General features: G+C 34.9%; 2 protein-coding genes across 2 annotated transcripts; both read left to right on the top strand.

The window, feature by feature from the left end:
* Window positions 1–2407: 2407 nt before the first annotated feature.
* On the top strand, window positions 2408–120758 carry LOC138314777 (A-kinase anchor protein 9-like). The gene is given in 61 exon segments (XM_069255309.1): window positions 2408–2531; window positions 5378–5521; window positions 10201–13086; window positions 53569–53691; window positions 55345–55464; window positions 55933–56182; window positions 59590–59666; window positions 60158–60347; window positions 63101–63313; window positions 64160–65887; window positions 66277–66398; window positions 66701–66719; window positions 66722–67071; window positions 67418–67522; window positions 69687–69863; window positions 70072–70527; window positions 70724–70875; window positions 71287–71483; window positions 71630–71761; window positions 74736–74966; window positions 75354–75566; window positions 80655–80696; window positions 83973–84205; window positions 84459–84578; window positions 84703–84888; window positions 85198–85386; window positions 85630–85815; window positions 86040–86213; window positions 93205–93372; window positions 93683–93826; window positions 93989–94153; window positions 94388–94486; window positions 94741–94875; window positions 95121–95237; window positions 96138–96251; window positions 96655–99021; window positions 99446–99655; window positions 100722–101153; window positions 101337–101564; window positions 101898–102180; window positions 102668–102861; window positions 103028–103246; window positions 103717–103743; window positions 105955–106119; window positions 106336–106531; window positions 106751–106973; window positions 108822–108851; window positions 109863–110010; window positions 110232–110443; window positions 110641–110929; window positions 111862–112071; window positions 112932–113081; window positions 113546–113688; window positions 113944–114034; window positions 114246–114428; window positions 114766–114957; window positions 115121–115359; window positions 115746–115828; window positions 116038–116332; window positions 116513–116688; window positions 117257–120758. Coding segments are annotated over 61 exon segments (16995 nt in total). The 5' UTR covers window positions 2408–2483; the 3' UTR covers window positions 117262–120758.
* Window positions 15693–30739, top strand: LOC138314778 (golgin subfamily A member 4-like). The gene is made up of 2 exons (XM_069255310.1): window positions 15693–19616; window positions 19966–30739. Exons 1-2 carry the CDS (start codon window positions 15819–15821, stop codon window positions 24481–24483), a joined length of 8316 nt encoding a protein of 2771 aa, XP_069111411.1. The 5' UTR covers window positions 15693–15818; the 3' UTR covers window positions 24484–30739.
* Window positions 120759–124787: the final 4029 nt, after the last annotated feature.

Here is a 124787-nt window from a genome sequence, read left to right on the forward strand (position 1 = left end):
ATAAGCAATCGTTGAGACTTGTAGTCTTAAAAGGGACAATTCAGTCTAAGAGAACATTAAAATTTGTACATATATCGGGAAAAATCCAGTTCTAATGGAAATTAGATCAGTCGGTTTTACTGTGATATGCCTGAAAAGCCCATGGTTGTGACATGTGTGTAGATGTTCAAACTCGTTCGCTGTCCGCCATTACACATTGTGGTCGAACTTCTTGTATGCCTGTCCCTTGCTCGTAGAGTAATGCATCTTTTGTCTAGAACTGCTCAAATCGCTCTGAGAGTAGTTTGTTTACCTTATTAGGTGAATTGTCTTGCCTAAAATCATTTCAGCACCTTTTCAGTGGTTATGTAGTTTATTTGTTTGACATGCGTGACTTTGGCTCGGGTATGGGTACAGCGTCCATAGTGTACCAACTTCATCGTATTGATCAACGATTTGATATTTCAACGATATTAATTAAAATACTAAACAATGACGTGGAATTTGTCAATATTTTATGTTATATGTTTCATAAGAAATGTAGAACAACACATTTATGCCATATTTTGCTTCTTGCTTATGTAAAAGAATCAGCCTGAGTGAATTGTCCCTACGGATCATACAAAATATAAGGTTAGACAGAAACTGCGACCTGGGTACTGGGTACTACCTGCACGCTACCTAGGAATACTTAGGAATACCGCACCCGGGTCCGGTTTTTGACACAATAGTGTTAAATACGATATCTGTCACTCAGCTCACGGAACATGTATGCGGAGTATACGGTTTTATATAGACTCTAGTAAATCAGCCTGAGAAAGTTTTATGGAGAGATCCGGGTACGATTCCTCAACAGGAATGTTTTCCTTGATATACATATATATACATGTATTAAGGATAAAAAATTGGTTTCCGATTGTGTAACCATTAGAATTTTCCACGTATTAGTTATCTGTTTGACATATAGGGAGCTAAAAATAGTGCCCATGGCGTGTATCTATCAAATAGCTGTAATGACTACTTACCAGCACGTGCAGAGCCATCAATCACGTGGCATGATGATCTTTTCGGTGGTACATTCATTAGGTATCTCGCGGATCCTCCCTCGAGCTGTCAGGATTGAACTCGTCAATAGGCGCGTGTCGCCTTATATCATCTCTAAATTAATATCGTGCACGTGAGACCCCGTGGACTCTTATCAACATCACCACGAGACTGGTGTACGTTACTTCTCACCAACTCATTAGCTCTGTCGGGGTTTGTCGGTATAGATCACACTCGTTATAAATCTTACCATTTTTTTTGTCTTTTTAAATTTCGCAATCTATATACCGTCTAATCATGCATATAAATTGGTTTGTTTTGAAACATAATTAAGTGTATATTGCAGAAAATGATACTTTTATTTACACTCTGTTCTATCGAAGCTCTCCGTCCCCTCACAAGAGACTTAATCGGTACTTCAGAGATGTAAATAACCCCTTTAGTATTTAATAGTATATATAATATGTATATATGTTTCTGGTATTTAATTGTTTCTCTGGAGTTCGGCATTTCATTGCTCATTACTTTGGTTGATTTCGTTGATTTTTGTTTAAATCATATCAGTCGTCTGCATTTGTATGGTCATTGATTTGAAGTACAGGTTTTGATGGTGGTGTAAAGTCAGAGTTCCAGGGGGAAAAGTCAATGAACCACGATCAGTACCCAATTATTGCCTCACGTGAGTTCCGTTAGTCGTCACATAACTTAACCACCTGGCTATCGTGACCACATAAACTGTACATATTATAATGCATTATTGTTTCAAAGTGTTATTTCCTATCTTTATTTCGTAATTCTTTTACTATATTTTGACGAATTCTTCGCACTTTGTCAGTTTCCACTAAAGAAACACATCCAGCATTTTAGTTCAATTTATTTAAAAAATTGTCGGAAAGACAATAAAGAAAGTGTTGTGGTATACCATCATATGTAATTGTCAAGACCTCTTTTTCAGTAGATATTATCTTATCTTTCTATAAATAAGTATTTGTATTATCTAATAAACCGTTTAAAATATATAAAAAAGGCGATATTAATTTTGAACTTCATTATATATTGCGAGCTGATGCGCCAATAAATGATGTACATGTACCAAAAACTTTATCGTAAGAAAGGTGTCTACCAAGGGGAAATCATTCCTCCTTCGCTATTAAACAACTGTCATATAACTAGGAGACGCAATGCTAATCCATTCTAACTGAGAAAAAATTGTCCAGTTTTTCTTTTATCACTAGGTAAATCGGGATATTACATTCAGTACGCGTGTATATGTTCCACGGGAGACAAATCGTATACGTCCTGTGGGACCTTTTGCGAATTCCGGAAAATATGATTCTGAGTGTTTGGTCCGTTGTTTAGTTCTGGCTTAGAGCCACCTGGCGGTATTAAACAGAATAATCATGGCCGCCGATGGTACCCCGCCAACAGTAAATGACACGTAAACATAACTTTTAGGGAATATGGAGGGCGACGACAGAAGCAGACACGTCCAAATGGATCGTGAAAAGGTGATTATTTGTCAAGACTGCTATTCACATACGTATTTCATTGAAGTCTTATCATTCCAAATGCCGGCAACTTGCTGTGGCTGAATGCGCGCTTCACGTTCAACAAAGATGCTTAAAAACCTCACATTCAAAAACGAAACTGGTGTCAATCTGCACTTTGTCTATGATGTTGCGATAAATCAAGATTATGTTTGAATTGTGTTCATTTTACATGTAGTTTTGAATTCATGAAGAATGTCAGTATGTCATCAAAACAAGTATGGTTACTTTTGGTACATAAACAATCTATTTTTAGAACAGACACTGACTGCGAGAGGGGTCTGTGATGATTCACAGCAGGGTGTTTGGTACTGACACTGCCTGTCAGTGTGGTGATTTTAATCAAGACCATATGTCCATATGAAATTCTTTGTTTGACGAATCGGAAGTCCAAGCAAAATGATTTATTGAATAAAATCATTGTGCTATTAAGAAGGCAACAAAATTGAACTTTTTCATGTTGTGTAAAATATCTAACATGTTCTCTGATCTTTGTTACATTATCTATCATCAGGACTTAAAAAGTCACTAGTGAAAATTGAATGACATGATGGTATCCGCTATCCAGACATTTTGCCTCAAAGTCGGTTATAGCCCCCAGACGTTTAAATTAGTACCATACAAAGTTTACCAGCGCTTAGATGGTATGCCCCACAGGCACTGACGCTTTGCACTCAAAATCAATCTAAATATCCAACTATTAAGTTGTATTTTAATCAAATTTGAATTTTTTGTCATTTTTGGTGTACTTATTATTGAGTCTATATAGGTTCCATAGGTCCTAGCTAAGACGTGTTTGTTGACATTTTATATTACAGTACACTTCATAGTCTCATTATAAATAGCCAAGTCATTGTAATCCTTGTGTCGGTGACCAATAATGTGCTGTGGACAGTCCTTCTATAAAGAAAAAAAGTCTTATTTTAAAGTAGAATAAATGGTATCAAATTTTCCCAATTCAAAAGGTGCAGGGCCTCTAAAATTATCAGTCTGAAATATATGCATATATATATATTTCAATCACTATTCTCTTAAATCGTGCATTCAACTGGGATCTACTTTATTCTTTATAGCAGTGCTAGGTCTATTTAGAAACTCTACCAATTTTACAATCGGCAGATGTACCTCTGTATGTGTGCTCAGGGGCTTTTAGATATACTCTTTAAAAATAGTTAGATACAGGAGAATAACTTTGATAGGTTACAAAATTTTTTTTTTCATGGTTTGATTACAATTTTGGAAAGAAAAATTTTAACTTATGTATTTAAAAAACAAAATGCACTTCCGGTTTTGGAATGTCTGATTTTTGAAACACTAGGTAAAATTGGTCATTCTTATGCTTCCAAAAATCATATTAAAATATATTAATTTGGACAGCTGGTCATATCAAACTGTGATGTAATGTTTAAACCCAATATTGATGTAAATTAAAAAATATCATGTTTAAAAACATACTTTAAAGTAGTTAGCCAAGGGAAAATGCCTATAAACCGAGGTTCCTCTGTCTGTCAGCAAAGACAAAGAAGGGGTTTCTAATCTATATGTACAATGTATATGTTTCTGGTCTCTTTCTGGTTTAATTTCTATTTAGACCTTACATAATTTACAATTCCTGATAAAATAATGCAGTTATGCAAAAAATAAGGTTTAAAAATCGAAAAAAAAGTTACACTTTTCTCTCTTCATATGGCTTGAATTAACATACAAATGCTTCATGTGCATGATCACCTTGTTTAATGAATACAGTGGGACATATTTTATGACATAGATCAGACCTTAATGGCAACTGACTTGGTATATTAGACATAAGGCCACTGAACTAAGATTCATTTTGTAGAATATTTTGTTTGTTAGGCAACAGATTTGCTGTATAAGAGAGCTCGAGGTGGACACCTATTTTGGGTGGCTGTTGTAACAAGTTTGACTGTAGTTACTGTACTTACATATCATAGCAAGCTGAAGTCAGAACAGCCTACCATATAATCTTACTATGTTATTATAATTCTATTGTCTATACATGCAGAATTATTTCAAATTAGTTTGCAAGATTTAATTTGATACCATTGGTAATTTACATGGTTTGTGATTTACTCGTAAACTTCACTGTCATGAAAGAAAATCAATTTGATCATGAAGTTAAAGGTCTAGATATATATATTTCACTGACTCATTATGTGATGCCACCAGGATAGGTTATGCTACATTAATTTTCTCCTCAGTATGCATCAGCTGGTATGCTTACCTTAGGAAAAGCCAGAAAGTATACGTACTGTTGGTTGGCTTTAAGCAAAAATGTAAATAGAATTCATTATCAATAAAAGATGAAAAATGAAAATTTGTTGTGATGTCTATGCATTTTGTCCAGAATAATCCAATGAAATTTATTTTAAAAAGATTGTATAGTTATATCACAAAATTATTTGTCAGAAGTCCCTCCCTTTTAAATAAAAACAAATAAAAATATTGGTTTGGTTTGGTTTGATTGCATGGTTTGATAATGTCCAAATAGCAGCCAAGGTCATCTAAGGACACGTTCAGTTAAGATGTTGGAGGTAAGCAGAAGTACCGACCAGTGATCAGTACCTGGCAACTGTATCACATAGGATTCAAAGTCGCAACCCAGAGGTAGAGGACTATAGTGGTAATTATGTCGGGGATATCTTAACCACTCGTTCTCTATTACCCCAAATTATATAATTACCATATATCTATAGGCATGTACCTTTACCTCCACCTAGACTCTGATTTATGACAGGATGACATATTTTAGGAGATATTTATTTAATTCACTAATTGTTTGATTTCAGGAGTTTGAGTTAGCGATACTTAAGAGAGATGAAGTTATACAGCAGCTCTCGGCGCAGTTACAGCATCTTACAGCCCACAATTACAGCCAGGAAGCCACACAACTGGCACAACAAGTTCAGCTTCTACAGACGCAGCTCCAACATGTAAGTAATACAGTTCCTATGTCTAATCAGAAACATATATTATCTATGTATGTGTCTGTTAATACCAGGGACAAGTACATATTATATATGTATGTGTCTGTTAATACCAGGGACAAGTACATATTATATATATGTATGTGTCTGTTAATACCAGGGACAAGTACATATTAGATATGTATGTGTCTGTTAATACCAGGGAGAAGTGCATATTAGATATGTATGTGTCTGTTAATACCAGGGACAAGTACATATTAGATATGTATGTGTCTGTTAATACCAGGGACAAGTGCATATTAGATATGTATGTGTCTGTTAATACCAGGGACAAGTACATATTAGATATGTATGTGTCTGTTAATACCAGGGACAAGTGCATATTAGATATGTATGTGTCTGTTAATACCAGGGACAAGTACATATTATATATGTATGTGTCTCTTATTTATAAGGATACTTATTTTGGGGTTATAAGATTTACAGTAAAACACGGTTATAACGAACACGCTTGCAACAGATTCACAGATATAACATGGTAATTTTCATGTTAATAGTATATAATATGTTTATAACATAATATAACAAACTTTCCTGGACTTGTTGGTCCCCGGTGGTTCGTTATTACCGTGTTTTAATTTACTGTAAGTGAAAAATCAATTTAGAAATAGTAAGATGATTTTGTATGGTTACAAAAATTGTTTATAAACACATACTACAAATGCTATTACTGCGCATCCAATTGATAAATATAAGCATTAATTTTCTGGGTGAAAAAAGTGCTAAAATACTCAAAAAGCAATTACTGTAAATTTAAAGGTAATATTGTATACAATGGTAACATTTAGGTTACAATTAGTGTAAGAAACCAATGAAAACTGCTGACAATGCATGACTGTAAGAATTTTTCTCCCCAAAAAAGCATGTCACTATTATGAATGTACATTGTAAATATGTATACATAGATAGCCCATTACCAAAATTCAAAATGATAGTGTATGTTCACTGTATGTTATCAGCAGACAACATGATGAATTATTAATTATCATCTATATATATATACCAAAGAAAAACCTGGATAGGTACAAAACTTAAGTGATACACCTGGTCTTACCTGTAACACCTGCTAATTGATTTAAATCGTGGACATATGGGCATGTCAATTAGTAGCCCCTGTACTTATATGGTTTACCTGTGTGACCTATCACTGATAAATGTGTGCATTAGTTGTGTCACAGTGTTTGGACTGTGCACTTTACCTGAAAGTGAGATACAACACTTTTAATGCCGACATATTAAGATTTGAAATTTTCTTTCAAAATGTACATGTTAACGAGGCTTGGAACTTAAATGGACATATTTTACACAGATTAAATCAATTATACGGATTTAACTATATGTAAGTAATGATTTATATGCCTTCTGTTATGACGTAATGTACAAATCTTGTCTGCATTAATTGCGTAGATTTAACATGATTGTATTTTAATTATAGCAATGTCTAATTTTGTAAAAACACAGGAAGATCACTTTTGATGATTTAAAGTGTTATCTTCAGTACTAGGATAATACATGTACATTTATTATTTTCTGGTGTCAACACGGCTGAAGCCTAGCTAGGAAAGTGTAGATGTTTGTTGATACCATCAATGTTTGAGTATTGAATTTGTATTAACACTCAATATTTTTTGTGATAAGATAAATGTTAAATTTCCTTACAAGATATAGTGGTTATTGTTTTTGTGCATCTTGTCAAGTATCTTTGCTATGATTTTAATTTAGTCCAATGACTATCCGGGAAATCCCTTTATTAGTAAGAGACAACCACAAATACTTGATTTAACTTTAGCTTTATAATATAGCACAATTAATTTATAAACTTTAAGGCTTTTATCCTTATCTGTCTTTTTTTAAGTAAAAATGCATGGCTCTGAATATTGTAACAGGTATATATATTTACAGTTAATTTTACCTGTGCAAATAAGAATCACTCTATCTTATAGGTTGATGGTGAACTATAGCTTCAATTACATTATACTTTCTTTGTGGACATTTTTACATTGGTTTATAGTTATACATGTACTGGCTAATGTATTAATTTATTAAATACACCACACATTTTTGACATGTTGTCAAGCATGTTTTTATTGCAAGAAATTTTATTGGAAAAATGAAATGGATTTGGCATCAGACAGACTATTTTAGGGAATGTTTTAACTATTATGTATATTGATACTTTTTTTCATCGGGTGATTGAGATTAGAGGATGTTATTTTAGCTTTTAAATGTGATAGAATTCTAGTATTACATGTGTAAGAATTGTGAATGTAAAGTATTATAAATAGATAAATTTTTTAGATTTTTAATAAAAGTAGAATCAATGTATTGCATACTAGGGCTGCCGCGATACGGCAGAAGCGTACCACGATATATTGCGATACACAACAACTGTATTGTGATATGTATTGCAATATTTTGACCTTAACATATGTGTTGTCTATTTTGTATATATTCCATAATAAAAACACCCATTACATTATACAAACATACAGTGCTATGTTATGTAGTTTTACATCGATTTGAACCATGTTGTTGAGTAACAAAAATGTTCAAATGTGTTCTTGTTTTAAAAAAAATACGAGTCTGTTTGTGAAAACGATAGGCTAACTGTTACAGACGATCGTAACCTAATAATGCAATAACTAAACATGATAGTGTCTGCAAATATTTACACTTTTGAACCTAAATGATGAACAAATTTACGTACAATTGTCCTGGCAAAATAAGCTTACGATCGTGATTAAACTTCAAAGGGCTGACCGGCTTGCAGTGTTGTTTTGACACGTGTAGGAAATCGAAAATGGCGGCGGACGATGAAGCCTGAAAAAGCTGGCAAAATCCCTGCAGCCATGTATTCACCGGGCCTTAAATGTGTTTAGAGAATTAGATATTCCGGTATTGTTGATTGATGGAGCGAATCAGCTTGATAATATTTCAGAAACTAGCCTAATGTCATATTGTTTATATTCAACGTCATGCAAATGTTTGAATCATTTGAACATTATACACGTTAGTTACAAACATTTGACCGACATCTGAATCGAATGAAAACGAAAGGGATACCCACATGGCTTCATATTATCGGAAAGGAAAACAAATACAACTTGCTGGTTTTGTTTTAATGACAGGACGTTTTAATTATATCAAATTAATGAAATTATGATACTAAGAAAATATATCGTAAAAAACCGGTACAGGTAAACTGTATCGCGGTACAATATTTTTTGGTGGTGTATTGCAATACCCCAATATACCGGTGAACCGCGGCAGCCCTATTGCATACAACATATATATCTGAATATTCCTGGTCCTACTTAACAGTTGTAACTGTATGATGGTTGTGATCGTAGCTAGGAATAACTATAGATTAATCAGATTCATTAATGAAAGCAGAGCTTCCCCATGATAGGTTGTCAATCGTGATCATTAGATTGTGGTTATATAAAGTAACTCTTCAGTTGTCATTATAGACATGTTTGACTGTATAATGATGTGTGGGTGTGTGCCGAGTTTTAGCTATTTTCACCATATCGTTTCCTTATACAAATTAACATGATCAGTTTTTGTCTTAACATATATATAAATATATGGTAATTATGACAGACAAACCGTAGACAACATGAGATACGCTGAGTTTTGTGTTCAGGATTGGAGCATGAATTACCCCAGCTATGTTTGATTCCGTATTTTACACCCTATATCTACTGTAGCTTTAGATTTAGCTTTAGAAGACAATAGAAGATGATGAGGGGACAGATCCCTAACAAGGTGATAGTTTTGTCCAGCTTTGTTTCCTTCCTCTTTTGTTTGTTTTTGGTTGGATTTTCTCTTTGTTTGGTTATATGTGACCAGAGTCATAGATTTTTATACCATGACATGCAATAATTACCATAAAATAACATTGTTTTTTTATCATTTACTTCACAGTTGTTAAAATACTAATACGTTAAAAATTTTCAAATATTAACAAGTTAAAATTTGTTTTCTCCGCTGTTACCATTATTTTTTTGAGTTGTAGACAATTACATTATAAGTTGGTTTAATAGCAGAGATTCCCTGACTTATTTGATAGAAGAAAGGATATAACACTATGGGTGTTCTATATAGCTTTATAGACCCAAGATATATGAAGGCTGTCTGTGGATATAGCAGCTGTTATATACTCAGTGATTTGGTTGGACTGATGGAGAATCTTAATTCTCTCTTGATTAAAAAAATGTTGTTTAAATGAATTGCCAAATGTGTTGATAAATGCATTAACAAATCTTCAGAGGTTGACTAAAGTAGCCGTTGAAACAAATTCCACATGGAATACTTGCATAATATAACACAACTGTAATGCAATTTCTTAATCGATTCACAAGTTAAAGTTCAGAATAAAACTACTGTCAGCATTTGGATGACATCAGAATACAATAACATCACATTGACAACATTGATAAATCGTTCAGATTCCATAACCAGTATATATATAAAGCATATTCCCACCTGTCAGTTAGATAGTGTAATGCATGAATGCCATAGTTACTTTGTATGGGATATAAACATAATATGTTATCTATGTTAAAACAATTTATGTAATTAAAGCATGTTTGTCATATGCTCTTTGTTTTGTAATGTTTCAGGCTGGCAAGGTACTACAGTCACAGACAGAAAAGCAGTCACAAACATCACATGCGCTACAGGACGCTACGCAAGAAATTGTGTCGCTTCAAGAAGTCATCACAGAGAAGGACAGCATGATGTCACAGTTAGCTGAGAGGCTAGATCTAATCACTCAGGAATATACCAAGCTTAAAGAATCGCACGAGTCCACAAAGCTACGTGAGAAACAGACAAATGAAGTTGTGCAAAAGCTGATGATGGATGCGGAACAAATGCGAAAGCAAAAGTCTGAGGTCTCCAATTCTAATGGTATATCTGGGTCATCTAGTCCAACTAGTCCGACACCGATGGTCAATGAGGCGGAGGTCCAGGCCAAGATGGAAGCACTACGCAGTGAACTGGAGGAAACATATGGTCTACACTTTGCACAAATGAAACAGGCTGTAGTTCAACAGTTTCAGGAAGAGAAGGTTACACTTGATGCTGAAGTGAGTCAGCTCAAGATGGCTCTAGAGACAGCAACAAAAGAGAACGCTGAATATCAACAGCAGCTTCAATACTATGTAACTACTGATAGTGACTTCGGTCAACTGAAGGAAGAATGCAACTTGTATAAATTACAATGTGACCAACTGAAAGAACATGTAGTGCAAATTCAGGCACAAAGTGAGGATTATTGTCAAAGAGTTAAAGACTATGAACTAACTGCAACTGGTATGAAAGAGCTACAAGATGAATGTGCTATGTACAAGTCTCAAAATGACGAATTGAAGAATAAAATTAACAGTCAACAGGATTCTGTAGTTAGTCTACAATCAGAGCTAGACAATCTGGCCTCCGAAAACACTCAGTTAAGAGACCAAATGAACCTATTGTCACAAGACCTTGATTCACAGAACACAGAGATTGAGGAAGCTTTCTTGGAAAAAAGTCAGTACATTGAGAAGGCCAAGAAATTAGAGGAGGAATTAGCCGTTCTTAAATCAGAAAATGATGAAATTAAAAGCAATAGTTCTAAAATGGAGGATATGATTTCATCATTGAAAGAGGCCCTTGATCAGTCCGAGGCTTCTCGTCAGAAACTTGAAGCTGCTGTGCCACCAAAACAATCTGAGGCAAGAATTAGAATCGATGGTGTGACATCGTGTGAATCAACTGATGAAACGGTCTCTGTACAAGTGATAGAGGAACCAATTTCTGGTATAGACCATATGTCTATAGAAGTGCAGCCTACTCTTGCGAGCTCGCCGGCAGAATCTGAAGGACAGTCAGCCATGTGTGTTCAGGAAGAAGTGACATTAGAAAACGCATCTCTTGCCTATAGCGATCAGACGTACAATGATAGTTCTCTGTCAGTGACAAAGTCTCTTGGTGTCTCTGCTATTTCTCTGGAGCAGAACATGTCAACACATTCACCTAACGACAGTGAGGCCACTCTTACAAACGATAGCTGCAATCTAGTTTCAAATGAATTGACACAATCCAATTTAGAACAGATTCACCAGCATGTTGCTCAGATTGAAGCTTTGAAGGGAGATGTGGCAAGACTTTTGGATGAAAAATCATTTGCTCTGTCGGAGATTGAAAAATTATGTGATGAAATTTTGGTGCTTAAAGACATTGGAAATAAAGCAGAAGTTGATTTGAGAGAACTTGATCATATGAAATCTGAAAACCAATTCTTTCAAAAGGAGAGAGAGGAGCAGCTAGAAACTAACTTGACTTTGATGGCAGACGTTCAAAATGCCAATCTTGTGATAGAAAACTTGGAGAAAGAGCGAACTCAATTACTTGCTGACAAGGAAAAGTTGGAGGAGAAAAGCAAAGAAATGACTGCAAAGTATGAGGAAGTTTCTGTGATAAATCAAAGACTGGATTCAGAATTGGCTTCTTTAAGACAAAATCAGTCCAACTCGGTTTTGTCTCAGATGGACTCCGTGAATAGGACCAATGAAAATAATTCCACAGGACTGTCGTCACATTCAGAAATAGACAATGCTTCTCGAATCTCCACTTGTCACTCCTCTTTGGACCAGGGCCAACTTCCTCAATATGACAGTAACAATCTAGCACAATTTGACGGAAGCTTCTACTTTGGTAGACAGGAAGAAGTCCCATTACAAACTCATGAACAGTCAACTGACCACAGTCATTCAAACATGAGCCAAGCCACAAATGTTAACCAAAGTGCCAACAATCAGTCAAATAATAATTCAAATGTGAGACCAAACAAGACAGATAGGCATCAAGATCTAGAACAGGAAATCCTTCAGATGCAAACACATGTTGATGATCTTCATACCATGCGAGCTAATCTGCAGGAACACATTGAACACCTAAGAAAAGAAGCCAAGTCTTTAGAGGAATCACTGCAACAGAAACAACACCAACAACCTCCTTCTGAATCTGTAAGAGGTGAAGATAATGTGACAGACAATCCTATTGTAAACGAACTCCAGGAGAGAAACAAAACTCTCCAAGAGGAGAAAGACTTATTGGATCGAAAAGTGAGTGCATTGGAATGGCAAGTAAATGAACTGAAGTCGGAGAATAAGAACAATAATCAGTCTGATAGGTTACCTGTGGAAGAAGTCATGGTCCAGAATGTTATGGAGGTGGAGGAGGCTGTACAGTCACAATCACCATGGACAAAACCACCTACACAGTCATTGTCTTCCCAGGATTCCATAGAACAGGAAATCATGGTCCAGTGCTCCCAGAATCCCTCGTTCCTTCAGGAAGTAGTAGAGGAAATGGTATTGCAGGGAACCTGTGAAACAACAACCTCATCCCGGATGTCCCCGGACTCCATTGATCAAGAGGACACTGATGACCGTGTAAATGACATTTCATCAGACTCAATAGAACAGGATGTGTCCGGACCAGAGAGAAGACAACTAGAGAGGGTAAGGAATTCCCAGTGCATGCTTTCAGTTAATCCAATGGTTCCTTGTTATTCCGGTGGTGCTGGTAACTCTACATGTTCTGTGGAAAATGCTTTAGATTCTGCTTCCAATGTCAAAAGTGTTGGTTCAGCTGATTCAAATGTTGACTCAGTAGAACAAAGTAAGGCCAAAGTAGTATCAGAAGTAGACTTAACAAACAGTGGGGATTATTCAGAAGGTAAACAGGGCTGTGATTCAGCCAGTCAGATATTGGCTGTGCTTGATGATACATCTCCTGGAAATAATTCCACGCCCGAACATTTGGTGCTTCAACAAAAATATACAAAGAGACTAAGAGATATTGAAGACTTGAAAAGTGAAATTGTGATATTACAAAACAGTCTTCATGAGTTAGGTGAGGACTATGATACTTTGAGAGCAGAAAACAATACTTTGTCTTCAGCTAAGGAAGACAGCCAAAGACGGATATCTTCTTTGCAGAATGAATGTGATGAGTTACATGGGAAAATACAACAAATGAGAACAGAAAATTCTGATCTTACAAGCAAGAATGAAAATCTAGGAAAACTTCAGACAGAACTTGAAAAGGAAAAATTTGTGATGGAAGTTCAGATCTCGGAATTAAAAGAAAATTTGGAGCGCAGTGAAAAAGAGAAAAGCTCTATGAACGAGGTTGAGAGTATGCTGAAATCAGAACTGGAGACATTAAAAAAAGGCATTGCTCAGGAATCTCATGTGCCTTCATATGTGAATGATGATGTTATGATAGATTTAAAAAGTGAGTGTAGCAAGCTAAATTTGGATGTGGAATGTCTACGAGAGGAGAATACCAGTTTAAAAACCGACAATGAAAAACTTCTAACAGAACTTGAATCTAAGGAGAAAGAGAGAACAAAATTAGCGAAGTCGTTAGAGGAAAACAAAGCCAAATTTATCAGAAATAAAGCAAAACTTGTAAAACTTGAGAAAACAAACACAGGGAAATCTTCCGGGGACATTCAGCAACTTGAAACTTTATTGCAAAATAAAGAGCAAGAGAAACAAGAGCTGAAGGAGAAAATGGAGAATGTCATCATCAAAATGGTAAATGATAATACAACTCTGAAGGAGACTCTGGAAATCACCATGGAGAAACTTAGAGAGGAGAAGGCAGAGTCGGAACAAATGAAGGATGTTGTTGAGGGCATCATGAGAACTAACAGTGAGTTGTTGGAACAAGCAAAAAATAACAATACAGACATTGACAATCTTAAAGCTGAAAGGAGTTTAGCAGAGAACTCTATCCAGGTACTGGAGGATCAACGGGCAAAATATGAAAAGGAGTTAGAGGAACTGACCTTTTCTTTGGATAAAGAAAGGTGTAATGTGTCTGATCTTGAGGCTCAGTGTCAAGACTTCCAAATAATGTTTGAGAAAGTGAAAGATGAATCCAGTGTTCGAGAGGAGAAGTTTGCCACCTCAGTCCAGTCTTATCAGGACTTGATTGATGCGAGTAAACGTGAGGTAGAGGAATTAAAGCAAGCTTTAAACATGGAACGAACTACTGCAGGAATGTTAGAGAAGCAATGTGAGGATCTTCGATCTGATCTGGAAAATGAAAGGTCAAATGTCAGAATTTTGCAAAGTCAGTATGAGGATCTAAAAACAGAACTTGAAATGGATGAGTCAAAATTAGCAAAAGAATGTAAGAAATTTAAATCTGAGCTGGATAAGGAAAGATCAAATGTTGAAAAAATGGAAAAGCAATTTCAGGATCTCAATACTAATCTTGAAAAGGAAATATTACAAGTAGGATTATTAGAAACTCAATGCAAGGATCTCCAAATGGAACTTGAAACAGAAAAGTCAAAGGTTGGAACATTAAAAACTCACTGCAAGGATCTCCAAATGGAATTTGAAACAGAAAAGTCAAATGTCGAAACATTAGAAACACAATGCAAGAATCTCCAAATGGAACTTGACACAGAAAAGTCAAATGTTGGAACATTAGAAACACAATGCAAGGATCTCAAATCAGAACTTGAAATGTAGAAACACAATGCAAGAATCTCAAAATGGAACTTGAAACAGAAAAGTCAAATGTTGGAACATTAGAAACACAATGCAAGGATCTCAAATCAGAACTTGAAACAGAAAAGTCAAATGTTGGAACATTAGAAACACAATGCAAGGATCTCAAATCAGAACTTGAAACAGAAAAGTCAAATGTTGGAAGATTAGAAACTCAATGCAAGGATCTCCAAACAGAACTTGAAAGAGAAAAGTCAAATGTTGGAACATTAGAAACACAATGCAAGGAAAATCAGAACTTGTCAAATGTTGGTACATTAGAAACACAATGCAAGGATCACAAATCAGAGCTTGAAACAGAAAAGTCAAATGTTGGAAGATTAGAAACTCAATGCAAGGATCTCCAAACAGAACTTGAAACAGAAAAGTCAAATGTTGGAATATTAGAAACACAATGCAAGGATCTCAAATCAGAACTTGAAACAGAAAAGTCAAATGTTGGAACATTAGAAACACAATGCAAGGATCTCCAAACTGAACTTGAAAGAGAAAAGTCAAATGTTGGAACATTAGAAACTCAATGCAAGGATCTCAAATCAGAACTTGAAACAGAAAAGTCAAATGTTGGAACATTAGAAACTCAATGCAAGGATCTCAAATCAGAGGTTGAAACAGAAAGGTCAAATATTGGAATATTAGAAACACAATGCAAGAATCTCCAAATGAAACTTGAAACAGAAAAGTCAAATGTTGGAACATTAGAAACACATTGCAAGGATCTCAAATCAGAACTTGAAACAGAAAAGTCAAATGTTGGAACATTAGAAACACAATGCAAAGATCTCCAAACTGAACTTGAAACAGAAAAGTCAAATGTTGGAACATTAGAAACTCAATGCAAGGATCTCAAGTCAGAACTTGAAACCGAAAAGTCAAAAGTTGAAACATTAGAAACTCAATGCGAGGATCTCAAATCAGAGGTGGAAATTGGAGGATCAAATTTAAACAAATATTGTGAGGAACTCAAATCTGAATTGGAAAAGGAAAAGTCCAATACAAGAATATTAGAAACACAGATTGAGGATCTCAAAACAGAAACTGAAACAAACAGGTCAAGGTTGGAAAAGCAATGCAAGGATTTAAAAGCTGATCTTGAAACCGAACGGTCAAACACTGTCTTATTAGAAAAGCAATGTAAAGATTTCAGTTCTAAATGCTCTGCTTTGCAATTGCAACTTATTGAGCAGAAAGAATGTTGTAAACTTGTGAACTCAGAGTGTGAAGAGCAAAAGGAACAGTATCAGCAACTCTGGGACACTCTTGAGAAGGAAAGAAATACTCAAGAAAACGAGATCTTGTCTTTGAAATCTTTGATGACTCAAGAAAGCGAGAATTATTATGAAAGGGAAGAAAACTTTGCTCAGAGGTTTGATGCTGTTAATAAGGAGTTGGAAACGCTGAGAATCAAGGACCGGAATTATGAGGAACTCCAAATAAAACACAATCAGGTAACATCCATACTAGAGGCTCTCCACAGTCAGGTCGAGCGCGACACCGAAGGTCACAAAACGGAAAAGTTGGTCATGGTTCATCGAATGGAACAGGAGCGTAAAAGTTTTCAAAGTGAGCGACAGGAACTTGTCAGTAAGTGTGAAAAACTTCAAGACTCTTTGGCAGGAGTTGAACAAAATCTTGACTCACTTAATTTGGAATATCAAACAAAGTTTCAGGATTTCTGCACAGAAAAAGATGAGTTTGAAAATGACCTTGAAAGTTTGAGATCTGAATTGGAGGAAACATTCAACAAGGAGAGAACATGTCTTCAAGAGCAATATGTAAAGTTAGAAAGGGAAAAAGGTATTGCAGAAAAACAATTTTCAATAGAAAAGCAACAGTTAGAGGAATCCATCCAGTGTTTGAAACATGAGAATACTGAGCTGGCGGGTGAAAATTTGACTCTAAAAAGTAACAAACAAACTCTAATAGAGGAGAAAACATATTTGGAGGAAAATTTAAGGAAAATTGAGTCAGAACTGGATCAACAAAGACAACAAGATAGGCTTGCACAGCAAAAGTTCGAATCTACGAAACTCAATTTTGAAACACAGATGGAAAGTACAAGAAGAGCTCTAGAAACTGAAATAGAAACATTGAAAAAGGGCAAAGTGGAGTTAGATCAAAAAATTGTTGAGGAAGTAGAAACCAAAGAGAGGCTTTTGAAAGAGTGTGAAAGTCTGCAGCACTACAACAATGAACTGGTTTTAAAGTTTAAAACTTTTGAAACTGAATCTGAAAAGAAAATGTTAGAAATGAAAGAAGAGAGTTGTTTTCTGTGTGGTCAATTGGAGGAAATACAGTTACACTTAGAGGAAACTGTCAGGAAGCATACAGAGGAAAAACAAAGTCTGGAAAACCAGTGTACGGAATTAAGAGAAGAAGTGAATGTTAAGCAAAACGTTGTTGATGAGCTGAATGTGGCTCTGAATTTGGCAAAAAGCAAGTGTGATGAGTTGGAGAAGATGCATTTGGAAAAGAACAGTCAGTCTCAGGCTTTATTTGAAAAACTTGATTCTACCAACAGAGAAAATGAGGATCTGGTTGAGAATTTTAAACAACATGTGGAAGACCTGGAAGCAGAAGTGAAAATACTGCATCAGCAAGTTAAAGATTCTGACAAGCAAAACATTGAGAAAGAAAAAAGTATTGAAAGTTTTCAGGAAGAGGTCACTGATTTGACAGAGAGCAGAGATTTTTACCAGGCAGAACTGACATCCACAACAGAAAAGTTACGCCTAGCAGGAGATGCTCGAGAGTGTCTGAATACCGAGATAGAAAGCCTGAAACAAGAGGTCAACGACTTAAAAAGGAATAAACACGATCTCCTTAGCCAGGTGGAGTCTCTTAAAAACAACATGACTGAAAATGACAGTATTAGTGAGGACTTCCTGAGTGATCTCAAATCGCTCACAGCCGAACGTGATGGGGAACTTACAAAGAACAAGGAATTAATTCATGAGCTGAAACTTCGCAATGAACGGTGTGAGAAGTTGATCATTGCAAGAGAGCAACTTCTAAAAGAGTTGAATGCGTCCGAGCAACTCCAAGCAATGCTGGAAAAGGAAAATGAGGACATCAAGAAAGGAAATCTTACTTTAATTCAAGAATGTGCTGCATTGAAGGAATTAGAACTGCAGCTAAAACAGGATTTAAAACAAAGGGTTAATAATGAAGAAAAACTCAGAGAAGAACTGAAAGATTTGAGACAAAAACTCAATGATCTAGAGCAGGAGAAGTCTAATATTTCACTTGATCAGGGGATGCTAGTGAACGAAAACCTGGAGGATAAGAACCAAGCTTTAGAACAGGAGATATCACATTTGAAGGAGAATCTGGCTCAGATAGGAGAGGAACGCGACAATCTGCTGAACATTCACGAGGCAATGGCAGAGGATCTCTCAGAAATGCAGCACAAGTACGAAACAGTTCAATCTCTTATGGAAGATACTAAAAAGGAGTGTCGAAAAGAGATTGAAAAACTACAAGCACAGCTTGGGAATGTTAATTCTGACATGACAGCCATGAAGTCTTCACTTGAGCTGCTGGAAGAAGACCTTAACCTGTCACATGATCAAAAAGCAAGTTTGGTACTGAGGCTGACTCGGGAAGAAAGTCGATTGCAGCAAACAAGTCCAGGAAGTCCGGATGACTCAGAGGATTCGTATAAGTCTCAGAAAGACATGAGGAATCAAAGAGTAGCTTCAGGAACTCAGAGGATCCCTGCTGATATCCCAGTCTTCATGGAGGATCAGCAAGAGCAGGTCTCAGTGTCTGGATTCTTTCAAGTTGAACCTCACACTGATGAGGACACTGTGGCACAGTATGAAAAAAATATTGAGGATTTAACAAGAGAACTAGAAAATGTTAAATTGGAGAATATACAGCACCAGAAATCATATCAGGAGGAGAAAGCAAAATTACAAAGAAAAATCAAAGACCTTGAAAAAATAAAAAACGGTGATGACCAAAGTTCCTGTGATGACAGAACTTCTGAACTTGTGCCACAAGAGGCTGATATAGAGACTTCATACTCAGAAGTTGCTGGATTGTCTGCTCAGGAACAGGAAGACAAGATAGAGGCAATAGTGGAAGCAAGAATAACCAGACGTATTGAAGGGATGAAATATGAAATGGAAGAAAAAGTTGCTTTTGAAATCAGAAGCAAAGAGGCAGAAGTTGCAGACAAGTATGACAAGGAATTCAAGAAGTACAAAAAAGAAATGGAAGTCTACATGAAACACAAATTTGAGACAATCCGTGCTGAAAAAGATACTGCTTTCCTCAAGGCCATGCAGAAGGTCAACAAAGATGCTGATAAACGCATCAAAAAAGAGGTGGAGAGACAGAGGATAAAACTTCTGGAGGAGAGAGCTAATGAGGCAGGCGATGGGAGCTCTGATAGCAGCGGCAAAGTGGGAAGTCAGATTGGGGATGTTGTCGAGAAACTTCATCAAGAAAATCAGGTAGGTTTTATTTACCATACTTGAATCACTGGATTCTAATAAACTTTTCAAAAGGTGTTCTACAATTTTAATTGATTATCAATGCTCAAATCTTTCATTGATCGATACAGTTTTCTTTCAAAAGCAAAAATTTATTGTTGAAATTTTTATCCAAGCTAACATAATTTTAAATTGTATGTTAAAAAAGGCAAATCAGTAGATAACAAAAATCTAAATTATCTGACATAATGTTGTGATATTTGAAATATTGATGATAGCAATGAAAGTAGAAATACAATATAAAACAGATTTTGATATTTCTATTAGAGTATTACTTGATTTTAGTAACCTGTGTTTGTTGTTATTACAGGATTTGGCCGAGGCACGGGATGCTCTTCTTCAGCAGGTGGCGCTCTCTCATCACAACCAGGAACGTCTTCAGGAGGAGCTACGTATCATGCGTGGAGACGAGGACAGCATTCATAGTGACTTTCCTGACAACATACCAGGAGAGAGTGTAGTGAGTGAAGGAGGGGACTACATACAGGAATCAGATAATGATATCAGCCATGCAAAGTTCTCTCGGCCGACCTACGATAGTACATCGGTCATGCTAGACTGGGAGCTCTCGCCACTGGTTTCCTTTGATTATGGTCGGGATGAAAATGATTCACTGGAATTTGTGGAACATTTTGAGTGCAGGAGACCACGTTGCCGTCTTATTCGACAGAAATTTCAAGAACTTTTTGACGCTTTGCCTGGCTCTGCAGGGACATCAGTTACAGGTGATACAGAGGAGGAAAATTTTAATTCTGATGACAGTGATTCTGAAACTGATTCAGTGATATTACAAAAGGAAGCAGTTTCCAAGGAAGGCAGCTTCCATCCTGAGGAAGCTCGGGCAGGATATGTAGCAATGGATTCAATGGATCCCAAAAATGTTCCTATCTCCTCTGAAAAATCTGGATTTTTTCTTGGAAATCAAAAAGACAACCTTGATAATAACTTTCTTCATCATGAAACTGAGAAATCACAAACAGACATAGTCCTGACACCTGAAGCAGGTGTAGGCTTTCAACCAGAGGAAGGATTTGTAAATGTCAGTGGAACTGATGTTAATATTGGATGTGGTGCAAGGAGTGAGTTTTTACCAGAGGATGAAAGGATAGTTGGTGGGGAAAATGTGGAGAATTTTATAGTTGATGATGTCTTTGAATCTCAAATAGTACCAGAAACAATGTCAAGGGAAACAGATTCTCAGAGGATGAGCATCATATCAGGAGATGACAAAGAAATAATTCCAGAAAGCCTTGCTGTCTGTGAAAGTAAGTCACTTGTCGATGCAAACAGGTTTCAGCCTGAGGTTGAATTTCATGTGGAATCCTCTCCTCGGACACCTGGAATTGATATCACGGAAGGCTTCACAAGAGAGGCCGATGAATTTGAAAATGAGGACATGTTTAAGGCAGGTGATGGTTTCAAGCCTGAAAAGGATGATTTCAGTCTTGAGCAGGACCTTGTCGGGGACATCATGCCCATTACACCTACCAGTGAACTGGAGAGTGAACTAGTGAGAGAGGCATTACGTAACGCAGCTCAAATGGTAGCACCTCCTTATGTAGCCAAGACCGACATATGTAAGGCCCCCGTTTCAGAAAAGGTGGAATCTAGGTTAGCACAAAAACATCAACTGGTGAAAAGATCGAAATCTGCACCATCTACAGAGGGTTTTATTGAGGAGTCAGATGAGGCGAAGGAAGATAAATTTATTAGGTCAGCTGACTGTATGACTTTGACAGCATTACACAAAGATGGGAACCCTCTAAATGAGTCTGAACTCCTCCAAGGGTCTTCTCAGCAGCCGAAGCAAAATGAAATGCCATCAAATCAGAAACATAGAAGCCCTACAAAAACTGTGGCAACAGACAGTAAAACTGAGTCAGAAATTATACAGAGACTCAGAAAAGACAAGAAAATTTTGGAGGACAAGGTAGCTAGTCTACTGAAGGAAAAACAGAATCTAAACGATAAACAAAGGGAGATAACCCTACAGTTAGAAAATGAAACTTTATCCAGGCAACATCTAGAGCAGGAACTCATGGGCATCAGTGATAACTTTGAAAAATTGCCAGTCAGTGTTGCTGCTAAGATAACCAAACCAGAGGTCTTGGAAACAGATCTATTACAATCTAAACTGGACATTGAATCACAGTGTAAAGCTTTACAAGGTGAGATTTCCAGTCTGGAAACAAGTATTTGTGAAAAAGATGAACTATTGAAATTAGAAAGAGAAAACTTTGATGGAGAGACTAAATCTCTCTTATTGAAAATCAAGGATTTAGAAGAAAGACTTCATTCTGAAGAATACAATTCCATAAAGTCTAAAACAGATTCTGAACAAGAGATAACCGAGCTCCGCCAAAGGATAGCTGCATTAACATCTGTCCTAGAGCAGGATGAGACTAAGATTGACTTAGACAAACAAGTGGATTCTCTGGAATCCCAAGTGAAGGAACTTGTGTCAGACAAAAACCAGCTACAACACAAATGTAAGGAATTAGAGGGAATGTTGAGAGAGACGCAAATGGTGGCTCTCAAGGAGAAAACAGAACTTGACAAAGAGCTTGAATCCATCGAAGGCCGCACTCTAATGCTGTCGTCTGCTAACCAGGATTTAAAATCAAAGTATGTTGAAATGTCTAACATGCAGGTAGATTTAATGGAAGAAAAGAAACAGCTTCTGGAGGAGAAACAAGCACTTAAAAGTCATTTAAATGAAGTCCTGCTTGATAACCAGAGCCTGCAGACAACTTGTAATGACCTTGAGGGCTTGGTTCAAAGGACAAAAGATGCTTCAATTACAATGGAAGATCAACTGAAATTATTGGAAGACAATTTATGTGAAACAACTGCAGCCAAACAGGAACTGCATTTACAATGTATGGAGCAGGAAAGTAGACTCAGGGCCTACGGAAGGAGTTCAGAGTTGAAAGGGTTGTCGTGGGAACAAAAGGGTACCCAAACAGAGAATGCTGTCGGGGAGGAGACTGATACTGCATTACAGGAATCTACCAATAAGATTGAGGGGCTTGAAGCACAGTTGAAAGAAAAAGAGCGATATGTCCATAAACTTCAGAAAGACTTGGAAAAATCCCTCTCCTCCTCTGAAAAGCAGAAGGATTTCATGCAGGTAAAGTCTGGGTTGGAACAGACATTGAGAGAGAAAGACAACTACATAAAGAAATTGGAAGAACATTTCTTAAGACAGGGACCATTATCAATACCAACAAGTGGGCCATCCATGTTACCAGTGGAATCAGAAAGTGAGGAAACGTCGTCTAGTGGGGACAGTGTAGCACCACATGTGGTGATTGAAAATGTGGAAGAGCATGGTCTTCTGCAGGCTCACAGCACTGAAGCAAATATTGGAGAGGATCATTCTGAGAGACAAAGTGATGTAGAACTTAAGATTGAGGATCTTGCTGACCACTCATTGGTCAGTGAAAGTGATCTTTCACACATCAGTGTAGGTAACCTCTCTCGTGTTAGTGTTGGAGACATAAATGAACTGTCCACAGCCAGTGCTGGGATGCAATCACTTCCTGAAGATAAAAACTTCGGCAGCAAATCTATTTCTGACAAAGGACCAAAACTTGTGGCAGCTATATCACATTCCAGTCCTATCGCCTCCCCTAGAATTATCTCCCCTCGTGCCCCATCCACTTGTTCTAACACAGGCAGCTTTAACAGTTCTGAGAGATTACATGCTGGCTTCATCACAGAGGAGGATGGCCATCTCGAGTCTAAACATTCCGAACTTGTAGACGAGATCGCAAGACTCCGGAAAGATCTTAGTGAAACACAAGCAATTTACACAAAAGAAAATGTGTTGTTGAAAGAAGCACTCGATAAGGATGGTTCGTCTCGCGAGGCTACTAAAAGTAAATCCAGTGTTAGCTCCATGAGTTTTGATTCTGACTCAAGTCAAGAGGTTACAAGACTAAGACAAAAAGTCGCCACTTTGGAGGAAACTAACAAAATGCTTCAGATAGAAAATGAGCGATGGTTACGTCGGATTCAGGACCAGGAACAGGTTGTGATTGAACTGCGTGAATTATTAGGCCGAGACGAACCTAATTCTGACCAAACTGATAGCGTGTTCGGTAAACAGATCACCCTCCTACAAAACCAGAGAGATCACCTCCTGGAAAAAATACACGATTTTGAAATGAAAAATCAGCGACTGACTCGCAAATTGGGTGACAATAGTATTCTCGAAGAAAGTTTAAGGCGTGAAAAGGATTTATTGTATGCCAAGTTGTGTGAAAAGGAGGATTTGGAGCGCGAGTTGTCTGAAAAACGATTAGCTCTAGAAAAACAGCGACACTCTCAGGAGCAACTAGAGGAAATATTGTATCACAAGAATATAACTGAGAAGGAGTTGATGAGACAGAAACGTCTTCTGGAGGAGGAACTAACGGAGATTGAATCCAAACTTCAGGAAAAAGAGGAGCTACTTGAACGACAGAAAAATACTCTCCTTCGGGATATCAAACGGCGGGGCTCGTCCCCACCAAAGTTACTATCTGGTAGTTTTAGTGTGGCGTTAAATGATGATGGATCTCCGGCCTCATCTACATTTTATCTGGAGGGGACCCCATCAACTTCAACACCGAAAAAACCAGAAGCAACGGCCTCACCCAGGGAACTCGGTCGTCTGGAACTGCAGGTGCAGGAGGCTGAGCGTCAACACGCAAACGCGATTCAGACCCTGAGGCAGAGTTTAGGTGGTAATCCAGAGAGCCAGCAGGGGGACACAAGACAGCGATATCGTGGACTTCTGACATCGCTCAGGAAGGAACACTTACATAAGGTGCCCGAGTCGTAGACTCCATACCTCACCTAACCTCACCTGGTCCCTCGATATCTCCAGTACAGTCCTCCATCATACAGAGTCATTCTAGTCATTGCGTGTTGTTATTGTCTTTTCTATTGATTTCACCATTATTAAAAATTGAAGAACAGATCTCTAATAGATTTTCTTTTTTAAAAGACAACGAAATATAGACAAAATGACAAAATCATTACCACATTTGAATTTGATAAATGTGTTTACCCTATGTCCATGAAATTGTTTGAAATTGCAAGTAGCCATACCTGAACATGAATTAATAGATTAGGAGTTAATTTAATTGGTCATGATGTAATACATATGGCCCTAATGACTCTATATTAGGTGGATCATTGTACTTGTGTATTTTGGGGTTACCAGTACCACCGGGGCTTCAGTAATTGACTTTGGTGATGGGCATGCATGCTTACCTCTCTATAGTCTGGATATACAACTACGCAGAATATTGAGGAATTTACCACAAACTGCTGTAAATCACATTAGTTTTACAAACATGTATTTTATCATAAATTTAACTGCAAAATTTGTACTTACTTTTCTGTTACACAATATTTAGCTCATTCACCCCCAAACTTTTGTAATGGACTGGTCTGGTCTTTGATTTACAAGGGTCTAATTGTGTCATCAGGGGTGAAGGGTTTATCCTTTTATTTTGCTTAAAGTTGAAATCAGCTTTGTGTATACATATGCAATTTCTTCAAAACGCAATAGAAATCTCTTTTTAAAAAGAAAGGAATTTAAAAGAGAATTCTGCAAAGACAAATTGATATTTCATAAGAAAAAGTGATTAACAGTAATGTGGTTATTAGGTATGTTGTATCATGCAATACAATTATTCTCTATAGATATCTCCCTAAATGTTTTTGCTACGTTGGCACATTTCACATTTAATAATTAACAGAGGTGCCATTGACAAATGTACACATGATAAAAATTAATCTAGAGTTAAAAATCTTCTTTTTATAAACTTGTCCAATGACTTCATGTTCAAGTTTCCAAAGGAGTGATTCATGATAGAGAATTTTTGTTTATTGTACTGGTGGCTCTCGATAACAAAAGATTAATATGGTTCTCAACTTGCATGAATAATTATTTAGAATAATATTTATATGTCCTATAAGATTATTACCATGTATGTATAAGAAAGTTGTGATAAGGGATACTATTTCTATGATGGTAATGGCCTTTGTTTAAAGTGGGTTTTAATTAAGGCTATCAACGCTTAGCTGGTTACTTGGTCAGAAGATTTTTGAGTAACTGGTTAGTGAATTCCTGACTGGTTTGACAGCCTTAGTTATAGTACATACCAAGTGTTTGTAATTAATGTGATAAAACTATCTACAAAGCTTCTTGTGATCTATGTGTATTCTTGTGAAAAATACCCTGGTGCCATGTATATCTTGTGATGCTGTTAATTATGTTTAATTAAGACAGTATTAGCTAATTATGTAATATAATAAGATATGAATTATATTCTATGCATGATTTAACGCTGGTAAAATGCATCTTGATGGGCTTGAATTATCAAAATATTTACAAAGTCTTATTCTGAAGGTTACAAATTCATTCCTTATTTATGAATCCACTGTTAAACTGGCATTACTTTAAGGATGAAACATTTCTTAATTAATGCATTACTGACAGATGACTGTATGAAGTTAGCTGCAGAATCAAAATCAAATTCTGTGTGAATGAATTGTAGAAGGGCAGATTTTTTCATTGAATGCCTAATGGCAGCAAATAAAGCAGCTTGTATGCTGTTCCTCAAAACATGTATATTCATAGAAGATATGAATGATTAATTTTAAATAACATCTGCACATTCTATTGATCACCGAATCATTGATGTAATGTAATTTCTATTTACCTGTGAGGCAGACATATCTTTAAATCACCTGTAATCAGATATACTATCTATTGTATGTATTAACATGGTTACACTCTGCTGATTCATATTAACACTGTTATGATCATGACCTTGGCACTGTGATGTCCTTCACACTCTTATGACCTCTGCACTGTAATGACCTTCACACTATGATGACCTTACATGCTGTGATGACCTTTACATTGTGATGACCTTCACTCAGTTGATTCGTTGTACTTTGATGGTACAACTCACTTTTTATTTTGGATATTCCCTAAAAATTTTACGCCTGGATGATTTTGGCCATTTTCATACTCTGATGATTCTGATCATCGACACACTGATGATTCTGGTCATTGTCACACTCTGATGATTCTGGTCATTGTCACACTCTGATGATTCTGATAATCGACACACTCTGATGATTCTGGTCATTGTCACAATCTGATGGTTCTGATCATTGTCACACTCTGATGATTCTGGTCATCGACACACTCTGATGATTTTGGTCATTGTCACACTCTGATGATTCTGATCATCGACACACTCTGATGATTCTGGTCATTGTCACAATTTAGAAGATGTGGTACCTCACACCTCACACACCCAGTCACCTATCACCTACTACACGCTGAGTGGTAAAGGAATCGGTTGGTGTAGGATTTTCATTGAACTTCATCGTAAAAAATATCACGTGAAATTCTACGTATAGTTGAGTTTTTTTTACTGTTGCAAACATCCATCTATTCAAACATCCAAAGGAGTTTGGTAAGTGATCTGTTTCTTGCTATGAAATTTTATGGAATATGCTCTAAAACTGCTTAGGCTTATATATGATATACAGTCGGAATGGAGTTCTCTAGCTCCAAGTCAATGTGACAATGGTTTTAGTGAAAAAATGCTTTGAAAATTTTATATATTAATTTGGAATCGTATATTAATTTGGAATCATAATAGCAGACCAAGAAATTCACATTTAGCTCATAAACAAAAGTGTTAAAAACTACTTGATGATGTTTATAGTGGCAGCTGCCTTGTAACATCAACAAATAATTAAAAATATATATAATTGTGATAGTTGTGGATTTTTACAGTAACCTCCCTTTATTTGTAGTTGTCTCCCTTATAATGATTTAAAAGGATAGTTTTGAATCATACAGGTTACGTTGAAGAATCCAGTTTGTGTATGTTAATTCATATTGATGTCTCAATCTTATGCAATGTTATAGAAATCCATGTGGCTTTTGTGGAGCAAATTTTGACCGGTGGGGTGCTATACGTATTCAGGTGTTTATACCTCACTTTGACTTTATATATAAACTACACAACCTGAGCACTGTAATTGTAATGATGTTTTAGTCTCTACCACAAGTCTATATCACTGTAGCTAACGTTGTGAGATTCACTCTCTGAACCAGACCCTTAGTTCACCTAACCTTTGTAGAGAGGTACTGGACTGCTTTCATGGATGTGTTGATAGACATGGAATAACATTTAAAACATATATGAATTACACAACACCTTTAAAGGGAAAATCCATTCAGATTAATTCTGTTACATAACCACAAAGTAAAATATGGCATAAATGTATTGTTCTACATTTCTTATGAAACATATAACATATAATACATTTCTTATGAAACATATAACATATAATATTCACAAATTCTGCGTCATTGTTGAGTATTTTAATTGATACCATTGAAATTCCAAATGGTATAGCAATACGATTAAGAAGGTATGATATGTACGCTGTACCAATACCCGAGCCAAGGTCACGTACGTTAAACAAATATAAATGAAATATATAACGACTTAGCAGTTGATGAAATGATTTTTTTGGCAAAAAGACAATTTACCTAATAAGACAGACAAATTATTGTTAGAGCGATTTAAGTATAGTTCTGGACAATAGTTGCATTACTCCATGAGCAAGGGTCAGGGTACGGCATACAACATGTTCGACCACAATGTGTAATGGCGGACAGCGAGCAAGTTTGAACATTTCACACTCATTTCACCACCATGGGCTTTTCTTGCATATCACAGTAAGACCGTCCATTAGAACTGGTTTGTTTCTGATATATGTGCAAATTTCAACTGTCTCTTAGACTGAATTGTCCCTTTAATAGAAGTCATAAGAACTGTTCTGAACCTGATATATTTATTTGTCCACCCTAACTGAAGTTATTAATGTAGTTTAAGATGGATACTACTAATCTTTATTACCTAGTGAAGGATTTAGTAGATTTATTAATTCTATAGCCATGCATCCATGAAATTTTACTCAGAAGATATTCTCTGTCCTGAACTATATACTCTGATTATATATAATTACCAGCACGCTGTACATAGTATAGAGGATATGGAACATCCCTAGGTAGTTAGGTGCACAAGCATAATATCAGTAATCATAATTAAAAACATTCACACTTTGCACACAAGATCTAACTTCAGTCTCAAAGTTTCACTAAATTTTTATAGCAAACTGTTTCCGTCCTAATACATAAACTAGCTACCACCTGTGTGTTACCCACCTAATTTCCTTATGAAGAATGTATACTGTAGGTATTTATCGTTGTGTCCAGTTAACTTACTGTAAAATGTCACTGATAGAATGTGATGACAGGTATACACATTTGTGTCAAAATTTTTGAGTATTTTTTATTAATATTTCATAGATTGTGTAATTATGTTATATTTCCTTTTCAAAGTGGAGGAGTTTCTTTTTTCTATTTTAACGACATTTCAGTCATGACATTTTAGTAATTATTATTTAAGGATATATGCTACCTTTATATTTCAACAAGTTTTTCAAAAAGTGTTTCAAACTGAGACCCTTCGTGCCAACTTATATAGACCAGCCATTATAGTTTGGATGTGCTAGATCAGCTCCATGTCAGAGATGTAAGGGAGATAACAAATGAGATTTGCATGGTGGCATTTACCCATAAATGAAAATATTCAGAGCAACTATTCTCAAATATCTCTGGAATAAACAGATGTTTTTGACATCTGTGTGAATAAATAATGGCAAATCTGTTAGCGGTATTTGTAAATATCATTTGTTGTAATATTGATATTACAGTGTATAAATTAAAAGGTTACGAAAGCTTGTAAATGAGGCACATTAAATTTCTAAAAATGTGTCATATTTAATGCCTTCAATAATTTGTGTGAAAAACTAGTCATTTTATAATTTAAAAAAAAAATGTTTTTTTTCTTTTTCTGTTTTATTTTTTATGTAAAATATGTTTTATAGATTTTGTTACTAATTTTTACAATTACTCAAATTGGCTTCAAATTATACTGCATTTAATGTAAAGTTAGAAAATGTAAATCAATTTAAGTTTGAATTATGTTATCTGATGGAAAAAATGTTATTATATTCTTAATTGTTTCTTAGGTAAAATGTTTTGTATGTCACAAGAACTTCAGAAAAGTAGTAGCTAGTTGATTAGATCTGAGTTAGTTACCCTGTCAGTCGGTCAAGTTTTGAAACCTACGAGATGTTACACAATATGTTATGATATTCATTTATCTATATAATCTGTCACTGTGGCCTTTCATGCTTAGATATATATTAATCATGATTTAGTTTGCTTTTATCATTATCTGTCTCAAAATCTACAAACTTGTTTTTATGTATCATATTACAAATTTGTTATATGTTCATTTGAGTTATCTCCCTTCCATCACAAGGGGAGAAGTTATTCTGTGTTTCCTTAAATTATGTAAAAAGTATCAAATACTTCACCTTTTTCTCATAAACAGAATATTTTGTGATAATATTTACTCACTGAAACCTGCTATATGGTTTGGATTAAAATTTTGTTTTTGATAAAATTGGTGTGTTATTCTTTATTATCATGATCATCTCATCTTAGGTATAATCAGCTGTGTTCATTTTTATCACCATGGCAACTGATGTTGCTGACACAAGAAAGCAAGGGAAAGACGTAACTAACATACATTTAATTACAAATCTTTTTGTAATATTTGATAACAAATTCTTGGAAAATTTCATAGTTTTTGTTGTTGATTTTTTAGAACAATTTTCAAGATAAATATTTGTTTTTGTCTTTCGACTATATTTTCAAATGAACTCAAAATAAGTTGATGAAACTGATTAACTTGGATTTTAGCAGTAAGAATTTTGTTTCCAAACAATATCTTTCATTGTTTATTATTGTATGATTTGATTTTCTTTACACATTTTGAGGGGAACATATTGCATGAATAGTTGGAATTTTAAAGCTACTTATAACAAAATTGTTTATTAACAAATAACTGCTACTATTGATCATTAAGAAAATGGGGGAAAATTATTTCTATGAATTTAATATATGTTAGATCAATTGACTTAAGGAGAATAAACTGTTAGAAGAAAATTTTGATGGTTGGCTCAATCTCCTTATAGGTGCAGTTCACCGTACTTTGATTATGTAAATGATCTTCTATATAAACAGTACATGTCTTCCTGCCAGATAATACGCATTCTTTATTAGTTTGCCTCTCAAAGAGATGTGTGGGGACTTTTGGGATGACTCCTATATTGAGTTGGTTTTATTGATGGTGTTACATTGGTGTTAATAGAAGTGTTGAAAGGCTGTATCCATAGCACTTGACATAGATTTTGCATAAATGAAGAATTATAATTATACCCCCTCCCCCAGTGATTCAGATTCGGGCTAATTTAAGACATTTTGCCAGTACTCTTCCAAAATGTTCTTACATATACATGTATAAGCCTTTGAAAATCCTTAACCATTCCAATAGAGAAGGTGCTAACAAAATTTTCTAAAAACCTGAAAATGGCCTAAAGATTTTGAAATTGGTATGAAACACATACTGCTTCCCCTAATGAAACTTGGTGGCAATAGTTGTTATATTTTTAAGTTAAGATCTATGTCATCTGTATAGTTTTGGTGCAAGTGTTGAAATAGGTGAGTTTTGATGTTCTTAACAAGCTAGTGTTAGGTGACCAGGGAGGAACTCCGCTCTTGTAATGAAATACATATTAAACACTTGTAAGCACAAAAATATTTGAGAAGATATATAACAAAACGCATATAAAATAAGATGGACACTGATGAATATATTTTCAATAGATTTCTCATCTGAATGCAAGGATTCGGGCTATTTTACCACACAGAGAGCTTGATATGGAAATATCTCTGTTTTATAGAAGGCTGTCGTCTCACAAATAGGATTAGTCCCATAAACACTTCAAATGGAAAACAGTTTGGCTTACAAAACGCTATACATCAATGAGGACACATGTACTGATAAATGCTGTTTTGAAAAGTTGTCCATTTGAATACAGGGGTCATTTTATGACCAACAATATTGCTCCAGTTTTATAATAGGTTCTATGGGTGACCAACCCTCAGTATACCATAAAACGTTTGTTCCCAGCCTGAAAGGACCATTGTCCAGTCTAAAAGTGCTTGTATTAAAAGTCTAATGGTAGGTACGTTGTAAAAAGTTTAGCCATATACTAATATCATCTCAGAGTGTTTATGATATAAATGTTGACTCTGGGATAGGCTATGTATGTGTAGCTTCAAAGTAATTGGTATGGCTCTAATTACGGTTCCTGTAATGGTGGATCATTTGTCATATAAAAGTACTGGATAGTTCAGATAGTTATTAAGAGACTTGTCTTTAACATACTTTAAACATTTTAATTAAGAAACCAATTCTAATTTTATGATTTATGGAACAGGATTTCATGTAGAATCTTGTTTAGAGTTAAACCAGAAAACAGTCCATGGTGATTTAGTGGTTACGATGTCCCAACACATTATCACAATTAAGCTCTTCATCTCTGGATGTGGGCAGCTGGTTCAAAGCCCATGTGGGCAAGTTGCCAGGTACTGAATGCAGGTCGATGGTTTTTCTCAATATATTCTGGCTTTCTTCCACCTCTTTGGCACATCCTAAAAAGGCATAAATGACACTGGTTGTTATGCGAAACCAATCAAACTAAATAAAACCGAAAACAAATGGAAAAGGATTGTGGAAAGTACTTCTTTGTTGACTTTTGCTGGTAAAACAGACATGTACATGTAGTTAATTTACCATGTGTTTATGTGTTTTTGTTTAAGGCGAGAGGAAACATTGGAGATGCTTTACAGTGCCCACAATTTGAAATCCCTTTGAAAGATTTCTTATCATGGCATGAGTTTTAGTAAACTATATAATGAGAAAGTACTTGCACAAGAAAACTTTTTAACAATAAATTGTAAAATTCAGGTTGCAACAAAACAGTGTTTGCATTAAAAAAAAAGCTAAACTATGTCATCACAAAAATCAGTTTTACAAAGTATCAGAAATCACTGATTTGGTCAATCTTCAAATTTTGATTGTTATTGGTTCCCTTAAATGACATAAAAGTATAGTAAAATTCCAATTGATGACATAAGAATACAATGTATGTGAAATAGGAATTCACAACATATACAATAGATCAGATTTATAAGTCTGAAATTTGTTATTACACAAGTATTGGCGATCCACCAACGGCTGAATAGGGACGGGAATCGTACCACAAGATATGGGTATCAGGAGGCGCTCCTTTAGATATAGGTATCGGTGTATCACCTTAAGTCTGAGATACAATGATTGGGATCCTTGGGTTAGGGTAGTACAGGTTTAAAGTTACAATGGATTTAATGTTTAAACTGAAACTCTCTATTGATTTACAAGGCTTTAGGACTTTGGCAGACATGTTTACTTTGTATTAGAGAGATAAGATATCTGTAAACAAATTTGTAATTGGGGTATGACTTCTGTGCCCTGTGACAGAGATTTACTGTACACATAACGTTTGGAGTGGTTTTAAAGGTACAAATTAATCTGGTACAATGATTTAGGGAACTAATGTGTTTCAGTGGTAATTTAACTATAATAAAATGGACAAACAACACTGCTGATAATTACCATCTCACTTAATTATCTTTTTAACAGAACCACCTTATACCAAATTTGTGTATTTGAATTCTACTATTTTGATTGTGTTAAATCTAAGTCTTTGATTAAGGATTTCTTATTCAACCCTGAAAAATTATTGAAAAGCCATGCAATCGTGGATAAAAACCACTCTATATAATTTATATATCGGATTAAACAAACTTAGATACAAGATGACGTTATAGTAAATGATGATGTCATATTAGTAGACAATACTTGCAGGGGAGGTAACGGTATTGTCAGTAAATATAGGTACAGGAATACTGTAACAAAAGAATAACCGATTAATAATCGAAAATTGATCAGTTGACACCAACTGATTTTATCTGATCATCGATGATGGAATCTTAACTCATTCCCAACACTTATGAAAATCTACAAAGTTTGATAATGTGAAAATCCCACTTAACTTCAAATTAAAAAATGATCTGGCTTGACTGTTCACATCCATAAGATATGATTTATTGTTAAGTAACAATTGAACATTCCAACCAATTCCAATTAACCATGAAAATGAATATTTCAGTATTTGATGCCATTGTTGGGTATATCGGCTGTCTATAGGTATGACCTTGATGGACTAAGGGTATTTCATGACATGTGTGTTATTTTGCCTGATATTTGTGTGTGTTATATTGATTGTTGGATGCCCTCTTTAGCTGTTGGACGGTGAGGAATAAAGGATTTTAATATTTAATTACCGACAGGTGGTAACAGTGGCTCAGCCCTTTAGGTAGAATATTTAGGAGGAAGATGATAATTAGTAACACACTGCTTCCTGTTAACAGGTGGGCAGGTGTAGAGAAAAGACAATCGGTATTAGTACATACTGTTGTTTGTGTTTATACATTGTATTGGTTTGGTTTGTGAGTGTTTTACACCTTATTTACAACTGTTATGTGGCAGACAGAGTTCATGCAGTGAAGGCAAAAATATGAAGTTTTCAGAGGGAAGTCTCTGACCATTAAGGTTATCAAACTTTAAATTGACTCGGAGCACAGCGGCACGCAAATTATTCATTATGTATAATAGGCAATAGCCTACGTATGTTGTATCCTAATAGGATATGACGTAAAATGCTGCTACTAGATCAACAATATTATATTAACAGCATTTACGTGCCCCTGTGCTTGGAGGGTAGCTATGATGAAAGGGGTATAGTAAATGTGTGGTGTATTATCACTAGGCCTCCATTCTGGGCTGTACATTTGAAACCATTGTAAGATACTTAACATAGGTCTATAGTTTTACTGTGGGTACTCCAAATTTCCTCCACTTTCTTATCCTAGCTTGCCTTAAAATTACTCTGGTTGATAAATTAATATAAAACAAAAATGAACCCAAGTAAACACTTGTACATAGTAATACATTTATCTCTTAGGGATTGACTCCCAGGGATAGTCCCTGTCCTCAAAGAATGAGCTGTCAAGCTAGTAAAGTTAAGGAAAGCTAGCTTTTCAAAGAAGAATGAATTTTCCTGTGATGTTATGACTTTATAAGTAAAACATGGTTATAAAGAACCTTTAGGGACCAACAAAATTATATACATATCTGCAGATATATTATAGCAACCAAGATGGGGAATGACAATTGTTATGGTATAACCATGAATGTATTGTAAGTGTGTTCGTTATATGCATGTTTTACATTACATATGATTTTAATCCGGGGTTAAGATATGATGCATGGGTTCCCGGGTGACATGATAATAACCTAAATGTAACGACTACTGTAGGAGTGTCTCTGTCTGTAGAGTACACTGCTTACTCTCTATCTGACCACTAGGCGAATCGTCCTAACTAGATAATGGTTTTATGTAATACTACCCCGTAATTCTATTGATTCCCCTACAGGCTTGTTACAGGTGTATGGGAATATTTATTAGCTCTTATTGATAGATGATGTGTTGATTAAACAAAAATCGAAAATCAATAAAGAAACTCGAATAAAAGTTAATTACAGTTTGGGTACAGGTTGGTATTCAATAACATCTACATGATATTGCATAGTTACCAAATATTAAGCTATTCTAAGAAGATGAATTGTCACCATCATGATCCATATTACTGTGATCTCTGTAAATGATTGAGTTTAATTAAAGTTTACATTATAAAATCCATCCATTTTTGGTACCCATTTGTCAGCGTACCAGCCATCATGTCCTAGTCTTCTGAGAGGATTTGTCTACTTCTGAATCAGGAGAAGATCTGTGGTCTGTGACCTTCCAATTCAACTATAGTGGTTTTTCTCTGAAACAGGAGAAACAGTCTGGTCTGTACAGTGTGTGCTCTTGTAATTCTACCTTTTGATATTGGTTTGATATTGGCTCATGAGCATGATCATCTTTTAACAACTCACCTAGTGCATATATAGTCATCCCCAGTGCTTTAAATCCATAAACACAAATTATTTAAATCTTTAAGTCAGTTTGATATGAAAGAAATCATCAATTACTTCCTATGAATTTAACAAAAATTCACCAATTTCTGGTTTGACAGGGTACATTTTAATGTTTGTATTTGTTGTATGGTCTATATAGTTGTTTTATGTGTAAACCTGATTGTTACACAGGTAATAAGTAAACAATACTTATTAGTATACAACCGTGTTAAATCTCTGACAATGAGCTTATGTCATCTCAGCCCTAAGTTAGAACGAGTTACTAATCTCTCACTATTATCACTACATGTATTGATCGACAAGGTTAATCCACACACACTTCTCTGAAACAGACTATAGCCTAGCATTATGGAGGGATTTTCACCTGTCCTGCTTCGACATGCTACATGAAAGATCTGCTACCTGTATTTTATATAAGTCAATAAAGACAAAATGTAGTGTGACATTTTTTAATTAGACATAAAGCTCTGACCAAAGTACTTCTTACACATTTTCAGTAGGTTAAAAAAAGAAATCAAAGTGGAAATCTCTTTTAATTTAAAGCTCACCATATAAAGAGTTGTTGTAGGTATTTGATTTGAAGTCTGTTGTCATTCAGCTGAAATTAATGTGTATTAGCCATTTGAGTTAAGGCCTAATAGATGTACAAAAAAGCTATTGTGGTGGCAGATCCATGGAATGGCTAGGAGTCGTAGAGGGACATTGCTTACTAGTGGACTTGTGCCAGAGTATAGATCTGATCGGGTTTATGGTCCCGCTCAGTCGAGTGCAGACTCGTTTGTTTAGAATCTGATCTTAGTCATCTGAGCTCTTGTATGGTGTTGATATGTTGCTAGCTATGGAAGGGGAGAAAGCAGCATGGTGTGTGATATGAAATGTGTTGTTTTCTCCGATTAAGGACTTAAAGACAATATTTTCGTACAGGTTTTGTGCTTAATGTAAAGTTAACCTGGATTACCTGTAAAATTTACACCTGTCCGTGTATGTTTACCTGTGTGTCTGTCTATGTATATATTGTGGATGGAGAGAAGAAATAAGCTCTCTGTAACATAAAGGATAAAGAAGGAAATATGGATATCATGTCACATTTCTGAAGGAGAAATAATTTCCAATATGGACCCAACTTCAGGTGGGGATAAGGATAACTCCTTATTTGCTGACCTAGAAGGGGCAGAAAAGGGGCCAGGCAATGTGTTTCAGGTATGTTATATTATGTGCATATATAGCATATAGTGCTAAATATTTTCATTGCATATAACTATAATACACGGATAATTTGTGTAACTGAATAATTAATTTTCTGCTCCCTGTTAAATGTTTACTTCAAAATGAAAGTGCATCAATCCATGTTTAGATATATCTTGATAATAGCCAACAGGTGGATAATTTGTCTTTTATATGCGTCCGGTAACTGTTTTCAATATACCTATAATAATCAAGATCAATTTAAAAGGCATACCTTAGTGATCAAGTTTTCCCTACAATATAACGAGTTTTACACATCATTAACCAAAGAAAGTTAAAAATTCTTCTATGATCTACTAATTTCCTATATAATAGGATGGGAAAGAAAGGTAATGTTACAATTATAACCACTTCTAGATTTAAAATAAATTACTGTGAGTAAAATGTTACTCCTAATTTTAACTGAACACTGAGGTGTACTATGCAGGTGAGCACTAACGAGGTGTACTATACAGATGGGCTTTAATGATGTGTTATACAGGTGCATGGATCTAGTATCAGTAATAAGACTGTTTTCTTTGTGTAGTTTACAGTGTATAATGAATATTTAAGTGCTGACCAGTAAGTGGATAAGCTATGTAGGTCAATTAACAGTCATGGAACAGTGTGTTAATTATATAATTATGTGGGGGATCATAGGTAGTACATGTGTATACCAGATTGGCCCATACCATTCTATATAACACAGTAGGCTCTCTATAAAAATTACAAAGGCATCAGATTTTTGGTTTGGATCTAACAATATGAAAATTAAGAAAATCCAGATTTGAATAGGTAACCTTCACATGTAGTGCTGACACCTGTAACCCTGACCTCTAGTTAATTTCAATGGTAGCATTTCTAATACACTGTATTAGATACTAAATGGTTCACAAGTAGACTATAAGTTGTGATATAGGATGTATATGTTGGCAGTTTAGGTGGGATATTAATCAATATGAGCTGTAGCAGTTTTAATTTCCTATTGTGAGCTGTAACTACAGATATCGATTCTGGGGCATATCACCTTGTTAGCTAGTACTTGTGAATGTTACACCTGTCATACAGGAATTTATAATTGGTCAATGTTACACCTGTAGGGATACCTGTCAATGTTACACCTGTCCTAAGGATACCTGTCAATGTTACACCTGTCCTACAGATACCTGTCCATGTAACACCTGTACTAAGGATACCTGTCCATGTAACACCTGTACTAAGGATACCTGATCATGTTACACCTGTCCTAAGGATACCTGTCATTGTTACATCTCTCCTATAGATACCTGTCAATGTTACACCTGTCCATGTTACACCTGTCCTTAGGATACCTGTCAATGTTACATCTGTCCTAAGGATACCTGCCAATGTTACACCTGTCCTTAACAATACCTGTCAATGTTAAACCTGTCCTAAGGATACCTGTCAATGTTACACCTGTCCTATGGATACCTGTCAATGTTACACCTGTCCTAAGGATACCTGTCGATGTTACACCTGTCCTATAGATATCTGATAATGTAACATCTGTCCTAAGGATACCCGTCAATGTTACACCTGTCCTAAGGATACCTGTCCATGTTACACCTGTCCTAAGGATACCTGACAATGTTACACATGTCCTATGGGTACCTGTCATTGAAACACATGTCCTATAGATACCTGTCAATGTTACACCTGTCCTATGGATACCTGTCCATGTTACACCTGTCCTAAGGATATCTGTCCATGTAACACCTGTCCTAAGGATACCTGTCTATGTTACACCTGTCCTTAGGATACCTGTCAATGTTACATCAGTCCTAAGGATACCTGTCAATGTTACACCTGTCCTAAGGATACCTGGCCATGTTACACCTGTCTTAAGGATACCTGGCCATGTTACACCTGTCCTATAGATACCTGACAATGTTACACCTGTCCTTAGGATACCTGTTAATGTTACACCTGTCCTATGGATACCTATCAATGTAACACCTGTCCTAAGGATACCTGTCCATGTAACACCTGTCCTAAGGATATCTCTCCATGTTACACCTGTCCTTAGGATACCTGTCAATGTTATATCAGTCCTAAGGATACCTGTCAATGTATCACCTGTCCTTAGGATACCTGTCAATGTTACACCTGTCCTATAGATACCTGTCAATGTTAAACCTGTCCTAAGGATACCTGTCCATGTTACACCTGTCCTATAGATACCTGTCAATGTTAAACCAGTCCTAAGGATACCTGTCCATGTTACACCTGTCCTAAGGTTACCTGTCAATGTTATACCTGTCCTAAGGATACCTGTCCATGTTACACCTGTCCTATGGATACCTGTCAATGTTACACCTGTCCTAACGATACGTGTCAATGTAACACCTGTCCTAACGATACCTGTCAAAGTTACACCTGTGCTATAGATACCTGTCAATGTTACACCTGTCCTAAGGATACCTGTCAATGTTTCACCAGTCTTAACGATATCTGTCAATGTAACACCTGTCCTATGGATACCTGTCAATGATACACCTGTCCTAAGGATACCTGTTCATGTAACACCTGTCCTGTAGATACATGTCAATGTTACACTTGTCCTAAGGATACCTGTTCATGTTACACTTGTTCTATAGATACCTGTCAATGTTACACCTGTCCTTTAGATACCTGACAATGTTACACCTGTCCTAAGGATACCTGTCCATGTTACACCTGTCCTAAGGATACCTGTCCATGTTACATCAGTCCTAAGGATACCTGTCAATGTTACACCTGTATTAAGGATACCTGTCAATGTTACACCTGTCCTAACGATACCTGTCAAGGTTACACCTGTCCTAAGTATACCTGTCAAGGTTACACCTGTCATACAGGAATTTATTATTGGTCAGTGTTATACCTGAAGGGATACCTGTCAATGATACACCTGTCCTAAGGATACCTGTTCATGTAACACCTGTCCTGTAGATACATGTCAATGTTACACTTGTCCTAAGGATACCTGTTCATGTTACACTTGTTCTATAGATACCTGTCAATGTTACACCTGTCCTTTAGATACCTGACAATGTTACACCTGTCCTAAGGATACCTGTCCATGTTACACTTGCTCTATGGATACCAGTCAATGTTACACCTGTCTTAATGATACCTATCAATGTTACACCTGTCCTCAGGATATTTGTCAATGTTACACGTGTCCTAAGGATACCTGTCCATGTTACACCTGTCCTAAGGATATTTGTCAATGTTACACTTGTCCTAAGGATACCTGTCAATGTTACACCCGTCCTAAGGATACCTGTCAATGTTACACCTGTCCTTAACGATACCTGTCAATGTTAAACTTGTCAATGTTACACCTGTCCTAAGGATACCTGTCAATGTTACACCTGTCCTAAGGATACCTGTCAATGTTACACCTGTCCTATAGATACCTGTCAATGTTAAACCTGTCCTAAAGATACATGTCAATGTTACACCTGTCCTAAGGATACCTATCAATGTTACACCTGTCCTAAGGATAGCTGCCCATGTTATGCCTGTCCTAAGGATACCTATCAATGTTACACATCTACTTATATCAAATAATAATCTTGTAGAGGATTGATGTATAATGCAAAAAGATGTGCAAGTTTCATGCAAATAAATAACAGAGAAATCATTTTTGTTTTCAAATCGATTCGTCCCATCAAATATCTAACATTTACCACAGTGTGTGTGTTGGTATAAATCTGGGTTAGGCTTCCAATCATTCTAGTACAATGTAATATAAACTGTATTGTTTTACAAACTCACCTATGTATACTACAAATAAATGATTACAGGGGAAATAAAATCAGAAGGTAAATTTCAAATTTGAATAATTTTAAAGCCAGTCTTGTATTGGGTTTCTTAGTTATGTCATGTTTTGGTTATATATCTTATAATTTATGATGTGATGAGGGGTCAACCTTTTACAGTATTAACCCAGAAGTCAGTGGCTCTAACTTGTTTGAATCTTAGCACATCATGAATCTTAATGTAATGTGTCATCCCCAGAAAGATGCAGGACACATTCTTTCCTAAAGTGTTTTTATATGTAATCCTGAGGTTCAGAGATTACTGTTTGGTGCTATCCCAAACTCCCTTTATCACCCCACCCCCACACACTTTTTCCTCAGTATACTCTTGATCATCTGCTGTGCTCAGCAACAGTCTATAATATACATCAGGGCACCTGAAAAACAGAAACATGAGCATAAATGTCAGCTTTATGATTGTCATGTGAAATAACATTGGTGGCAACATTAAGCTAAAAAAAACAGTTTTAGAACCAGTGAAACATACAGTAATCAAAATTTGGATGATTTTATTGAATTGATAAAATTTTGATCATCTCAATGACTTTAAAATATTTTCAGAAAAAAATGAATACAATTAAATGTAATGGAATAGATCAATTATCATAGAAATTAAACTTATCAAACAGAGATTGTATGGCTTTGTGTTGGATTGACACCAGTATAGCAGAGTTTAAATCGTAGATGATTTTTGTCGTACTATTGGACTGAGCTTTGTTATATATACCTTATCATGTTTCCTTGTTTTTTTGTCATTGATTTGCCCTAAATATCTTAATTGTTGATGTCAGCGATAAAATCAGACATTCCTTAACATATCGGATTCTTAAATAGCAGTTTAACCCTGTCACCCCTTTTAGAGATGTTTGAACTGTTCTGCTACTTAATCTGGACAGTTCATGATACAATTTTAGGGGTGTCTGAGTATTGTTTAGACTTTAGATATAATTGGTATGTACAAAACTTGGTACCAACAGCTACCTAGTGTAGCTCATTTAAACATAGCTGATCAAATTATATATTAAAGGTGACCAGGGTCAAATATATCCACAAATATAATACCAGTAACAGGAAACTCTAGTAATTTTGATTTTAATGGTTTTCATTGTTGAAAAGGAAAAGCAAATACGAGTTCCACCAGATTGAATGCTTCAGGTTCTGTGAGAGAAAAAAAGCTATTACTTTTTTTTTTGAAATAGCTTATAGCAGTATATGTATACCATATTTGACCAAATAAGTGCCCCTGCATCCCAATAAGTGCCCCTCCCCTTTTTTAGGCTTCAATTTCACTTACTTTGAATTAAATGCAGACAGAAAATATCAACACTTATTTGGTTTTCCTAACGATTTTTTTTGTGTTTTTCAAATCAATTTATGTCTTACTTTGTAGATCAATTTTAAGAAGGGCAAGTCCTATTTTCCTAGTTTCTATCAAGCACTCCCTGATTTGTTTCAGTTTTTTAAGTGCCTTGGTCACTTATTGACTTGAATACAGTATATAAGTATTAAGTAATTTATTGATTGCATAAATGTGTAGTTTTTTGAGTCAAACTGGATTGGTTCGTTTGTGTCAGCTATTGATAGCATGTTATGGTAGCTGTTTTTAATTTGAAAAAATACTGGAGTATTCAGAGATAAAACATCAACCTACGGTCAGTGCACGTGCATCTGCCTCACATGGACCCCTGATGTAGATACCCTGACCATTGACACGGACTAAACCACCATTAAGAGGATCTTAGGAACACACATCAACTTTACGAGTCTGAAGATAGTTTACGAATTTTTATCCAATAAAATAAACATTAGCTAGCTGCTTTACATGCAGTGCTTGGTAAATGGAAGATTCAGGTGTAACTGTGTCAATATTAGATAAAAGCAGCCTTTTATAATCAATAATGGAAATTCTGTAGTGGCTGTATCAGTCCACAAAAGACAATGCAGTGGCTTTGATATGGCCATCAGCAGTTGAGGTCAGAATGTAGGACCATACAGAAATGATACCATCATGGTGTGATATATAACACAGGTGATGAGCATCAATTTATTAATTACTCCAGGCCTAGACAACTGGCATTATAAGCTCATTATTGTAAAGCTTTTTAGTTATGTCTATTTTCATCTTGTTACCATTAATGGCATCTCAAACAGCTGATGATGGTCAAGCCTTCATTGGGCTGGACACTGTATAAATGGATTGACCCTTATATTGGTCCAGAGTTTAGAGGTGCGGGATTCAAGTCCCAGTCTTGATGTTGTAGATCTGTCATTGTCAAACTTTGAGAAATGATTTTATTAAAACCAACAGCTTGTTGTTGAATCTAAATTGTAGAATGAAAATTGTGGCCACAGTGGTCTAGTGGTTAAGGTGTTCTGACATAACCATTAGCCATCCACCTGTTTGAGTTGGATCTTACCTGGAGCAGTCATACGGTACTAGCAGTAAGGTCAATGGGGTTTTTTTCTGGGTAGTCTGGCTTTCCTCCTAGCTTGCATATGTCCTTAAATTAACCTGGCAGTTAATAGAACATAAAACAAAATTAAACAAAAAAAAATACAGTTTAGCAAAACCTAGTTAATATATTGATATTCAACTGGAATTATTATGAATTATTGTAAACAGCTGAAAGGTATATTATTTTAAGATTCACATGGATTAATCATTAAACTGATTTGCATACTAGACCAAAAAGGACTGGAATTATGTTGTCGATATATTGGCCAATGAGGTATTCACATTAAATAAAGCTATTAACATTCTGAGACTGTTGGCCAAAGTTATTAATAATAAAATACTTTCTTTACATTGGCATCTTTCTTTTGCATCTTTTATACAAACACAAACTGATATTTCCATAGAATGGCAGTAATTTGTATGGGGTAAATTTATGGTGATAGAAAATTTAAAACACCCAGATCAATCGACTGTTAGGCCGCTGGTCAATGGAAGGTCATTTAAAACAACAGTAATGTCACACCCGTGGAGTCAGGTGGTGACGATGATATTGACCAATAATAATGGCCGCGTCAGATAGCTCTTTGAACACGTTGGTTGTGAAAAAAGCAATCTGTTTAAAGATAATTGGAATTTCCGTCATCAAACCATTTATCGTCCTGGACTCAATTTTCCTGTCAAATCTTGATGTGAAATGATGTTATTTTCTCTCAGGAAACAATTGTCTGAACATGTTATGGAAATCGTTAAAAAAGAGAGAGAATGGACATAACATATAAAGTGTTTGCTTTCCGGATATTGTACACATGAAAACTAACTGGGTGTAGTAAAATATCTGTTTGTATTGGGTGTTATTGATGGTATCTTTCAGTGATATATGGATAAATAGTTTTATGGATAATCAAAATTGTAATGTAAAATGTATCATTGAGCAATCTATTGATATTCAGCATGTGCGTAATGATAAAAATACACTGTCTCTGGTTAGAACAAATTTATGAATACTTTTGTTTTCTTTTATTGAAATTCTTGTTTTTTCATAATTCTTGGGACTAATAAGAAAATAGAAATAAGAAATCTTCTTTGTTGAAGGTAAACAAAGACCACAGGTACAATTTACCTTAATTATCTGAGATGACAGATGTACAATACACCTGACATTCCAGGTAATCGTCCTGGCATATTGTCGGTAGATTAGATAATGTGTAAGTAGAATGTATGTTTGATGTTGATTTACGCCAAAAGTATATTAAGAAATATTATTACAGAAGACCAAGTGTTTTTAAATTAGTTAAATTATTAAGCGTTAACAACGTTAAAGAATTACAAAATACTGGTAAATTTATTCATTTTGCTATTAAGAAAAGGTCAGAAAAGTTAAAAAGTTGAGACATTTGGCTGGAAATTTATTATCTATTATATGAATCACTCTCCATCTCATTTGTTATATCAATTGTATATTTTACATGATGTAATTTGTACTTATGGACCGTAAGGTCCACGGAATAAAAATGAATTGAATTGATGTATAAGTACGTAAGCTAGAGCCTGCCAACTAATTCATTGATCTGGCTAAGTGATTGATCTGTGAATATTGATTTATTTATATTGGATGTTTCCCCAGATAAGGTTAGACTGATATTGATTTGATTGACAGGTACCAGTAGACAACAAACTTTGACCGGATGGTGCATACTATATGCTTCAATTTAAAACAATGTGTGTGATTTGAAAAATTCTATTTAAATATTTCATATTCATCGTATATTCATATTCATTGTTACATTAAAGGGACCAGAGCTATATATTGGTCACACAGTTAACTGTGTTGTTTTATATATAGCTGAGTTATTATAATAGTATATACCTATAAAATGTGTTATGATATAGTAGCCAGTATAAAATGATAGGGATATAACCAGGAACCCTGGATTACCCCATCAATATAGAAAACCTAGATTACCCCATCAATATAGGAACCCTAGATTACCCCATCAATATAGGAGACCTAGATTACCTTATCAATATAGGAACCCTAGATTACCCCATCAATATAGGAACCCTAGATTACCTTATCAATATAGGAACCCTAGATTACCCTATCAATATAGGAACCCTAGATTACCCCATCAATATAGGAACCCTAGATTACCCCATCAATATAGGAACCATAGATTACCCCATCAATATAGGAAACCTAGATTACCCCATCAATATAGGAACCCTAGATTACCCCATCGATATAGGAACCCTAGATTACCCCATCAATATAGGAACCCTAGATTACCCCATCAATATAGAAAACCTAGATTACCCCATCAATATAGGAAACCTAGATTACCCCATCAATATAGGAAACCTAGATTACCCCATCAATATAGGAACCCTAGATTACCCCATCAATATAGGAACCCTAGATTACCCCATCAATATAGGAACCCTAGATTACCCCATCAATATAGGAACCCTAGATTACCCCATCAATATAGGAACCCTGGATTACCCCATCAATATAGGAACCCTAGATTACCCCATCAATATAGGAACCCTAGATTACCCCATCAATAAAGGAACCCTAGATTACCCCATTAATATAGGAACCCTAGATTACCCCATCAATATAGGAACCTTAGATTACCCCATCAAAAAGGAACCCTGGATTACCCCATCAATATAGGAACCCTAGATTACCCCATCAATAAAGGAACCCTAGATTACCCCATCAATATAGGAACCCTAGATTACCCCATCAATATAGGAATCCTAGATTACCCCATCAATATAGGAACCCTAGATTACCCCATCATTATAACCTGTCAATATATGACTATTTGCTAGTATTAAACACAACAAGAATAAAGGAGAAACTGTAATAATAATAAATAGATTCTTTTCAAATGATTTTTTTTCTCAAATTGTCCAGTTCATCAGTTTAGTAAAACAATTATATTGAAATGCCTTTTCACCTCCATGAATACCTGATGATTGGTTTATATGATTTATAATTGCTTTTAAAGGCAAAAGAAAACAAAATTTAACTGGATAGTAAAATGTTGATAAAACCTTGAGGGAATTAATGCATTTGTGATCAACTTTAAGAATGAACAAACAACCACGATTGAGTTTTCTGACATCCAACTTAAGTTACGTACAATTTACTTCTGACTTTAGAAATCAGAAAAATATAACCCATTGATAATGACGATATAATGATAATTGGTTTCTATTCTTTAATAATAATTAGTTTTTTATCTGTTTGAAACTTTTTCTGTTTTATTAATCATAATTGATTTGCCCTAAATGGCATATCTTAGAAATTATTTTTTTTTAAAAGTGTAAATGGTTTACCTTCATTTTTTCTTCGATTTCTTGATTGATCCTTGTTGGCAACTATATGTTTAAGTCTTGGGAAGTCGTGTGTCGATGAAACAGTAATTATCACACCAATTATAGACCCCAATTATACAGTCATTCTGGTGCCAGCGGTCCTGTAGAGATCGGCGTACAGGTGTGTGCTCTTGGTCTGATTAACAGGTAAAAATCATGCATTTCTTGGCCTTATGTTACCTGTGGAAGGTGTCCAGGTTGCATCATCAAATATTCATAACAGAGGTTCCGAAGGTAGAAATCAATGACTAGGGGTCTTGACCGTGAACCAATGTAGTTACTCGGATATCAATGGCCACAACTTCACAGCTTCTGTTGAGATGTTCCTGACTTCCTTGGGTAAAAATTTGGCATGTCTTCAAGACATTAATTAATGCTGTTCTCTGATTGGTTGCTTTGAGTCCCGATGGATCCCAGGTATCCTTCAGAATCTTTCAACAGATGGTGCTAGTTGTCTTCAGGACTGTCAGAAACAGGTTTCCATTCCTGGTCTCAACATTTTTTTTACTTTTATAAGCTACATGATATCTATATTTTATTATGGAACTCTTTGGACTTGGATCGCTTTTATACCCTTTTGGAATTTTTTACAAAACATTTTAATAGCAAGGAGCGCTTTACATTACAAGTGAAAATGTTATGCTATCAAGTTCCATGTATATTGTGTGAATACCTGAATACACAGATACTTGATAATTCTAATGGAAGATCAAAGACAATTAGCTAAACGTGGACGTTTATTTACTATTGTTCAGGAATCTCAGGACTTATTAGTTTGTTACGAGATAAAAATGAGGGTATGTTTGGAGGACCCCATGCAGCTTTTAAACTCAAAATCTCGACATTCATTTCTGGGATAAAGACTTTGGAGTCATTCGGAAATGTCCAATGGATTTGAATGAAGGATTCATGCTTAAAACTACAGTGATTATTGCAAGGATTTATATTTGACTGGACTTTTAAGCTGTGGATTACAAATAGCTGTGATATTTTCTTGAGGATTTAAAAAGATTATTTAAATGTTTAAATCTGTGATTTTCATTAATTTATTTAAAAGTAACTATTTATTTAAGTCTAGTTCAACAACTTACATTGTATTTATGATAGGTATTTATTTTCTATATATTTAATTTATCTGTTTAATATTTATCCCTCCAAAGGCAGCTTAGAATATATATAATCATATTTAAACAACAAATCTGTTTTTAATATATCATTATTATTTTTATTGTATATTATTTTAGTGCCCACAGCATTATTCTAAGTATTTATCTAAATTATATTGTTAAACATATAATTGTAATTAAAAGCAAATTATATTTATTATTATTTATCATCATTAAGAAATGAAATAGAAAATGAAAGTTTGATAAGAAATCGTAATAAAACATCACAAATCAACTTTCAAATAGAACACTTCAGATAATCGACACTAGAACGGGACATTTTTAAGAGTTGTTTGTAAAGAACATTTGATTGTGAGGAAGGTATAAAAAGTGGAACAATGGCTGATAAAAGATCGATTTAAGTCGCCCCAGCAACACCCCATCATGTTCCAGATAGACTCTATGAGGCTGGTAGGCCTCGAACAGCGAGAAGGTCTCGTTCTTAGCTGGTTACCTGATGGTTTAATGATAGAAGTGTCAAAACAAAAGGTCAGTATCACAAAAAGCTGAAAGTTAAAATAGTGTCATTAAATTGTAAAAGGCCTATTTAGAATTTGTTTGAAATTTCCATGTGAAGTTATCTCCCCTGATTCTTGCACAAGGGAGATAACTTCTATTGTAGAAACTATTTAAAAGGTCCTATGTAAACTTGTTGGCTTGATCGATGTTCTGAAATTTGGACTGTCTTTTATTTGTCTATGAATGTTGCATGGTCTTTATCATATTTGCCCAGAATTTTACCGATTTCTGAAAGTTACCAGCTTCAGATAAGATTTATCCCAGAGAATGCATTAGAGTATGCTTGAACATGACCTAGTTGGAATCATATGCTTTCTAGTTTAATGTTTCTAAGTTGTAGTGATATTTTTTTCAGTTGATCAAATGGTTCTTCATTTCCTTGTAAGAACAAAAGCGTCTAGATTTCATCCATCAGACTAAGATGGAAGTTCTAAAATGCCCTGAATGTGCAGGATATCATATCACAGTTAACCATACTAAAATTAAGATGAAAGTAGACACATTGACTGATTTCCTTTGTAAACACAGACAAGAAACCTGGGAAAAGCTGAATAAGTAATCCTAAATTTCAATCACTGAATAAATAAAAACAGAAAATTTGGTGAGTGAACTACAGAGTGGTCATTGTATAATCTCCATATCATGTGAGATAGGAGAAGTTGTAATGGTCAGATTATACATATATTATACAGACCTATCCTGATTTGTCTTTGTGTCACTAACTCAGCCATTAAAATATGTAAATACGAGGAACAAACGTCTCGGGATAAAGACTTTTAATTCTTATCTAAATACTTACCAATATTGACATTAGATCTTGACTTGTGACTCTGTAGGGCTGTATGTCTGACTGTCTGTCATAATTCTTCTACACCTACTCTCTTTATGTACATAACACCTTGAAAACACCATAAAATGAAGGGAATAAGGTCGCCTTACTAGAGGAAACACCTTACTAGACTCATTGTAGGCTATATAGGGATGCCTTATTATCTCAGGCTAGGAACGCCTCACTAGGTTCAGGCTAGGAACGCCACACTAGGCTCAGGCTAGGAACGCCTCACTAGACTCAGGCTAGGAACGCCTCATTAGACTCGGGCTAGGAAAGCCTCACTAGGCTCAGGCTAGGAACACCTCACTAGGCTCAGGCTACGAATGCCTTAGTAGACTAAGGGTACGAAACGCCTTACTAGGCTAAGGCTATGAAACACCTTACTAGTCTAAGGCTATGAATGCCCCAATAGGCTCAGGCTATGAATGCCCCAATAGGCTCAGGCTATGAATGCCCCAATAGGCTCAGGATACAAATGCCTGCAACAGTCCATTAAAAAGGATGCATGTTCTCAATGATATTAGCCCAGGCAGGCCATATTTTCTTTCTGTTTCAATTCTGGATTTATAATATTTTAACTTCTAGAAAGTGAGACTGCATGTTTGTGATTGGGCGAAGCATGTCATCACCACATTTAGCTTTAAAACAATTAGAATATTTCTAATTTGTAAGATAACCTAAAATCACAATATTGAGAGAGTTGTCTACTATTTTAATTTTAAATTTGTTATAAAAGGAAAATTGAAAATTTTGCTACATTAAGAAATACTATCAATGTAATGAAGCCTATATAACAGTTATATTTCAAGGTCAAAAAGATTTTGGATTTGATTTGTGCAAAGAATTTTATTCGTGCATTAAGACCCTTAGAGTACTCCTGCAGGTCAGTCCATTGTACCTAAAGTTTGGTAGGTGTGTGTATTGGAGGACCTTGTTAAGTCAATAAGCCTAAACTAGTGGTAGTTTGTAGTAACTGTGTATGGCATTCCTTGGCGTAAATCCGATTTGGAGAGTATCTAGTGTAAAAATGAACTTGCTCTTGTAGTATAGAGCTGAAACAAGCTAAAACAAAGTCAACATAAGGTAAAATCATGGTTAGAGACCTTTATAAAAATGAGATAGCAGATCTCTTCTTTGCCATTATAAAAGGCAATCTGGGACTATTTTTGGTGTAATGAATGGACTACATTCTTTCTCTTCTCCCTTGGTTAATTGATGAGGTTTAACACCATTGTTTTAAGTATAACCAGAATTAAGAGGACTTTCCCCTAGATCCACTTCCTACCCACCCCTTCTATCAACCACCCCTGTATTCTTTATAAAAAAAATGGTAATATAAGCATGAAGTCATATATGTGTTGCTCTGAGTCTCTGATCCTAAATGACAAGAGCTTTCACCTAGGTGAGATCGGGTAGAGGGAGACATTTTATAGATCTTGTTTTAAAATTTAATGACTAGCCATCTGCTCTGTAATTGCAGTGGAAGTCACATTTATCTGTGAGTTTATCTAGGGTAAGACTTGCTCGTTAGTCTTACCTGTATTTACCTGTAAAACATTGGACTGACACTAATGAGAAAATCAATAATCTATGTGCTTTTAGTGGGTAGGAACTTCATACAGGATCCATTGGTTAAAGAATAGGATATATAGCTGACCATTGCTATTAATTATTAAAGGGAGAAAATTCTGGTGATCTCCCCTTATCTTAGCTATTTAATTATTCAAGGGAGATAATTTTGGTTATCTCCCCTAATATACCTGCAATCTCCTGCTGTTCATCAACGTTAAAATCCATTGGGGTTATAGAACTGCTGATCAGAAATGTTTTTTATTCTGGATCTGAATTAAAAATAATTCACTGACTAAATGTGACTAGCTTAATTTTAATCTAAATACTCTCTGCATTTAACTAATTATCTTTCAATCTTTGATATGTTTCATTAAATATAGAGAGGAAGCCTACAGCTGAAGTATCAGCTATGGTAGATTTCATCACTAAAACTTTGAAGTATTACCAATATTGCCATATATTATTTTCGAAACAAAGGAATAAGTCAAGTGTAAATGTTTCATAACTTAAGTAAATATATAAAAACTCTCAGACACTGTCTGTATCCTCGGGCTACAATTGTACTTACAGTGGTTATGTTTTTTAAACTGGACGATTATCAAATAAAAAACCACGACTAGTCACATTAGTCTTAACAAGAAATTCACACTGAATTATGTATCATATTGTTATAAATTAACAATTTCAATTTATATTAATAATTTATTCAAACGGCTATTTATTAAACGAGCTTTAAACTTTAAATGATCTTTTAAAATTCATAGTACATTACTGGTGGTTAAAAGTTTAAAAACTATATACTGTACAAAATAAGTTGCTTGAGGGGAAAATTGAAAACTTGTGCATGGTTTAATAGTCTTTCAATGAAATTTATAATCACATTAATCAGTATGTATATGTATTTAAAACAGCTGTTTGGTATTGATTTCAACTTAGCTTTGGATGTTTAAATGACTTCATTGTGAAAGGCTGAACATTTAATGATCTGTTAATAGCTATATAATAGAGATTTGTATCTACCTCAGTTCACTGTGTACCGTGGAGGTGAATGTCAGGGACTATGAGGTTCATGTGTGTAACAAATATTTGTTTTGTCAGCATATTTTTCAGAGCCATATTTTAAACATTGGCCTCTTAGAGTAATTGAAAATTAATTGAGATGTACGCTGTATTTAACTTGTTACCCCTTAAAACACATTTGAGTTTTTGGGGGTTAATGAGTCACAACCAAATAGCAGATATTCATAAAAAATACAAGCAATATGTAAACAAGCACTTCAGTTATAAACTGTATTAATTTTTTTGTATTCATAATGGGGAGTGATTCTGAGAAAGAGAGATATTGAATGCTTCAAGTTAATTCATGTTACTTCAAGTTATTTTAAAATAATATGAAATATAATAGCGTAAATACCTGGGATCTTCCAAACAAGTTTTAAAAGTTTGAACCAAATTTCACTACTACTGGTTTTCAGGTCACTCAATTCAAATAAATAGACAACAAAGTTCTAGTATAAACTCGTGTTCTGATAGTCTGTCTATAAACTTTGAAATATTAAAAATAACAAAAAAATAATATCAATAGACCTTAAAATATAAATAAATAACAAAAAAATAAGAAGATAAAAATCCAAGGCTACTGGGTGCAGTCCTACTGATTAGGTATGTTTTACCTCCCACATCAATAATCACATCAATTTCTACCTGTCCTCACCTGTTCAGACTCATCAGTGTCTAACGACTTTTTGACATCCAATTTCTTATACCCTATTAATACACAAAAGTGTGATGTGTAAAGTCTACTTACCAATACAGGTATTTAAATGTTAAACATTTAATATTAACAGGTGTATGCATGTCAAACAGTTCATTTCTGTACATGTACACAGATTTAAATATCAGAATTCAATTAATCCTTTATAGAGACTGATATCTCTTACATGGATCTTTGCATTCCTACAGGTACAAAAAATACATAAAATTAAAGATTAAATTCATAATCCGAACTACTGTAACCCTAAGCTAATTCAATTCATTTTAGATAAACTACCAATAAATATTCAATATCCAATATGCAGTATGGAGGAAGAGTATGTGGTTCGATCGCTCTTATACATATCTAACCAATGGTCTTCTCATTTGAATATCACAAATTTAACAAGGGCGACAATAATTTTGAGGAGACCCAGACAAATATTTCTGCCATTGGATATCTATCTATCAAATACCTTTCCCTCTCCTGCTCCCAAAAGACAATGTAGAGTTACTTTATAAACTTTTCAGCTGATTTGTAGCAGTATTAACAATCACAGTATATCACACTTCTGAATAGTTAACTGTACATTTTACGGTGTCACTTCTGAATAGTTAACTGTACATGTTACAATGTCACTTCTGAATAGTTAACTGTACATGTTATAGTGTGACGTCTTTTCACTGCCGTCCTACCCTGTCTAGGTTGCCATTTCCTTGTCTTAGCTTAATTATCTCCCCTTGATTTGGTTCCTAGTACATTATCATAAGTGGTTAAGGTGTTTAATAATATAACCATAAGCCCTCCAATGTACAGCAATGACCTTGTGCTGACTATAGGTCGGTGATTTTTCTCCAGGTACTCCTGCTTTCTCTATCTCCTGAACATGCACCGTCCGAAACTTGATGGTATCTGTTCGAGGTATATAGCAGGAGGTTGCCAGACTTGCTTTCCATAGAGTGATTCTTTTTCTCCGGGAACTCTGATTTTCTTCCACCTTTTACTGGGATGTAAATTCAATACATACATCACTGTAGATTGAATAAGTACCTTGAATATTAACTTTCAAATTTTATCTTTACAGTTGGAGAGTCTAAAACAGGAATATGAGGCCCAGCTGGAGCACCTCCGGGAACAGCTAGCAACAGAACGACAGAAACAACATGGAAGTACAGGACAACAGGTGCCAACAACATCATACAAAGAGGTGAGATACAATATAGCACTGACAAAAGAGTGATAGTACTCATTACAAGGTTATTTATGGTTTCATAGGGAAACAATTTTTTTTTATCTTCCTTTAAAAAATTAGCAAAAATATTTTTTTAATTTCTTCAGCAAGTTTTCCCCATTATTCAAATTAATAAATTTTTAGAGAAACCCAAAACGTGAAATTAATCTTACGATATCTGTTTAGAAATAGATGGCATGCTATTGCATGCTCACTGTAATAAGAAGCCAGTTATTAATTTAATTGATGTATTGCCCGAAGACTATCAGAATCATTACATTGTCACAGATTTGACCAACTATATGTCACATTATTGTAAAACATATGTGTTGGTTGGTTTATTCAATTAATGTCCTATCAACAGCCAGGGTCGTTCAAGGACAGCCTCCTGTGTACAGTTCTAACATACTGCAGTCTCCCAAAAACACTAGACATGTTTGTAATATGATAAATAACCTGATGTGACTTATCACTGTTTTCACTGGTAGAAAATGGACTACGTGAATCAAATACTGACAAAATTGGGAAACCAATTACATGACAGCTTCACATCTCAGGCTTGTAATATATCAAATCATTGATCTGTTGAGTAAATTCTTACTAATCAGAGCCTCTATCTAGTGATATGTGCTTGGAGGACGACAACATGATCAAAGTTAAGTGAGATGGTTAAAAGCCTGGAGTTAGATGGCAGACACTATTGGTTTTCTTCTTATTAATTAGTTTTTGATGTAACTATACTGTATAATTCATGTAACAGATCAAAACCAAACAAAAACTGTATTCTTATGTATAGCTCATTAACAGTCGTGCTGTATCATAGCAACAAGTCTCTGTAGCTACGGGACAATTCCACTTTGGTCCGGGATTTTTTTATACCGTAATCTTCATAATTAGTACCCAGGATGTCTAAATATTGGTGTTACAAGAGGCTGTTATTAAAGGCAGTATGTACATTGTATTGATATCAGCCTATTCTTGGTCATACTTTAAAACTTAACATTATTCTGACATCCTGGATGCAGAAAGAAAATATCTTAAAATAGATATTAATTTGTTTAGATATCTTAAAATAGATATTGATTTGTTTAAATTGGCAATTAGTGGTTCAGAAGGATAATCATTGAATGCAATTATAAAAATCAAGGTTAATAGTTGAAACCAAACCAGTCCATGAAATAGAGAAATGAAAATAAATATAAAAAGTTATTTGATGGATAATTTATTGATTTATTTGACTATTGTTTTTGGCTGAGATCAATAACTTGTGTGTTAGTTCATTCCTTGATTGTTATCGAGTTGGACAGATACACTTTTTACATAAATATTGGCTTATTTCTCAAGCACTACCATACAGGAGGATAGAAATAGAGGTGATATCCAGTTAGACCTTGGTCAGTAGGTGTGATGGAGACTCGAGTCATATGGTGGTGTCCAGTATACAGAAAACATGTAGTAAAAAGAATAACATTGCAATCACAAGTATACATGTTTATGTAGTGATATCAAGTTTGAGCTTGACCAATCAGAATAGCCTGGATTAATATATGGATGGTGATGTCCAGTTTGACTCCTTAAGCAATAAAAACAGGGCTTCTTTAGTTTTAATGTCCTTATTTTAACTTTCAGACCACTGACCAGATCCGACAAGCCCTGGGGACTGACCAACAGGCCAAACTGGACCATGTCATGCAGTCCATCGAAGACCAGCACAAGAAAGAGATGGACCTGGCTCAGCAGCAACATGTGGTCAGTACCATTCAAATAAAAGTGAATTTTACTGACCTGGGTGATTCTCCGGTAACACCAAGATTCATATTAACATCATTAGTTCATAAATTATTGGGTATTTCTTTGTATCAAAAAGATGAAACATTACATAATTGTTGGAGACAGGTTTTCTTGTGAGAAATTTAATTTTTATCATCATTGAGGGGCATCACACACATGTGTCCTGGCCTCAATTTTACGAAACAAAAGTGCAGACTTAAGTAAAAACTTAAGTTTTTCTCCTTATGTAACTTATGTGACAATTTATGACTTAAGTCAGTTTTTGACTTTAGTTTGTTTCGAGAAATCGGGACCTGCAGTTCCATCTCATTATGTCCAGTTTTGAAGGAGAATGAAATGCTGTAATTTTCTACAAAAATTTCTCATTCTTTAAAGCCATACTCTTGACTTTGTATTGGTGTCCTGACTGTCTGTTATTTTGTGCAGGACGATATAAACCTACAGGTGAAGGCCATGCGCCTCACCCTGGAGCAGATCTACACCAGCCAGCTGGGCCTGGTGAGGGCCGATCTAGAGAACCAGCACACACAGGCACTGGAATCATTACGGGAATCCCTCACCAAGGAACATCAGGCAGAAATTAATCGTCTCGAAGCTGATTGGTCAGCTCAGATGGCAGAACTTGAGGATGAACATTCGGACGAACTCCAAAGGTCACTTCTAGAGGAAGCTGTGGGTAAGTCACCTTGACCTTTGAACTTAATTTAATTTTTTTTCATATGAAGTTCTTTAATCAATGAAAATGCTCTTGGCCAGAATATGTTATTTCTGAATAGTTGTGAGGTGGACACGTTTGATCTAGTTTTACCTTGAATGTGACTTTTGTTGTAGTTATGTTGCATGATTTGTATGAGTAAACTATACAATAACTGTACACAAGGTATTCTGTTGAAATTCATACATTTGGGACTAAACAAAAAGATTATTTGCACAAAATCGTATATCTGAAGTTTGATTTGAGTTATACTTTTTAATGCTTTTGCATGAGTGTTTCATACAAAAAAAATCTTCTTCCAAAGCAATATATCGTCTGAATTACAAATTCAATAGAGAGCACCACACACTATGTACAGTTATTGTTGTTATCAATATTGTAGTGTAGTATGTTCATTCTGATTAATCTTGTTGTAGTGATGTTTTAAATTGCATGTCTATTATATTTCATTTGCTGTTTTTAACACTTTCAGTTTTTGACTTGAATTTTTATAGATTTGAAAAAGAGAGAGTGAGATATCATATAAAAACTGCTAATATGTTTGCAGTTGTTAATTCAAGAAAACTATTCATTATTTTTTTTCATTATTTGTTAACATTATTTTTGTTGTTGTTCAAAGCCACCATGTTTAAGTGTATTACATCAATTTTCTCTGTAGTTCTGTATAATAACATTCCAAGTCTTTGAATTAACTGCTCATTAAGTTATTTATTAGCAATGAAGGCGTTTGAACAACACATCCAGTAGTAGTATTTTTTTAATGGTATATGGGTCTGATTCTGTTCTCTGTACCATACATAGTTGTCCAGACTATTGAGGTTTCTCTCCCTTGTGGTAAGTCTCCTGTCTCCATCTCAAGCTTCAACAGGACCTTGATGCCTCTTTGTTAACAGAATTTTGATTGGTCAATTTGGAAATAAGTTTTGTGTCGAAATAAGTTCTAAAGAAGGCAAAAAACAATAAAAGATCATTTCAATCTTATGAACAATTACCACTAGATTTGACTGTTAAGGTTTATCATATCAGTAAAAAATCACTTTTCTGTTTTCAAATGATCTCAGGCTATAAAGAAGGTCCAGAATTTCAGACTTTTTCTCTCTGTGCACAACATGCATCACTAGTTATTAGTACTCACCCAAAATTTACGTCTTGGACTGACCCATCAAAGGATGGAAAAGTCCATGGTGTAAATCAAGGGGTAATGGGATATATCACACATTTTGTGCAGGTCTAGAATTCCATGCAATAGATAATAATTATCTTTATTTAACTTTGAAACCAATAAAAGTATCTAGCTAGGTTTAGATTATTGTAAGAGTTATTTCCCTTGTTTATTTATCTGTATTTGCTGGTTTATCATTAGTATAAATAGCTTAGTAAATTTAAATCCTATGTTGTAGGTAATTTTCTTATTTACGTGTTGTAGGATAAATATTTTAGTAAGAACAAATGTTGAAATAACTTGCATGTTAGCAAAAGTCTTACACAAGCAACATTTATATGTTGTAGAAGGACAGAAAATTATAACACTTGTTTGATACATTCTGTAAGCTTAAAAATGACAGGTTTGATAGGGCATACTGTAAGCTTAAAAATGACAGGTTTGATAGGGCTGGCGGTATTGGTAGATTTAGATAAACTTGTGGTTGGTGATGCGCTGGTTGCTTCGTTCTTTACAGTAATCATTTCATTTCTATGTGATAAGTATACAAAAAATAAACTTCACAACTTTAAATTGGCACGACTGTGAAGAATTAATCCTATTTCAGCCACGGACGATTGCGATTGTCACAATAACAAATTGTGTACACTTTTAAATAACTTTGACAACTTCAATCATTGAATTAATTTGCAGATATTGAAATCTCAAAACTGCTTACTTTCCCATTAAGATGATGCAAGAAATGCTATTATAAGCAATTTATGCAAAATATTAAAGCTGCTATGTATACATGTATTACTTAATAACAAACTGTTTATATCATAAGAAATGTATAACAACCTATAAATATGCTACATACACTATATCTGCATGCAAGGTTGAGGGAAGCATAAAATATTGTGATGTAATCCTGATGACTGCCTGCTTCCATATTTATACATATTTACAAATATGTGTATAGGTCATACCGTAATCATGTAATCAATATCCGTATATCACGTATATTGGTTATATATATTCTGTGAGATCAATATGAAAATTTAATACTTGAAATGCTACCGGGTATTTATAAAGACAAGGTTAACACATTTGCTTGTTTCAGATGGCTTGTTTAATTTCATAATCTTCCATGATATGGCCAATTTCTCAGTTCTTGTAAGAATCAGTATTTAGTTGTGTTATCATATTTCACATGTTACCTTTACTCAAATCCTACTATAAAAGCAACAAAATAATGTTTTAATTGATCAAGCTATCAAACTTTAAGCATCTTTACCTCATTCTCGTGTCATTTGTTTCATTCTAGAATTTAAAGTATAGTCAGTACTGTTTCATCTATAAGTAATTTATAGCTTTGATAGTAGGTATTTATTCCTCCCTTTTTCAATGAAAGTCTGAGTATAAGTTAAAGAAATAAAAGTTTATAGCCATTTAAACCTGTAGTATTCATACATATCTTTTATATTTCATATATTTATTAAGAAACTGTAGCCAGTACAATATATGATTTTATTTGCTTTATTGTTACTATGATATTAGAAAAAATAAAAGTTAGTCTTGTTTGTGATATGTTAGTGATGGTCCCTGTTGCAAAATTTGCTAAAAACGTTAAGGATTGAGCTAAAAAGAAATCATATATATGCTTTAAAAGTATAAGGCATTTAGCAAAAATAAAAGCCAGATAATATGTTATATTATAAAATTAAATTGTTATAGTTATTTACAACATCCTAGTGGCATCAGGAGAGAAAGGCATTTGTATATATCAGAGAAAAAAACCAACATATATATGTGATTTGTTGCAGAATCTGTCGCCTGATTTACATATGATCTATATATCTATATCACCAGCTGTGATCAGCTTACCTGTATATATCTCGTTATTTTTACCTCAGGTGTTAAAAATTTTCCAATATATGCCAAGTACGTAAATCACATTATCTACGTATATATATGTACATACAGTGGTTGACAACAAAGTCAATTCTATCCTTAGAGTTAAACCTCACCTGACAAACTGATCAAGCCTCCAATATTGCCAAGTCAGCCATGACCGACATTTGATCATACTAGACAGGATCATACCTGATTGGAGAGCAGTTTCGATTTCAGTATCAGGAAGTTTGCTCTAACTTTTGATATGTTTTTGTGGGACACCTTTAAATGGCCAAGTTTGTGACATTTTTCGGTTCTGTTTTTACCAAAGGTTCGGAACAATCCAAGGCCGCTTATATCCAGAACCTTAACCAGAAACTAAGCGATGAGCACCGCAAACTTCTCGAGGTAAGTTCAAGGGAAAAAGGCTTAAAATTTGGACTTTAAAAAAGATTTAAGTCATAAATAGACAGTGGTCAAGCAGATTAACTGTCCAGCTATACTAAATAGACAACGGTCAAACAAATTAACTGTCCAGTAAATCTCTTGTAAAGTACAGGATGACCACCAATACAAAGACGCTACACATTATTATAGGGGTATACTACTAGCCATGTGGTCAGGTGTTATTTACAAATAAATGTCGGTGTTTTGGAGAGGAAAACAAAGAAATATGATCTAGATGGGAAACACAGAAACAAAGGTAATGTTGGAGCCATAGTGTTATTTTATCATGAGCTTATGTTTGATAATTTTCAATTTAAGCGTTGGACCTCTGGATTTAAGTTAAGAAAATGTGTAAATGTATTGAAATTTAAGGGTTTTCAATAGACTGGATACAAAAGATTGTTGAATACTTTCATTTTCCATCAAATTTTTATGGGTAATCTCTTTTGCAGAAAATTTCAGAGGATTTGGAAAAAGGTGCCGAGATTAGAAGGCACACTCCAAAAAAGAAAAGGAAATCTGGTGCTGTAACCACAGAGTCAGATGGGGACACAGAAACAGAAAGTATCCATTCCATGCCAGTAACTGGGGAGGAATATCAACAGGTGGAAGAGCGTGAAAAAGTGCTGGATAGTGTAGAAGGTAAATAGGATTTACTGTAGAATATATAAAATAAATATCTTTTGTTGTTCAGATTTTACTCTCGATTTTAAGGCTGTATGGTTCCCCAGAAACAACAGCTGGGAGTTATCTGCCTTTACGATTTGTATGTATTTGTGTTATTCAGGGTGGTATACTGGCTCTTCAGTTGTATAAATAAGAAAATTTTAATTTTGAAATAAATGAATTCTGTTTTATGAATAGACATATTTAAATATGTTTGAAGTGGGTGTGCTGTGTTTGACATTTAAATACAAGTTAAACTTTGCAGTCAATTTTGTCAAACAAGTTGTTCAACATTTTATTGTTAAAATCTATTTGAATAATTGACTCGTATGGTGATTTTAAATTTGATTTTCTATAAAGATGTCACCTTCGTGCTGAAAGATCTGCTTTTATATTTGCATACTTAAATCGTTTACAAAAAAAAGTTCCACCTTTTTTGGATGAAAACCAATTCTTTTTACGTTCCTTCTTCATATGTAATTAGACCAAGAAACCTATAATTCTGCGGTACTGTATGTTTGTATTGAACCTCGAACTGAACTATTGATGGATACCAATATTGCTGATATAAGCAAAAAAGAAATGAAATACATTCAATAGAGTTTTGTTTTCGTGTTAAATTGTTCATGCATTGACATGAAGCTGAGTTAATTTTATTAAATGTATTTGATAGAAATTGTGCCAAGTAAAGAAGCATAAATCATGCAGCTAAAGTATTTTTGATATTCAGTTAACTTTTAATTGATGAAAAGGAAAAATAAATATATTTCTAGAGCGTCAAAGTATTGATGGTCTGGTGTACCTAATGTGAAGTCTAAATCTGTTTACATACACACATAATATGATCTTTTATACCTTACAACCTTTACAAAATAAGTCATTTGAAAAAGATCTTTAACCTACCAGAGCTGAACATTTTCCTGTTTTTCATGCTTGTTGTAAAAGTGATAATGTTTTCAATTTATTCCGAAGTTGTCTATTTTGACGTAGAATATGTTATTAAAGCTACATCGTTTTGAATGGCATTTCAATAGTCAATGGGAATTCTCTGTTCACTTTGATAGTTATCTATGGAGAATTAAAGGGAATTAGTCTTTCAACTCTTCAACTGGGTTCAGCAATGAATGTATGCAATGATATTCCAACTATCTATATGGACATTAAAGAGATACCTTACAGAATATTTCATCCATTTAAATAATGTCACATTAACTCGGTCAGCTGTGTTGTAATTTTATTTTCTAACCCTTAAACTTTATAGTCAGTAAATACAAATAAAGTAATAAAGTATAATAGTTGTCGACATGCCGTTAAGGAGATATAAAAACAAGATTAAACATGAGTAAATATTATCACATCTGTAGGCAATATTGATACAACTGACTACCTACATAGGCATGTAAATGACGTCCTGGCTAGTATATATATATAAATACATCATAAAAATTCATTTCAATAGAGTAACATTTAGTGCAAAATGTTGTGTGTGACCATAAATGTGTACTCATAAAAGGTACCATTATAAGATTGTTTGTTTCTTGTGGTTAATGTGGTCCTAAAAATTAAATTCTCCTCACAAACATTCCTCAGACTCTTTCAATAATCTATTTTGGAAATGATTCTACTTTAAAATGTCATAATTAGAAAAATCTTTTTTCAATATTACTATTACTACAAAAATAAAATACCGTAATCAATAATAAACATACACGGTATAGCAGTTTATTTTCGGAGAAATGATACTTTCGCGATTTCGCAGCACATTGATCGTGCAAAAAAAGCACATTCAGAAAAATGTTGTGAAAACTGTAAAATTTTAGCAAAATGTTTCCTTTCATTTAGAAGTTATTTTAGTTCATTTAGAACCACAAGGCCATTTGGTAAAATACACCATAGATGTGAATACATACATGTATTTCTTCTTGGTGGTCATGTGGGTGGAGGATAGGTTTCAGTTGCATTGGAAGGGGAAATAACTCAATTAATTTGTAGTTACTTTGATTTACCTTTGAAGGAAATGACATTTAGAAAAAAAAAAAACACGTGAATGTTTGATAGCTTGTTAAGGAACCTGCATTGAACTTCAATCTTTCTGTTGTCAATTGTTGTGTATATTTCTGTTGTCAATTGTTGTGTAACTTCAATCTTTCTGTTGTCAATTGTTGTGTATATGTAAGACATATTTGTCAATTGTTCGTGTATATGTATGACATATTTGTCAATTGTTCGCGTATACGTATGACATATTTGTCAATTGTTCGTTTATATGTATGACATATTTGTCAATTGTTCGTGTATATGTACGACATATTTGTCAATTGTTCGCGTATATGTATGACGTATTTGTCAATTGTTCGCGTATATGTAAGACATATTTGTCAATTGTTCGTGTATACGTATGTCATATTTGTCTTTTTATTTGTCAATTGTTCGTGTATATGTAAGACATATTTGTCAATTGTTCGTGTATACGTATGACATATTTGTCAATTGTTGTGTATATGTATGACATATTTGTCAATTGTTCGTGTATATGTACGACATATTTGTCAATTGTTCGTGTATATGTATGACATATTTGTCAATTGTTCGTGTATATGTACGACATATTTGTCAATTGTTCGCGTATATGTATGACGTATTTGTCAATTGTTCGCGTATATGTATGACATATTTGTCAATTGCTCGAGTATATGTATGACATATTTGTGGCGATTGATCTGTTATAGATGTCCGACTGTCATTTGAGGCTCAGCGAGAGGAGATTGTTACTCTCCGTGCTGCCATGCTTACAGAGTATGAACAACTTCTGGCTCTCCGTGCAGAAACAATGGCATCCCACACACAGGAAGTGGAAAAAATGCAGCATGATATGGAGGATCTGCAGAAAACATACGAGGAGAAAATCAAAGATTTCCAGACCAAGGTGGAATCCCAAACAGGTACATTTTCACATTTCTTTCACCAAAGGCAATAGGAGTATATACGGGTATGTATTAGAACTTTTTTGTTTCTCTCTAAGTGTCAGCCAATGAGCTTCTATGGGGTTATAGTCTATGAGCCCTTTGTTGAAACTCTATTCATTGGCGGTTGTATAAGCTCTGTAGTTTGTCAGTCTGTAAGCTCTATGACAATTCTGTTTAAGATGTCTGGTTTTTCAGATTTCTGGCTATGGCATTCATTTTATTGGCTAAAATTCTAGAAATCAAGGTTTAATTGAACCACAATGACATTTTTAGTTGTTGTTTCATGAAAGTTTAAATTAATACTAATTCTTAGCTGAAACAAGAGGTTTTGAATTCTTGAGATGAGATACCCTGTTAAAGGCAAGGAGATGAGATCAATGTGACCTTGAGACCTAATATATCAATGGGCAGCTTTTTCTTCAGTTGAGTGCCCAGAACCACATCCAATGATCTATATCTGTACACTGGAGCATCACCTACATGCATAATTGATTAGTATAAAATAATCTGATTGTGAACCCCAGACATCACAACCCCTCTTTCCCTATAATCAGATGTGGACTAATCTGTATCATTTAATGGTTCAGACCATTTCTTTTTTATAGGGGTATATGGTATGTTTTTGCAAAGTAGAATATTCTGTCTGCATATTTGGCAAGCTTATTTAGTAGGTAGAAATTGTCTTAGCCAGTCCAATAAAATGCAGATGTTTCTCCAATAAAATGCAGATGTTTCGAAGAATCAGTAGGTACTTTTTTGTAACAAATGAGTTTTTTTCTATGAAATGTCTCTGAAATTTAATTCATTTAATTTTGTTTTTAGGTGAAGCCCTGCGACTAACTGTCACAGAACAACACAACAAGGAGTTAGAAATCTTACAGTCTGTGTATGAACAGAAGTTGGTGGATCTCCAGGAATCCTTCGCCAAGGAAAGGCAGCAGCATCAGCAACAGATCGACCAACTCAAGTCTTTAACACAGGAAGTTTCTTCTGGGCATGTTCAACAGGAAGCTGAATCATCTTCTAGTGATACAAATGTGGTTAGTGATAAGGAAACGTTTGATCCTTCTGCCTTAGATCGTGTCAGTGAACTGGAATCAAAATTAGCGGAGAAAGATTCTGCTATTGAATCGTTACATAGTCAAATTACTGAAATCCAGGCTCAATATGAAAAGAGAGATACTGGTCTGTCAGACATTGAACTGGAATTGACTGAAAAGTGTAAAGAATTAGACGAAATGAAGCAAATTCTGGAGGGCAAAGACAATAAAATTCACATTCTGGAAAAGGAAAAGTGTGAAGTGGAAGAAAAATGTGCTAAAGATATGATGGAGTCAGAAAAAAGATATTCCAAAGAGATTGACGAAATGAGCTCAAGACTTATTGATATTCAGGCAGAATTGGAGGCTTCACGAGAACAGGAGCGTCTACTTGAGGAGCAGTATGAGGAACTACAACATCAACATGTTCAGGCACTGGAAGGGGCACATGAGGACTTTGATCATGAAAAACACGTAGAAGTAGGCTCACTTCAGTCAGAGTTCAAAGTTCAGTTAGAGATTGAGCTCAAAAGACAGGCAGCAGATTTAGCATTCGATCATGAAGAGAAAATCAAGGAAATTAGCAAAAGTTATGAGGATAAAATCCAGCAACTTCAAACAGATTTTGATGAAAAGTTATTAGACATTAAAACACGGGCTTCAGAAGCCACACCTGATGTTGAAGATAAAGATACGGGCACAGAAAAAGGATCTGTTGTGTCGCAGGAAGTCCAGTCAGATGTTGTTGATTCTAATGTTGATATAGAAGAGGGAAGCTCAAAAGCAAGTACTGTCGTGGATGTTTCTAGTGATAGAATTCCTTCCCGTCGACAGGAGTCAGATGATTCAATTGAGAGTGATAGAGAATCCGAAACATGTACGCCAAGAGGCGGCAGGATTTCACCAGAGGCGGGTAGTGCAATGTCGTATGAGACTGAGGAAGATTCTGTTTCACAGGATATAACCCAAGGAAGTGAGGAGGCTGAGTCTATACAGGATACCACTCAGGACACAACACAAGACACAGATTCTGAAACGGTGGCGGGACTATTTAAGGAAATCTCTAGGGCAAAAGAGGATACTCTGTCCTTTTTACGGGCCGAGTATGAACAGAAAATAGGGGCACTAGATGATCGGTTACGACAGGTCATGGCAGAAAACTATGAGTACGAAAAAGACACTGAAGCTCTTAAAGAGCAGTTAGAGGATGTTAGATTAGAAAATTCTAGTTTGGAACAGAAACTCAATGAAATGAAAACAAATTATGAGAATAAATTAAAAGATATCGAATTGCCGTCTCGGACAAGTGGAGATGTTGATAAGATGCGGCATGAGTATCAGAAAGAATATGAAGAAAATGTGTCTGAAATTCGTAGAGAGTTTGAGGAAAAAATGGATTTACTAAGACTTGAGCTACAAGAAAGTTTCGAAACGGAAAAAGATGATCTTGTTAATGAACATCGAAAGAAGATCAATGAAATTGAGGAGAAATACGAAAGCTTAATTGAAAGTAAGTAAAAATAATAATATTTAAATTTTCATTGGAGAAGTTAAGCCTCTATAGAGATCAGTTTTTAACCAAAACAATTCAAACTTAATTACACAGCTTAGCTTCTTTTACACTGTTGATTTATTGAAATCTTAAAGACACATGTGTAAACTACTTTAGTTATTGGTTTTAATGCTTGGAGTGGGGGAGTAAAAAGCATATGAAGAATAATGTTTAGAATTATTTATTGATTAGATAATAGGCTTCCATGTACTCTTCAAGATTGATTAAAAGAAGTTATGATAATATCTTTTTTGGAGGTCTCAAGTTCAAGGTTCAAAAGGCATTTCTCTAGGCAAATTAACAATTTTAATAAAAACCAGTAAAGATAACTGTTTTTACTGTATTAGGTGTACGAAGTGGAGATGCCCCGGAGGTGGCTGATATTGTTAGGGACCGAATCGACACAGAACTGGAAATGGCCAAGACTCTGATGCAGCAAGAATTCGACGAGACTCTGGAATCAGAACAGGTCAGTCAATATTCATTTTGCTTTACTGCTTACTGTTTTTACATAGAATTCAATCTTAATATCTTTTTCACTTTTTGAGAATCATAATTCTGTGACTGAAATTGGAACTTATATTTATGGTCAATCTATCAGTAAAATTATAACATTAAACATTGTAAGTAGACCACAGTCTGTTGAATTGGAAAATGAATAAATAGATAGATAGATAAAAATTAGTAAAATAAATAAATAAAAAATAAATAAAACATAGTGTCTGTTTGTATTATAGACTAGCTATATCAGATATTTTTTACTCCCTGCAGGCTCGAATGATAGAAATGCAACACAAGAACTGGATGATCTTCAATCACAACATGAGAATGACATTGCTGACTGTCGTAAAACACTTCAAGATGAGTTTGAGACTCGTCTGCATGACTTAGAACAGCTACATCTTGAAGAGATGTCAAAAATAGAACAGCTTCATCTTGAAGAGATGTCAAAACTACAACAGGAACTTATTAATTCTTCATCAGAGTCCGTACCTTCAGAGTCCCAACAGCAGCCCTCAGGCCCTGTGTCTATAGATGTTGCCAAAATAACCGAGAGTTTGAACGAGAAACACAGGGAAGAATTAGCTTCTCTAGAATCACATTATGATGCCAAAATCAAGGAACTAGAAGATAAATATTCGGTAGGTCACACATTGAATTTATATTCATCTATTAGTGGTATGAAATTTTAGTACAGGAAAATTGTTTCTAGATTATATTGAAGTGTCAATGCATCATTGTTTTTCTTTTCATTAAAGCTCTTTGGCTTTTCATCACACATCTTTTATCAATTAAAAAATTATTAACATAATATGTGGATAGTTATTAATTTGATTAAGAAAGTTTAAAAAAAAAAAAAAAAAAAAAAAATCCCCCCCCCCCCATCAAAAAACCAAAATTTTCATTGTCTCTTTAATTAATATACAATACAATAGCTGTATATAAGTCTGTATTTGAGATAAAGACCGAATGGTTGTATTATTTCAGGGGGAGATAAACCAGTTGATGACACGTTTAGATGGACACCTTACAGTAGACACTGGGACCATGGAACTGGCTGGAGTTGTCTCCCCTGTCTTTGCAGTGCCAAGGGTAAGTTCTAAGCACAAAGTACACATCAAAGCATTGTAATATGACACTTAAACTTGATGTCTAATTTGTTTACGTAGTTATGAAATTTTTTATGAAGCATTACGTCATGCTATCATCCGACTGATGAGAAATGTCAGCTTGAACTGGAATGAAAGCATTTCTTTTCTTTACATTTTAAATGATAAAATCCAAAATTACAGATGGAGTTTCTGTTTGTGAGTCATCACAGCTGGTTATGTGTTAGTGAAGAAATTATAAAATCATCAAAATACTTTCACAAAGGTATATATTCCCAAATCAATAAAATACAACAGATGTTGGATGTAAAGATATTGATTTTTACTTATATCTGGCTTTAGAAGTTGACATATGTATAAATGTTTTGTTGTTTTTTTTGTTTTTTTTTTATATTTATATATTACCTGTATGTTGATTATTTAACAAAGAAATACAATTAAAAAAAGATACTTAATTAGATATGTCATTGTATTACATAAACCTATTGTTTTTCCTTTGAAAACAATTTTATATCTTTAATACTTCAACACATGGTCACCATATGACATATAGTAATTCCTGTACAGCAACAATAAAATTTCAACTTCACTTTTAAAAATTTTCAAAACATAATGATTCTTTTAATTGAGATATATGATATCTGTATGTAGAAGAATATGTGTAAAATTTACTGTGAGGAAAACTCATTTTCCATGTAAAGTGCAGACTTTCGCAATATTATATCATTCAAAAGAAATCTTTTTATGAGGGAGGATTAAAAAATAGTTTTCATTGAGTTATGAACATACATGTACTTTAAAATGGAAAAAACAGTTTCTATGGACATAAGCCTGTTGCTGAGTGTATACCTGTGATATTTACCAATCAGAATGGTACACCGTGGCTACAGATGTTGTACCTATCACTGTAGGGTATGCTATCGTAGTGCTGTGGAGGATACGAAGTAGAGATCTCAAACATTTTACATTGATAACTAGTACTGGAACTTCTTGTTTAAAAGAGAGTATATTGACATGCTTAGTAGATATAAAGATATCTGATCTCTTACAGCATGAGGCTCGCCGAGTACTGCATAACCACTGATTTTTCATTAATCATTCTGACCTATCAGAGTTACTTCCCCTAGATTCACTCTGTCAGTATGCTACTGTAGATAGCTGTATTATGACGGATTAGAATGGCTTATGTAGTCTGTAAGAAAGACTCTTGACTTGTACTTTTTTAACATACTTGACACCAAAGAATAGAATATTATGAACTATGATTAGATAATACTCACAGATATGCTGATCTATCTATAAGTATTAGATTTGTTGCAATATAGATGTCTCATGAAATAAAAATTATCCTTTTGAAATAGAAAGAGATAAATTTAATCAAGTAAGAGGTAGTTTGTCAAACATTAACAATCATACAATCATGTTTCTGATTTTAAATGATAAAATGAGGGAGGGGGGGACAGTGGATCCAAATCTTGATCGACACTGAGGCTACTCTCAGCTGTGTGTCCCTTTGGGTTGTGAATCATACCTGGAGTGCACAACTGTCACATGTTACACCAGGTATGAAACAGACGCCGGGCATCAATATCGTGACAAGTTTGTGCTGATCAATTATCCTCCAGTGCTTAGTATTTAGATATTGATGTGAACTTCAGAAAGTTACAACACAATTATGTATCGTTATGGAATTACGGCTGGATTTCACTCCAAGCTGAAAATCTGTAGGTACCTTTACAGCATTGTAATTAATTAGATAATTTTAACTGAATCTATCTCATAAGTGGTATTAGATTGAGGTAAGACAATTACAGTACCTTCTTGTTACTCCAATACAGCTGGATGTGGATTGCCTTCCTGCTTTTTAGGTGTAACTTTGTATTATGTGTATGATATTTCAGTTAGTATATCAATACTGCTATATCCTAATTAGCTGGTTGTTAACAGACTCACTTTATCTTTCTTAAACAGATATACAAAAATATGGTACATACCACAAGCAAAAATGAAAATGAATTTTAAAAAGATAGCAATGACTATATACATATAAAATACAATTTTCAACTAAAGCTGTATGCATTTTTGTATCTGATGGTTATTTCTGTTACTATCAATTCTGAATTATTTTATGAGATGTTTTTTTACAGCTACCTTTGGTTAAACTAGAACAGACAGAAAGTATGGAGAGGAAGGGTTCATCTGGGGAAGATTCTGTCCCCACCCGAAGTACTCCCCGCGACCTTGACAGTGAAAGGTCAATTGATAGGTCGGAAGCCATGGAGACACTATTACCTCCGGCCCAGATTAGTCCGACCTCTGAGGCGGTGAGTTCATATGTCACGTTCTTTGTATGTAATATACCAGTAAACACATATCTATGAGTTGGTTGAATTTTCCTATACTACAATACATGTATAAATGAAGACAGAAAAGTTTTTGGTCTTTCTTGTGGAACATTTTACTGGATGATTTACTAATGCAAGTCTCTAGGTTGGGATCCTGTATAAAGTAAATATTGAAATTGTTTTCCAGCTAAGTGACCGTGACCGTGATAGCCTGAAATCAGAAGAATTAATTATGAGGTTTGACAGTGAATCTGAAGACAATGGAATGGAGGAGCGACCTGGAGCCAGAATGGGCCATGTCCCTCTAGACAGCGCTGACTTCAGCTCCGAGGAGGAGACCATTGATTCTCCTGGTCGGACTGACGCTCCGCTGGAAGAACAACTTATCATACCACAACAAAGTTCAGCCCAGAACATGGCTCCCCCAGAGGAGCTCAAGGAACAGCAGATAGAGGAGAAGGAGCAGGATGAAAGTGAGGCTGATCGTAGTGCCAGCCCCGCCGACATTTTGTTACAGACTCAGTCATTGGCTGGATTCACATTACCGACATCTACAACTGGATCTTCTACAGGGTCACAATCGGCAGACTTCCACGAGACACTATTGATGGAAGTGAAGGAAAAGGATGAGAAAATCAAACAGGTCAGAAAGAACTTTTCTTTATATCTGGTAAATTTAAATCTGATACTCAATTCTTTCCTATATCTTAATTTCATATTTAGAAAATCTTTTGATAAGCAAGTTTTTCTTGCATTTAATGCAAATTGCAATCTTCATTTTAGAAATGGAAAGTTTCAAATCATAGTTTTGATGAGCAATTTTGTTTTTGCCTCTTTAGTTGGAGGCAGAGATACAGATCTTGAATGGACATTTGAAGAACCAGACGGAGGAGGCCAATTTACTTCTGTTACGACGAGAACGAGAGGCTCAAGAAGGTCAGAATCTGGAAGAACTGCTGCGACAGGATGTATCTCGTGTTAATAAAGAAAGGTATGTTAAATGGATGTTTGGTGTCCTAACTATTTACACCAGAAGTCTTATTCATGTCCCTTTACAAATCCAATAAATAAGTTAAGGTAGAAGCCTTATATTAGCCTGTGAAGTTAACCTAATTCCTAGATCTTTGGGTGGGTGCTTCTGAAATAACATTTATGAAAAGGTACACATTCCGATTGTGTTAATGTTAAAATCAATACTGTGAAAACTTTGATTAAAATTTACTCTATAGGAACCTGTAATCTGTGTGCAAATGTATTTGTACAGGTTCTTTTCTTGGAACTAAAAATGCCAAAAAAATCCTTCTTTAAGTATATTTTTCCTATCAAAAATTGCAAAAGAACCAAGTCCAGGAAGTCTCGAAATTGATGAGTTCTGATCGTTTCAAATTTCAATTTCTTACAGAGATTCAATACAACAAACCAATGAACACTTGATGCAGCTGCTATCTGATGCCGTCAAGACATTCATGAGTGTTGAGGAATCAGTTGGAAAGAAGTTGTCTAAGATTGTTACTGAGACAGGTGACCAATCTGGCCATTCTGGGTCCAAGTCTCCGCGGTCAGCAGAACAAAGTTTAGGAGGTCCAGAAGGAGCTGAAGGTAAGACTACTTAATATAATGTTACTCCATGTCCATCCCATTGTGTACTTTTATGATTGTCTATGAGGGGTTTATGTAATACAGATATATTTTGTTCTATAGAGGGGATGCAGTTACCTATTAACATATATTATGTTATATTTAAGGTGGAGAGTTCCATGATAGTGGAGATGTTCCTCAGGAAACGTCCATCTTATCAAACGACGAAGGCTTGGATCTATCTCAGCGACTCTGTGAAAGTATCTTCCTCGACTCAGAAGGGGAGGAGCTTCTCACAGGTAGGTAGAGCTATGCTTCTCATACATATTCATAATGAGTAGGGGTCAATTAACTTCTCATACATATTCATAATGAGTAGGGAGTCAATATACTTCTCATACATATTCATAATAAGTCGGGGGTCAATTTAAGCTTAATCTAGACTTCTATTATAAGAGTTTGACTATCATATTAAGGGTTTATGCTAATATAGATATATCCAGACAAAATACCCGATACCTGCTGGTTTGTCTTCATAGATCAAAGTCTGACCCATTGTGAATAATATTATTAACAAGTCTATAACGTTCATGCATATTCAACAGGTCAAAATATTCATTCTCTGAACATTTTTATTTCAAAACTTCATGCTAGTGTATTTGCAAGGAGCTGAATTAACAAAGAATTTTGTACAATTTCACTGTAATTTTGTGTATAAAAGTCAACAATTTTGGATTACCAAATCAAATGGACTAAAACATCATTGTTAGAAAGTCTCCAGCAGAGTTCAGGTTTAATCACTTATGTGTATTCTTCAATTCATTAACATTCAGTAAAATTGGAGTTAAAATTCAAATAATTATGTAATTAATTTTATTTTTCAAATATTCATGTAGATTACGTCTGGGTGAAAAATTTCATCATAGGTTGGTGACCTTTCTGATATTGGCCTCACATTGTGTTATTTATTGATCACTTTTCCTTCTTTATAAAATTAAGGATAAAAATTAAAGTATTACATTCACATGAAGAATTTCATATCTTGGCTTTTGTCACCTTCACAAGGATAAATGTGGTGGTTTGGTTCGATTGTCAGATTCTGTTTACTTTTGTTACAAATGGAATAAGATTATTATCACTTAAAACATCTGCATGTACTTTATTTCTATGTTTGCAGTGATCACATTTCAGTTATTGTCTCACATATATGTGTATAGTGTGTATATACATGTTGGTAAAATGAAGGTAGCATTAAGATGCAATTTAGTTATCTTATGGGAGAAAATGTAGAGCAAAAATAAAAAGGAAAATATTCATTATTTCCAAAAATCAAGGTGTGATAAAGGATTTTAGAATAAAAAATATCTATCTAAAGTAGATTTAAATCTTACAAAAGGCTAGCAAATCTTTAGAGCTGAAAATTACTTTAACTTGAAATAAAAGCAAAACAAAAATAACAGCTTTATATAAAGAAGATTAAATTGATTGGAATTCAATTACTGAAAACAAAAACTTTATATTACTTTTGGAATTATCAAATTGATAGTTTCTTTTCCAAACCTGTCAGAAATTTATGATTACCCCTTTTTGGCCCCAGAAAAAAATGAAAAAAACCAACAACATTATCCCCCCTTATCTGGCCCCTGACTGTCAGTGCAGGATGCTAATTTCAGCAGTTGAAGTTTCCATTTCCTAAATGTCACCCATGTCTATGATTCATCCTGATGGAGACGCCAGTTTCAAATTTGTGTTATGAACAAAAACTGGATTTTATCGGCAGCCTTGGCAAACCAGCTGTGTATTCTAATTACATAAGTAATTATGAGTTCTATTATTTACGTTATTGTCATATTTTGTGACATGTTTTAAATTTAAGGTTTGTCATATGTTTCAACAATTGTTTTGTCAGCATATTAGGACATGTGCTTTTTTAGCCAAATAATCAACATGTTTTCAATAACATTCACTTACAGATAAATAATCTATCATGATTAATTGATTAGTCATATTATGAAAAATAAGGTGATCAAACTTAAAATATTTTGAAATATGTTTTGTGTTTATTTTGAGTTAAAACTAGAAGCAAAACTGAAAGTTTAAATTTTGTATAACTGAAGTTAGACTTTGTTTAAAATTTCTCAGGACCTATCTTATTATATTTAAATGACTGTTTATCAAACCTTGTTTATATATATACTGAATAAACCCATTTCCTGAGATGTGATCATGTATTTCTTTCCTGAATGTAGATTATAGACATGTTTTATAGAAAACAACAGCACAGGTTCAATATTAAAATGCATTTTTTACCTTATCCCTTAACAGTCTTCTCCAGATTTAAAATAAAACTTTGTTGTAAAGTCGTTACATCAGATAAGAAATGAACAAGGGTTTGGCTGTGACAGACTGGTATGTCTGTACATATGTCCAACAGCTGTGTACGTGCACACACACTCACAAGTGGCTGTTCATACACTACACTGATGTGTATTGAATTTCAGTACAGCAGTATTAGTGTTTAAATCCTCAAAAGATGCTGACGTTTTAAACATTTGTTATTTTTATTTTGACTTTCACTGAGTATATTAAGCATTATAAAAAACTGACATTTATATTGACATCTACATCTAGTTGCATTTTCTGATTATACAGAATAAATACATACCAATATGTAGCCTCAAAAATGTTAAAAATGAAAGGTTTTTGTTACTTTGTAGTGATTTTTCCAATCATATACAGCCAAAAGGTCAATTTGTCAGTATCAGATTAACTACTCTTTGTGATATTTGTTAGGCAATAGGCTTATATGAACTTAAAACATGAAAGTAAATAATTAGACTATCTTGAATTTCTTTTTAATTATCAATGAATTAGTCCATCAGGTATCTGAATTGTCTTCTACTCTATCTAATTAGGGTTTTTTTCCAAATCTAAGCATTATGTACTTTGTATTGATTTCCTTCCCTCTTTACATGAGAGAGACCATTTATAATCAAACCTGTCTATAAAGACCACTCAAGTGAGAGGGAGAAATTGTCTTTATAGCCAGGTGTTCTTGATAAACAGGTTGAAATTGGTCATTTGGGATCCTAGTAAAGTGGTCGTACTAAGCAGGTGGACTTTATTCAGAGTTGGGGCTCTAGATAATGACAGTACTTAAAGCTCCCTCTTTATATTAGCCTGATATACCAGCCTAAAAATAAGCTTCATATTTTAAGAAATATTACTTTATTTTCTATAATCAGTACAACATTGAAGTATTTTCTATGACAGATGCTAGTCAGAGACTCCAGGGATCAGTGACACGTCTCCTAGATATGATCGAGGACACGACTCGTCAGCTGACCGATGCACGCCGCACCCAGAATGACCTTGTCTCCACCCTGTCGTCCGGCCAACAGGAGTCCCAGTCCCTTGAGTCTCGATGTCAGGAGATGGAAGACCGACTTCGGGAACAGGTCGAGGCTAAGGAGTTCCTTGCCCTTGAGTTACATAAAGCGGAAGGTAAGTTACATTTGGATTGGTGTCTGTGCTTTAATTAACCTTTTCAATTAACATTTTCAAATGTTACAACGGTCCACTGTTTTTTACCATTATGTACCTTAACATTTTGTGTCAGTACACCAGATATGGGAATCGGGCTTAAAAGTTTTATCTTCTAAGGAATTTTCTTTCATTATGTATACATGTACAGCAATTTGTCTTTTCTTGGAAAGTAAATGGGTTTTAAGAATACCTCAGAAATGTAATAAAAAAGATATGTAGCAACTAGCATAAAAATTTAGGCTTGGGGAAATAATGGTACGACTTCAGGTTCAAAAGCCAAAAGGAAGCTTTTCTTCATCCAAGACATACACTTGTTGTTGACTAAAACCAAATTTGTATTTACAGGGTTGATAGAAGGTTACAGTGCGGAACGCGAAATGTTAGAACAGCGAATACAGGACCTAGAGGAACAGAAAGAGGCTCTTGTCCTTGACCTTGAAACAACACGAAACAAGCTGGGTGACCTTGAAACCGTACATCATGAGGCGACGTCACTTCGAGCTGAAATCCAACGACAGCACAATCTGGTCCAGGAGAACGCCGGAGAGGAAGCACAAGGTTTACGTCGAATACGTTATCTCTTACTACCAATAGGTGTCGCTGTCACCAGCTTCTTGCTGCGTGACTATCTATAATCTATTTATAGCATCTTTTTGTGATAACATGTAATAATCATGCTGTGTTTGATCACTTAGAATCTATTTATATAGTGTCCGATTTGATTTGATATAATTTTGATAGAATTTATTTTGTGATGATTTATAATTAGCTTACCTTGACATATTAATAATTACGCTGAGTCTCTAACCAGGTTGATATGTTGATAGTTGTATTTGTTGCATATTTATCATCATAACATACATAATGAATGCAATAGCCATGCTTGATTGAGTTTGTGTGCTAGAATGCATTCAAAAGCATGGAATGTGCAAGACATTATTATTATATAAAGAACTCGTCTTTAGAATTGAAATTTTCTGGGGGAATAAACACAGCAACAGGGACAAATGTTTGTTTAGTAAAAAGGTATTGAATATTGTTTTTTCTTAGAAAGTGGTTTATGCAATATCTTTAACAAACAATTGCCACTCATTTTTAGAACTTATTTACCATCCTAAAATGTAACATTTATTCACCCCAAGAGCTGTTCTCATATTGCCAAAGGTACTCATTCCCCCTGGAACTTCGACTCTAAAAGATCCAGTTCCTTGTAATGTTTTAACTTGTTATATCTGTTGATGTTGAACTTTGACCCATGTTGATCTTTGACCCACTGCCTTTGAAGAGGCATCCATTTTGATGCTATTCAGATTTGTTATGAATATTTTATCTAAGAAGATGTCTATATATACATATGTTATGATAGAAATAGGGTTGTGACATTTACCGTTGCTATGGATATGAGGTCATTTTATGAGCTTTGGAAGAGCATATGACCTTTGACCTTTATGAAGCACAGGCCTTTTCTTGTCCAGATTTGACTTGTTATATAGATATATATCAATTTTATTTTTTCCATTTATATGTGTTCATATAATTCATTTGTTGGAAGATAATATTTATTCTTTGATTGACTAATGAATCGCAAAGTTTAAAAACAATTGTCGAGTTTAGTCAACATCATCATCAGATGTTATTGTATCAATTTAGTTTATATCAATTCAGAGTAGCATTTTGTTTCTGATAGTTTGATGATTGTATTATATAAAATTGAGTATGGTAAATATCTTTGGGTGCATACATTTGATCTCTTTAAAATATCAATCAGTTATATTAAAAGTATAAATAAATGAAGCAGGGTGAAATATGTAAACAGTGAAGGTGAAACTATAGAGGAATTTATGATTGGTTTTATCTGAAAATAAACAAAATTGGATTGATAATCAAGACTTAAATCTTCTATCTTGACGAAAGTAAAAATTCATAAGTGATGGTAGCTTCACCATCATGTAGATGACAAAAAGAAAAAAAGGAAAAAAAAACAAACAGTTAAGGGTGTATGCTACCTTAATTAAAACATGTTTTATACCTTTTGAGGGTAGGCTCTTCAAAATGAAATAGGTTTTAATGATGAAAACAGTAATAATGTAATAAAACTTATAGATAAAAAATGTGTCTTAAATGATTTAAAGTTTTGAAAAAAGGGAAATAACTCCAATACACAAAAAACATGCTATCATTAAGGTAGCATATAACCTCAAGGATAGAAGCTGATTATGTCAAAAGAAGATAACCCAGACATTTTGAATTGGAGAAACCAATTAAGAAGGTAATTGAATTATCAATTTTATCTGCATGCTTATTAAGTACAATGAAGTAACATAAAGTGAAATTTCATGGTGTTAATTAATTTTAAAGTATTCTAAACCAATGTTTAAATTTACATGAATTTTATATTTTTCGCAACACTTAACTAATGTATAAAAACATATTTTCACATCATTAAAACTAGCAAACAAACCCAAGAACTTTTCAGTAATAGCATAAACAAATTTTGAAGATAATATAGATTTTTTTATTGTAAATGTGGAGTAGGGTAGTAGAATAATTAGAATAGTAAAAGTTTAGTTCAGTTACAGGTATAACGTACTAGGATGTGGTCAAACTGGACAGGGAAAGGCCTCGTGTACTCCTCAGGTAAGGAGTGCTCTCCCCTTATTATCTATATTTAGGCACGGGGTTCTTGGCTCTGGGGACCGCGGGTTGTGGAGGTAACTACATTATAATCAGAATTCAGAGGGCTTCAGCTTCAATTATAAAATATTTATGTTCCTTTCTTTATGGTCACTTCATTGCTTTAATCATAACACATTTGAATATAAGTTAGTAATTGAAAAGAAAAAACAAATGTTTACATATTTATGTAGCTACATTGCATGGAAAAAATAGTACAAATCTATGTAAATTCTTGCCATATGTACTTTTGACAAGTCTATTAGAACAGTCTTGAAGCCTTAGCCCTTTGATACAATCTTCTACCCTGTGGCCCCTCTTGAAACGCAGTAGATTATTCTGGTCCTTTGTGGTGGACCAGTCTATGCTGTTAGGGTGTGTTCAGGGTTAAAGGTGCTTATTGATACAGCGGGTCTCCTTGGTTTTCCTTGCTCCAGCTTTTGTTACAAACGCATTACTGACGAACAAAATTGTTACAATATATTCATGGAAATATGGTGCATGACCTTTTTTTTTTACCTGAGGAAAGCTAAAAACATCCTTTTTTCCCTTTGAAAAAATAATTTTCCCTGGTTTTAACAAATATCAGGAAAGATTATTCATAAAATATAGGGAAGACAGGATCTGTTCAACTTAAGTAACTTTTGTAAATAATGTGAACTTTGAACCCTGTTTGATGAACAGAGGCAATTCATCAATCAAACATTGACCATTTATTTTCAGGATTTCTGAATCCATATCTACAATCTCCTCAAGTTTCAATGAATGGGTTTCATTGTTATTCTTTAATATGTTTTAATTGAATTGAAATGTCTTAACTTTCCCTTTTTCAATTGAAATATCACTTTGGATTTTTAAACATTTTCTTGCCTGTTTTTAAGGACTATGAGAAAATTAATCTCTCAAGAATAGTTTTTAAAATTCTGAACTGTTCAGAACAAATGTTTGGAAAAAAAGTTGGAAGGGAAATATTGACACTTTCAGAACTACATTGACTGTTATCATGTATTGACAAGTCTATCTAATATATATCCACTTTATGTTATCAAAATGAAATCCACCAGAATCACTGAAAGTGATCTTCCATTTTGAATTTAATGTAAAACATAAGAATTGTCCATGCTATTAGCAGTCATTGTAAACTTAACATATATATTTATTTCAGTTAGTCTTCCTAACTTTGATATTGCTTGAATGAATGATATTCTCCTAAATCAGTGTAAACCAAAATTTGACTTCAATTTTAAGTTCAAGGTCACAGAGATAAAATTGATTTTTAGGGAGAGATTTTATCACAGATGTTATGATGAATGAGTTTCAAGATTTCAGCTATAGACAACAATATGTATGATTTAGAGAAGCTGTCCAATACATGTCTAGTAGCATTTGAAAATGATTTATTCAATTTATGAAATATTAATCAAATAGTACTCAACCAAGCATGGTCCTAAAATAATACCCAATATTTTACACACTACTTGCATGTTGAGCATGCAGATACAATGTACTACAAATGTATGTTTACCAATGTCAAATGTTGCTAAGCTAGAAGTTACAAGACAAGTTCATGCATAATTTGCTTATTTGACAGAATCTTGAAGTTTTGCTAGGAATCATTATTTTCCTTTAGGATGTGTGTATTGTTTAACATCATATTTTCCTCCATAAACTGTACATACAATCATATGGGTATTTAGAGAGGACAGTACATGTGCCTCATTGTGATATCTTCATTCATAAATTTATAGCATCTTATTCTCTTTATTATATCATTTCTAGAATTTTATTTCCTAATTCATAATAATACATAGATTTTATCTAAACCTGGTTGAGGCATTTTGTACGTACATAAAATGTATGACAAAAAAATATATTATCTAACTTGGGAATATTAATAGATATTATCTCAATTTACATTTAACTCAAATAACACATGTATATCTACACATTTAACACATTAAACAAACAGAATTGTAGATATATATATAGGCAATTAAAACCTTTACTAAACAGTTTATAAAATCAAGGGGAAAATGATTTAAGACTTTAGAATAACATTTAAATGGTCTTTGATTTTCAAAAAACAAAAAATGTGTTATAACAAGGGAGATTCCATTTTCTCATCTGATAGGGATACATGGATGTTTATAACTAACATCAGTTTGTTAATCCTTCCCTCCCCAACCCCTGCATGTAATCATCCCCTTATGCCATGGTGATGGGTGTCAATTTTCTTGGAAATAGTTTCAATATTTAAATTATCAAAATAAATTAAAATAAGCTTCAAAATTGTAACAGAACAAAGTAAAGTAAAAAGTTTCCAGGAAAATTGATAATTGCTTTAGTGTGCATGCACTTTGTTATATTGCATGAAATGAAAGATTTATGGTGAAATTGTTCATCAAATGTGTTGTTTCTTCATGAAAATGATTTTGTTGAAAGAAATCATGTTTACAAAATTTTTTAAAAGTTCTTTAAATGGAAGGATTTTTCTGTTACTTTAATCCTGTAAAATTTCCACAGAGCATAAAAGACTAAATTATATAAAGTGTTAAAAATGTACTTATAACTATCTCACCATAAACCTGAAAGAGGATCAAGGCATCCTGGGATTTTTTTTCTGCTTGCTTTATTTTGAATGCATCCTTTTTTTACTACAATTGCCCCATTTGAGAATTTTGTGGCATTTTTCACTATGATATAAACAAAAACTTGGAATGGTTATTAAGAAATATCTGACAACTAATTAAGCTAAGTTTAATGCTTTTGGTTCGATTTCTACCCTGCTATTTTAATTTTAAAAATGTTTAACGTTGCTTGGCAGCCATACAAGTGATATTAATTGATAGCATGGGTAATGTTTGAGTTAGTGTAGGTTTATATCTAATGCATTTTGTTTTTTTCTTTCTTCCCTCTGATAAACCTACTTGGTCTGACTATTGCATGGCTATCTGCCATTTTGTCTACAAACAGTCTCCATGACGACAGGAGAAGGTGCGCCCCCTAGTGGACAAGGTTGGTCCCTACCAGTCAGACACTGTTTCATATTTCATCATATGATAATTTAAACCTCATGTCTTAAATTAATTCTATTCTTTCTCATAGTTATTATGCTTACGAATTTTTTTCATATTTTTTTTTAAAAATCCAATCTGAACTCTTGATAACAATGTTATGCATTACGAAGTGTATACATGTATTATTCATCATACATAAATCCTTTAATACATATTTATTTTCTATTGTATCATCTGCTTTCAATATTCTGTATCAAATTCCATCTGTTGTTTTAAGCCATATCGTGTTGCTTGTTGTTGCATGGAATACCAACAGCCTGCCGTTCCTTTGTATATTGTGAAACTGAAGTGTTGTTAGAGGATATTATAAGTTGTCTCCCCTTTCTTCATACAATACCAACATTTCTGTAAATTTGGTTACTATCCCTCGTTACTAAATAGGTTACATTTAAAATTCAAAGCTAGACCTTTAAGAAATTATAGAATTATTTATTATGGCCAACCATAACTGATATGAAAGCTCTACAGTAGTCACAATGTTTATCTATTGAACTGTCTCTCCTCCATTAGTTCCTGAAAATTTTCTCAAATGATTTCAAAAGTTCATATATATATCTTAAGAATTTTTGATACTTTAAGATGTGTGACAGAAGGCATAAAAGTTCTGACTGTTCCGTAAAGCAATTTAGAAAAAAACATTGAAGGGATTCATTTGCTAATGTTAAGACAAATTTTAGAAGAAAAAAACACACTTAATTGCCACTTAGAATCAAACTTAGTGGAACTTTTTGGTTAAATGTTAAGGTTCTAGTTATTTGTAGTTGACACACTTGTAATGGAATAGCTAACTTACTTGTCAATATTTCACATGTACATATTGTATCTATTTGTTTCTAAACAGAGGCCAGTGTATAGTGTGGGTAATTTTGTTAATCCTTGAGCTAGTTATCATTTTATTGTGGACAAAATATACTATATTAGGAGTTAAAATCATCATCACAACAAAATCATTGAACAATATGTTGTGTTACAACAAGGACTTAAATAGGACATTACATGAATCAAAATCATCCTTTCATAATGGGCATCATTTTCTACCAATCAACACACATCACTTCACATAAAAATTGTTCAAACACTTCTATGCAAATGAAAAGAAAAGAAAAAAAAAAAAAAAAAAAAAAAAACCAAATCATAACTGATGAAAATTTATTGATAATTGATCTTTTGATGATTATTTATCTTAAAATGCACAAAAGAAAAAAGATTAATCTTCAATGAAATTTGTTAAATACTTTAACCCTTATTTTCCTGTAAAGGGTATCTAATAGCAAAAGCCTGCAAATAGATAGTTTTCAATACAGCTTGGGAATAAGAAGATTATCGCAACATTAAGATGTGCTTTTGGAGCTGATAGAAATAATACTTTGACTTGTTAAAACTAATCTGAAAAATATTTTGAAATTCAAAATTGTGTGATATATTAAAAAAATACTTACATGATTTGGTGTGCTTTAAACTTGCATGAAAAACCTATTGATATTTCACTGACTTGTGTGAACTGCACCCTTTGTGTGTAAAAGTATATATTTGGTACCTCTGACCAGAGACTGACCATAGACTGACCACTCGTGCTGACCTGTGTGATAGAATGGACAGTTCTTTGTGTGTTTTAAACTTTGAGTTTCATAGATATAACTGGTAAGTGAAGGAGTAAAATCTATATAAGATACAAAAAGGTGTAACTTCTGAAATAAATGCTAAAAATGTCTGGAGATTAGTTAGAATGGTAAGAGTGTAATAGTTTAATGAACTAATGCTAGTTGACCTTTGCCCTCAAATTATTTACCAATGTAATGTGTGTTGTTGGTCAGTTGTAGTGGTCATTAGTTTGTCATTGTTACTAGTCATCAGTGTATCTCCCTACCTTTGTTGTTGTGTACATCTATTGGGATGGACTTCCTTTGTAAAATGTTTTGTGGACATTGACCAGCTATACCTAGGAACATTAGGGAAGGGCTGATGCTTTTGTGTCGATTATCTCCCCTTGTAATACTAAAAGGTGTCGGTTATTAAATGATAGAGAGAGACAGACTGGTTATTCCGTCTATATGCATATTACAGAGTTAGCTCCCTTGCGAGTAGGTATCGATTGTTACGTCATTATTTTGTGAGCGCAGTTCACATCATTTTCTCTGAAAAGTATGACGTCACGCTCGCAAAAACATGACGTCACAATCAATACCTACCCGCAAGTGCAGATAACTCTGTAATATGCAAATCCAGAATAGTGTTAGGTATGTCTTTCACACTGTCTCGTCCATCAAAGGACATGGAGCATTGATATTTTACAGATGTTTAAGTTATTGTGTAATAATTATAGATTATATATTCACTAATTGTAAAATTAATTTTTCACCCTCCAATTGATAATGAACTTTTCGAGCTGTGGAGTTAGAAGAGTTCCAATGCCTGTTTAGGGTTGTAGGAGATTTACCAGGTGTACAATATGTAGACTGCCTCATTCACACAGGTCAGACTATCCAAGTATCATCAGACACAGTCCACAAAAAACACCTTAGATTAGAAATCGCCAGATCACGACACGTCCCCGTCACAGCTGTACTCTCATCATCGCCAGAACCTGTCAAAACTTCTCTAGCTAACTACTGTTATATTAGAATTATATAGAAAATATTCAAACAAGTCTTTTGCACCAACTTTATTTCAAATAGAAGTTCTCCTAATATCGTTACCTTTCAAACAATTTACTCCATTTCTAAAACTCTTTATTTCAAACTTCTAATATATCACATGTTCATTTTTAAATTTTCCTTTTAGAGGTATCTTGATTTTTCTTTTTTCTATAATGCAAATCTTAAATACTATTAATAAACAAAAATGTTTTGTACTTTTTTAACTTAAAATAAATAAATAGTATAGAATCAACAAAACAATAAATATTTCTTGAATTTGTTGTAGAAATGGTATGGTTAAATAACAGATATTAAAAATTTTGTTAGAATTTTTTGGTTTGAGCTTATGGAGTTAAGTTTGTTATTTTTTAAAACAATTTTTAACAATTTAGAGGTTTTAAATTCACTGGTGTGAAACAACATTTTAACTGTAGTTCTTTTTTTCACATTACATTATATTTCATGTATTGTCATGATTAGCTTTCATATACTGCTGTAAAAATCATATTTTGATGAAAATTAATTCAAACCTAATTGATCAACAAAATAATGTTGTTTTATTTTGTGCTTACAAACAGCACTTATTCTGGAGGTACATAGAGTGAATGAAGAGAAACGAGATCTTGCTCAGAAGTTGCGAGAGTTACACGAGAAACACGACAGCCGTGTACGTGAACTGGAGAATGCTGGCGAGGAAACTGAACGCCATTATGTGGCTCTTCTGGAAGATAAAAAGGCGGAATTAAAAGACCTTCAGCTCCAACTTGACGCGGCGGAGAAACAAAACAAGGCTAACCGGCACTTTATGGACGTAAGTCTCATCAGCTCAAAAACTAACAGATTCAAGTAGTGTAACATTGTCTTATCCCATTGACATTTGGCAATTAGATTTTTTTAATTGGGGGGAAAAAAAGTGTACATTTTTTTTATTTGTCAGGAATGTCAGTTCTATTAATTGCAAATTTCTATATTAGTCGGTAACAAAGTTTAAGTGCATAGATTCTGATAGAGAAAAGCAACATTGGTTGGTGTGACAATTTTTCATTTGAATCATTGTTTTATAGGAAGAAGCCATAGAAAGGGAAAAGGAGCGAGATGAGTATCAGAGAGAAATAGCTCTTTGGGAACAGAAGCTTTTAGACAGCCAGAAGGAGAAAAAAGTGGACGCCAGACTTCAGCGACAGGTAAGGAGAATGGTTTAATAAGTGAAGAAATGAAGTCAATGAGTCACAACATTTTTTCTTTTTTATTTTCAAATTCTTTCTGTCTTTCTTTCTTGTCTGAGCATAGTTACAATATATTTTACAGGTGGATGAATTGACAGAACAGTTACAGAGTCGACTGGACCGTGACAGTGAATTTGTGGAGCAGAAAGCCCAGCTCCAGCGTGACTTACACGACAAACAGTTGAGTGCAGAGGATATGAGGGCTCTAGTTTTAGACCAAGAGAAGGAGTTAGAGGAACGAAGTATGATGGAGGACCTACTACGACAGGTAATTCAAGGGCAGATCACTGTTTATCATAATTTTTATGTCATATATCAAACCATTTATCAATTGTGCCTTTTAAGTTTTGTTTTGCTTTTCATCCATTTGCATAACTTATTATAAGTTAAGCAAATTGTAATAAGTTTTGACTAAATCTTTGCTAGTACCCCTGTTTTATACTTAAATTATTCGGTATATCTGAATAGTTTTCATAACCATTCTAACTTTCACAGGATAAGTATGTTTATAACCATACTTAGTATTTCTGTAGAAGGTTAACAGAATAAGTATACACTATACTTTTAATGATTTCAGAAACTAAGAGACATGGAAGAGGAATTGTCAAAACAGCGTCATGTCAACTCTGAGCTGTCAGAAATAATCAAACTTCCCCCTAATGTGGAGGCCGATGATGATGAGATGGTCATGACTGATCCAACCAGAGGACAGCAGACAGGACATCGTCGTCTGTTACCATCACAACTGTCTCTACAACAGGAGGAAGTAAGTACATAGCGCCCTCTACAGGCAAATTTATGGTCTCTACAACAAGGGGAGATAACTGAAACACTGGTGGCTATAAAATGTTTCATTCATTTTCCTCAAATTAAAGGAAACAATGGGTAACATTATGTTCACAGCTGCATATTTCTAACTTAAAACAAAATAATGAATATAAGATTTAATTTTCTCTTATTTCTTGAACAGTTAAAATAATATTAACATTGGTTTTGATATTTCTTACAGGAATTACTCCATGAGAAAGAAGCCTTACAACATCGAGTAGAACAGTTGCTCAAACAGATCTCTTCATTAGAGAATAAACTGGATGCGATGAGACATCGAGGGAGTCTGAACGAGGACAGTCAAACTGCTACGCTTCAGCGACAGCTGGAGAGACAGACAGAGCTGGTGGAGTCACGGGACAGACAGGTGGGTCATGGTGTTGTGATTATAAAAAGTATATTGGCAAGATACATTGATCTGCAAACTTGTGTAATAAGGTGATTATATTTGGTTTTCCTTCTATGGAAAGTAAGATAAATGAAAGAAAATTTGTAAGCTTGACAGAAATGTTAATTATTCATTTAATTTATTTATCAAGTTAAATAAAGTTTGTTTCCACTATTACATCTCATGTGGACTATTTAATCTAGCTTGAAGAACAGAAGGAACAGATTGAGGACTTAGCTGGTCAGCTTGTTAATAAGGATAGAGTTATTCAGCAACTCAGTGACCACATCGAGTCAACTGAGCAGCCAGAGGTCAAAAGTCAACCGGACCGCGACACTGTCATAGAGAAACTACAGGATGAGAACATGGAAATGACGGTAGGGTACTGATCTGTCTGTCAGATTATTGTAAACAATCTTCTGGTAACTACCAGAACATATGTTTCTTTCAAAGACATTTTGCTATCTTTTAGAGTTTGTACAATTGTTGTCTTGTTTCGCACTTAATTGTTTTTTATCTACAATTTTCATATCATTTCAGTTTCTTTTGTTGGATATTCAAAATACTGATTCCATGATATAAGCCACCGTAAAAAATATTGTCTCCAATTACAGTTGTGGTAAAGATCTGTTGTATTTTGATTTCATTTAATATTGGAATATTTTGTGAGTTTTAAATAATTCCCATACCTTGTCCTTTACAGCTAGTAGCTGTTGTACTATTCACAGCTAGTAGCTGTTGTCCTTTACACCTAGTAGCTGTAGTACTATTCCCATACCTTGTCCTTTACACCTAGTAGCTGTTGTACTATTCCCATACCTTGTCCTTTACACCTAGTAGCTGTAGTACTATTCCCATACCTTGTCCTTTACACCTAGTAGCTGTTGTACTATTCCCATACCTTGTCCTTTACACCTAGTAGCTGTTGTACTATTCCCATACCTTGTCCTTTACACCTAGTAGCTGTTGTACTATTCCCATACCTTGTCCTTTACACCTAGTAGCTGTAGTACTATTCCCATACCTTGTCCTTTACACCTAGTAGCTGGTGTACTATTCCCATACCTTGTCCTTTACACCTAGTAGCTGTAGTACTATTCTCATACCTTGTCCTTTACACCTAGTAGCTGTTGTACTATTCTCATACCTTGTCCTTTACACCTAGTAGCTGTAGTACTATTCTCATACCTTGTCCTTTACACCTAGTAGCTGTAGTACTATTCTCATACCTTGTCCTTTACACCTAGTAGCTGTTGTACTATTCTCATACCTTGTCCTGTACACCTAGTAGCTGTAGTACTATTCTCATACCTTGTCCTGTACACCTAGTAGCTGTAGTACTATTCCATACCTTGTCTTTACACTTGCTTGTACTTTCCATACCTTGCTTTACACCTAGTAGCTGTTGTACTATTCCCATACCTTGTCCTTTACACCTAGTAGCTGTTGTACTATTCTCATACCTTGTCCTTTACACCTAGTAGCTGTTGTACTATTCTCATACCTTGTCCTTTACACCTAGTAGCTGTTGTACTATTCTCATACCTTGTCCTTTACACCTAGTAGCTGTTGTACTATTCTCATACCTTGTCCTTTACACCTAGTAGCTGTTGTACTATTCTCATACCTTGTCCTTTACACCTAGTAGCTGTTGTACTATTCTCATACCTTGTCCTTTACACCTAGTAGCTGTTGTACTATTCTCATACCTTGTCCTTTACACCTAGTAGCTGTAGTACTATTCTCATACCTTGTCCTTTACACCTAGTAGCTGTAGTACTATTCTCATACCTTGTCCTTTACACCTAGTAGCTGTAGTACTATTCTCATACCTTGTCCTTTACACCTAGTAGCTGTAGTACTATTCCCATACCTTGTCCTTTACACCTAGTAGCTGTAGTACTATTCTCATACCTTGTCCTTTACACCTAGTAGCTGTAGTACTATTCTCATACCTTGTCCTTTACACCTAGTAGCTGTAGTACTATTCTCATACCTTGTCCTTTACACCTAGTAGCTGTAGTACTATTCTCATACCTTGTCCTTTACACCTAGTAGCTGTTGTACTATTCCCATACCTTGTCCTTTACACCTAGTAGCTGTAGTACTATTCTCATACCTTGTCCTTTACACCTAGTAGCTGTTGTACTATTCTCATACCTTGTCCTTTACACCTAGTAGCTGTACTATTCCCATCCATACCTTGTCCTTTACACCTAGTAGCTGTTGTACTTTTCTCATACCTTGTCCTTTACACCTAGTAGCTGTTTTACTATTCTCATACCTTGTCCTTTACACCTAGTAGCTGTTGTACTATTCCCATACCTTGTCCTTTACACCTAGTAGCTGTTGTACTATTCTCATACCTTGTCCTTTACACCTAGTAGCTGTTTACTATTCTCATACCTTGTCCTTTACACCTAGTAGCTGTTGTACTATTCTCATACCTTGTCCTTTACACCTAGTAGCTGTTGTACTATTCTCATACCTTGTCCTTTACACCTAGTAGCTGTTGTACTATTCCCATACCTTGTCCTTTACACCTAGTAGCTGTAGTACTATTCTCATACCTTGTCCTTTACACCTAGTAGCTGTTGTACTATTCTCATACCTTGTCCTTTACACCTAGTAGCTGTTGTACTATTCTCATACCTTGTCCTTTACACCTAGTAGCTGTGTACTATTCTCATACCTTGTCCTTTACACCTAGTAGCTGTTGTACTATTCTCATACCTTGTCCTTTACACCTAGTAGCTGTTGTACTATTCTCATACCTTGTCCTTTACACCTAGTAGCTGTAGTACTATTCCATACCTTGTTGTCCTTTACATACCTTGTCCTTTACTAGAGCTGTTGTACTATTCTCATACCTTGTCCTTTACACCTAGTAGCTGTTGTACTATTCTCATACCTTGTCCTTTCACCTAGTAGCTGTAGTACTATTCTCATACCTTGTCCTTTACACCTAGTAGCTGTTGTACTATTCTCATACCTTGTCCTTTACACCTAGTAGCTGTTGTACTATTCTCATACCTTGTCCTTTACACCTAGTAGCTGTTGTACTATTCTCATACCTTGTCCTTTACACCTAGTAGCTGTAGTACTATTCTCATACCTTGTCCTTTACACCTAGTAGCTGTAGTACTATTCTCATACCTTGTCCTTTACACCTAGTAGCTGTTGTACTATTCTCATACCTTGTCCTTTACACCTAGTAGCTGTAGTACTATTCTCATACCTTGTCCTTTACACCTAGTAGCTGTTGTACTATTCTCATACCTTGTCCTTTACACCTAGTAGCTGTTTTACTATTCCCATACCTTGTCCTTTACCACCTAGTAGCTGTTGTACTATTCTCATACCTTGTCCTTTACACCTAGTAGCTGTTGTACTATTCTCATACCTTGTCCTTTACACCTAGTAGCTGTTGTACTATTCCATACCTTGTCCTTTACACCTAGTAGCTGTAGTACTATTCTCATACCTTGTCCTTTACACCTAGTAGCTGTACTATTACTACTTGTCCTTACACCTAGTAGCTGTTGTACTATTCCCATACTTGTCCTTTACACCTAGTAGCTGTTGTACTATTCTCATACCTTGTCCTTTACACCTAGTAGCTGTGTACTATTCTCATACCTTGTCCTTTACACCTAGTAGCTGTAGTACTATTCTCATACCTTGTCCTTTACACCTAGTAGCTGTAGTACTATTCTCATACCTTGTCCTTTACACCTAGTAGCTGTAGTACTATTCTCATACCTTGTCCTTTACACCTAGTAGCTGTTGTACTTTCATACCTTGTCCTTTACACCTAGTAGCTGTTGTACTATTCTCATACCTTGTCCTTTACACCTAGTAGCTGTTGTACTATTCTCATACCTTGTCCTTTACACCTAGTAGCTGTAGTACTATTCTCATACCTTGTCCTTTACACCTAGTAGCTGTTGTACTATTCTCATACCTTGTCCTTTACACCTAGTAGCTGTTGTACTATTCTCATACCTTGTCCTTTACACCTAGTAGCTGTAGTACTATTCCCATACCTTGTCCTTTACACCTAGTAGCTGTAGTACTATTCTCATACCTTGTACTTTACACCTAGTAGCTGTTGTACTATTCCATACCTTGTCCTTTACACCTAGTAGCTGTTGTACTATTCTCATACCTTGTCCTTTACACCTAGTAGCTGTTGTACTATTCCATACCTTGTCCTTTACACCTAGTAGCTGTTGTACTATTCTCATACCTTGTCCTTTACACCTAGTAGCTGTTGTACTATTCTCATACCTTGTCCTTTACACCTAGTAGCTGTAGTACTATTCTCATACCTTGTCCTTTACACCTAGTAGCTGTAGTACTATTCTCATACCTTGTCCTTTACACCTAGTAGCTGTTGTACTATTCTCATACCTTGTCCTTTACACCTAGTAGCTGTTTTACTATTCTCATACCTTGACTTTACACCTAGTAGCTGTAGTACTATTCCCATACCTTGTCCTTTACACCTAGTAGCTGTTGTACTATTCTCATACCTTGTCCTTTACACCTAGTAGCTGTTTTACTATTCCCATACCTTGTCCTTTACACCTAGTAGCTGTTGTACTTTTCTCATACCTTGTCCTTTACACCTAGTAGCTGTTGTACTTTTCTCATACCTTGTCCTTTACACCTAATAGCTGTTTTACTATTCCCATACCTTGTCCTTTACACCTAGTAGCTGTTGTACTTTTCTCATACCTTGTACTTTACACCTAGTAGCTGTTTTACTATTCTCATACCTTGTCCTTTACACCTAGTAGCTGTTGTACTATTCTCATACCTTGTCCTTTACACCTAGTAGCTGTTGTACTATTCTCATACCTTGTCCTTTACACCTAGTAGCTGTTGTACTATTCCCATACCTTGTCCTTTACACCTAGTAGCTGTTGTACTTTCTCATACCTTGTCCTTTACACCTAGTAGCTGTTGTACTATTCTCATACCTTGTCCTTTACACCTAGTAGCTGTTGTACTATTCTCATACCTTGTCCTTTACACCTAGTAGCTGTTGTACTATTCTCATACCTTGTCCTTTACACCTAGTAGCTGTTGTACTATTCTCATACCTTGTCCTTTACACCTAGTAGCTGTTGTACTATTCTCATACCTTGTCCTTTACACCTAGTAGCTGTAGTACTATTCTCATACCTTGTCCTTTACACCTAGTAGCTGTTGTACTATTCTCATACCTTGTCCTTTACACCTAGTAGCTGTTGTACTATTCTCATACCTTGTCCTTTACACCTAGTAGCTGTTGTACTATTCTCATACCTTGTCCTTTACACCTAGTAGCTGTTGTACTATTCTCATACCTTGTCCTTTACACCTAGTAGCTGTGTACTATTCTCATACCTTGTCCTTTACACCTAGTAGCTGTAGTACTATTCTCATACCTTGTCCTTTACACCTAGTAGCTGTTGTACTATTCTCATACCTTGTCCTTTACACCTAGTAGCTGTAGTACTATTCTCATACCTTGTCCTTTACACCTAGTAGCTGTAGTACTATTCTCATACCTTGTCCTTTACACCTAGTAGCTGTAGTACTATTCTCATACCTTGTCCTTTACACCTAGTAGCTGTAGTACTATTCTCATACCTTGTCCTTTACACCTAGTAGCTGTTTACTATTCTCATACCTTGTCCTTTACACCTAGTAGCTGTTGTACTATTCTCATACCTTGTCCTTTACACCAAGTAGCTGTTGTACTATTCCCATACCTTGTCCTTTACACCTAGTAGCTGTTGTACTATTCCCATACCTTGTCCTTTACACCTAGTAGCTGTGTACTATTCTCATACCTTGTCCTTTACACCTAGTAGCTGTTGTACTATTCTCATACCTTGTCCTTTACACCTAGTAGCTGTTGTACTATTCTCATACCTTGTCCTTTACACCTAGTAGCTGTTGTACTATTCTCATACCTTGTCCTTTACACCTAGTAGCTGTTGTACTATTCCCATACCTTGTCCTTTACACCTAGTAGCTGTAGTACTATTCCCATACCTTGTCCTTTACACCTAGTAGCTGTAGTACTATTCTCATACCTTGTCCTTTACACCTAGTAGCTGTAGTACTATTCTCATACCTTGTCCTTTACACCTAGTAGCTGTAGTACTATTCTCATACCTTGTCCTTTACACCTAGTAGCTGTTGTACTATTCTCATACCTTGTCCTTTACACCTAGTAGCTGTTGTACTATTCTCATACCTTGTCCTTTACACCTAGTAGCTGTAGTACTATTCCCATACCTTGTCCTTTACACCTAGTAGCTGTTGTACTATTCTCATACCTTGTCCTTTACACCTAGTAGCTGTTGTACTATTCTCATACCTTGTCCTTTACACCTAGTAGCTGTAGTACTATTCTCATACCTTGTCCTTTACACCTAGTAGCTGTTGTACTATTCTCATACCTTGTCCTTTACACCTAGTAGCTGTAGTACTATTCCCATACCTTGTCCTTTACACCTAGTAGCTGTTGTACTATTCTCATACCTTGTCCTTTACACCTAGTAGCTGTTGTACTATTCTCATACCTTGTCCTTTACACCTAGTAGCTGTAGTACTATTCTCATACCTTGTCCTTTACACACCTAGTAGCTGTAGTACTATTCTCATACCTTGTCCTTTACACCTAGTAGCTTGACTATTCTCATACCTTGTCCTTTACACCTAGTAGCTGTTGTACTATTCTCATACCTTGTCCTTTACACCTAGTAGCTGTTGTACTATTCTCATACCTTGTCCTTTACACCTAGTAGCTGTTGTACTATTCTCATACCTTGTCCTTTACACCTAGTAGCTGTTGTACTATTCTCATACCTTGTCCTTTACACCTAGTAGCTGTAGTACTATTCTCATACCTTGTCCTTTACACCTAGTAGCTGTTGTACTATTCTCATACCTTGTCCTTTACACCCTAGTAGCTATTTCATACCTTGTCCTTTACACCTAGTAGCTGTGACTATTCTCATACCTTGTCCTTTACACCTAGTAGCTGTTTGTACTATTCTCATACCTTGTCCTTTACACCTAGTAGCTGTAGTACTATTCTCATACCTTGTCCTTTACACCTAGTAGCTGTAGTACTATTCTCATACCTTGTCCTTTACACCTAGTAGCTGTTGTACTATTCTCATACCTTGTCCTTTACACCTAGTAGCTGTAGTACTATTCTCATACCTTGTCCTTTACACCTAGTAGCTGTAGTACTATTCCCATACCTTGTCCTTTACACCTAGTAGCTGTTTTACTATTCTCATACCTTGTCCTTTACACCTAGTAGCTGTTGTACTATTCTCATAAACCACTTCCTGTTTACAGACGAAGATCAAGTCTCTCCAGAATACCATTGCCTCCACGCCAATGCCCCTCCTGAATCAGAGTCTGATTTCAGAGAAGAACCATGAAATAGATCATTTAAATAATCAGATTGAACAACTCAACTATGAGATTGAGCGTCTTCGGTCTGGACAAGAAATAGCCAGATTGGTAGGTTCAGTTTTCCTATTGGTAATAATATCTAGATTCCTTATCATTATTTTGTTTCATCTGCCTAGTATTTCTGTGAAAAGTTTGGGCTTTTGATACTGCTGTTGATGTAACCTAATATCATATCTCTGATTGCAAAATACTCACAGTCAATGATATTGGTGAGTATGTATCAGGAGAGTACAATATCACTAATTGTTATAAAAGTTACTCTTATATTATAGGGTTTTTCTGATTGTTTAATCATTTGTGTTAAATAAAATAGACCAGCTGTGGTTAGATTCTGACTCTACCCTATTGATGTTTGCAGCAAGCTGAAGTTGATCGTCAACAAGCTGAGTTGGAGCAGTCGAGGTCAGATATACAATTCCTGAGGGCTTCTCATGCCTCTACATTCTCAGGTGACGGGTCGGATATTGAGGCTCCGGGAGTTGGCGATTCGTTCAGTGAAAAGGTACGAAAAATCTGCAGGAAATCTTCCTCCTTGATGTGTACTTTCCTTATATAAATTTTACCAGAAATCCTTTATAGTTTAAAATTTATATATTTTATTATCTAAAATATCTGATATTATCTACCTATTTATGAAATTATCTCCCTCTATGACTTTCTACAGACTAATCTCCAACAAGAGATACAGGACTCGTTTGCCCTGAGGCATCAGGAGGAGACTGAGGAGATTCGAGGGGAGCTACAGAAGTCCAAATCTGAATTAGAGGAACGGCAGGAGGAGGTGGCAAGTCTGAGACGAGATTTAGAAACACAACACAACACTGATCAGGTACAGTCTGGTTTTGTATTGTAAAGGCTGTGTGTTTAGATGCTTTACACATATTAGTGGTAGGGAACATCTATATGACTGAGGTAGTCATCAATATTTAAAGGAAGATCTTATTTCTTTAGGACCCTGACATGATAATGCAATCTTTTATCTATATCCATTTGTTTGAAGTAGTTTTAAGAAATTTCGGTTCTAATTTGTTTATGTAAAACATAATTTTTTTTATAATTCCAGAATAAAATCCATGAGCTGACAGAAATAATTCACCAGAAACAAGCTGAGATTTCAAACCTTAAAGAAAGCCTGAGGATGACACAGACAACTGGAGCTAAGGTAGTGTTACAGAATTAATGTTTAATTAAGTTTTACATATCAGATATCACATGGAGTCTGTGGTGAAGGTTATACATATACATATATTGGATATCAGTTAAAAAAAAAAGTCTCTGGTAGTTCAAAGACACAATTTCTGGTGATATGGCAATGTGAATGAGGCATGCTTTGTATATACCATTCTGTCAGTAGTTTATCAGTTTGATTTTGTAAACATCTTGTGACCCGGTTTATGACCTGTTCTGTTCCACCAGGCTGAACCCAGTAGTCCTTCCCTAGACCACGCCCAGCTTAAGGACCTCGTCCATGAGAAGGAAAGTCAGATTGAGCAGATGACTGTTCAGATAGAGTCACTCCAGACAGAGGTGGAAAGTCTCAATGATTTCCAGGTAAGGGGAGATAACTCATGTGATTATTTGATTATGATTAAATTAGTCTCTATAATGGCCACAGTGACTATACTCAGGTTTGTCTGCATGTTAACAACCAATGAATTATTCTTAACCACAATAATCCATGTGTAAAGGATTTGTTTTATCAGATAGATTATTTGATATATTATCATATGAAAAAGTTATTATTCTTATTGTAAGAATTGTTATATAAAAAAGTTTTATTTTGATATATCTTACAGACCAAATTATCTGAGGACTTCGACCTGGTCCAGTCCATGTTAGAGGAGAAAGAAAGAGACATTGATCTTCTTAACAAAGAACTAATTGAAAAATCTGCAGAAAGTCCTAGTACATTAGTAAGTGTTGAATTGTAAAATCTGCAGAAAGTCCTAATACATCAGTAAGTGTTGAATTGTAAAATCTGCAGAAAGTCCTATTACATTAGTAAGTGTTGAATTGTAAAATCTGCAGAAAGTCCTAGTACATTAGTAAGTGTTGAATTGTGAAATCTGCAGAAAGTCCTAGTACATTAGTAAGTGTTGCATTGTAAAATCTGAAGAAAGTTCTAGCACATCAGTAAGTGTTGAATTGTAAAATCTGCAGAAAGTCCTAGTACATCAGTAAGTGTTGAATTGTAAAATCTGCAGAAAGTCCTAGTACATCAGTAAGTGTTGAATTGTAAAATCTGAAGAAAGTTCTAGCACATCAGTAAGTGTTGAATTGTAAAATCTGCAGAAAGTCCTAGTACATTAGTAAGTGTTGCATTGTAAAATCTGAAGAAAGTTCTAGCACATCAGTAAGTGTTGAATTGTAAAATCTGCAGAAAGTCCTAGTACATCAGTAAGTGTTGAATTGTAAAATCTGAAGAAAGTTCTAGCACATCAGTAAGTGTTGACTTATACAGCAAAACTTAATTATGTTTTGTATAGAAAAATTCAATTGACCAAAGGAAACAACATACTTCTTAAGTTTGATACATCTGTATCAAAATAATTAGGTGTGACTAAAATTTAAAATATATTCTCAATAGTTAAAACTGAATTAAATTAAAAGCTCTGCATTGTTAATAACTATAAAAAGGTCAGAATTAAGTTTCTATGTCAGTGATAGAAGGGCTCAATGAGTTGTAAAGTAGGAGGTCAATTCTTATTCTTGGTAAAAACAAATTGAGAGAATTTTATACCTGCTTTATAAAATGACGCCCTTATTTATACCAATGTTTCCGTCATGCTGTTATTCAATGTAATTTTCCACAGACGGCTCTTGAACTAGAGATTGCAAGGCTACAAAGAGAGGTGAAGGAGAAAGAAAATGTTATCGAGGAGAAAGCAGAAGAGATGTACCTTCTTAACGAGAAAGTAGAACAACAGGTAAGAGATGTACCTTTTTAATGAGAAAGTAAAATAACAGGTAAGAGATGTACCTTCTTAACGAGAAAGTAGAACAACAGGTAAGAGATGTACCTTCTTAACGAGAAAGGTGAACAACATGTAAGACATTAGATCATGCCAATGATCAATGTTGGGGGGCCCACAGCATTACATATCTGATTTTTCTGTAATTAAGGAAAAGGAAATACCTCTTTTAGGAAGGAAATGGATGTTAAATTAGAGCAAGGAATAAGATGCTGCGGGGTTATCTTCAAAATGATGGTTACTTATTTTGTTTTTTCAATTTTCTTTGAAAGCCATTATATTTTTCATGGTTTTGTTGAAAAGGTTTTTGTGTTTTTTGAAATTCATACATGTAGTTCACTCTTATTCTTTTCTTCAGGAGACAGTGGTAGCAGAATTGAAATCCCAAATTGAAGAGAAGGCTCCTGGCAATGAAATACCACAAGAAGTCCAAGATCTTCTCCTTGAGAAGGAAGTTATTATCAAAGAACAGGACCAAGAGATTGTCAAGCTGAATGACCAACTAGATGCTGTCCAAGAACATCTGAAGATAGCTGAGAATCTCCAGAGGAAACTTGAGGAGGCCGGTTTAGTTGGTCCTGATATTCTGGTCAAAGAGAAGGAGGCAGAGATTGAGACTCTTCAGAAACAGGTGGTGGACTTAAAGGAGAAGCTCAAAGCTGTGATTGGAGACGAGGGACTAGAAACTATAGAAGGAAAGGAAGAGCTCATAAAGCATATTGAATATCTGGAAACTGTCAGAAAGCAACATGAGGCAGCAAAAATAACTTTCGAGGCTCAAGTCACGGCACAAATGGAGGATAATGCTGAGCTTAGGAAGGAGCTTGAAGATATGAAAACAAAAAGGGAAGAAGAGGTTGGTCAATACAGGGAAGAGATTGAAGAGCTCAGAAAAGAGCTTAATTCTCTATCAAGTGAGAATGAGGTAACTGAGCTCAGGAAGGAGATTGCTGGGCTCGAAGACAAGCTCCAAGATGTTGATGGGCAGGAGGTTGCAGAATTAAGAAAAGAGATAGCATGCTTAAATGAAGATACCTCAGCCAAAGAGGAAGAGATACAGAGACTTTGGGAGGAATTGACAAGCCTGAAACAGGAAGATTGCGCCGATACAGAATCGGAGCTGGAGAGTCTCCGTGAAGAAGTTAGTCAGCTCAAACAGGATCTGCATCTTGCTAGGTCTACTGAGTGTGGAGAACGTCAATCAGAAGTAGAAAGAGCTGCTGATGTAGAACTTCTATCTCAAGAAAAGCAGCAAAGGCACGAAGCCAGTAGTGAAGATGGTGTATCTCAGGATAATTTGGTTGGAATGGTGCCCCAAACAATTATGTCAGAGATACAAGAGGTGTCTGAGGACCAGATTCTTCCACAGACTTCAGAGAGAATTCGAAGTCTACCATCAAGCATTGCTGCTGAGGAGAAAGCAAGGGCTTTGGAAAAGAAAGTCCGTAGTTTGGAAAAGGAAGTTGAGGCAAGCAAAACCCTTGAAGAAAAAGTACTTAGTATGGAGAAAGAAATTGAGGCAGCCAAAACCATTGAAGAGAAAGTCCAGAGTCTTGAGAAGGAAGTCCAAGCAAAGGAAGCATTAGAAGAAAAAGTCAATACTCTGCAAGAGGAAATAGCTAACTACAAAAATGTAGAAGGGAAAATACCAAGTACATCAAGTGGAGTTTCCTCTGATGAAAGATCTCAGACACTAGAGAGAAGGGTTATAGAACTGGAACAGGAGCTTGAGATGTACAAAGGTCTAGAGGTTAGTCAGATGGTAGAGGATCCCAAGGAGAAGGATGAGGAAATATTGATCCTTCGTGAGGCACTCAACGCAATGAAAAGTCGGGAAGAGGATCTCAGCAGCCTGATACGGGAGAAGGATGACAGTCTTGTAGAAATGGAGGGAAAACTAGAGGTTTTACGAGTTGAAGGAGAGCCATCCGAAGGTGACAAGCTTCTCCAGAACAAGGTAGCTGAGGTGATCCGCCTCCAACAGGAGCTTGTAAGTATCAGAGAGGAAATGGAGAAAAAGGCGAAGGCTGATATATCTGCCATGGAGGAACAACTGGCAAAGAGTCATGAGAAGGGACAACAACTACATGGTGAGGTGGAATGGCTTCAGCAGCAGGTTGACTCTCTGAGGGAGATGAAACTCAAGGAAGGCGACAGAACTTTTGATATTGTGGAGAAAGAGAAGATTATTGAAGACTTACAACGTGAAGTCACAGAGCTGAAAAGTCAAACCAGTGTATGGAGTCCTGAGGCTGCACAAGATGGACAAGTGACAGAATCAACTGAGCAAAAAATGCATGAGGTTACAGCACACTTAGCAGCTAAGGAGAATGAGTATAAGATCCTACAGGAGGAATACCTTCAGGCCACCGCTAAGTTGTCAGACGCTATCACTACTCTACAGCAAAAGGAAGAGAAACTGTCACAGACGACCGCACAACTGTCAGAGCGAGAGGAACAGCTGCATTCTCTTCAAGGGGAGTTACAGCTTCTACAGCTGGAGGGCGACGATAACCAGATCCAGGAACTCAAGTCACAGCTACAGGACGTTAAACACGAAAAGGCTCTACTCCAAAGTGAGAGGGACGCAGAGTTTGAGAAATTAACACAAGCAGTGGAGTTCAGTGGTGCCCAGCTACAACAGGTCGAGGAAAAAGAGGAGGAGAATGTGAAACTCAAGCTGGAGATGCAACAGTTGAACATAACCCACGACAGACTGGTCAGGGTAAGTGTCGGAGGTCACAGGTTGGGGGTTAGGTAAGAGGTTATATTAAGGTCAGAACCAAGTGTAAGGCCAAGGTAAAGTAAAAGGTCACAGGTAGGAGTTAGGTCATAGGTTATATTAAGGTCAGAAGCAAGTGTAAAGTTAGATATCATATTTGGAGGATAAGGTCAAAGGTTAGGATGATGTAAGACCTCAATGTTGTTAGATCAGAAGTAAGTACAGTAAATCAGAAGTGAATATAAGGTTGAGGTTCAAGTTAGAGGTCGGGGGTCAGTTTGTGGTCACTTAGATTGAAGTTTGCATAACAAGGAATGGTTGCAGGGTGAGAGTTTAATATCACTACGCCAAGGGCAGTGGGAATTTATTCAAACTTTACAATGAAACATACATACCCATAAACTATTTGATTTCTGTTTGATGTCAGGATTTACAACAGCAGCTGGAGAAATCTGAGGCCGAGAGAGAAGATGAGGTTACAAGTCTGAAAAACACAGCCAACATGGCACATGCAGAGCAGGCCAAGGTTATTTCTGAACTTCACAACCAGATACAGCAACTGAAAGCAGTCACAGAGTCCACTACTGGAGGAGGAGACGCTGTCGCTACGGTTACCAACCTCCAGACAGAAATCATGGTCAGTCTAAACTATGATAGGCAAAGTACAGAAAATAAAGCCTTGAACTAACTTCAAAATCCTATATATAAGGTAGTGGTGCGCGGTATTATCGGTATACCGATATATCCAGGTTCAATTTGAAAACGATACGTATCGCGGTACGATTTAGTCGTATCGGTTCACTCGGAATCATTCGGGGATTTTCCGTATATTTCCGTGAAAATTTCGTTTTTGACGGGAAATATTTTTAAAATGAGAATTTGTATAAAAATTAAAACTGAAATATATATTTTAACAACATTTCAGACAAATGTATAGGTTAAGATGGATTTTTGGGATGTTATTATACGTAGATTATGATTGATCTTGTGCTTAGTAACGTTTACAAAATGGCGACCTTCATAGGCACGAATGATAACCTCGTAAAAAATCCCAAGCAAAAGCGGTTGTATGGCAGCATTTTGGCCTATATAGTACGTAAAGGGGAAATAAATAGCGAGTAAAGCATCGCTTGATGTCGATTGTGTACGGCAATCGTTAAATGTAGTGGCGGAACAAGGAACCTGACGACTCACTTGCGTCGCCATCACCCAGCTACTGAGTCCCGTCCAGTAGTAAGTGTTTGCAAAACATCGAGCGGAAGTAACACAGACATTATCTCACATTTTTTAGATAAAAACAAGAATAAAAGTGATATATTGACAAAACATTTATTTCATACTCTTTTTAGGTGATTGACAGAAAAAAACATGCAATTCTTATTCTACAAAAATAATACCAAAATATCATGATACGTATCATAATACACTTATGATGTATCGTGATATATCGCGATACAAAATTTTTCGCGATACCCATCCCTAATATAAGGATATAATAGCTGAAGAAGAAAATGTGAAATAAGTTGTAGAACTCGGTACGTTTGTCTGATTAAAAATAAGAGCGACTTAATTCAATAAAGTACAAATGAATAACAAAAAAAAAAGAAAATTAAAACAGTTTTGAAAATTTGATGAACAGTTCAATACAGACTTAGAAGAAACTAATTTTGCACTTTGTATGAAATTTTTCCTTTTCCCTTCAGGAAAAGAATGAAGCCCTTGAAGATTTGGAGAAAGAATTGGAGAAATCTAAACTGGCTGTGGAGGAAAAAGCTGAGGAGCTGGAGAAAATTCTGGAAGAGCTTGAGCGAGCTCGTACATTACAAGTGAGGAATGAAGAAGAGCTTGAAGCAAAGGCTCAGGAACTGAACTTGGTTTATACTGATCTTCATAACAGTAAGCAAAGCCTTAAGGCCACTGTGGAGGAGCTCGAAAGGAAAGCCCAGGAGCTTGAGACAAGAGCTCAGGAGATAGCCAAGCTTCGAGGAGAGCTTGATCAGTCCTCCGGCATAGGGCTCGATCTCGAGGTAGAAGTAATTCCAGAAATAGCACGGAAACGGATAGACAGTCTTCAAATGGAGCTTAATGCATCTAGAGCAGCCCTGTTGGATCTGCAGCAACAAGACACTTCTAAGGTAAGTCTAATTCTAAAATCCTTTAACACACCCTACAAATTATGATTTTCTATTTATTTTTGCGAAGAATGGATGTACTTTAGCTTAAACACAAGTATATTTGAAATGTTTGCACTCCTTATTTCTGTGAGAAATTAATTTGGTGGTACATTACATATCTTAATGCTGTGTTTTATCTCTCAGAGGCAGGATGTCAGCCAAGTTGAGAGTGAAGCTGGAGGCCAGAGGACGCCACCGGTCTTACGTCTCCGTAGTGACAGCCAGGAGAGTGAGGATGAGGACTTCTCTACTCTAGATACATCAACACTGAGGCTGAAAATGATTGAACTTACAAAAGAGTTGAAACAGACATCGTCAGAACTGGAACTCTTCAGATCATCGGCATCTCTCACCGCTAAAGATTATGTCAGGGTGAGTTTAAAGATATATCCAAATATCTTATTTTTAGTGTCAATCTGGTACAATGTAGGTTGTTCCATAACAAACTTACAACTAGGTCAGGCTAGATCATAAAACAGTTATAGTTTGATCATATATGATATTACAAAAACTTCTGATTGGCTAAGCAAAAACTTATGAATAAGATTGTTTCATGAGTTCACGGCCAGATTTCTCTTAAAGAACCTTGAGTTTTATCAAACTAGTCAACTACTCAATGATCTGACTTCATTTGTAATGGAAATAACCAGTGGTCATTCGTTATGTAAGGTTACATGATCATTGATGATTGTCATTGGTTTCCAGAAAGTGATGGAGCTGAGAGAAGAGCTATCTGATCAGCACCAGCGTCACATTCACGACATACAGGAGCGTGCACGTCATGAGGCAGACACAACACTCATGCAGCTTCGTATTCGCTATGACGATGAGATTGAGCATCTGCGTGAACTGCACAAAAAGGAACTAGAGAATAAACTGGGTGAGATGAAACGTGATTTGGACAAAGAACACAAAACAGAAATTAATCGTCTGTTGGCACGTCACAAACAGGAAATGGAGCTGGCCAAGGTCCAGGAACCAGTCCTCGGTGAGTAGGGTCAAAACGTGGTCAAGTAAACAGATCTTTACCATGTTAAGAGAACTACAATTCAGATTTCAGATGAATGTCTTACAGATTCTTCTTGCTTCACATGTTATCTCCCTTTTGAGGAGTTCTCCTGTAAATTGTTCATAAAAAGACAATTATCTCCCTTTAGAGGAGTTATCCTGTAAGTTAAACATATTTGATAGCTCCTCTAAAAAACAAAGACACAAAAAAAAGATTCTCCAAATCATCATGATTTGACTCACTACACTGTAATAATTTCTATTAGAACAATCCTTGCTTTGTAGAATTTATCGAAAGTAGAATTGAATAGAAATTTTGCATTATAATGAAAAATCTACTTATTGTAACTTTGGGATATATCCTGTGGTATGGAGAAGAAGTTTGGTTGTATGTAAACAATCACTAACAATAAACTGATTGTATAATTTGTTTATAGATGTGTGAAAATAAAACAATATCATTACAGCACATGACCAGTCGACAATGGAGAGATTTCAGGCAGAGGTATTTTTGTCAGAGAAGCTGGACAACCGACTCCGTCAGTCCCTCTCTGATACAGCACCAGGTCAAGGTCAGACTGACCATGGAGACACTGGTAGTATTGCAGCTTCAACGGCAACCGAGCTGTCCTACAACGAAAACGTTCCACCACGTCTCCAGGTGAGACAGATACCTGTAAACAGATATCTTATCTTCAGAGTTTTCTGATTGATCCTTTTCAGTAAAGCAAATTGGTGCATTTGTACATTCAGCATTTATAATATCTTTCCTTTTTGTCCAATCCTCAACCCTCTTTTGATAATTTTTATTGAATTTTATCTTACAGAATGTGATGGAGCGCCTCCACAAAGAAAACGTACAGATGTTGTCAATGTCGGAGTTACAGTCCCTGAATCGACACCTTAGTCCTGGAAAGGTAGATAAGGAAGCCGACATCACATCACTTCAGTCCTCATGGGACAACGAGAAACAGAGTCTGATGTCAGCTATAGGTTCCCTGAAGGACCTCCTGGCTCAAACTCACAAACTACGTGGATTAGATAAGGTAAAACAGCACTGTCACTGTCAATGATTTTAGTAGAAATCTTCTCTAAATTTATTCTGTTTCAGTCTTTAAGAATTTCTTACTGCTACTGTACTGCTATTTCATCCTTTGATAAATTTTATTCCAAAAAATCAAACATTATTTTTAAAAATGTATTGCCTACAGAATGAAGATTTCTGTTCCCACTGAAAATATGATACATCTGTTTCTTAAACCATTACAACATTTATTACAAAATCAAAGTCACAAATGTTTATTTATGTTTAATCAAAATCCTATTCATTACAAATTATAAATGTAGCACATTGTGCCCAGCCTGTGACACTTTGCTGTCTTGTGTAGGATAGATACAGTAGTGGCACATGTGTATAATTGTATGATTGTCCTAACAAACAACAGGAACACATGTAGTCTATCATTTTATACATCTGCTTGCTACTGTCATTACTTAATCTGTTTCTTTCTGTCAGGATTCTGAGGCCGAGTTGTCAGACTTTGTAAGTCTTTGTTGTCGTGTTTACATTTAAATGTTGTTGATTGTTTTGTTTACCGATTCACATCAAATGACCATATGACATTGGACCAGTGTCGTATACAATAACTTACTTAATAGATGGTTTTTGTTTCGTTCACCTGTATATGTTATGTTTTCACCTGTGTTGTCAAGGTTACCTGGAGGACGGAATCAGAACTAACTGCAGTAACCAATTAATCAACATGCAGTCAGATCAGAAGCTATTGACACTTCTGTTCAAAGTTTTCATTCGTGCTTGTGTTTGTTTCACATTTTTTTTTACATGGCTATTGTTGCTAACATTATAATTTGGAAATTTTGATACTTGGGGTTGTTTTAATTTAAAATAAGGAGATGGATGGACAGTAAATATTGTTCATGTCACATGATAAATCAAAAACAAAAGAAAACTTTGTGACCTCATTAAAGGTTGTTTTGGTATCTATAGTATAATACTACACACAAATGTTGTTTAGCGGTATCTATAGTATAATACTACACACATATGTTGTTTAGCGGTATCTATAGTATAATACTACACACATATGTTGTTTAGTGGTATCTATAGTATAATACTACACACATATGTTGTTTAGTGGTATCTATAGTATAATACTAAATACTACACACATATGTTGTTTAGTGGTATCTATAGTATAATACTACACACATGTGTTGATTAGTGGTATCTATAGTATAATACTACACACATGTGTTGTTTAGTGGTATCTATAGTATAATACTACACACATATGTTGTTTAGTGGTATGTTGATTAGTGGTATCTATAGTATAATACTACACACATGTGTTGTTTAGTGGTATCTATAGTATAATACTACACACATATGTTGTTTAGTGGTATCTATAGTATAATACTACACACATATGTTGTTTAGTGGTATCTATAGTATAATACTACACACATATGTTGATTAGTGGTATCTATAGTATAATACTACACACATGTGTTGTTTAGTGGTATCTATAGTATAATACTACACACATATGTTGTTTAGGTATCTATAGTATATATAATACTACATCACAATATGTTGTTTAGTGGTATCATATAGTGGTATCTATAGTATAATACTACACACATATTGTGTTGTATTAGTTGATATGGTATCTATAGTATAATACTACACACTTGTGTTATGGTATTACTATAGTATATACTACACCATGTGTTTGTCTATAGAATAAACAGTTTAGTGGTATCTATAGTATAATACTACACACGTATGTTGATTAGTGTATCTATAGTATAATACTACACACATGTGTTGTTTAGTGGTATCTTTAGTATAATACTACACACATATGTTGTTTAGTGGTATCTATAGTATAATACTACACACATATGTTGTTTAGTGGTATCTATAGTATAATACTACACACATATGTTGATTAGTGGTATCTATAGTATAATACTACACACGTATGTTGTTTAGTGGTATCTATAGTATAATACTACACACATGTGTTGTTTAGTGGTATCTACAGTATAATACTACACACACATGTTGAGTGACTAATGCTAACATACTAAATATTTTGGTTTTGGTTACTTATACAAAATACATAATATCTTAACAACAGTAATGAAATAATCAAACCTTTTCCTGGTAAGAAGGATAGTTTTAAAATATCTGAAAGTAAAAGATGTTTAATGTCACAGAGTGAATGTAACAAAATTGAATCTCCAGTGAATAAAAGTATACAGTTGTTGACTGGGATTTAGGGCAACAGATGATTTGTTCGACCCGAAGGCCAAAGGAAAACCCAGTCAACAAAAGTGTTAGGTTTAGGGGTGGGGGAAAGCCAGAGAATCGGGGTGAAAGTCACTCACATACAACTGTGCCCAAATGAGTTTTAAACTTGTGACTCAGTGGTAGAGGCCTATTGGTTATATGTCTGGACACTGTAACCACGCGGCCACTGCAGTTTGATGTCATTATTGATTTGTATCATAAATGAAGATACCTATTTGAGCTTAATAAATGACCCCCCTCAATGATATTTACCGGGGGTATATCATTATAGTTTTCACAACTGTAGATAGCTTGTTTCATTGAAAAATAACTTCCATATGACCTTTGTCTTATATCTTTCATCTTATCCAATGAACACCAGATATTTGTTTATCATGAGGATTGTAAATGACCTCTACATGACCTTGTCTTTTCTAGTCTGCTGAAATCACGGACTGGCGTGGAGAACTCTTACAGTCGGTGGGTTATGCTTTTGCCAAAGAACGAGAAACCTTGCTGGCAGAGCTTCGTACACATGTCATGTCGCATCCAAACGCTGATCTGACCGAGATACATGCACTCGAAAAGAAAATACGAAACTCAGTAAGTAAAATCACAATCAAATTCCTCTTATTTCTCAACTTCAACTAAGAATTAATCATATTATAATACATAATAAAGTTGAAACTATGCAAGAAATTGAACTTTAGACATTTGACATATCAAACATTGATAAACTAATTTAGCTAAAGAGAATTTCTCTCAAAGCAAACCTATTATTGTGGCTAGTAATGACCAAGGTTATTTTTGTACCTACAGGAGAGTCACCAGAGAGCTACCCTTGACCAGATCTTCCACGCTGACCGCCAATCATTACTAGCGGAGGTACGCGACTTACGGGCCCACGTAAACATCAGTCAGATCAGGGGTCAGGAGGAGCGCGAACGACTGTCTGACCAACTCAACGAGATCGAGGACCAGGGTAACAAACGCGAACGTCAACTCAAACGTCAAGGTCAGTTTACATCATTTGTATCATCTTATCCTGTCAAGTCTTGTGTGATCACTCTTTGATATATGAAGGAAATAGTCGATGTATATGGGGGAAAGGTCATTTATTTAAATCTGATGGCTATTTTCTCTCACAAGAATTTCGCAAAACATTCAGTAGAATTCTATGAGAAACAATATCTGCTGCCTGTTAAATCTGACATATGTTGTAACTGTTTTACAGTGAAGCTTCTGGAGTACAAACTACAACAGGAGAAGATCCTACAGGATGATATCCGCACCAGTCTGGACACAGAGCGAGAACGCACAACCGAGCTCTCTAGTTCTCTTAGTCGAGAGAAGATGAGCAATCTTGACCTTCAGACAGATGTAGCCAATCTCAATCTTCAGGTCACCAAACTCAAGGACAGTCTTGAGCGTGAGCAAAGTCGATTTGTCTCTGTAACGTAAGTATTTATTTCTCATTATTTTTCCATTACCTTCAGTTTATACTCATTTTCATACATGTGTTTATAAACATTCTTAATTAAGAAAAAGGAAATCCAAACAGTTATGCATAAATCACTTTAATTTTTGGTTTGTATATATATTTTTACCAAATTTTCATATATTATTTCTTCTTAAATTGTTTGAAAAATTGTCCGTCCCGTGTAATCACCAAGAATGGCATATAGCCATTTATATATTTCATAATCTCAAGAGGAAAAAATTTGGTTTATGCAAACTGTTTGTTACATTGGAAAACTGCATGCATGAATACACGCTTGCAAAATTTTATGGTTATATTGGAGTTCTGGGGTACCAGCAGGAATATTAGATGGAATTAAAGGATAATTTGAATTCTTGTAATTCCAGTCAAAGAGAAGCTTGGTATGTGGTTAATTATAGTAATAATTTACAGAATCTCCTGTTGATATACTGTAAATCATTAAGTTTATGTTGATAATTTTTTTTTCTTTTATATTTCTCCACGTTTTAGATGAACACCAAATTAAAGTGATATTTTCAAAAAATTAACATTGTTGTCTTCAGGCTAGAAACATGCATGATTGATCTTTAAGAAAACTTTTCAATTAAGTTCTTACAGCATAAAAGATATAATGTCTAAAATTATTAACAACAGAAATGAATGATTTACAGTATATTACAGATAGGACTCCATACCTATGTATATCTATCTCCGTGTATTTACTCCACTAGGATCAGATCCTGTTGTATATAGTTTCTATGTTATCTCCATAACAACTGATGCTGTAACCATAGCAACAAACCTACTTGTAACTGTAGCAGCTGTTTTAAGGTCATTCAATATTGATGTTGTTACCATAGTTACGATGTATTTAGACATATGTATATATCTGTGTATCTCTTTACCTACAGCCATATGTGGGACGCTTTAGTGTAAGTTAGTCGGCCTTCCTCATTGGTCGAATTGTCAGCTGTGTTTTGATTGGTCAGAATGCTTGATGTTTATGTAGTATTTTAGCATGTGTGTTGTAAAGTTATGTGAATCGTGTAGCAGTAACACTGGTCCAACAAATCAAAGTTCTTAAAAAAAAAAAAAAAAACATTTTCACCACCCAGCCATTGATATAGATAATTGTACCAGATGTCCCAGGTCTATGTTTGTAATCTGATTGTTTTACTTACTTTTTCAAAATAATTTTACTTGAAAATAAACCGTTCTGGAAAAGGTGCATTTCTCATTATCTCTTCCAAATAGAGTTTTCAATAAAGTTATCAGATGGAAATATCCTGTGGTCTGTTAATGAAAGCCATGTGTTATAATCTTTACAGGCAACAATCACATGAGGGGAGATAAGCCTGTATCATTATTATTACAAAAATATAATATAACTGAATAGATATATTTACCAACTTTGATAAGTGTTTTATACTTTAGGGCTTGACTTCCCATGGACCAGTGTTACTGTATTATCACATGTATTGCGACAGTACATAATCTCATTTTAGACAGCTTAACCAATTTGTAGCATGGATCAAACCATAACTGCAGGCTACCTTCATATTGTTGTCAATAATTGCTTGGCATAACCTGTTTTTATGCTGGAATGTAAAGTAATCTTTGATTTGCTTGATTACCTGATAGCTGACCAGTTGTATGTATGTGTTATCATGTGGCTAACATAGCCGTGCGAGTCGCGGCAAGTTGTATGTGGCAGAGTTGTCTTCAAACATCTAAAAGGAGATTTCAGGCAACTTTAATTTCCTATAGATTACATCAATATTGGATTTGTATTCATATTTCAATCAAAATATGTTTTGATTAACAGTGGCATTTACAACGATATTTTTGCTTTGGGGTAATATACTTAATGATATTTTGTGTGATGATTTTCACGTGTGATGATAATACCAATAAGAAAACCCTGATTTTTAGCTATAATAACAGTGCCTAGATTTATCCCTTACTTTCAAAATAACAAAACTAACATCTTGTTTTTCCCTGCAATTACTGACATTTACATAAATGAAGAGGAAAATAAAGTGAAATAACTCCACACATGTAAAGACAATAATTTAGAACTTTGAAAAGTAAATTCTAACAGATAAAGTGAATTGAAAGATATTTTTCTGTGAATGACCTACACTTTACTGGTAAGATAAAAATAATTGATATAAAGATTCAACAACAATGTTTTTTTATATGCAATGCCTTTGTGATAACCTTTAGCATTTTGAAATTTATGTGGTTGCCATGGAAACCCTCACTTCCTGTATCCCCTTCACGTGTGATTTTGTGTGACCCTAGATGTGTGTCTGTATAATGTACCTGTTCACAGTTGTGTGAGACTTACACCTTTGAATGGTTATCTCCGCTTACAGAGGGGAATATTGTTGTAAAATTTGCTTGATTGCAGATTTTTGAAATTTGAATTTTTGAAAATGTGATTTAGTGAAGCCAGTGATCATTTGTGCTTATTATTTCCTTTTCCAGAAATTTCTAGTCTAGAATGAAAAAAAGCATTACAACCATGAATACTCCTGCATCTATCCGCCTGTACCTTATCTCTAACACTCAAACTTGTTTGAAGAATGGCTTTCTTTAAACTTTGCCAAATCTTGTTCTTTTCCTGTAAATCTGTCAGAATTGCAATTTTTGATGTTAAGAAAACAAAAGTAAAATGGTTATACATACATGTAAGTATTCATATACATGACTGTTCAGATGCAGAAACAAATTTTTAGTGAATACATTAGTACAAATTTTATTTTAAGAAATGTTCTAAAAAAATATTAAAAACATGTTATTTTATACCAAAAAAGCCCCCCCCCCCCTTTATGACGTTCATGGTGACTGTTTTATTGTACAGGGGTGCCTTGGAGGAAGAAAAAGGAAAATGTCATACATTAGGGGAGAGATTAGAAGCAGAAAAGTACAAAGTACGAGACCTTAAAAATGACCTTGAGGAAGCTAAGGTCAGGTCAGAGGTCAGGGATAAAATCAACAGCACTATAGAGGTAAGTATAGATATTATAAATGTTATACAGTGCTAAAAGCTGTAAGTCCAAACCAAATCGGTCAGGTCAAAGTTTAACTTGGAAGTCTATAATAAAGTGACCTATAAAATAATGAAAATCAATTGAAACATAATTGATGGAGTCAAACGATGATTTTGTCATTACCAGATGTATTGGTGAAAAGTAAATAGCGTTTGTTTCTATGTTTCCATCTTTTTCAGAAACTGGAATCTGATTTAATGACAGAGAGAGATATGAGAATAAAGCTGGAAAATTCTCATGAACTTGATCGAGTGAAAATCAACGCTCTCCAACAAGACCTTAACACGGAGCGTAAAAACTTACAGATGTTTGAGGCAGAGTATGAAACTAAAGTGACAGAATTAAAAACAGCTTTAGAACTAGAGAAGATTCGTGCTGCAGATCTAGTCAGGTAATTTCTGATTCTATATGTGCCTTCTCCATTCATGTTATTCTATAGATTGGTAATATGATTATATCAAAATATCAATGTTTGTTCTGTTCCGTCCATTCTATTTATTGCTGTCTCCTTAGCTTTTTACTAAAAAATGATCAATTATGAAAGGATCATGGAGAAAAAATTAAAAACAATGATATTTATGTTAACAGTGCATTGGAAAAAGAACAATCAGCTTGCCATAACCTACGCCAGACTTTGTTTGAACAACAAAATTCAGCTGACACATCTGATAACAAGGCTATCATTGAGGACCTTCAGGTTGCCTTGGAAACAGAGAAAGCCATGGTGACGGACCTGAGGAGCGCACTCAACCACGAAAAACACCGAATGGCTGGGATGGTTGCTGCTGTGGAATCAGAACGAACAGCCATGCAGGACGAAGTCGGACAAGAAAGGCAGACAACTCGTCAGATTAAACATGAACTAGACACTCTTCAGGTAAATATGTATTTGAAACACATGAAAACAGCATAAGTGTTTTGTTATGTCATGCTCTGTGTTGTGTTTTAGCTTAATCTCCAAACATTTCCTGTCATATTACAAATACAAATGTTAAAGATAAAAAAGAAATAGAAAAATAAAAATGAATAATAATCAAAACCTTATCTTAAATTTCATTTCATTCTTATTTCATTCAAATTCTCTACACTTTATTAATATTGTTCATTTCATAATAATAAATCAATTTCCTACACTTTCATTTAGTAATTATCTACATAATTAATTTTTCATTTCCTATATGTTGATTTTCTTTCATCTTTAACATGCTAGTGTTTACATGTGTTAACATCATTGTAACTGTATAGAAATGTGTTTAGAAAACTAAATTTAGATGTAACTGCATGATATTTATAATGTTTGAGTAAAATATTTAGATAGATTTGTATTGCTTGATTAAAAAAGCTTTCTAAAACCTTTGTAGAAGTGATACTTAGTTTCCATTAAACACAAGGATATTCCTTTTAGAAATGATGCATTTTTTAGCTTTAAATTGTGAATTTCCTCAAGATTTCCTTAAAGTGTTATTGATTAGCTTAGATTTAATGCATTGTTAGTTTTTCAAATTTTCCATCATGCACAAATATGTTCATACATCAACTTCTGTTCCTATGGTGTAAAATTTCCTTTGTGTATTTTGCCTCTAATACGAAAAAAATATTGAATCAACTAACATCTAACCATGAATTTATATAGGATGTTACCAACAGCTTATTAAACTGACAAAAATTAAAGTCAACACAATATTACATTTTAGATGGTAGAAATTTCATTTTTTCAATGCAAAAGATTACCAAGTAGAAAATGTAGGTTTTGACAAGCTTTACCTTGACCTTGAATAAAACAAAGACAACATATGCTGGACCTTGTAGCTGCAGAATCTGGAGTTCACTCGAATGTTCGAACGTGAACGGGACCAGGTGTCGCGTCTGAAGGCTGAACGCGAACAACTGCGTTCAGAGATCAAGGCTATAAAGGATGCTGATAACGAACGGGAACGACTGCGTGACACAGAAAAAATGTCTGAACGGCGACGACTTAGACAGGTGGAGCGAGAGAGGGATGATCATAAAATGAAACTGGTAAAAATTATACCTTTATACAGCATATGATTGGATTGGGCAGTATCAGGCTTTAAAGCAGCATGGCTTAGCCAAAGTTAGTCTCATCAGGATTGAATCGACAGAGTTATCTACCCTTGAAATGCAAAAACCAATCATCCGAAACTGAAAAAATGCTTGTATATAAAGCTTTGATTTAAATTGTCAGACTTAGATAACATGAAGCATGGGAATTAAAATTGTATTTGGAAAGTGGTACCATGTATCACAAATATACTAATTTTAAAAAGGTATACTAATATGACTTATTGCCATTTCATCAATTAACTCATACCTGAAATTCATTCATTGTCCTGCTCATACTAAAAGCATGTAATATATGTATATACAATCATACTTTCATTAATGTAACTGCTTTTTGATATCTGTTGATATTTGTTAAGCTTTAAGTGTATATGCCTTTTAGTAGAGGTTTTTTTATGTAGAGCTTTGTAATGATGCTTTGTATATTAACTTGCTAAACAGGTCTTCAAGTTTTTGTGTTGTAAAGGATTGAACTCTATTTATTTTGCTTTGTCGTAACTCAATACAAGAAATGTGAGTTCTGCAATTCCAAACAATTAAGTTATTTGCATGTTATTATAACTCCATCTTTATTGGATAAATTCTGCATTATGACATTGTTCTCTTTATAATATTATTCAATTCACCAAAATGAAAAAAGTTGAAACAAAAGTTTCAGACACACAGACTCCAAATTCTGTGAGAGTCTAACAGTATTACATTTTGAGATTTGATTCCATGTGTCAGATAAATTATATGAAGTTTGTGTATCCTTATAAAAATTGCCCATAATTAACTGATTTTAATGTCATCCCCAGCATGAGCAGACGCTGGAGGCCCAGAGACTCACACAGAAGGTTCTAGACCTACAGGATCAACTGGCCCAGAGTCGAGAGAAGGAACTGGACGCTATCCGAGACCTGGAACATGAACGTCTGTCTACAATACACTCCCAGCTCTATGATGGGGTAAGGGAATTATACATGCTCTCTCCTCCAAATGGATAAACACCAACATTCCCACCTTGTTTTGTCCTATATATGTAGGAGGAGTTTGAAGACATACAGTCATATAAAATGTCTTGTAGGTGGTTTCATTCTGGTAAAAGTGACCTTAAATTATCGTAAATAGCTTCTGTATCTATCTTCTATAGTATCTTGGTTACAGTAATAATACACTTGTGTAACTATTATCCAAACTACATTATTATGAAGAAGGATTGACAGTCTACCTCTAACTCCCCATCATTGATCAGGCCTACTTAGGGCATGTGCTTTCAAATGGTCATAGGTTGGTGTTTTATCTTTTGGAACTCTGGGTTTCATCTAAAACTTGACACATCGCTATATGATCGCCAATATTAGGGTAAAGGTAAGCTGTATTTATATACTTAAAATACATTAATTCACATTTGTTATTCTATTTTAAACAGTTACAGCAGAACGGGTCCCCTCGAGGAATATCCATCGCCAAACATGATCAGTGGAATGTTTACAAGGCCCAGCTTCAGAGTCTAAGTCAAAGTCTACAGTATCTCATTCTACAACACAGGGACAGTCTGGACCGTACAGACAGGTACGTATAATCCTAAGTTAGGGGGGTTAGTACTGAGCACCCATATCACTATAAAATTGTAAGGTAACCAAACAACAGCTGAGTATCTAACAGGTATAACTAAAAATTGTACAGTTGGACGAAAGACATAGTAGATATACTTTCAAAGTCATGATGCTAGTTCGGGATGCTAGTTTAGAAAAATTGGCCTTGTGAGAGAAATACACACTATAATGACTCTGTTTTATTTTTATTTTTATTTCTATTTATTTTTAGATCTGAGGGTAGCGGAGAAATGCAGCATGCACTCAGTGACCTCCTCAATGAGCTCAAACAACTACAAATGCCATTAGAATTTGAGTCACAGGTAAATACTTTGTACTTGTGATAAATCACCATCAACTTTACTACCGAACCTAATAAAATATTGTACGAGATCACCTGATAGTGAAAACAAAATCATTATCTTTTCATTTAATTCTGATGATTAGATAAAACAGGGTTATCAGACTTAGGTATGAGAGATATTAATGTCAATGTTTATCTCTCTATATGACTGTATACTGTCTGTTTTACAGAGTGAATCTAATCTGTTAGCGCGGCCAAATCCTTCTGTGATTAACGAGCGAGTGCTACGTCACAACGCTGAACTCACCAGCTTTGTTACACGACTTACTGAGGAGAAGATGGATCTCCGTAACACCCTCGGCCAGTTAGAGGATCAGCTGTGGCGCCACCAACAAAGGGGAGCAACTCACCAGGTTGGTTTGAATAGTGAATTGTCCTTGAAACATATGATAACAGAGAGTTTGTTTTAGTGCTGTCTTTTCCATCCTTCAAATTGGTTATCCATCGTCAGTGATAAATGAAGGAAATATGTCTCCATGTTCCTGTTTGTTCAAACAAATCCAGACCATCATGGATTTTGACTTTTGAAGTTTGTTGCCACTATTTCACACAATTTCTTATATAATTTACTGAATTCCTTTTTTGCTGAAAGCCATTTCTGAAAACAAGAGATACAGAATGAAAATACTGAAAAATTTCCTTAACAAAAAATAAGAAATAAAGGTTTTCTGAACTTTTAATTTTTTATAGAATGGTGACACAACTGATGGTGCTACAAATCAGTTTGAGGAACGTGCTAGTTGGGCCAAGGAGAGACTGTCATTGCAACTCGCTCTAAATGATGCTGAACAGCGTATCGACCAGCTGACAGTTAACTTAAGGATGGAGCGTGACCGACGGTCAGTGATGGGTAGCAGTGGCTCAGAGACCGACCGAGAAAAGGTAATACAGTCACTTAATGATTAGGCAATGAAATAATGCAAATAATTCATTAATTTTGTGAAACTCATGAAAGAATAGAATTATCAATTTAAATGGAACATTTATATTCTAAAGACTAAGTTTAACATGTAACAAATCACCATTTGCCTTTATGTGTTTATAGATTCAGAGGCTATACGGTAAATACCTGCGAGCGGAGAGTTTCAGGAAAGCCCTGGTGTACCAAAAGAAATACCTGTTGCTCCTCCTTGGTGGTTTCCAGGACTGTGAAGAAACCACACTTGCCATGCTTGCCCAGATGGGAGCCTATCCATCCCCAGAAGATGTCACTCCACATCAGTTTAGACGACGCCCCTACCATACCTTCAGAAGTGCCGCTAGGGTTGTCATCGCGATCACAAGGTCAGTAGGCTCTGTTATTTTCTATCACAACATCTATATATAGAGTCTTATTTGAATTTAAATTGAATCAAAATATAAAAGAATAGCTTTGCTGCAGTTTCAAAAGTAACTGATTACTGGTAATCAATTTTATTTAAGTTAATTATCAGGGTTATATATAATTGACGATAACAAATACATGTATTCATTGACTATTAAGACACATCATTTAGGTTCCCATTTTTTTTAAACATATATTATATAAATAAAATGACAAAAAGATAAGTCACTAAGTATTTCCAACTTATATGTGACTTCTCCTGAGGTTTCCATTAAGTGGAGACATTAGAGTTATGTAATTCAGAATGTTTACTGTGTACCTAACATATATGCTTGTCTTTGTATAGAATGAAGTACCTGGTGAAGAAATGGAGACGGGCCACAAGAGTTGGCTCACCTGTTGTAGGCGGCTCTGTCAACACTCAGCAAGGTAGATAACTCAACAGGGGGATAAATCTGATCCAACAAGGGGAATAACTCTACTCACCCAATTGAAAGAATGATAATCTGTCTGGATATTTGGTCATAAGAGGAATAACTTCAAAGGTTTTATTAGTGATAATGAGTTGATTAATAATTTTGCCTGAAATTTGTTTAATAAAGAAATCATAATAATGGTTCTCTTTTCCTTAATTGCAGCCTATATGCCAACTGATGGTAGCTTTTCACCTCCACGGTTGACTGGTAGCCGTAGTATTTCACCCCCAAGAATTAATGGGGCTCCTTCAAATAACTCAGGCATGGTTGTGACAAGGCCATCCCGTGTCACATTCTCATCCTCTTCCCCTCCCGGAGGCTCCGACTCTAACTCACCCTCGTCTTATCAGCCCATAGCGTCGCGTGGTCCCGCTGCTGTCGGTTCTACTCCTCCTACTAAGGATTACAGTCTTGCAAGGACTGTCGCCTCACGGGACCCCAACTCTGGTGCTAGAAGGTAAAAAAAAAATTTAAAAATCTATAAATTAGAAAAATTTAATTTCATTTTACAAATTATCAAGAAACTATGGTAGGAATTACTGTTACATGAAATTATGAATAAGGTTATGGTTTGCCGAATGCTTGTTATAATAAAAGATGCAAACAAGCTTATCAATAGTAACTTTTTTTTCTTCAGAAAACTTTTACCTTCGTCTCATAAAACAAAACACAGTTCTGCCTCACCTAGTTCCCATGGTAACCAAGGTGCCACTTCCCGCAAGTCAGAACAGCCAAAGGAAGCTCTACACGACGACTACATCAAACGCCTAGAGAGCTTACAGAAAACGCTCAGCAGTATGAGTAGCTCATCAGGTACGCCGCCACGCAGAGGCACCTCATCACATTACCGATGACGTCATGATACTGTCTCCTAATGTATTTGTGTAACTCATCATATGACCAATTTATCACGCTGCCTTATATCATGGCATCATTATGTCATGTGACATTTCCAATAGTGCTTTCAGTGCTGTGGCTTTACACAGAATTTTGAAGATGACTAATTGTACATCTGTTAATCATGTAGTGAGATCGGTAACATCAAGGTGTTGTTATAACAGATGATATGGAGGTTTATTTTATAAGATCTAGTTACAGGAATGAAATATTTACATTCTCTGAGTCAACAAAAATTATAATGCATTATTTACAGCATAAAGAAAGCAACAATAAACACTTTAACAGCATTTTAGAAAAGAAGATAATACCATGTGTGGATTATCAAATCTTTTAGATAAATCAGAGATATCTAAATGTTTTCTGAATCTAGACACAAAGTGATTGAAGAATTATGTTTTTTTTTTTAATGGCATTGATGTTCTGGCACTTTTAAAACCGGTATTGGTACTGTGTACATTAAACTGTATTTTGTGTATTTCAGGTTGAGCTATAAATCTAGGTAATACACGTGTAATACTCTGCTACTAACAGGAAATGTTTGATGTTTTAGATAACGAATCTGACTTGTGGTAGTCTACAGGTAAAACTTTAATCACCAAGGCAGTATTGGGCTTCATCCCTTCATTTCTATCCACTTGCAGAATTTTATGGTGATGGCCGCCTTTGACGTCATTTAGTTTCGAAATCTTAAAAGTTAATGTTTTCAATATTTAGCAACCTGTCTATTATCAAGTCCCAAAATGGATGCATTTAGTCTTATCAGAAATTGTGCTTCTGAATTGTAATTTGAAAATTCTTCCAGTCAGAATCTTGTTTTCTACATTTGCACAACCTTTAATGAAAATGGATTTTTTCATTTAAAATTCATTTGGTTATTTCCTTGCTTGTTCTTTTTACAGAAGATTTTATTTCTTTGCTTATATTTTTTCATAAATGTGTACTCCTTGGGTTAGAGGTTTGAGTAAATGTTAATGTTTAAATATAACAACATTATTACAGTACACAAGGTTTGAGGCATGCACATAATTACGCTGTTCCCTAAGTGGTGACGGCTGTATTTTGATACACCTAAGTAAATTTTATAGATAACACAAATAATCTTTTTAAGTAAGCTTTGTGTAATAACTCTGACAGGACAACTAAGATAATTTTCCTTACACATATTTGAAACACTATTAATATAAGTTTTACCTGTAGTCAGATCAGCATGAAATACATTATTTTTTTGTAAGTAGTGTGTTTGGAATGCTTGGCAGGATAGTGCAGAGATGTAGACAGAATCTAATGGGTGTGGTCAGAACTGTACATCATAAGTCTCCTATGTTAGCGATTTAGCCAGGGATATTAATTATGTTCTGATTCATCAACAACAAAACCTATCTATAGAATCAATAGCTTACTATAGTCATGTTTTTTATTAAAAATTTTATTCACTATTTTTCTTATTCCTCTAAAGAAAAAATTAGGCCTTAACCAGAAATCCATCTTAAAAGTGTTTTACAACTCAGTTAACAAAAAAAGGAGGGAAAAAACCATTCAAGTGTATTTACTGAAAATAAACAATTTTGACCACACCCACCATCTGCAAAAATCTAGCTTTGAAGGAGAGAAGCTATACGGTGTTATTTTGACTGTTTGTCACTGTGTTGAGTTGGCTAATTACTGAACCTGTGTGTCTAACATCACTACAATGCTACTGTGCTTGTGTTTTATCTGTAGTGGGTGTTAGTACATCTGTCCATTTATTTTATAAGTCAGTGGAGTGGACCAACAACATCATCACTCATGAAGTCGGAGGCGGCCATCTTGGATGGGACCCATAACACATGATTATACCGGAACGGTCTCGATGTAAAGGGATTATTGCCAAATAATTACTAAGTGCCATGAATTTAAACATATACCTATACATTTATAAATATGGTATAAAATGTTGGTATTATATATGTACTTACGCTGAAATATCTTTATAATGAGTAATTTCTTCAGATGTACTTGTATCTTAGTGAGAGAAAAGTTTCATCACCAACAAACCCAATACTCTAGTATCATTGGTGACAGATCTGTAATTTATTAAGATATGAAAATAGGCAGTAACATTAATTATAGCTTTATTTTGGAGAAAGGACAAATTCATATGTTAGTTGAATTAACAATTCATGTATCTTTGAAAAACTCTTTGATCATTAATAATAATTCTAAGTGTTTACAAGTACGTAGATGTTAGAATATAGGAAATCTTTTAACTACATCAATAAAAAGATATTATTGACATGAATAAAAAGATATTATTATTGAGGATGTGGTGTCAATACGAGTGCTGTTTTACGTTATGTACAGAATTCATAGAGATGTTTTGTAAATACATAAAAGATACCAGGGTAGCTCTTTTCTGGTAAGATTTGCTGGAAATTTTGGTTGCAAAGAATGGAATTTTAAGATTTTTGTTATGTTAATTAGTTTTTCATTGTCTCATGAAGAAAGCTAATGAAGAAATGTAGTTAAATTGTAATATTAATTAATAAAACAATGCCATGTGTACATTGCTATAATGAGAATATAATATTGCCTGTATTATCTGTGATTGCTGTAAACTAGTCAGAACTATGATGTGAACAAATAACTAGTTGTCATCTACTATTGAGTACATGTAAATCTGGACACGTGTGTGATTTGGTTGGGGTTATACTTCGATACTATCACCAGGTCGTCTGGATAAACTTGGTTCCATTGTAAAATGTATTATTGAATTATTAAATAAGTATTTATTATTTATGCATTTATCCACAACATTGCCACAGTACGGTTTTAAGGAATTAACTTTATATTGATCTTTTTACTTACAAAATTATTTTAAACAGTATGATATGCTTTCAAAATTGTATTATGGAATAATTAAACTTTGTACAAGTTTGTCAAGTGTCATAAACGCGGGACCAGATCATGTTCAGATGTTTTAAAGATCATTTCATGTTCATGTAAACATGAAAAATTACGTTTTTAGTGTTGTATATCTACATGTAATAATAACGATTTGTAAGACATTGTATACTGAAGAAAAATAATGCAATTCAAGCAACTTCTGTACAAGCTTGTTACAATCAGTTTCATAGCTGTATGTTTTAATTCTTGCTGAAACTTATTATGGCGTCAAACCCATCCTCTCTATTAGATATAGTAAATTCTGCTCAGATGTCTTTGTAATAAGTTTCTTGCATATCTCTCGAATCCCTAGTGTTACATACTCTTAAGTTTTTAGCTGTCCCGGTTTATAATACACCTTTACCGTCCAATTTACCTTTTTAATCATGCTTGTACAAATTTTTGTATCTGTTTTGACCAAAGAAATTGCAATGTTGTGACTACAAATATACTACAGTATTATGTAGCAGAGATCTGTTATCACTTTTTAATTGATATTTACAAACTAGGTTCTTCCATATTGGCAAACCGTCTCATTTTGCTGTATTTTAAAATGATTATCTCACTGATCAGTTTTGATGAAAATGAAAAGAGAGTGGGTTCATTGAAATCATGAATCCACAAAAATAAGACGCCAAAAGCTGATGAAATATATACTACCCTTACCTATGCATGTAGAGTTTCATTTATTGGTGAATTATTTTTGTAATTTTCTTACGCAATTTTCTTTCGTTTTTTGTATTGTATTTGATGTTTGCTAAACTTTGAAATCCACATCTGATATTCATGTGTTACATGCAATAAGCATTTTTGCCATTTATGACTGCATGAATGTGAAGTATTATTCTTAGGTGTATTTAAAAATTAATTGGGTAGTTGTGATTTGGATGTACAGAGATATGGATCTTTTATGTGATAAGCCTTAAGGTCATAGGTCAAGTTTGACTCTTTGGCAAAGTGTATGTATTTTAATGTACTTATCAATTCAGATTTGGAATATATAAACTTTTGAAAATAATTTTCTTGAATGTCAATTTATTGGATTTTTAAACATTTGTTTGTTTAAACATTTGTTTGAACAAAAACAAAAATATGGTAAATGTTTTGAAATTGAAATCACTGTTTTATTTTGTGTTCATTTTTTTCAAACTTATACCATATTTACTTTTTGACAAATGTATGCTTGCATGTATGTAAATATGTATTATAGTTGTACCTGAGGAATGGAAGAATCAGATTCATTTATCAAGTTCTAAATGTTATTCCTAGTAAAAGGGAACAATTCAGATTACAGAATAAATTATTTTGATATAAAAGTCAATATATCTTGCTCTTTTATTTACCAATGTGTTATAAATTGGAGTCAAAAAAGCTTACTCTAAACCAACTTTCTTTCATAGCTATGAAATTTCTCCATTTCCATTTCAAAACAAGTTTGCGAATTGCACGAGAATGAAAATTGGTTTACAGTACTAGTAAGATAAGGATCGAGATACAATATTTAAGTGAGACTAAATTAACAAAACTTCAATGTAGAGGGAGACAAGATGTGAGAGACAAAAAGATTTAAGAAAGACTTGACAAAAGAGATGAGGTATAAGAGATTAGAGAGAGACCACATTGAAGTCAGACTAGATAAAATATGACACTGACCAAATTACTGAGGCTGTTTTATTGGTCAAGCAGACAGGGATGAATTTCTGGACAGAAATGATCGAGATTCTGATTATACTGCTGAAGACTTGCAAGTGAGACCAGTCAAAATCTTACATTAAGGATGAGATTATACTGAACAACTTGACAGACATGTCATTATATCACTCCCAACGGCAAATAGATCTTATATGTCTCTGTGAAAGTTTACTTCTTGAATCTTTGCATTCTGTGACCTTAAAACCAAGGATAATGTTCTCGTTTCAGAAGAATGTACATGTACACCACTGACTACAAAAATATCCTTTAACACCACAGATAATCTTTGTTTGATTTCTTCACAAGATGCATGGTACAAGAAGAGAACCTTGTGGTACATCAGCATGAGATAGCATTAATAAGATATAGAGTCAGATGACATGGAATAGAAAGAGACACAGACCAAATAGAGAACTTTTTGTAGTTAATTACAGATGTAAGTGATGCACTAGGAAGCACTAATTACAGATAAAGCTGTGTGACATGGGAATCAGAGAAGACACAAAAGAAAGCACTTTGTGGTATGACTACAAGAACTAACAACAAACAGAGCATTGTTACATGGTTGTAGCAAAATGCACAGACCTAGAAGCATGGTACAAGGAGCAGTTAAAAGTATGGTGACATGGGAGAAGGAGGAAGCATAGGCTAAGGAATGTGTCTTGTGGTATGTCTGCATTATGTTGTACTAATAAGAGATATAAACTTCTAACAGGGGGTCGGAGGGAAGCATGGTGACGGGTCGGAAGATGTATGAGAGTGTACCTGCTAATTACAGATAAAGTCGGGTAACAAGATGTAAGGACTAAGGACAGAGCCTTGTGGTACACATGTATGAATTAGCACTATCGGTAGTTAGAGACAAAGTCATGTGACACGATGACCTAAAATGTAATTCCAAGGAAATTGGCAGCTTTTGCGATACTCTGATATGAATTACCCCTAATTAGATATAGAGCCTTGTTACATAGAGGCTCGAAAGATGCATGGTCCAAGTAGAGAGCCTGTAATAAGCTTCATTTAAGTAGCATGTATTACAGATAGTGCTTTAATTGTTACATGTACATATACATGGTGGTCAGACAACGTGGTACACGGGCAACGACTTGTGATACACCTACATTAAGTAGTATTGATTTAGAGCTTTGTGACATAGGGTCTGAGGATACATGTACGTGGTGCAAGAACAGCCTTGTGGTATTCCTGCAAAAATGGAGCTAATTACATATAGAGCCTTATGATATAGGGTCCTAAAATGAAAAGAACAGAACCTTTTGGTACACCTTTAAGTAGCGCTAATCCCAGACATATTTATAAATGTAATGACCAACAAAAGAGTCTTGTGGTCGCTACACTTCGGCAATGGGAATGTTGTCGAGAAAGTGACGTCTTGACCTCGCTACCACCACAAGACGAAGATGGTAAAGTGCAAACCAACGGACACGGGAGGATATGAGCCCCATGGGGAGATCAGAATCAATTGTTATATGGCCTATGCAGGTGAAGGCAGTGCGTATGAGACCGCAGGTTAGCTGGAAGGGGTGACATTTGGAGGATGGAAGGTCATAGAGTCGACCTACGATTTACTGCCACGCCCAACCAACCTGTTCACCTGGGGAACCAAGACAACAACACCGAGTATGTACTTAGCTGGAAACCAGCTTAAGTTGCACTTTTGTCCTAACATCATGCCAGGCGGCACTTTTACACGAACCAGGGTGTGTTACGTATGCGAAGTCTGGAACTCGAGCTACATGGAATGTTTAGGCAGACGAGATAATCGCAACGGCAGAAGACTAGGAGATGGGGGCAAAGATCCGTCCCAAATGTGTCAGCAAGTATTCATGGTCGAGCTAGCCGTATTCATCGAAAGATTAGATGGTGGAGGCCATCAAACGGTAGCAGGAAAAATACCAGCAGCGGGTAGAGGAATGCCAACAGCAAAGAGGTCGGATGCAGGGTCAGTAGGGATGGTCGGGTGAATCCGATAGGAGCTGTAAGAAGACAGGCAAAGGTTTCTTATGTTGGATCTGTAAAAAAAGGAGGAGAAGTAGTTCGGTCACCAGCAGCATTGCTATAGTCACGAGGTGAATCGCAACAAGGTAGACATCGCCGCCCGAGGCGATAAACACTCATCCAGAAGATGGGACATCTATACGTATACCCGCAGTAACCGCAATTGCAGTTTATATCAATACGGACCCATCAGAGTTTCCATAGACTATTTTAGGCGTTTTAGGGATCAAATCAGAAATCGTTCAATATCATATTCTACATAGTACTATACCCTGGTGTATATATAGTACATAATTTTTACCGATTTTTTTTATCTAGACGAGGCAAGTAAATCTAAAGACTTGTAAACCAAATCTAATGCGTTCGTAGCAACAGCTAGGATAATACAATATTTTAGAGTGCATACAATGATATGGTCCATGTGCAGGGTCAATATGGTAAAAAATACACAGCTATATTCTAACTTCACTTCACAACAGATATGTAATAATATTTAAATGCATGTTTACGCATAAAATAATTGGAAACCTACGAAAAAGTATAGAAAACTATGCCCGAGTGATTTTCGGAGGCAGTGCTCCACTACGACACATAGGGACCAATTCGTACCCGGCCGAAAGGTATAGTAGACCGGGTACGTATATTCGTTCTAGTTGGACAGAGGAGTCACCAGCAGGCAACAGTCAGGAGAAAAGGAACATAATCTTGGCGGCTTATGATTTGATTTAAACACATTTTATTGCTTATAACAAACGGATTGGGCACAAGTTATGAAAACTCTCCACAACTATTTTATAACAAAATTGGTGAAAGCGACATACACATGAAATATTATATTGTTATAAAAAAATACAGAGAGAGAGGTAGAAAACAAAAGATATAGCGAAAGTAAGAAGTGGGAAAACAGAAAGAAAAGATTAAGACATAACCAAACTAATTTGTAGAAGTATAAAGTTACAGTACACAGTGGTTATATACCCACTGTAGTTATTGCATGGCACGTACTAACTACACAGTCGTTTTCCTTCATCAGATCAATTGTCCATAAAACACATTCCGTATATTCTAGGTATCATATCTATGTGCCACACAAGAAAATTAAATTCAATTTAACTGAAATTCAATCTTTTGAACCAGAAAACTAAAATAATCAGGACATACATAACAAGGGGGAGTGGTGAAGATAAGGGAGATATTTCGACGAGGTTCAGTTAACCTGTTCACGCAGAAGTGAATTTAGAAACGGTCACTGGCACGAATACATGTCTGAACAATTTCAAAAATATGATCATTTGCAATAATTGGCAAACCAGCATTTCCAGACAAAATTAGATTTAGGGACAAAGGGTTATATGGTATCAACTTGGTTAGCATTTCATGTC

The sequence above is a fragment of the Argopecten irradians genome, chromosome 2, assembly GCF_041381155.1.
Source record: "Argopecten irradians isolate NY chromosome 2, Ai_NY, whole genome shotgun sequence".
NCBI classification, from domain to species: domain Eukaryota; kingdom Metazoa; phylum Mollusca; class Bivalvia; order Pectinida; family Pectinidae; genus Argopecten; species Argopecten irradians.

What these genes read in the sequence shown, in the direction of transcription:
- LOC138314778 (XM_069255310.1), top strand. Translation starts at nt 15,819, where the DNA reads ATGAAACTTGAAACAGAAAAGTCAAATGTTGGAACATTAGAAACACAT. An exon ending in AACTTCATCAAGAAAATCAG is followed by an intron (nt 19,617 to 19,965) that starts GTAGGTTTTATT and finishes TTGTTATTACAG; the next exon opens with GATTTGGCCGAGGCACGGGA.